Source organism: Amphiura filiformis, chromosome 20 (assembly GCF_039555335.1).
Source record: "Amphiura filiformis chromosome 20, Afil_fr2py, whole genome shotgun sequence".
Classification (NCBI taxonomy): Eukaryota; Metazoa; Echinodermata; class Ophiuroidea; order Amphilepidida; family Amphiuridae; genus Amphiura; species Amphiura filiformis.
In genome coordinates, this window is record NC_092647.1 from 24,183,264 (window position 1) to 24,327,442 (window position 144,179).

The following is a 144,179-nucleotide window of genomic DNA, read 5'->3' on the forward strand; positions in this document are numbered from 1 at the left end:
GCAACCTGAGAAAGTGAGAAAGAACTGTCAGTAGCTTGCTGTCTAGGCTCCACTACCCAAGGTCAGATGTTCAAGATGAGTTGGGTTCAATACCATATCTTATAGCGCTAGATATTAGCCTGGACATATGGGCACGGCGTATAATGTTCAATCCATGCTCCCTAAATCGGTGGTAGTTTATCAACTCCTTGTTCATCTTTGAGTTGCTTGAACCAAAACCATGAGCATCTTTACTTGCCCAATGTGGACTCACTGTGGCAGAAAAGATAGCAAAGAAACTTTTCACATCCATGTAGAACTGTATGGGATGGTTCATCCGCTTCGCCAAGACCAGCTAGTGCTATCAAAATTGTGGGAAAGTTGCAAAGCATATACCTTCTTTCTCTTTCCTTGGATATGTCCTGTCGTATCACAGCCTGTAAGAGCATGCCAGTTGATCAAAACGGCTGATTTCTGCGGGCCAAGCTTGTCATTATATAGGCTGCAGAAAGACTTTGTGTCATCTTTCACTTGTTCGATCCTATGATTAACGCAGAATTGTTGCCAAGTAGTGGTGTTCTTCGACGTTTGTAGAGACAAAAGTAGCACATCTGTGTCTTGTGAATATAATGTGGACATTCATCCCCTTGCTCGCAACTTCTACAGCATGGTAAGAGTGTGCACCTCTTCCGTGTGTGCTGACATTGTACTGCTTTCTTTGAGTAGTCAAATATAACTCACACTTGACAATATCCTCAAGCCTTTGAGTCAATGAGTGTGACGAAGGATGTTGCAAGCTCTTTGCAAGTCTTGAAATCTCTGGGCCTGACGGAAAAACAGATGATTAATTGTGTTTGTAACTGATTAAAATGTCCCTGGTTAAAGAAGAAATAAAAGAAACAAACAAACAAAACGAATTCTTGACTGCATCAACCCCTGAAATACCCCCATTCCATTAACTACAAGATACGTACCCGATCTCTCTTCAAACTCGGTAGGCTGTGCAGAAGCTTTAAATTAGGTGTCATTTGCCACCAGAACTTCCAGAAGCTTTATCACTTGTCTGTAGGGATGAAAAAAATCCATCCCGCGCCATAAGAACTTTGTTGATATATACATCCTAATCACTTCTTCCAGATTGACGCTCTCTCGCGATGACCTTTCGTTGATATGTTGAGGTTTTCCATTGCCAGATCAACACCAGTTCGTGTGAATGGAATATGGTTGCTGGTATTAACTGCAAACTCGCAGTTGGTTTAAAAAACTTTGCCATAGTTCTGGGTCAGTTTTATAGCATCCATGCGTGTGATAAATTCTGGAATGTTTTGAGCATAATCTTGCCTGGAATAGGCAAAGAAGAACTTGCAAAGATGCTTCAGTGATACCAAGTAGCGTTGCCAATTACCCTCCCATATAGCCCTCTGGAAACCAATACTGGCTTCGTATACCATCCATGGCCACGTGTTGGAGACTTGGAGCTTGTTGACTCTCTCATAGGTCCACCTCGGCTCGAAGCTGGTGAACTTCAACATGCATGTTGACACTGTGGCAAAGAAAGCCAATTCCACCAGAGCCTTCCTCAGTAGAAAAATCGGCCACTGTAGACACAAGATCAATGAGACCAGCTACAAAACCTTCATTTGCTCAATAATTGAGTATGCTGCTACATTCTGAGACCCTCATATACAACGCAACATCAGAAAGACTGACAGGTACAGAAAAATTGTGCAAGGTTTGTCACAGGTATCAAATTTCGCTGCAGCAGAGTGACAGTCATGGTTCAATATCTCCAATTGCCTACCTGCACTTGGCTACCAAGTGGCCCTAAAGCAGGCTGGATGTATCGCATTCCGTCTGACCTCATCGACATCAGGTGGTCCCAGTACATGACTCCGCTAGCTTCAAACACCAAAGGCCATGGTTCGCGCTTTAAAATCCGCGATGAAGTTTGACAACTTGAAAGTCATACTTTTCACGCACTATCCGTGACTAGAACAGCCTGTTAACCGACCCACCTGCATCCTGTTTCTTTAACGCTGTGTTAAGTGTTGAAGACCTGCTGGCAGCAATCGCCTTGCTGAGCAGTCTTACCCACACCTGAGGAGGAGGAGCAGGAGCAGGAGGAGGACTAGCGTCTAACTCTCGTAGCTGTTTCTTGCAATTTAAGGATTCTATCTCCATTATAAATGCCTGGTGTGCTTCTGTAGCGCCTGTCTTATCCCTGCATGCTTCAGTCAGCTGCTTTATGCTGGCTACCAGGGTGTTACGTACAACGGGTTGATCCTCAAATAATTTATCCAATCAGAGATCGAAGAGTGCCTAAAGAGTTAACTGGCGAGCTTCGATCGCTCTGTTGTAACAATTGTTATTTAGTTTTATTTACAAGCAATGTTCAGATAAACAGTTGTCTCAACTATAATACATTTGGTACCCAAACTCTTCGCACACATTACGAATATATCCAAAATAATGTTGAACACCAAATACCATGCAGATCGGTTCAAAAATGTGGCAATTGAAGGATTGGTATTGTTCTAATCATAAATACGTTGTTATTATTGGAATCCTCATATGCCAAAACATATGGTTAGTCATCAAAAACATCTTCCTATGTGGATTGGTTCAAAAGTTATGACATTTTACGTAAAAAAGTCTGTTATATGGCGGCCATCTTGGATTTTTGCTAATTAAGAGTATATCTAGTGGTCTTATTTTGTTTTCAATGATTCGTTGGCCCTTTTATCCCTAACCGCCTAGGGGCTTTTTGGCGACGGGAAGGGAAAGAAGGAAAGAATAAAGAGAGAAAAGAAGGAAAGAAGTTGTTTGATCTGAGTGGGATTCGAACCCGAGACCCCTCGCATGCCAAGCACTCGGTCGGCGACACTTTGCCACGGGTCTTGGGCTTCGCTGGCCAGCGAAACCGTGCCTATATATCACTTAGGGCGATTGCGTCATCACACCACGTGGGATGCATGCACGAACAGCGCGTATATCAAGTAGTATTTTGTAGTATTCAGGAGCGTTAGGGTTAAGGAAGCCTATGCTGAGTTTCGATAGTGGTAACCTAACCCTAACCGCCTAGGGGCTTTTTGGCGACGGGAAGGGAAAGAAGGAAAGAATAAAGAGAGAAAAGAAGGAAAGAAGTTGTTTGCTCTGAGTGGGATTCGAACCGAGACCCCTCGCATGCCAAGCACTCGGTCGGCGACACTTTGCCACGGGTCTTGGGCTTCGCTGGCCAGCGAAACCGTGCCTATATATCACTTAGGGCGATTGCGTCATCACACCACGTGGGATGCATGAACGAACAGCGCGTATATCAAGTAGTATTTTGTAGTATTCAGGAGCGTTAGGGTTATGTGAGTTAAGATAGAATATAATAAATATTGTATGACATTTGAATGAATAGATATGGTTAATTTGTAATTTGTTTCTAAAAATTGGCGGCCATTTTGAAATTCAAAATGGAGGCTCTTAATGTTAATGGAAAAACTGGCAAGCACCTTTTTCTTAATCAGTGATGTTTTTAAATGGGTTTAAACATGGTTGCCAAGAATCTACCCAAAAATTTGCTTTTTTTTACATAAGCCAACCGACTACTTGCTTTAACGCCATATACGTGTTGATTAATAATAATAATAATTCAGAAGACAGGCATTGAATAGTAAATAGTTGAATTGTACCAGACAATGTCAGACACGCACTAAAGTCTTATACTAAAGGGCAAGTTTTGATGGTATTCCACTATTTCGAAATCTGAAGTCTTCATCTGAGAGTAAAATGATTTATTTTACATACATTTTTTGATTTTTTGTTGGAATAATACACACAAACCACATTTTCATTATGAAAATTAGTTAAACAACAACAACAACAACAACAAAACAATAACAAAAAAACCAGTGGATTTTTCCACTTACCTGGAATTTGGTTTTATCATACACTCGAATGTTACTTGCTCGTATATGAAACGCATGAATAGCTCTGACACGGTTGTTTGATGGGATCATTTATTAGTTTTTCAAACAAAACATCATTTATAACCAAATTTTAGGCTTAAACAGCTAAAAGTGATAGCGAGCTAATGTATACAGATGCTTTTGAGGCGTCCTCAAACTTTAATTTCCCCTCTTTTACAAAATTATTCACTTTTATAGTATTTTTTTGTACCGGGGCCAGCAAAGCTGGCCACGGTACTTATTAATTGGTTGAAGTTTGTTATTGTTTCTAACTTTCTATTTGATAATTTATGAATAAAACAGAAAATATTGTCAAAAAATGATCAAGTTGTCATAGCAAATAGAAATACCAAAATTGGTGTGTGAAGAAAGCAGAAGTTTTGTGTTGATTTTGGATGACTAAGGTAAAATCAGTATATATTTTAGGAACTTTCTTTCTAAATTGAAAATTGGGCAAATTCGCTGGTCCTCTTACCATGCACATTGATCTTATTAGAGTATAAAGTGCAGGGGACAATAAAATACTCAGTAAATGTGTCAGTGTGTGGTCATCATGTCATAGTGCTTTTCAAGCAGGGTCAAGGTTATCTAGCAGCGATCTTGCTATAGGTTAATGAAAATGTTTTGATGTCATTCCAGAAAACTTACACATGAAAATTAATTGGCAGTTGGTGGGAGATAGAGAATAATTGGCAGGACAATTGGTTCTACATTAGGAGTTTCACATGATAATAATAATATGTTAGGATAGAAGAGGGTGTATGTTATGCCCGTAAGGGGGTACTACACCCCTGCCTAATTTTGTGCCTATTTTTGCATTTTTCTCAAAAATTATAGCGCATTGGGGACAAGTAAGATATGTATATTATAGGGGCAAGGACTACAACTACTGCATCAGAAATTTTATTTCAGCACAGACAACAGTTGTGGAGTTACAGTCAAAAATGAGGGAAACCCAATATTTGATCAATAAATCAATAACTACTTGCTTTGAGTTGCTGAATTTTCAGTACAATAGTTGTAGTCCTTGCCCCGATAATATACATATCTTACTTGTCACCAATGTGCTATAATTTTTGAGAAAAATGAACAAATAGGCACAAAATTGGCCAGGGGTGCAGTACCCCCTTAATCAAAAGTCTGGTATCAAAAGCTATTTGCACACATGATAAACAATTACCTTCTTTTGGATAAGTTGATTAACTTCATATATTTTTGTCTATAATATTATGATGATATAGGCCTACAGAAAAATCAGAAATCAGTAAAATGTAGCTTTGGTGCAGATGTAACGAATTATGTTCCTACGTTTATATCACTAGTCTTTAACCATGCTATAAACAAAATTAATACAATAGCATTGGGTTTCAGTATGTGTAGGACTATAATAGGCCTATATTTGTTGTTTATATATTCCAAAAATAATTATTCTTGATATAGTGTTTAACATTCTGTGTGTTTAAATTTTCAAACCACATTGTTATGAATTAATCTATACTAAAAGATGCGAATGTTGTTTGCTTTTACAAATTTCATTTGTGCAATCACAATTATACTATATATAGACAGTTTTGACGTAAGTATAGTGTGAGAGAGAATACAAAACAGAGTGTAACATAAACTATTGGGCAAAATCGCCAATGAATTAGCTTCCGAAATTCTTGAGGATGTAGAAGGATCACATTTGGTACCAAATGTTTGGAATCTATTCCATCTTTTTTCAAATTTATGTAACAACGTAAAGACTGATGTTGAAAGAATAGCAACAAATGGAACTTGTCTCAAAATGTTCAAACAACCACAATCTTTACACTTAAAAATTATTTTTACTGTATATTTATATTTTTAAAAAGAAAATACAATAAAACAAATATTTCTGGAATGTTATAAAAGGTGTAGGTGAATTGATGGCACAAACTTGGATGAGTTATTGGCAATGAGTACATTGTAAAGGAATCACTGTGATCTACTTTTTGTTATATAATCTTCACATGAAATCATTCCTGTCCCGGTACATCCCTTTTTAAAGGGTTTTTTTATTAAAGCCTTTTCAGATATAAAATGTATCTATTAATGACAAAATTGGTGGCGCTATTTAGTACTGGAAATTACCCTTTCAAGCTTTTAATACAAATAATTCCTTTTATTTTTTGATAAAATATGTTTATAAAATTTCCTTGTTGCTTGTTTCACATATTCCAGCTGTTTTAATGGCGGTATTAATCACCTAACCCTTGCAAATAAAGAAATGTGGTTTAGGATAAATAGCGCCATCTATAGTTTGAATTTAGTTAATAATGAAGCCAATTCTATATAAATCAAACAGCCGTGCTGATGAACCAAACTGCCAATTTTCATATTTGGCAGAAGTAGTTCAATAGCAGTTGGGAGTCCAGTACATTATACACTTCTAGAACGGTTGGGTAAAGTTTTACCCAACCGCTGGGTCCCGCGCTGGGTGCTATGATATGAATTGTTCTGGGTAAACGTGTTGTACTTAAACCCGGTTGTGTAAAGGTACCCAGAGTTATGGCACAAAAATGTGGGTAATTATTTTACTACATTATTGGGTACTTTTGTCCATTTGTTGGGTACTATAATATGCCTTTACCCATTGGTATTGTGTAATTTTCTAACGGTGCTGGGCAATTATTTTTCCACATTATTGAGTAACTTTTGTCCATTTGTTGGGTAATATATTGATTTTACACAATCGGGTAATTTCTTGATAGTGTTGGGTAATTATTTTACTACATTATAAGGTAAATTTGATCCTTTTGTTGGGCAATATTGCCTCCACAATTCACCAATCAACACTTCTTGATGGCGTCATTTTGATACATAAAATCAATAAAAAGTAGGAATATACATTCTGTGGTGTTGCACTGTTTACCCAACTAATAGGTAAAAATAGAGATAAATTGTTTATCCATCACTTTTACCCGACCCACGAACATTTACACAATGTTGGGCAAAGTTTTAATTTTACCCCTCGTGTCCTAACAGTGTAGACCTAGTACTAGTACCGCGGAAAGGTCGGTGTGCCCCGCGTGTAACCTCAGTGTCATAAAAAATGATATTTTAATGTTATCGGTTACAATAATTATAACATGGTTTTAAGCAGAGCATACAGCGCCACTAATAGCTACTAATCAGAAAGAATGTGTTCGAAAACAGTGCCCTAATTCGTATATTCTTGAAACTATAAAAAATGGGCTATTCCAGTTAAAATAAAAACTACCCCTGTGGAATATTTTGGAAATATCTACCACATGGGAGTATGTTTTTTCCAATGTGATTGGTCATGGTAAATCATTTTGAAACCTATACCCTCTCTGTATTTTGGCGTTAACAATAATCATCCACAACTGAAGTATTTAAATGGAAGTTACCCAATTGTCTATTCTATTCAAAATCCATACTCCCACTGCGGAAAACTTTAGCTAAATCTTCCACAGGGGTAGTGTGGATTTTAAATGGAATAGCCCAATATCTCCACCCGGGATACTCCCATCCCCAACCAAATCACTGGTGGCGATGATGGCCATAATGGTGCTATCCAACATGGTAGAAGAGCAGTAAACACAAACTATTTTAAAAGAAACGTTTAAATGCCGGGTTAAATAAGGGTAGTCAGCCGGAGGTTTTTGGTTCACGGAGTGAACTTTAATATCACTTGCACCTACATCTCAAATGCACAGTTTATCCCTTACATACCTTTCATCTTGAACTGTTGCCCTCCAACCCTGTGGTTAAGAGGCTAGGGAAAAAATCCTAATATCTCATACCCTCATTTGTATGCCTCTTTCTAATCCTGCCCCACATGACAAAGACTAATTAGCCCATTGCAATGAGACTGTACAGTGTATGAACATTTTAGCTTTTTTTTCTAATCCTGTTTACTATTTTTATTCTAGTCATCACATGATTATAACAGGCTTTAATGATTGGTGAGCAATTGTTTACCAAGTGATAAGGATGGGATATAGAAAAAATACACTGGATATTTCACTACAACCAGTTTACTGCCAAAAGCCCGCGGGAAAAATGAAACACAACTTCATATTCTTGAACATGATAAGTATTTAAAACCAGTAACCTCCATACTTTATAGAATTTGAATACATATTTACCAAGCAATGCTTGCTTATATTTCCTGTCAATAACTGGAGGCCTATATAATGACAAATTTGGGTATTTAATTTTCTCATCACCCCTCCCACGGTTTTTGAAAGTATAGGCATATATATGATAGGTGTCCATGTCATACTGTGTATAAGTAGGCATCTTATCAAGGCCTTACCTACATGTATAATTAAATATGATAGTGACATGAGTAACCATCTTATGAGGCCTTATCTACATGGTATAATTGAATATTATGGTGATATTTGAAAAGACTGGTTCCTTTTTGCATGACAATTAGAGAAAACGATTATAGAAGCTGCATCAAAAGATTGATACCCATCAGTTTTGATAGTTATTGAAAAGCTTGGTTCTTCCAAATGCAATATTGGATCCCCTTAAAATTACCGGGCCATAAATCTATTGTACTGACTTTATGACATTAATCACCAAATAATGCGAATCCTATGTTGCATTTTGATGTAGAAATCATGCGCATAATCACTGGAAACTGATGGGTACCAATCATTTTGATACAGCCTGTACACCTGATCCGTAAACTTTGTTTTTGTCAATTCCGTGAGTATATATGACTCAGTGTGATTGCGTCATGGTACCACGTGGGATGCATGCATGCGCACGGGGTTCCCGTGTTGGGTTTGGTAGACTTGGCAGTGTTTAGGGTTGTGTCTCAATCTGGGGGAAAATACTATACAAATCCATATCAGATTACATTTTCGTCAATGTCTTTAGAACAGAATATGGGTTTCACATGAAACTTTCACACATTGTTACCCTGTTTAAGTATTCTAAATTGAATATAACCCTTTTTTATATACTTTTCACACGGACATTTTTAATTATCATCATTATTAATAAAACAAAAATGTGCAGAGACAATCGCCATTACATGCTGTCTACTGAAGATAGTACCCGAAACGTTGGGTTGTCTCGTTAATTTCCAGGTATCTACTGAGCAAGAGATTAATACACCGCACTTCATTTGCGAGTGGGATGGAAATTACCCCAGCACACACAACAATCTTTTAAAACATTCTAAGGGACGCACCATTAGATACCAAGGGGGGGCTGGGTAGTTTTTGAAGAAAAAAAAAATTTGCCGCGCCATCTGAGCAAAAAAAAAAATTTGCTCCACCTCGGACCAGAAAAAAAAAGATTTGATGTCAAGGGTGAAAAAAAAATTGTCACAGTTTAGTGAAGAAAAATTAACCTCATATAGCTTTTATATTGCAAAATTGTTCACGCTTCGCGCGAATTTGCTCCTTTTTTCATCAAGAATATTTATTTTAGCTTCGAACTGGTACGTATTTTGTGCGCATTTGTTTGTGAAAAGTTATTATGTGAGCCGAGTCTGTGAGTGAAAACACTTGATTCACTACTTCACAGATTTTCACCAAATTCCACCCCAATGTCAAAATTATTATTGAAATCTGAGCCACATGCTGGGGCCACATGACTGATTGAGAGCATAGGCGTAGATCCCGGAGGGATAAATCCCCCAATATTTGCTAGGGGGTGGTCCATACAATCATCCCCAATGTTGATGCCTGTATGTGGGTTTCTGACAAAATTAACCTAAAAAATCCCAATTTGTGCACGCTTCGCGCGCATTTATTCCACATTTGTACCATATTTCACCAGTTTAGCTTCAATAGACCTATGCCAAAAGGAAAATTTTTACACATAAATATAATGATGTTTTTTGTGGCACTCGAAATTTAGGTGCTACAAAACGTAAAAATGATTAAAAATATGGACAAAATTTTACAACTCGACAAACAAATTGTTGAAAATTATAGGACTTTACGATTGCCAAAAAAAAAAAATTTGTCTCTCCGAGGTGTTGAAAAAAAAAAATTTGCTTCATCCAGGGGCTAAAAAAAAAAATTGCTTCACCGAGGTGCTAAAAAATTTTGTCACAACCCCAACTACCCAGCCCCCCCTTGATATCTAATGGTGCGTCCCTAAACATGTTATAAACGCTACTGATTTGGATTAAAACGTCATTTAAATGTCGAGTTATATGAAGGTCATGAAAACATTTTTACAGCTGGATCATCGCATTACTGAGGAAGTCAACCGAACTAGGTGACGAAAAAATTTCTTGTAGAATTTTGGATTTGTCTGCATAATTATCAAATTGTAAGCTTAGTAGTTAACCCCCTAAGCACTACCTGCCGATCTAACATTGTCTCTGATTGGTCAGTTACATATCTTTAAATATCTTTAAATAATATTTGAATTATGACAAAATAGCGTAAACTTTAACTACATTATGCCTACAATATTACGAAGGATCAGAAGAGGAAAATGATAATCATAACGAAGCAAACAAACAGGATTCGAACAGTGACTCCAATAAACAAAAGGTTTCAAGTCGGCGCATTTACCGCTGGAAAAAATCCATCTGAGATTACATTTTCGTCAAAATCGGTATAACGATAAAGCCTGCAAAGGCTACAAAAATTGCACGAGACTGTTGAGTCTACAAAATTTAATATCAGATGGATTTTTACATCTGATTTACACAATCCTGACGGAATATCGGTGCCACATCCAGTATGGTGTTACACGCCCGCACTCGCCATAGTTAAGTATGTTATTATTCCGCATTATCTTTGCATAATAGTTGAAGTGCATATTCAACTTACACTCTCCCCTTCCCAATTCCCCGTCTTTCAAGTATTAGTATGCGCATCACCGACCATATTGCAAAGTATTTCACCCTGAAAGTTATATGCCGCGTAACTTTCGCATTTCCTGTAATGTAGTTTTCACTACATAGTACATTTAATTTTGAATTTCGAATGAAACGAGACATTGGGCTGGTTTGTAACATGTTACCATTGAATACTGAACTACCGTACCACCATCTGACGTTGGCATACGAGTATTCACACATTTTGTCCCTATTTGGTAGACGATACCTTTGTCATTCTGGAGATGGGTAATGACGTTTACCCAGACACTCCCTGATAGATCATCACATAAACGATGTGTTCGTGTTTGCGTCTGAGGCTGTGCTTTGCAAAATATACACTGTGAAGTATTTTCTACCTTTGACACACAAGGCACAGTAATATGGAAATTTAAAGCATCACATTTCTGTACTTGATTTAATCTCCAAGAATACCTGTCCTTGGCAATGGACCATCTTAACGTTGGTGTTATGGTTGTAAACTTTTTGTTCACATTAATTCTGTGAAAGTTCCTATTTTGTGTGTAACGTCCAAGTGAGTCTGTTGTCCGATTTCGTCTACCATCCGCTTTTAGTGACGAATATTTGAATGCCTCGTACAAATGCTGTCTTAGTGTGTTTGGGGCTTTGTCCTTTGCCACTGTTGATTCTTCCACCTTTACCAGTTCCGAAACAGACATGTTTATAAACTGAACATGAGAAAGAATTTCATCAATTATTTCAGTTTGGCATTCTTTCTGAGACAAAATCCAACCTTGAACAGCCAAGTATACATCATACTCACTGTGCACAATGATGTCAGCTCTTTGCAGAATCGTCGAAACATGCTGTGCTGACAGCGACGACCAATGAGGCATCTCAGATGCCATTTTCAAATTGTAGCACACGATGACGAAACATCTTTCTAAAACGTCTGTGGCTCCTAGATTATCACAGACAGGTATCCACAATATCGCTTCCTCTAGATTCCCTTTGTTTATTATATCAGTCATATATTGTAAACAGTTACGCTTGACTTTCGCATCATACTTATCTGCTAGCATTAGTAGATGTGGTACACTTTCTGGACACACATTCAATACTCCAGAATAGAAATATCGTATGAAGGTATCAAATACGCTTTCACAGTCAGGAGTTTCGTGAAGAACAATCTCATTTTTGTTAGACTCTTTCCATTCGCCGCCGTAAAACATACGATGGAAATATTCACTTGACGCTGTCAGAATAACCTTGTGAAGGTGGTAGCGAGAACTTCCAACAATGAGAGTGATGTCAGATGTAGTTTCATCATTGAAGAGGCGACTAAGTCCTTCAGCGACAGAGTCTTTACAGTCTAGTGCTTGTGGTGAGTTATGCGCCATCTTGCAGAGAAAGATAACTGCAGGGAATTGGTTCTTGTGTAGTAAAGTATCTGTTAAGGCAAAGAAAAGATTAGCATCATAAATAACAGTTTCAGCAATTTTATGGCAATAAGATATGTCTATACTAGTTGGTGTTTAAATGTATTCTTATAGTTTTATGCCATCTTATATTTTGATTTCACGATGGCGTCCAAAATGGCCTCGAAAACTTACAAAGGGAAAGTATTTGGATCAGTAAATATTTGATTTACGAATAAAAGGGTTTAAAATCTAATTATTAACATCACCCCCAACACAGACCATGGTTTTTTGCTATCGGAAGGGCGTAGAAGGAACGAAAAGTAGAAAAGATGAACATAGAAGTCACTTCGAATCGAACCTTAGACCCCTCTCATGCAATCACAAGATCACCAACCGGTGGGGTTTTGCTATTAAAAGTTGCTTTTTGCCTTGTATATAGAAGTACCGTAATTTTGCGCCATTTTATGCGATTCCTTTTCTTCAATCGGCACCAACTGAATCAACGTTCATTTTACGAGTTACTATTATTTGTTCCAAATTCAGTGATTCCTCATACACATTATCCTGGGTACATGATTAGTAAAACACTAGTACTAGATTTTGACAGTGACGTCAGACGCGAACTAATCTTGAATTCTGTCTCAGATTATAGATGTGTAGATAGTTAGATACGCTGTTCGCATGAATGTCAATCGGGGGGGGGCAGGGGGCATGTCCCTCCACATTTTGGGATGGGGGATAAAATATCAAATGCCCCCCCTCGTTTCCCGGCAAATACTACCCTGATCTAAGTAGGCTTACTATAAAAATACAAGCAATAATCCGTATTATACCTTGGTATTTTGGTATTATATTTTTGGCTAAAATGGTATTAAAATTGAAAGTTTTCTCGCGCTCTGCTCGCAGTTTCATCAAATTTATAGTCACATTCACCTTCATTGGGGCCAAAATAGTACTGTCAAGTTTCGTGCGAACAATACAAGCAGTTGTCCTCGTAAACTAGCATCTTTCCATTAATATCTCGATGGTTTCAGTACACAAAAATGCGATGTGAACGAATATTATTTTCCGGAGTTGTTCGCAAGGGTTGAACATCTTAGCCGAGGCCTCCAAAAACTTTCGGTGTTTATCTTTACTTAGAGTGGCCTTTGTCCAAAATATTGTTATAAAATTCACTTACCTCGTTACTTCAGCTTAATTGCTTGTACTAGACTCAGCCCCGTCTGAATGTATCAAGTTCAAAAACCTGTTGATTCTCTCTTCAATATTATCAGAAGTTGTACAGTATTTCATTTAGCTGGTAATTTATAGTGTGCAACAACTCACGTCAAACATAGAGTGTGTTTTAATATCAGCTTATCTTTGCATATTGCAGCATTATCATTCCGTATAACGCCGCTATAAACACGCTCATAGTGGTGCAATTAAGTGGATAATTATTATAATACTATTTTTATGTGGGAAAATATCGATGAAAGTTTGTATTGATGGGCCTGTATAACAATTGATATGGCAGCAATGATGGTCACTAAAAAAAACCCAAAAAAACACAAAACAAAACAAAAACCCAAAAAAACGACACAGTTCACGGATCAGGTGTATAGTAATTTATTCTAACTTTTAAATTTTCATATCAAAGTGAATTGAGACATAATGACATCCCACACTGCAAATCCCAAGTTTTCATTACAATTAACGCTTTTAAAGTAACGGATAATAAACACTACCGCACATATACGAACACTTTTTAACGTGTTTTTTTAAACTTAACTTGTTCACAGTTAATGCTTTATTGTTTAAATGATAACAGACATGTTAAGATATTTCAATGAAGACGTCAAAATGTTTGTTAAATTATGTTCAACTTTAACACACATATAAATCAATGAATATAATACCATTATTTGTAATAATAATGACTAATATTGCATCTTAAGGGGGCACGCAAGATCCTCAAAGTGGGAAATTCTTGACAATATTTTGTATTGATGATGATAAGTACATAAAAGTATACATTTTGAGAAAAGAAATGATGCAAGGATTCCGTCCAACTAGCACGGCAGCTTTTCCATTTAATACTCTAAATATCAAAATCGACGCAGTCACAAAACTAGTAACGGTTTTCTCAAATTCTAGAATATTTTCTTCGTTTTTTTTCATTCTGAATGGATTTAAGATTTATTTGATTCATTAAATAAAGCACTAAACTATATACAATAAAAGCTTCAAATACAGTGCGCAAAAGAACTAAGGTACCAGTTATGTTCACCCCTGTTTATCCTAAACAAAGACAGATATGTCAAAATTGTAACCAGCAGCCAATAGCTGCATCTTTTAGCTCGGATTTAAGACCTCATTCTCTTGAAATCGTTCAAGAAATAAAGACAAAATGATCCAAAAGCCAAGGAAGATGCAAGTTCAAAAGTTGCCGTTTGCTCCATTGCCTGATTGCACGTCCTATTGATTTGTACACTAAAACTAACGTCGTGCTTTCATTAATAAGAACATATAAGTGCAACTTTTGATTCGGTTCCTTCCTTAGGTTTAAGGTCCCGTATCCATAGGCTGTTCCCTTGTGGCGTTTGCCCTTTTTCCGTGTTCACTTGTTCCCATGTGACCTGCCACACAGACAACGAACCTTTGTTTTGCTTAGTGGCCGTATCCATAGGTTGCCACACAGGCAGGTCACATGGGAACAAGTGAACACGGAACAAGGGCACACGCCACAAGAGAACAGCCTATGGATACGGGGCCTTAAATCACCTAATATGATTAACCAATTTCAACAAATTCAGATCAGATCTCCAGAGTACAGGTATTGGCTGCTTGTTTAAATTTTGACATGATTATTTGTCTTTGTTTTGGAGATACAGGGGTGAACATAACTGGTACATTAATTTTCTTTGTGCACTGTTGACCGCAGTTGGTTATTTATAAGCCCAACGTGGCACCTGTCAAAATACCGCAAGCGGGACTCTAACACCACAGAAAGTATATTCTTACTTTTTGATGGCATATCGAAATGATGCAGTTAGAGTCCGGCAAGGTCCGCAGAGCTGCGATTGTATTTGTTCGCCGGCAACTCAACCCAAACCTCCACGTGGTGTCGGATGGGTAACGCTAACTTGGGCAATGGGGAACAGGGGTTAATGCGAGGAAGTCAGCTAGCGGAGGATCGTGTATGAGTTTTGGCCACGTTCTAGCCCTTCCTCGGCTGACTCAGCCTGGTGTGGCTCTGAGGAGATACCGTTTGGTTTTTAACTACGTCTGCAAGGAAATTAATTTGGATTCACCGTACGAGTATAGAGCAAGAGCTATTAACGAGGCATCAAGAAGATAGGAAATAACTAAGATATCCAGGTGAAATATGACAAAGGAGTAGGTACTGGCGGAAATAACCTTTTGAGTTGAAAGCGTCTTTCAAATCTACAAAAAACGAAAAACGAATGATGCAGTTGAATGATGCATGCCAATTATCATATTACTTGAATTACAATTGTACAATATGATATTTTATGACAAAGATTAATCTTGTGTTGTGCAAACTATTATTTACATGGGGAAATGTATTATTTTAATCATGTTTATAGTCCAGTCAAGTTACCATGAACACGTATGCGGTCTTGTATGTGTTCTTATGAATGTTGGCATTTGGGTAAGTCAGGATGTAAAGATTTTAACGTGAATGAAGGTTATATAAAGGGTATAAAACGTTTTAATAACATTATAAAACATTTTGAAGTGTTTTTCATTTAAAACGTTTTAAAAACGTTAATCGTCACCTTTATATAAACCGCCATTTAAATGTTATTCAAACGTTTTGACAAAACCAAAACATAGTTATAACCTTGTTAAAAGGGCATTTCGTGATCCACAGCCTCATCCCCTACTTTTCTAAAAAAAAAGTTGAGATTTTTATATCACTGGAAACCTCTGGCTACATAATGTTTATGTACAAAATATTTCTTGCAGATTAATCATGTTAATTCGTTTAGCAAAGATATCGTGAAATTTGAATTTCGTTCTGGTGCACCAGAACGAAATTACAACGTATTGTCTATGGAGCAGTGTAATACACATAATCATGCATAACATAATCGTGCAATCAACTGACATTTTGGGAATATGCTTTTTTCGTGGATATGTACTTAAAAGGTCATAAAAAGAGGATGCTAGGATCACGAAATACTCCTTTAATAACATTTGAAAGACATATGTCTCCGTTCCGTAGGAGTCATTTAAATTGGCAAGTAAAGATATCGATGAAATGTTTTGATTCGTCAAAAATTGCTACTTAAAGATTTTGTAATTTTACACTAAATTGTATGCATCTACGCATTTCCTGTTTTAATAGCTCTTACCACATTTTAAGGTAAATTTACCTATACATGACTATGTGGTTACCGTAGCACGATCAAAGTCGTGCCATTTTGTGAACTTTGACTCAAGACACCAGACACTGGCGTGGCGTCACTCTGCTATGTTATATATGGCAGAAGAGGTATTTTGAAAGTATTTGTTCTCAGACCAGAAATGGACCCCCTTTTGACCTTTTTGAACCCAAATTTGTAAACATCACATAGGCACCGGTCAATGTCAATGCATAAGTGCAAGTAAAGTTACTCTGCTATTTATAAGTGACAGAACAGGTATTTTGAAGGTACACTGTATTTCGTTTTAGACCGGAAATTACCTCTTAATGATATTGACCTTTGAACCCAAATCTGTAAACACCCTGTAGGCACTGGCTCATGGCTATTAATACATCTGTACAAGTGGTATTACTATGCTATGTATTTTGTGGGTGAAGAGGCATTTTGAGATGAGAATCATGTTTTTGACTTGGACTTGGAACTGGTTGGTTTGAGCATGATACATGATTTTATCGGTCGAGGATAGAGCATTTTGAAAGATCATGCGAGATGAAAATATCATTTTCGTGTTTTCAGAATAAATAGCCTTCAGAAATATGCAAATGCGGCTATTGTCCGAGTGGTGAAGTAATCGGACAAAGGTATAGGATGCACAATTCTGTAAACATAAGAATGATCAAATTCGGTCGAAACATGTCAGAGCTAGTGGCAGCACACGACGAAAGCTTTGATGGAACACCTTTACTTTCATATGGAAAAAACAGGTAATGCTCTGAGATGCCCGAGATATCTATGATGTAGCCACAATTTTGACATTGTAGCGCATGGAATGCCCTAGAATGGTTTCAAAAGGGTTGGAAACGCTGATAAATATACGAAACAGCATAGATCTGGGCCAAAAAAGTCACGGGTCTATACATGTACAAGTAGCCAGGTATAGCCCCCTTCATCTGGCCAGACGCCACCAACGGCATCTATCTCTAGTTCCGAAAAACTCTGGGTCACATAGTGATTGATATAAATTGATAAAAAACAAAACACAGTCATGACTAATTCACGGCTGTTCAATTTTCAATTTTGAATGAAACGAAGCATTTGGCTGGTTTGTAACACGTTGCCAGCGGAAACTCAACAACAGTACCTCCATTTGCCGTTGGCATGCTAGTATTCACAGACTTCGTCCCGATGTCATAGATGATACCTTGGTCATTCTGAAGAATAGCATTGACGCTTACGGAAACTTTACCTGGTATGTCATCATGTAGATAATATGTTTCTGACATAAATGAAAGTTTCTTACCGCGGTGTCTATATTCTTCTATTTCTCTTGAAACATCTGGTACAGTAATTCTTAAGCATAAAGTACCATTCTTGTTTTGCACAAAACTCAGCATCCATTTATATGTATTAGAAAAGTCACCACGACATTGTGGCTTAATGGCACCAGAAACAGAATATCCTTGCAAAGTAACGGTTTGAAGGTTTCCCGTTGCTGTATAGAAACGACTGGCAGCTTCTTTTGTCTTCAGGCTGCTTTCCGCTTTTATTGCCAGATGTCGAAAAGCATCATTAAGATGTTGTTTAAGCGAGCTTTGCGATTGGTCTGTGGCCAATGTAGACTTCTCAATCTGTACAAGATGAGACGCGGTCATATTCTTGAACTGGACAAGAGCTAATAGGTCGTTGCTGTTATCAGTGTTGCTTTGCTTCTGAGACAATATCCAGCCTTGCACAGCCAAATATACTTCATATTCATTATCCACGATGATGCCAGCTCTTTGTAGAATCGTCGAAACATGCTGAGCTGAGAGTGACGACCAATGAGGCATCTCAGATGCCATTTTCAAATTGTAGCATACGATGACATAACATCTTTCTAATACTTCTGCGGCTCCCAGTTTGTCGCAAATCGGTATCCACAATAGCGCCTTTTCTAAATTTCCTTTGATTATAACATCAGTCATAAACTTTAAACAGTTACGCTTCACCTTACAGTCATACTTATCTGCCAGCAATAGTAGGTGTGGTGCAGTTTCTGGACATAGATTCACTTCTCCAGTATAGAAATATCGTATGAAGGTATCAAATACGCCTTCACAATCAGGAGTTTCGTGAAGGACAATCTCATTTTTGGTAGACTCTTTCCATTGGCCGCCGTAAAACATACGATGAAAGTATTGGCTAGATGCTGCTAGAATATTCTTGTGAAGATGGTAACGAGAACTTCCAACCACTAGAGTGATGTCAGATGTAGTTTCATCATCGAAAAGGCTACTTAAGCCTTCAATAAGAGAATTCTTACAGTCTACCGGCGATATAGCAGTTGAGTTACATGCCATCCTGCAATCAAAAAAAGTAATTGTCCAGAAATAAGTCTTCATTCAACTACATAACTAAAATGATCTTAACTTGCATTTCATATGCAAAATTCTGTTAGGGACGCACCATTATACTTCAAGGGGGGAGTAGGAAGTTTTTAAAAAGCAACTTTCCCCACTACATGAGCTAAAAAAACAAACAAAAACTTCCCCCACCTAACTGTGTATAAATGCATGAAATTAAAAAAAAAAATTTCCCCGACCCCAACTTCTTAACCCCCCTTGAAGTCTAATGGTGCGTCCCTTGTAGTGTAAAAGTGCCATAACTTCTTAATTATACCCGCAAGAGATATCGTCGGCAGAATGCAACACATGCAAGTGCATTTTTCTCCATTTTACAGAAGAAGCATTTTTATGTTTAGTTGGTTCCCAGCAAACACAAGCATGTTTTTAAAACGTTTTAAACATGTTTTATTTGGGGTTTTGTTTAGATAAAAACGTTTTTATAACATTAAGTATCGGGTTATATAAATGTCATGGAAACATTTTAAAACGTTTTGTATGAAAACACACTACAATAATATATTTAAAATGTTTTCAAAATGTTATTGTAAAATAATCCTTGCAAACATTTTTTGCCAAATATTTTGTCAACACTTAACATCATGTTAGAATGTATTTGCAGTAGGTTATCGGCAAATGTTTTTGAATGTTATGAAAACGTTTTATGCCCTTTATATGTCCTTTATGTGACCCGACATTTAAACGTTTTCTGGCAATCTTTTATAACCTTTTGCGAATGATGTTGAAAACGTTTTGTGTTGGCTGGGTTTCGTTTTTATCTTTAAAATATTGGACATAAAATGTGACTCACTTAGGTACTTTAAGGGGGTACTACACCCATTGCAGTGGTATGCAAAATGACGGGGCAAATCTTCTCGTTCAATTGGTGGCATCAGTATCAATGACGCGTACATACTTCTAACGGTATAAGCCAAAAAGTGGTACATCACTGATGTTTTAAATTCACTTCATTTTGGAAAGCTTACTATCAACGGATTTCGTTAAAATTTTGGATATGTGTTGCTAACACATTAGGAAATAATGTTGATATGTAAAATGGGAATAAATGGTCCCTGATTTCTTTTATGACTTCATGAACTTCGTGCTCCACAAATATCAAAAAAACGAACCGGTTAAAAGGCTTCTATTTTCAATGTTGAGCTATATTTTGTATTTTGAACTTGCGACACTATTTCACTGAAACTTAATTAAGCCATAGGTAACAGGTTACCACAACCACACTACAGCAATGTTGAAAAATATTGTATTTTTTGTCATCTATACCACCATATTAGGTAGTTTTCCGTAAGCTTCATTTTTGTGATTTTGGTAACTATTTTATATTTATTTGCCCAATCCATCTCAACTAGGCAATCTAAATTGTACTCACCACTTACATCCCAAGGTATTTTAATATATCCACCTCACAAATTTCCATTATATATCCAGTAACAGACAAAATATCAAAATTGATGCCTCATTATGACATGTATGATATCACAGACTATCACATGTATTCAAAATGGATGCCTGAATTTGACCTGAACCAATTGACCTATAACCTGACCTTTGATGACCTTATAGCCTTTTTAAATCTCTTTTCCTAACAACACATTATACAAGATACATACATGGTGTAGTATGAAATTGTCTATGTGGAAGAGATTAGGCGTATTTAATTTATTCAGTGTTATAATCAGTGAGTACATTTCTATAGATAGTATAACAAAGGATTTAATGTATTCTATTCATGTATTCTACTTGGACATGTTCAATAGAATAAATCATGGTTTGTTATGAAACACACATCTCAGTTACTAGGTTACAGTAAAAAAATTATATAAGGCTAAAATGGCTTACTAAAATGGTTTAAAAACAGTTTGTATGTAGATATATTTCATAAGTTCATGACATGAGGTGATGAACATATATGTACTTTATAAATTTGCAAGAAAAAAAGAAGAGGGGTACTGATGAAAATCGGGGTGTTATTCCCCCTTAATGCATGAAATATAACATTGTTGATAAAAAAGAAATAAAATACCGTTATTTTTTTATTTTTTTGTATTTGAACAATAGCCCATGAGGAGTGACGCAGGTCAAGAACGTATATTGGCACCTCACGGTTGTTTGATGGAATCATTTATTAGTTTTTCAAAATAAAACATCCCGTACAACCAAATTTTAGGCTTAAACAGCTAAATGTGATACCATGCTAATGTATACAAATGCCTTTAAGTCATTCTCAACTTTAATTTCCCATATTTTACAAAATTATTCACTTTTATAGTATTTTTATAGCGTTTTTCGTATATAAAATGTATCTATTAATGACAAAATTGGTGGCGCTATTTAGTTGCTGGAAATTACTGTTTCAACCTTAACACAAATAATTATTTTTTATTGTTTGATAAAATATGCTTATAACATTTCCTTGTTGCTTGTTTCACCTATTCCAGCTGTTTTTAATGGCAGTATTAATCACCTACCCCTTGCATTATATGATTTAGGATAAATAGCGCCATCTATAGTTTGCATTTAGTTAATAATGAAGCCAATTCTATACAGCCTGTCTAAAAAAAAATGTGCAAGTAAAAAGCGCCCTCTTTGGTATAATGATTCTCTTTTTCCACTTACGACAATTAAACGATACATAAATATTTCACATTCTGCTGTAAAATGAAATACATGTGCATGTCAATGAATTTATCATGGTAAATACTGTTCTCTTTGTCATTCAAGCCATGTTAAAAGACCAACAAATATTGCACACTTATAGGTTAATGAACTTTGACAAGTTCATGAAATTTGACAAATTAATGAAATAGACAACATAATGCACGCGCGACGATGTCGATGCGTCTAATGCACGAGCCCGAAGCTATCATTGATTTACGTGTACAGCCCTATTCAATAGTAAAAGTGGCACAATTGAGATTTTACCCTTTCGTTGTTAACTAAACATATCTCAAGATTGAAAAGAGCAAATTGAACAGATCAAAGGGCATTTGAGAGCTAAGAATGTGCCCCTGACGTTGATGTAAGCATTATGTCACAACGATATTTTCTAATTGCCACAGAGGGCGCTTTTCACTCGCACAATTTTTTTTTGAGACAGGCTGTATACATCAAACAACCGTGACCTAGGCATTATAAAAGACAATCACATGGGCCAATCAGTGGTTTACAGCAGCTTGGGGACTACAAGAGTGAAGGGGTACAGTAAAGCATCAGACACTAGAAATAAGATGCTTATGCACCCTGTTCTTGTAGGATGGTGCGCCGTTGTCAGATATGTCTCCGACTACTTCATCTGGTGAGCTATTCTAAACGTGAACTGCAGTGTGGATGAAGGTCCTGCCAGTAGATATAGTTCTAGAAACTGGTACTGTGAGAACATGGCAAGGTATGGACAAGCTGGAGTGGGTAGCTCTTCTGACTGTTTTGTTAAAATAACAGTTATGAAGTAAATAAAAAAGTTAAATATTTTATATTGGATTGGCCCAACAACAACAACAAAAACCAGCAACCACAACTACAATATGCTAAAATGAAGCCATTCGACCAGAGATAATAGACTATGAGATGAGACACTCCGTATTGACGCCCTATATATATACCGTTGTTGAGGACAGTGGTATAGCGCGGGCTCCCATCGAACATGTTCAAGTTCGTGGCACTCCCCTTGCTCACAGTCGTTGACGTTTGAAATCATATCTATAAATCATGCTCATTATTAACATTACATATTTCACTTGTTTGAAGTGTGCTCGTCATCAATTAAATTAAAACAATGAATTTCTTCATCCCACTGTTTTTGTAAAAGCAACGTTAGATTTAGTATTTATCCAATTAATCAACCGTAAATCCGCTAACTATGGAAGTTTCTAAAGATTCGTGGAGTGTGCTTGCCGGAGCGTTTTCGAATGTACTAAGCTCTAATGTGATAATTCCCCAATTGTCTCGCCCAGTATCATAGTGCAGTTTACTGCACAGCAAACATGATTCGACCTTTGCAGTATTAAACCTGGTCAACAGGAAACTACTCCAGCAAAATCAATCAATAAAGTCTAGTCTATCATCCACATTGAATGGTGGACTGCACTTATGCCCAAATATGGCACTTGCCAATCAATAATCACCCACTTGAAATCCCCTGACTCGCTGCACTGACCAAAGTTATGGACAGATATGGGAGCTGTTTTGGCGGTTATCTGTCATTTACATATCAGGGAGGCACGAACATTTGCAGATGCCCCATATACTCAGTTTTTAGCCTACATGTAATGTATACATTATTCGTGATTGACAGCAAGTACAAAAAATATCCATCAAATGGTTTAGCTTTAATGCCCTACGGAAGAGAGCGGTATACAAGTGAGTGATAGTCACTAAAATGTGCATTCGATTTGCCGTGCCCTACTTACTAAAACACCAAAGTGCGAATATTTCCAAATATCTACATTAGCTAAAAATTTAGGACATGTTATAAAACTATATTTCCTAGAATTTCAGAGAGCCCAAATGCAGTCACAAAGTTTATAATATTACTAAATCACCAAAAGGAATTGTAACGTAGGTATGCAGAAAATAGTTGTATTAGCAATATCAACGTATGTGCAAAAAGATTTGTCTTTGGCATGTCGCATTCTTGAAATATCACCAAAATATCAAGTTTCGGGAAAAAAAAACCCATATTTTAAAACAAACATGAACCTTATTTGGCTTGACTTTGCGAAATGCTTCATGATGCAGTCATGTCTACGGTAGAATTCACCACGACCTGTGCAGGACTTAAACCCCATTAAAAGCTATTAAACCAAGATAACACTCATTGAAAACAGCTCAACTGATTAAATCAGATATTCTCTGGTTGTGCACATGTGTCTATTTTATATGTGCGGTATCGCAATAAGCTGGTATTTATAGCTTCAGTTGGGTAACCGATTATAAAGGAAACGCAAGGAAACAATGGTATGTGGACCTTTGTTCACGAAATGAGACAATGGCCTGCTTTTTGTTAACCAGCATTCTTGAAAATGAGCAACATAATGATTGTTGACTTAACACAGTTTGGAAACAATTTCTTCATATTTTTTGGTGTTATCTGTCGTTTACATATCCTTCCTAAAACACCAAAGTACAAATATTTCCAAACATCTAAATTAGCTAAAAATTTAGGACATGTTACAAAACTATATTTTCTAGAATTTTAGAAGAGTACTTTTAATATTGGCCGGTTATTTTCACACAGCGACGTTAACTAGGCAATGTACTATTACCTATAACATACACTAAAACACCAAAGTACGCATATTTCCAAACATCTAAATTAGCTAAAAATTTAGGACATGTTACAAAACTATGTTTTCTAGAATTTTAGAAGAGTACTTTTAATATCGGCCGATTATTTTTCACCCAGCGACGTTAACTAGGCAAATCCCCATACTTCTAACGTACGCTATTTGTAGAGGTCACGCGTCAATGGTAAGAGCACTGTGTATTGTGTATAGGAAAACGGACAGTAACTGCAGTATGTCTAATTTTGGTCTTGCTAGATTTACTTCGCAACTGTTTTGCTTTAAAGTATTCCAAGCTTAGAAATAAAAACACTACTTGCTTGGTTTTGATTTTTATTATTGTTTAATAATATGCACGGGATGAAATCTTGGGCCCGTTATCCTTTGTTTAAAATACAAAATTATTGGACTCATAAAACACCAAATAAACCGATGGCGCTGTGCAGCTTCGGCTGTTGGGGCCAGCGAGGGGAGACAGGCGCTTGGTGTGTTTTCATGGTTTCGTTTTGCGGATTGGGAGATGTTAATAATTTTGGGGTTGTTTAGTATCAATGTATTCTTTTATAAACATTGTCAGTGCAAAATAAATACATCTGTTTAAATGAATGAAATGAAAGGTACTTCGTAAACGCAAAATAATTAATCTTGTCTTCTATACTGTCAATCATACCAGTCTTACCCCTGCTTAACGAAATTCAACAATATTCAATATCCAATGCAATATCCTCACCACAATAAATACCAACCCCCTATATGATCATAAATTGACACGGAAGCTTCATACCATTCATTTCAATACAATTTATTGCAATCAAAAACGGTCCTGCCATACACCTCTTCCACTCAAACACGTATGTTTTACATTTAATTGACCTTCCCCTCTTCCCTAGAAAAAAAATCATAATAATATTAACTCTAAAGACCATTGAATTCACCACATCACGACCAAGCTTACACTGGGCGCCCCATTCCTTTTTTAAAGGAATATTTATCTTTATCATATCAGGTGGCATGAGTTCAAAGTTCAAGTGAGGGCAAAGAAAAAGAAAAAAATTCTTGTTGGTAATCAATTCGATTATTTAAAATTTATTTGATTAATATACAATGGTTTTCTTTATCCGTCATTAAATATAACAGGTGTCACACCCATGTGGCTATTTTGCGCTGATGGTTTTTTATACTACATAGTCAATAAATCGCAATTTCGAATCAAACGGGGCAGCTGGGTTGTGACATGATGCCAAGGAGACCTGAAATGCAGTACCTCTATCCCACGACCATCTGACGTTTGGATATATGGATGACAAGTTGGTTATTCTTGAGATGAGTTATACGGGGACACTATAAGCCCAATCGCCATTGTAACTTCCGGTTTTTGAGATCAGTTTTGGGACACTTTGACCTCTGACATATCGGGGAAATTACAGTAATTATTACTAATTAATTTATTATTGTCATAATGAATATTATTAAAAATACTTAAATATTTCATTTACTCTATAATAATGTTTTTTGGGTTTGTTTTCATTTTTGTAAAACACATTAGATTATATTTTGTACGCACAAAAACCAATTTTTCTGAATTTTCCCAATAGGTCAGAGGGCAAAGTGTCCCCAAACTGCAAAAACTGTTCCAGGTACATTGCAAACTTCCAATGCCGATTTGGCTTATTAGAGGAAGTGAATTAAATTATCATGATAATTATATAAGATATTGAAGTGTAAATCATATTCCTGCACACAATTATGCAAAGTTCATAGTGATTGGGCCAGTCACCGTGCAATAACAGTCAGTGGCGTAATGTCAATAGAATCAATGCCATTTCGGTGAGCCAAAAATACCGTTTTGACTAATTTGTAAAAAGTTGTCACCGGTTGATATGTACACCTATACCGAGACCTACAATTATACCTGCACATGTCCTGTTTTACTTTTCACTACATGCTGTAAATTTAATTTTCAATTTCGAATGAAACGAGGCATTCGGCTGGTTTGTGACATGATTCCAGTGAGAACTGAACTACTGTACCTCCATCTGACGTTGGCATGTATTTATTCTCAGATGTTTTTGCGATGCGATAGACGACACCTTGGCCATTCTGAAGATGGGCAATGACGCTTACGGGGACACTGCCTGGTATGTCATTATGTAGATAACGTGTGACTGGGTTTCCCAATGGAGGTCTTGTATACTCAATTCTTGAAGCATCTGGTACAGTGATCTTGAAATCTAAAGAACCATCAAATTTCTGCGCATAACTCAGGTTCCACGAATATGTTTTGTAGTAGCCACCACGGCATTTTGGCTTAATGGCAGCAGAGGCAGATTTAACTTGCCATTCAACCGTCTGAAAGTTTTTCTTTGATGTGTAGAAACGACTGAGAGCTTCTTGATCGATTGTGTTTTCAGCTAATTGTAGTGCCAGATGTCGAAAGGCATCATAAAGATGTTGTTTAAGCGTGCTCTGAGCTTGATCAGTGGCTAAAGTAGTCTGTTCAACCTGTACAAGATGCGACGCAGACATATTCTTGAACTGGACAAGAGATAATAGATCCTTGATGATATCTGTGTTGCATTCCTCCTGCGACAAAATCCAACCTTGAACAGCCATGTACACGTCGTATTCACTATCTACGATGATATCAGCTCTTTGTAGAATTGTCGAAACATGCTGGGCTGACAGCGACGACCAATGAGGCATCTCAGATGCCGTTTTCAAATTATAGCATACGATGGCGAAACATCTTTCTAAAACGTCTGTGGCTCTAAATTTCCTTTGTTTATTACATCAGTCATATATTCTAAACAGTTACACTTAACTTTCGCATCATACTTATCTGCTAGCATAAGTAGGTGTGGTACAGTTTCTGGACACATATTCACTACCCCAGTATAGAAATATCGTATGAAGGTATCAAATACGCCTTCTAAGTCAGGAGTTTCGTGAAGGACAATCTCATTTTTGGTAGACTCTTCCCATTCGCCGCCGTAAAACATACGATGAAAATATTCACTCGACGCTGCTAGAATGACCCTGTGAAGATGGTAGCGAGAACTGCCAACCATTACACTGATGTCAGATGTAGTTTCATCATTGAAAATGCGATTTAGCCCTCCAGCAAGAGAGTTCTTACAGTCTACTTCTACTACAGCGGTTGGTTCACCTTCCATCCTTCAGCGGCAAAGATACAAAATAGTTTTCTTTCAAATCTTAGTGATGAATTGGAATTATGATTCCTTATTCAGAAATACGTTATCAATGTTGTTATTCGAAAGACGCCTGAAGGGCTTCCTGTATCTTTATATTGTTGTATTATGATGTATAGAAAACAATGTTTTACAGAGCTCCAACTTTAATTTGAATTCACATTATTGTAATCTAGTTTTGAAGTTATTTTGTGATTAAAGAAAGACATAATGTCGGACTCACTTCAACAGATTGTTTGTAAATTGATGATTTACTACATTTGCGGGCTTTGCAAATGATGGAATACCGTAAAACCTCGTCTACAAGCATACGTATATAGTGTTTTTGATAAGAGCTAAATTGGTTCGAAACAGTCATAAATATGGCAATACAATAGATTGGTCTTATAAAAGTACTTGTTTGTAATATGCTTGTATCGGTAGTTTATTTGCTCAAACTCAAATATTTGTAGATAGCGTCTGTAGAAACATATCTTTCATCAAAATCATTTTATATGCTTGTAGACGAGGTTTTACGGTACCATGCTTGCAGCTGCGCTTTGAATTCAAAGATATAAAAAATACACTGACCTATAGGGAACGATCAGAATCGTGTCTTTGCTTTTAATACGTATACTTCCTTTTAGACTGTTGAAAATAGGCATATTCTCCTTCCATGGTTGTGGCTGATTTTTTTAACCAAATGCTGTCAAGTTCATAATGTTACCCTGTCACAATCGAGTCAATTGTTGCAACAGCTCGCGGGCACCACATTGGGGTATCCAGCTTTTTAAATGTACCGTCGGCTTAAACATTTGTTTATAGGAATTATAAAATTGGCTTACCTTCATGAGCTTATATTTTAAACTTGTTCACTCGCTATTTCAGCTATTGAATTGCTCTTGCTCTTTTGTGATTTTCCGCAATAGTCTTACATACATCCGAGACATACATGCAGGGTTAGGTTTGGGCCTGCTTATATGTCTGTCACTCGTGAGCACACAGTGCGATGTCATCATGGTGGTCATACCATACATGTACGGGATATGTCGCAATAGCTTGAGCATTTGGGAAAATACCGATTACGCGTAATTTGTATACACTTCCGGCATCAGATAGTATCATACTAAAGGGTTCAAAAGAAATAACTCCCCCCCCCCCCCTAAAATTACAAAACATTTCTTTGCATAACTTGACATGTATTTTGTTGATTTGAACAATTCAAAAAGCTGTGAATAGAGGAATCGTTTTTCAACCCTCCCAAAGTTGTTTCATTTGCAAAAACAATATTTTTGGGTAAAATAATCACATTTTCCAAAATGATGCTTTCAGAAAAAGTTGCACTTTACCACTTTATGTACAAAACATTCACGATATTAATAATAAGGTTGATTTATTTCTTGTTTTTCTTCACCTTTCTGTCTCTGATCCTTCACGCACCCATGCAACCATCATTTAGTGCAAAACAAAGATTTGTTGAACTTAATTTTCCGTGTAAATTAGATTTTCTTTGAAGTTTTTAATCAGCAGTTGTTTCAAAATGATAAAATCACTATGAAGGAGAAATGATCTCTCCGCGCATAAATTTGACCAAAAGGGTGAACATTTACCTGTTACAGGATTGGGTCTCTTGAAGCATCTTGCATTTTGATTTAAAATGGTGGCTTTCTTGGATAAAGATGTAACACTCATGATGTGGCCACAAGAGATTGGCTGCATGCAATTAATTGGTTGAATGCTGACTTCCAATCTCCAATCTTTGTTGGCCATTTCTTCTTTGTCATATACGCCTTTATTCAAGGGAGCCGTTGCTCTAGATTTGTGTAACTGTTTCTGTCTACAATTTGCAAGTAAATTTTTCATCTCTTCTAGCAAACGAAAGAAATAAGCATTACACAGCAAACCTTATTTCTACTCCTATAGTGATTGTACCATTTTCGAAACACCGACTGAAAACCCCATTCATGTCAAAATCCATGTCAATGAATCATTGTTTTCTACTGAAAGATGATTTCATGGGTGACTGAGTAATCGGATACATAAAATTTAAGACAAATTAACTAAAAATTTACATTGAACACATTGATATCGAGAACGTTTTTTGTACATTACATGTATAGGATGTTGAAAAGTGCAACTTTTTCTGAAAGCATCATTTTTGGAAAAAGTGATAATTTTTGACCAATAAAAAATGATTTTCAAAAAGAAGGAAATTGGGAAGGTAGCAAAAAGATTCCTCTATTCATAAGTTTTTTAATTTTTCAAATCAACCAAATGTATGTCAAGTTATGCAAAGAAATGTTTTGTAATTTTAGGGGGAGTTATTTCTTTTGAACCCTTTATATCAGTACCATTAAACCGAGGCTCGAACGGTCATTACCACGTTCACAATCGCAGTCATAATTTACAGGAAAAGTTGCAAGCATTATTTTTGAACTTTGCACTATCCACTTGATACATATTTTCGCGACGAACGTGTATTTTGCTGCATTACTCATGTGGGAAACTCTAGAATGATATTGCAATTCAGCATCATGGTAGAATACAAAGGTCATCTTTGTATTCTGATTCAGGGGCTCAAAAGGATTTTCAACATAGGGGAGAGGGCAGACAATACTAACTGTTGTCCATAATGCCTATTATGGAATGTCCCCGAATAATTCCCCCTCGGAGTCAAAAAAAGTTGCAAAAAATTGGTTTAAAACGGCATTTTTTTTTCGATATCTGATCTGATCTTTTTTTTTTTTTTTGCAGTACTGCCAATATTGGGGAGGGGGGCTGAATGGTATTTGAGCCCCCCGGCCCCCCCCACACACACAAATTATAAATAATTGAGGGGACTGCTTCGCAAGCTCCCGGTTCGGGAGCCGGGTTCGGGAGCCATGCTGATACACACTCACAAGGCTTAGAGCAAGAAGTAGCTATGTCCACTTTTGGCCAAAATGAGTTAAGTCCACTGTGAGGTATGTTTATTGATACTCTTTCTCTACTAGGAGTGACTAAGCCCAAAGGTAAACAAAAGAGGGTGCCCTAGCAATGTTAATAGTGTTTATGTCCAAAAGCTGTTTTATATTTATGCCAGAACTGGCTATGTCCAGTTTATGTCCATAAAGTTGTTTGTTTTTAATTGAGCAAAAAGTGGCTATGTCCAGCGTGATTATTATTACACTCTCTCTTTATGTTGAGTTACATTGTGTCATCAGCAACTGGTTGATGGGTCCTGGTACTGCCCAGTTTTATTTGTAAAATAAATTTTGAAACTTGAAAAAAAAAATTTCCGATGCCTGTTATGTCCAGTTTTTCACTAGAAGTCTTACTATAATTTTGTGCAAGAACTGGTTATGTCCATTTCGGCCATTTTGTGCCACACCCAGTGGACCAATAAGTATGAGATCCTAGCATCAACTTTGACACAGTACTGGTAACAGATATCTGGAAAATTATTGTTTATGCTAGATTTTCAGATTTTTCAGCTGTGATCAAACTTTCAAACTTGTTTTTCTCAGAATGCCATTTTTGGACATAGCCATTTCTTGCTCTAAGCCCTTTACGGAGCTATAAATCATACAAATTATTGACTTGTCAGGGGTTATTAGCAGTGTACTTCGGTTATAGATTTATTTATAAATGCGCTTTTATAAATACGCACGTGACCACCTCAGCGCTGCCATAACAGCTTATAGACAGTGAGTCTCGAAATGACCTTCTACATAGCGAGTGGCCTTCCTATACATTTGAATGCAAACTTAAGGCGGAACTAAATTGCCTATTTTGTTCAACTTAGTGATTATTGTACACGTTTACGTCGTTGAATAATTTTTCCGTGGTCAAAAACTTTCAAAATGTTGATTTTGATAACATATTACAAATTCGGAATTGCAAAATGTGTAATAATTTTGCATTTCAAGTAATACTTATATTATCAACAGAGTTCCTATCTGTATAGTGATCAATGCATGAGGATTAGCTCACGCGTCACGCTTGCTGGACTTGGTATGTTGTGCCCGCGTGCGTATTTATAAAAGCGCATTTATAAATATAACCGAAGTACACTGATGGTGGAAATTATAGCTCCCGATGTGATTTCTAAAATGTGTAAAAACAACAAACGTACAAAAATAAAGAAATACATACTCCAAAATAGAAGAGTTGCTTCAGACAATAAAGATGTTTATAATATCTCAGTAACAGTATAATCTCTTATGATATAATAAATCAAAGCAAATGCATCAAATAAAATAACAAACACATTATTATAATACACAGATTGATGTAATTTCCAAGATAAAAGAGTACTTGGACCTCTCTCTTTTTTCACTCTTTATATTATTCTAAAGTAGCATAGTACATATTTTAATAACACTATCTTTTATTTAAAAAAAAAGGGTAAATCACTCAGCAATAGGGGACCGTTCACAAACACTTGTAAGGGGGGATGCAAAAAAAATTATCGCGAAAATTGTTCGCCCCCCTTTACAGATCTCAACAATTTCAGGCCCCCCTTTTTGACATGAAAAATATGGGTCAACCCCATAAAAAAAGCATAAACTCATTTTCACAGGAAAATTTGTGGTCATTTTTTCAGGCTCCCCCTTAGGAGGGTCCAAATTTTTCAGGGCCCCCTCTTTGAATCAGCCCCCCCCCCCCACCCCTTACAAGTGTTTGTGAACGGTCCCTAGCTTCTATACAAAATATGAACATCGTACCCAGTAGTCATTTCAAATTATAACATGACGCATAACGCATATATTGATATTTGACAATAGTGTTTTACGAATATTCACACATGCGTACACTATCATACTTGAGTGGCTCCCTGCGGCTTCACTTTTGCGTCATACTTATCTGCTAGCATAAGTAGGTGTGGTGCAGTTTCCGGACACAAGTTCACTACTCTAGTATAGAAATATCGTATGGAGGTATTAAATACGCATTCTAAGTCAGGACTTTCATGAAGGACAATCTCATTTTTGGTAAACTCTTCCAATTTGCTGCCGTAAAACCTTTCAATGAGAAACCAACCACACTGCCTGCATTTGACCGTGGCATCGCAGTATTCCTTGACAGCTTTTCGCGATGGTAAACAACCCCTAGGTCGTTGTGCAGAAGGATGGTGACGTGACAGTTACCTGGTATGTCATCATCTTCTCTTGATGCTTTTGTCACGGTAATAAAGAAGTTACAACTTTTAATACAAGCATCCCCTTTCTGGACGTAGTTTAAGGTCCAGGTATAATCGGTGGCATTGGGCCAATTGCCATATCACTGTTAATATTTTCCGCGACTTCAGAGGGCGCGGATTTCAGAGGGCGCCATTGCTAACTATGAAAAGCCGTTTGGCCTTGCTTGCCACACGTTATTATGAAGAAATAATAATCAAAAATGCATTTTTAGCAGCACCCTGGCCTCATCAGTTCGGTAAACAATCATCATATTGACGAGTAAAGCGGCCGATCAATGTTTTGTCTTCATCGAAAGTGACTACCGAAGTCTTAGGATGGTCTACACGGCATTGACTATTTATAACTATTTAACACTAAAAGTTATAAGAACCTACACATTTCCTGTTTAGTGTTTACTACATGCAATAAAGTCATTTCTCAATTTTGAATGACACGCGGCATTGCATTGGTTTTTGGCACGATGGCAGGGAGAAACGAACTACTGTTTCTCCATCAGACCTTGGCATGCGTGTATTCTCAGAAGTTTCCTGGATGAGGTAGATGACCCCTTGGTCATTTTGGATGTGAGTAATGACGTTTACCTGAACCCAACCTGAAATGTCGTTACACAAGAAACGTGTTTCCCGCCTACTATTAGGATATTTCCAAAAGTCGTAAGAAACAGACTGTACATTGATATTAAAATGTAAGGCATCACCTCTCTGCTCCCACTTTAAATTCCAATTATATCCTTGCACTGAGTCATCATGATATTGTGGCGTAATTTTGGCAGAGTTCCGGCCTTGCAAATTAACGCTTTCGAAGTTTCTCTTTGCTGTATAGAAACGACCGACAGCTACTGGATGTAACGTTTGTTTGGTTTCCGCTTGTAGTGCCAGATGTTTAAAAGCATCATTAGTATGTTGTCTAATTAAGCTTTGAGCTACGTCTGTGGCCAATGTAGACTGTTGAACCTGTATCAGATGAGAAGCGGCCATTTTGTTGAACTGGACAACAGATAACAGGTCCTTGATGGTATCAGCGTTGCTTTTCTCTTGCGACAATATCCACCTTTGAACAGCCAGATACACGCCGTATTCACTAGACACAATGATGTCTGCTCTTTGAAGAATCGTCGAAACGTGGTGGGCCGAAAGCGACGACCAAAGAGGCATATCGGACGCCATTTTCAAAATGTAGCATATGATGACGAAACATCTTTCTAAAGTTTCAGTGGCTCCCTGGTTGTCATAAATTGGTAACCACAATAGCGCTTTCTCTAAATTGCCTTTGTTTACAATATCGGTCATATATTCTAAGCAATCACGCTTCACTTTGGCGTCATACTTAGCTGCTAGCATAAGTAGGTGTAGTGCAGTTTCCGGACTCAAGTTCACTACTCCAGTATAGAAATATCGTATGAAGGTATCAAATACGCCTTCTAAGTCTGGAGTTTCATGACGGACAATCTCAGTTTTGGTAGATTCTTCCGATTTGCTGCCGTAAAACATACGATGAAAGTATTCACTCGACGCTGCCAGAATATTCTTATGAAGGTGGTATCGAGAACTTCCAACCACTAGAGTGATGTCAGACGTAGTTTTATCATTGAAAAGGGTACTTAGGCCTTCAGCAAGGGAGTTCTTACACTCCCAGTCTTCTGCCGTTACAGCAGGTGGGTCAATGCAATCTATCGCCATTACAGCTAGTGGGTCAATACAGTCTATCGCCGTTGTAGCAGGTGATTTCTTACAGTCTACCGCCGTAACAGTAGGTGAGTTACCTTCCATCCTGAAGAGGGGAAAATAAAACGACAGTCCTTTATAGCTTTATAAATCTCAAGGAGTCTAGTTTTTAGAACTAAGTTCTCATTTTTGTCATAAAAAGGCACCATGTAAATTAGAAAAGGCTTCTTTCGTCATCTTACACGTACATGTACGTAATATAAATATTTATTACATCGAAGATCAACTGCATTTTTAGCTTTCAATAAAATGCGATTAATGAACAACAGGGGTGCACCCAATGATGAAAAAAACATTATTGTGGCCATGCCAAGATATACTTTAAAATGTACTGAATGCATGATAGCCTTTAACATGTTTGTGCTCCAAAATGTGTTATATGCCAGTTAATTAAACAGTTAGCATGGTTAGTTTGCAATTCAGATCAGCCCTAATGCACACTCGAAGAAAGGATGCTCAATGTTGATGTTGCTTGATGTTGTGTGGAGCTTGCGAAACGTTATTTCAATCAACTTGGAGCTCGACTGCCTCCACTACCACTCTGAGGACATTAGCCAAGAACATGCACTCAGAATATGTTGCATTACAACAGCTTGTCTTGTAGACACCAAGGTTGGCTGGACGTGTTGGTAATAATAGATCATGTGACCTGAGTAGAAGTTCTTCCACCAAAGCACGTTCCAAGACATTGTGTTGGTCAACACTCTCCCACCGTGTCTAAGCACTATTTCCCAAGTGGCCGTCAAAAATGTCGGAATGATTGTACTTAAAATTAGGTAACCTGTTTTGAGGTCAATTGTTCCATATCAAACTCCTATATTTGACTGTGAGTTATAATAAGACAAGGGGTATGAACGTTTGGACAGTATTTATTGTGGGACATTAGAGCACATCAGACATATCGAATTGCATTCTGAATACGAAGAATGTCCTTAACATTAGTACAGTACTTGAAGTAAACTTTATAAATCTGATGATTTATACTTAAAGTGTATGTAGGTGGGATGAAAAGCCGACGACCAATTGAAAAATTTGACCTTTCGTATTGAAGATATAGATTTTGTCCCCAAAACACCAACAACAAAAAAGGTCTTTTTGGGAAATAAATCCATATCTTCAATATAAAAGGTCAAAATTTTCAATTGATCGTCGGCTTTTCCTCCCAGCTACATACACTTTAAGAATATATCATTAGATTTATAAATTTTATTTCGAGGACTGTTATATATCAAAAATTTGAAAAATATCAAATTTTATTAATTTGTCATAAAATTTGTATTATATCGTGAATTTAAAAAATGAAAATTATTCGATATCAGAAAGACATGCTTCGTATTCAGAATGCAATCCGATACGTCTGAGGTGCTCTCATGTCCCACAACATACTGTCGAAACGCCAAAAACGCTCATTCTAGATCCCTTAACTTCATTAAAGCATTTTATTGACACCAAAATGGTGGCCATAAATCATACAAATGTCACAGAAGATAAACATATAAAATGTAATAATAATAATGTTTTCTTATTTGAAAATGCTTGAATACACAAAATTGTCTGTTCTTAGACACTGAAAGTCAAAGGAAAAATATTTCAAAAGGAAAGATTTACCCGAAAATAGGGTTATGTCCAAAATTCACTCTTTGCAGCCGTTTTGAAATTTTAAGGTTCATACAGAAAACATAGACAACAAAATCATTTGATCAATTAGTATACCGACTGGTGGCGATATACCGACGAATCATCGTTTGGTAAGGCGGAAAAGTGTTAAATAAACTTTATAGGAATTTGTATCAAGTGTCTGAATATAAAAGTATGAAATTATCTTACCTTCCTGTGCTTGTGTTTTGCACTTGTTCACTCATTTTTTCAGCTTAATTTGCTCTTGCTCTGTTGTGATTTTTCCAAAACCAGCAAACGACAATACACATGATATAGTCCTACTTATATTTGTTATTCGTAAGCACACAGCCTGCGATGTCATGTCATACACACTATAATACGGACCGCACACGTAGTTTCGTAATTTATTATGTTAAATATGCATTGTAATTTATCAATTATACTTACCAAGGCTTTTAAATTACCATGATCACGTTCACAATCGCAATCATGATGTACAAGGGAAAAGACCACGCCACGTGGAAGACCTCCCCAAAAGATGGATGGACATTATTTGGCTCCGCAGGGGGCAAAAATAAAAATTGATCTGTTTTTGTTGAAAATGGTCTCATATTATTCATCTCATTCAAATGAGAATAAGAATAGTTATAACTCTCAGAGAGTGCTTTTTAACCAGGTACGTAACACAACAATTGTCAAGGTCAAATTGACTCAATATTTAGAATTCAATGCGATTTAGTGGATATTGTCCTATTTTGCTTTATTACCGTGGTAACGAAACATCCTACATGGGGAAAGCTATTCTTTTTCTGATTTCCCATGGCAGAGAGAAAAATAGTTATAAGACCATTGTCGACAAAATCGGAGCAACTTTTATTTTCGCCTCCTGTGGAGCCAAATTTCGACCTATATGAGGTCACACTGTTACCTATTTGCCCATAACTCCATAACCGTGAGTCGTAGATAGGTCAACTATAGGCCTACTTTTTCTGAATCTTTATGACTAGATGAACATATTATTGTTGATTTTAACCAGGTCCGAGCAATTTTGATCTTGACCCCCGTGTAAAACAATTTCCCACAAAATATGGGTCCTGTTGAAATGGCCCCATAGCCTATAATGATTAACTCTATATAAGCACCGTATCTCTGCTAAATATTGTAAATTTAAAATGATTCGCACAGCGGTTACCGCAATCCACTGGACTACGAGTAGCTCCTCTACCAAACTGGTTTCCATTTTTTGACAATTTCGTTTTTTAACATAATGAAAACTTTACCAAGAAAATGGACAAATACTAAGTGTGAGACAAAGGTCTGTGGGGAGACTCTTATTTTGACTCTGTGACCTATCCTGGTCTACATGTATGGTAAAACATTACTAGTGCGTGGGCGGATCCAAGCAGGCAGTTCTGATGACGTCACCAATTTGAGCTCAACACAGAGGCTAAGTTCGTCTGGAGCACAGTTTTTCAAGATGAAAAAAAAACATACTTAGCTATACTTCTCCTTATTCAATAGAAATGAGGTTGGTATCACAATCTGGAGAAATTCAGTGACATCTCAATGCAATTTACCCCAAATTTCTACGACCTTTCGTTTTCATATACCAAACGGAGATATCTGCCCGACCCAGATATTTTGAGGCCAAAGGGGAAATTCTCCATTGAGAAGTTGTCAGACATGAACTTTTTTAGTTAAAAAAACAAACATATATTTTGTTCAGTTATGTAAATGACTTGAAGTTCATTGACTAGATGAAAAAATATTCTTTTCAATGGTGTTCACCCCAGGTTTATACTATGAGTAGATCCAAAGATATGACCTATGGAAGTAAAACAGAGAGGATTTGACACATGCTTTAGTGGCCGTGCAGTAGTGTGCAGAGGAGATGTCACAAAGTTTTCATTATGGGAAATGGGGTTAGGCGAATATGTGTATATATGGCGTAGGGTGGTGTACGGTATAACAATATTATGAAATGACAGTCATGTTGGTGGACAGTTCTAGGTGTTAGAGGAACAGGTCTCTAGTTCGATTACACATGCAGCCATTCATACCTATCACCTGTTTTATTGTATTTTCATGCGAATTGCCCTGATGAGGCCTTTTGGTGGACATATTTTTATTTAAATGAGGACGAGTGACGTAATATTCGATAGGATATATTTGACTAATTTGGTTCACTATAAAATGTGTAAATCACTCATCAAAAGCTGCTGTAAAAATATCAATATCTTATTAAATCAGCTGTCATTTCAAATTGTAGCATGATTTCTTAACATCTCTTTATAATGTCCGTAACTTAGATAATTGATCGCAAATTCGTGTTTTACGAATATTCCCTTATTGAAACTAAACTGCGAATGTTCATTCCCCCCCCCCCAAAAAAAAGTGTAATTTCAACCCATTTTTTTGCCACTAAATGACATACAGTGTGGGCCAAAAACAACTTTACCCAATTTAACCGGTTCGTTTTTTGATAGTTATGGAGCACCAAGTTCATGAAGTCATAAAAGAAATCAGGGACCACTTATTCCCATTTTACATATCAACATTATTTCCCTAATGTGTTAGCAACACATATCTCAAAATTGAAAAGTCTGCTGCAAATTGTTTTCACATATTCGTAAAGAACATCTTCTTTAGAGTATTTGGTGAAACAACTACCCAAAAATGTATTAAATTAAAAACGTGACGCTAGTTTTAAATCAGAGTCAAATTTAACTTTGTCCACGGGAAGGCCTACTAGCTGGTGCGTCGCATCACTTGCAATGGCGAGTTCGATAAAGAATGAGAACCACTCAGTATACACACAAACTTGTTCAGCAATTTTATATAACACAATCAAATAAATCAAACATGAACAATTTAAATGTCAAGCCATGATATTCCGTCATGATATGCAGCTTTCACGCTGCAAAGATAAACACAATTCTCTTCAAATATGCGCAAAGCAATAACCTTAGACTTTTTTTTGTCATTACGAAATGTTATCTACAAGAAAGTTTGAAGTTATTGAAGTTATTGCGTTCGTGGTATGTTCGGCAAATTGTTGCGTCGACAACTGACTATGGGGTTAACTGCAAGTTCCCTTTGAACCGCTGCAATATTTGCAGCTGAACCACCAGTTTTTGGAAGTCCGCTCCGTGCGTAGCATCTATTCATCACACTTCCGAGGTTGTGAAAGTTGTTCGTATGTAGAGTTATGGTAGGTTTCGGTGGGATCTTATGTTCGGGAAACGAATCCGAAATTGACGCTGCACTACCAAAAAGCTTTCTGTTCTCAATTAAGTATACCTCTGCCATAAAAGTCATATCTTGTGTTGTGAATTACCTTATCTTGACACCTTGCAAACCTATTTAGAAATAAGCCTCGGAGTCACAAAATGCACGAAGGTCTATTTAAAATTCAAAAATTGCGCCAGATAAAACCTTTGTAATTGTGTAATTTTTATGCTAATTTTTGGTCAATGAGAGGAGTGAAGTTCGAGTACATGACAAGTAAATGGGGTTAAAATCGATTGTATTTCTTTCATGCATGTAAAACAATCATCACTTTTCAAAGACAAGCCAAACGTGTTTACCAATTACATGTATGCCTAACGCGTATGTATGTCGTACTCTTAGCAATCGGACACATACCATTGAATTACGTGTGGACAAAGTGATTTTTGATCATCGGACGTAAAACTAGCACCATTTTGTTAATTTAGCTTTTTTTGCTTTTATTTCTTCATCACATACTTTTAGAAATATACATTTAGAATATGTAACAATATTATGAATAGCTCTTCTACAATTCGAGCAACCACTCTCTGAAATTGGGTAAAGTTGTTTTTGACCCACACTGTACTTTTAAATAGTCGATCAAAAAAGACCCAGTTCCACGGCGGACGGAACTTTTTTAGCAAATATCTGTACCGTACAAATATATATATATATAAATTATAAATATATTCAATTTTTTTTTTAATACAAATGTATCTACTTTTGGCCAAAACATCGGCTAATTACACATGCTAACACCAACAACACCAAAACTCGTGTCCGTCGGGCCCGTAGAACCGATTTATTTTCGTCGCTTACGAAAGTTCTTAATGCTGTTCGTGTTAGCTATAGCATTCGACATAAAAAGTTTAAGTTTTAAGATATTTTCTCAAAATATCAAGAGCTCAAGAACCACTGAACCAATACCAGGCTTATTTGTACTCATTTTAATCCATTTTTCATGTTGATTCTATATGCGATCATGAAAATGTACAATTCTGAAATGAATTTAAAAAAAAATCTGCTGTCGACAGCCGTGTGGACATGGTGGAGAGAGAGTTAAACGAAACTTATAATCAAAAACGTCCACTTTTGCTAGCAATAAACATTTCATCAAAGTCACAATAGACGAGTACATTCCTTATTTATGGCTCTACTTCTGATCCTCAATGCCGAATGAAAACAGACATTTGTTTGGTTTGTGGCAACCTTTCAATGAGAAACCAACCACACTGCCTCCATTTGACCGTGGCATCGCAGTATTCCTTGATAGCTTTCCCCGACGGTAAATAACCCCTTGGTCATTCTGCAGAAGAATTGTGACGTGTACGAGGACAGTGCCTGGTATGGCATCGTGTAATAGGCAAGAAGACCTCTCTTCTCCTGATGCATTTGGTACGGTAACAAAGAAGTTCAGAGCATCACCTCTCTGTACGTAATTTAAGATCCAAGTATAGTCGGTGGCATTGGGCCAATTACCATACAACTGTGGTGTGACTGTAGCAGAACGTTGGTTAAACGTGACACTGCGAAGGTTTGTAGTTTTGGTGTAAAACCGACTTGGTACTTCGAGATCTGTCATCTGCTTTTGTTTGGTGTCCGATTTGAGGGCCACATATCGGAAGGCTTCGTATAATAAGCGCTGACGTAAATGACGTTTTAGCCATTTAGGATGTTGTTCCTCTGCATCCGAGAGAGATTGTTCTATCTGTTCAAGTTCCGAAGCAGACATATTCTTGAATTGGACGTGAGATAACAGTTCTTTGATGGTTCTAGCTTTGTTATTTTCCTGAGACGAGATCCAATTTTGGACAGCAAAATACACGTCGTACTCCGTAATATGAGGCAAGGAACGACCATTCAGGCATTTCAGACGCCATTCTCAAATTGTAGCATACTATGCTATAACATTTCTCCACAACTTCCGTAATTCCCAGATGATCGCATATTGGGATCCATAAAAGTGCCTTTTCTAAATTCCCTTTGTTAACTATATATATCATATAATCTGCACAATCGCCCCTGACTTCTACGTCGTACTTATCTGCTAAAGTTAGAATATGTACCACCGATTCGGGACAAAGTTTGATTTTGCCAGTGTAGAAATACAGCATGAACGTTTCAAAATAGTCTTCACAATCAGTCGTTTCGTGAAGGACGATTTCCTTTTTAGCGGACTCGTTCCATCCACCGCCGTAAAACATCCGATGGAAGCATTCGCTCGATGCTGCTAGGATATTTCTATGTACGTGATAACGAGAACTTCCAACTACTAGAGTTACATCAGATGTGGATTCGTCATTGAAGATTTGACTTAGACTTTGAATCAGCGAATTTGCGCAGTTTACTTCAGTAGAATCGGTTGCCATCGTGCTGTATACAGAAATGAAAAAAAGTACACAGAAACTTTAAGCGAGAAATAGAGATATTTTTATTTGCTATTCAAGACACATAAATAAATCTTAACAACATGTGGGTAGACCATTCTCGAATAAGTGCTTCATTTAACATGGAAAAACAGTGGCATGATCGGCGGGAATTATAACAAATAAACGTAATTTTTCACTAGGTTCGCCGTCGTAAATAATAAAGGAAACAAGCAGAAAAAGAGATACCGCCCGGGAATCGAACCCAGGACCTCAGGCTTACCTGGTCGCATGTCATAAGTTGGGTATGCAAAAAGGGTGGAGGGATTACACTTTTCTGAAAATTGTGATACAAATTTGATTTGCTTTCCGTAACCCCATATCCTACAGCAGTGGTTCATACCTCATTTTAGGCCTAATTTTATACTCTTTCAATCTACTGAAGCATATAATTATACATTATTCAGTAAAAAAATCACATCAGTTGAAATAAAAAAATGCCAGGGGTGGAGGAACAGGCGGATGCGGAGCAGGCGGATGCGGTAGTGTACAATAGGGCCTATGTGAAAATTCACATGTCAGCAAGTCAAAACTGTTGGTTACTTTTTCAAATCTAGCGAGGGTATGATGTATTGACAGCTTTGAATGTTGAATTTGTACAACTAAAACAATTACTGACTACTTAAGGTGGTACTACACCCCTGATAAATTTTGTAACTAATTTTGCATTTTTCTCAAAAAGTAACTACATTTTGTATACACACTGGTAAGAAAAGTTATGTATTATTATTGGGGCAAGGAATCCAATATACTTCACCAAAATTTCAGTGATTCAAGACCAGGGGTTCATTATATATATAATGTTAAAGAAATGAGTTACATTCTAGCGGTACCTATTTTCTTATCATAAATAAAGTACCGCTTGTCTTGAGTCACTGAAATTCGAGTGTAGTAACTGGATTCTTTACCCCTAAATATACATAACTTTTGTTACCAATGTGTTATTATTTTTTGAGCAAAATGCAAAAATAGTCACAAATTTATCAAGGGGTGTAGTACCACCTTAATGGGTTATATGTTCCATTTTTTTCATTTTTAATGAAATCCTAGTTGAATTTCAGTATTTTTAGCAACATGCTAATGTACATTTCTCTTCTTGATATTCATTTCCTCAGTAATAGAATAACCGTCTCGCTAATTACTCGTAAACATATCATTGACCTTCACAATGTAATTAGCATACGTACAATTATTTGAAATAATTCATTTGAAGCATTAATGTATTGAGAACATATCCCCTAAATCTGATGACATTCATGCGTAAAATAAAAATTTGACAGTCATTTTTGTAATTGAGGTCCGATTTGAGAAAAATGCATTTGAAAATAGAGATTTACATAGACGCCTGTGTATTAATTAATTAGTAATTAAGCAATATCTCAAAAATTAAGCATGTGATAAAGTTAAAAATGGTGTTAATTATTAGAGGTTGTCAATATTTACAACATATCAAAAAATACATTTTTGTCATTTTTGACCATGTAAATGGAAATTGTATCCAACTTATGACATGCGACCAACTACAAATTTGGAAACCAAGATAAACACATTACATTACAATTTGTTATCGATAGACTTTTGGTTCGTAAACAAAACTATCTGCAGCGTATGTGTCACCCCAGATTGCCCCAAAAGTGGTGTATTTGAGTTGTGTGGGGATGCATACTAGCATATACTGTGTTCTTAACGACTATGACTATGACCTAAACATCTCAAAAAAAGTAACTAACCCCCTTAAATAATGACCATTATTCAAAAACGGGTGATTGTGTTACATATCTGTCAAATGCGTTGGAAGCAGAATTTATTTCGGCACATTTTGACACCTCATTTGCAGCAATTGACTAAACATTGACATCACAGCGTCCATTTAAATCAATGTAACCCAAGATTTGAAAGCTGCAGTAAATTGTATTAAATTTGTATTCAGTGTAATGGAAGGAGATCTGTGTAATGATATCTGAGTGTTTTTGTATTGTTAAAATTTGTATGTAAGTGCAACTTTCAAATGTGGACCTCACTACATTAAATGGCAGAAATAAATTCTGCTTCCAACGCATTTTACAGATTTGTAATACAATAGCTCCTTTTTGAATAATACCCATTATTTAAGGGGGTGTTAGTTACTTTTTTTGATATGTTTATTATGATCAAACTCAATTTTCGTTGATCATATATGTGGAGAAGTTGTTATAGGCCTGCAGAACAGTATAACTATTTTTCAAGAAAAACATAACAATGATGGTGCTTTTCCGCAATAATGCAAAAAGTATTATAAACCCTAATCACTATCCTAGTCATAACCACAGATTTCACCCTACCCCATCCTACCCCTAAACCCTAACATTAGCCATAATCATAACCTAAAATACCCTAAACCCTATTAAACTATTAAACAGCCCTGTCCTCATTGCATCAATTGCGTTGTGTACCATCCTTGTGCGCTGGATACTTGTGCGAAGATCTTGGATTTTGCCACAAAGGAAAAAATTCAAGTGGTGTGTGGTCTGGTGATCGTGCAGGCCACTCCACAGCATGAGTCATCCCAACCACTCTGTTTGCTATCCGTGGACAGAGTGAAAAACGGGTACAGTTATTCAAAAGGGCATATCTTCAAAAGTTGTCAGCTGATTGAAATAATTGTTTTGGTTTATTAAAGCTAACGATTGAAGGTTTCTTTACATACCAAAATAATATTAATATTTAATAAGGGGCCTCTTTTTTTGGGACACCCTGTATTAAGGCACGTCGAAAATGAGTTGACAGACCATTTTGAGACCCCCCCCCTCCGCTCCTTACACATAATTATTGCACAACCCTTGAATACTTTTGAATTAATAGACTTAAGGCTTTCAACATTCAAACGGTTCTCTTAGCATGATAAAGTATTGCTTCATTATACTGAAATTGGGAATATAGTCCAGCTGTAATATTTAACTTTGAATATGTAATTCAGCAATGTTCAGAATATCACAAAATGTATAGAAAATTGGTCCGTCGAAGCCCGCGTCGAAGTCGAAGCACTGCGTTTAAATGCAGCTACATAGAAATCATATAAATCTCACATTGAACGGTCTATCGGACAAAATCATGCAATCACGCAACCATTCAGGAAGTTCATGGAAGTAAAGTACTATTAGATTGCGATGCACTGTTGACACCATGTTTGTGTTGTTAAAATGGACTGCATAACGAAATCATATTAAACCAACAGGTTAAAACGTGCGTTGTTTCGGAAGTATAAAACTATAATGACTTAAGATAAAATAAATTATACCATTTACTCACCTCACTTGCGTTGGTTTCAGTTAGGAGAAGGGCTAAGAGACTGAGTACTCTACCCAGCCTTTCACCACCACAGCATATAGGTCTATTGGACCCAGATAATAATTGGTCACCACTCTCTGTGAGTAACTGGAATTCATGCAATTCATGACGTCATACACTTTCCCCCGATTTATTTACGATAGAAACACCCACGATTGTGTTCAATTTGTTCTCTCCAACGGTTTGGAGAGAATATATTGACAGAATGCATTGCGCTAACACTACCACTAACCCTAAAATCCCTCCCTCCCTCAAAAATCCTCTGGACGAGAACCAAAACATTAATTTTATACGGCCTGATGGGCCGCAATACACTAGTATAGGGACCATGCAGCCAAAAGTTTCGCAGACAGATGTTTCAAATGGACAAATCATATATCACAATGTTCAGAATAGTCTGGAGAATCGTTTCTGCCATGTTGTCAAATTTGTAAGCATTCTATTCCGTTTCCATGGCAATGGCCACGCCATTTAAGAACCTAAAATGGCATATTTTAACTAGCTATTTTTTAAAAACTAAACGGAGTAGAAACTTTTTATTTGGTGTACAAAATGCATGACACATGGCTATTCCAAATATATGAACAAAATCATCGCTGAATTTGATTTTTTGGTAAATATGCCATTTTTTGTTGATTTTTGTTCAGTTTTGACCAAACAATGTAATTTTCACATGGGAATTGTTTTGAAAAATGACATGCATCTTGGGAAGTGTATCAAAAAAGTCAATCATAACATTTATCTGTGACTTATGGTTTTTCACATATGTGACGTGTCATATCAAAAGGAGACACTTTTGGGCAGGATGGTAAATGGAGAAATAGCCAAAAATCTGCCGGTGGGTGATTTTTTCACAATTTGTGTTTGTTGCGAATTTGTGATGTTATTGTTCAAAATATTGTCTGATTGTCATTTTGCAAGTTACTCTCTTACTTTCCTACTCTCAACATTGTCAATAATATTTTTAAAGGCCAATATCTCAATTTCCAATTTTATAATACTATAACTTACGAACTCATTATCTTCTCTTAGGAATGTCCGATTTCATTGGGGAAAACGGCGTTGTAGAGCAAAATATCTCTATATTTAAGATATGTAAAAACCTCAAAATTCATAACCTGCCCAAAAGTGTCTCCTTTTGACATGACACGTCACATATGAACTCTTGGAATTCATAGGCATGACTAAAATGCACGTTTTTAGTGATTTTGGTCATTTTGGCAGAGGGAATATGGCATGGTTTTTCCAGTTTTCTTTCTACTGGATGGAAAATAGGTCGACTTTTAGCAGAGTAAAGTTACCACATGACCCCAAAAAAATTGCAACAGAAGGATTTTTGGTATTTTCTTGCAGTATAGTGTCTAATAAATAACATATCAAAAGTTTACAAAAAATCAACTTGGGCGAGTTGTCCGACTGTGACGTAATCAAAATGGCCGCCAAAAGCTGGAAAAATACCCATTAATCAACTAATTTTATCCATTGTTCACTCGTTATTGTGGGTTCCACTGGTAACAACCTTGTTCAGAAGTACATTACTAGATGTTGTAATGAATCTTTAAATTGTGGTATTCAGATGGAGCAATTTGACAGCCATAATTAATTTCAAAATGGCTGCCATTTTGGTATTTTGGCTTATGAAGTGAAATCATACACATAATTGTAAGGCAAAACTTAAGGCGTTAGATTTTCTAAAATAGCCAATATCCTTTGCACATATATTCCCATTCAAATTTAAATAGAGGTAGGCATACAAACCAAATTGGCAGCAAGAGTGAATTTCAAAATGGCCGCCATTTTGGTATGTTGGCGAATTGAGTTAAATTATGCACGTATTGTAACTTGAAACTTAAAGCGACAGAAATTCTAAAATAACCAACATTAATATTATACTTTCAAGTAGGCATATGTACCAATTTGGCAGCCATATTTACCACGATGCGATTCCTTTGTTTGCAGTAGTATTCATCGACCACATTGTATGTATGTTGGAATCATCATCATCATCTCAGAAGAGTTCTTGATCCATATGTTTACACATAGCCTATGTGTCCACAAACTTCAATGTAATTGAGTCCATTCTTTCTGCAGCTACATTTCTTTGTGATGCATCCTGTAGAACAATTGCATGGAATCATCTTCAGCAATGGTTCTCGTGCTGGACTTCTTTTTATCATGAATGGAAAAAATTTGTCACCTTAAACAATCCATCCCCAGTCAGATGTACGTTCTCCTAGAGTTAAGCATTGCAGCAGAGGTTGTGGGTGGAAGTCTTTCAGGTTTAACAAAGTTCTCTGCTGGGCAAACTTTTTTGGAAAGAAACCTGTAGCATAAGGATTCCAAAGACTCTGATTGCTGACCATTAAACAAGGACACCATTGCTTTGCATCCTTCACTTTCTATATATTCTTGATCCATACTGGGAGTGCAAAATGCCTTGGAACAAGCTTGTAATACAGGATCACCATTGATATTGTTGTGCAATACAGACTTCATGCCTACCCCAAATATTCTTGAAGTAGTGTTGTAACCTGAAAACGCATGGGCAAACAACACATCCGAACAAATGTCATCACTGAGTAAGCGCTTCGAAAACATATGCATCTCCTTTAGCGTGGATCTCATGGCATCCTTTCTGTTGCATACGCTCCCCAGTTAGTTTAATGAGTGTCTGTTTGTTCAGATCATTTTTTTTGCCAGCAAATTGCCAGCATCTGATATGTCTATACCTTATTTGCAACCCGACTCTTGCGGCGCTGATTCGTGTTATCCTTTGTGTTTTGTCCACCAGTGTATCTCTCAAAGACAACCGTGGCCTTGTCATAGTGATCAAATGTGAAAGATGTATAATAATATCAGCAAGGGAACTATAGGTGCTTCCTTCTGTCCACTTCAAGCGATGTAGAATAGAATCTCCATCAAGAACATAGTGATCAGTCCTTGGAACTGCCTCAGGGCCATCAGCCTCTGATGAGGACACATGATCCTGTATGGCTTGTAGTAGTGGTGCTTTATCTGGAATCCAGACACTTTTGAAACAACAGAGCTGGATCAATGGTTTGGTCATCAGTGACCTTGACAGTCCGTGCAGATACAAGGGTCTTGACTCTAGTCTTCCGTTTGTAGCTATATGAAAAGTCAGCATGTCCTTCCATTTTGTTTACCTACTTTGAACCGGTTTTGCATGTGACTCACTTATCAGAGGGTGATGCCCTGAGACAGTTCCAAGGACTGAGTGATCACTATGTTCTTGATGGAGGTCTCTTCTGATAATTATACATCTTTCACATTTGATCACTATGGCAAGGCCATGGTTGTCTTTGATTGATACATTAGGGACTGTATGGAACAGGAAGGATGTCATCTGATATTGATACCGATATTGATACAGTGAAAGCAGCAGTCGCAATGGCATCATTTAAGTTAACAACCCTAATTGGAGAAGACACATCTGTTGGTATTACTTCTTCATTATGCAGAAAAGGACTGTAAGGACTTGTACTTTCGGTGTGACAATGATAAACCATATGTATATGATATCAAGGTTCAGAAGCGCTTACTCAGTTATGACATTTGTTCGGATTTGTTGTTTGCCCATGCGTTTTCAGGTTGTGACACTACTTCAAGAATATTTGGGGTAGGCAAGTCTGTATTTAACAAAATCATCAATGGTCATCCTGTATTACAAGTTTGTTCCAAGGCATTTCGCACTCCCAAAGAATATGTATAAAGTGAAGGCTGCAAAGCAATGGTGGACGTCCCTGTTTAATGGTCAGCAATAAGAGTCTTTGGAATCCTTACGCTACCGGTTTCTTTCCAAAAAAAAATGCACAGCAAAGAGCTTTGTTTAACCTGAAAGACTTCCACCCACAACCTCTGCGGCAAAGCTTCACTCCAGGAGAATGTATCTATAGGTCATGCAGCGGATGTGTAAAAGTGATGGTATGCATCCAATTGACTGGGGATGGATTCTTTAAGGTGACAAATTTGTTCCATTCATGATGAAAAGAAGTCCAGCGGCAGAATCATTGCTGAAGATGATTCGATGCAATTGTTCTACAGAATGCATCACAATGAAATGTAGCTGCAGAAAGAATGGACTCAATTGCACTGGAGCATGTGCACACATAGGCTAATGTGAGAACATGGATCAAGAACTATTCTCAGATGATGATGATAACTAATTACATACATACAATGTGGTTGATGTATACTACTGTAAACAAAGGCATCGCATCATGGAATAGCAAGACGAATTTTGTTTACTTCAAGAATATACTGTAAGCAACATCATATTGATTTTTATAATGGTGATTATAGCTGACAGCCATTTTGAAATGCTATATGGCTCCAAATTGGTACATATGCCTACTTAAAAGTATAATTTTAATGGTACTATTGGTGCATAGGATGTTGGTTATTTTCGAATTTATGTCGCTTTAAGTTTCAAGTTGCAATACGTGCATAATTTAAGTCAATAAGCCAACATACCAAAATGGCGGCCATTTTGAAATTCGCTGTTGCTGCTAATTTGGTTCGTATGTCTACCTCTATATAAAAAAATTTATTGGGAATATGGGTGCAAAGGATATTGGCTATTTTAGAAAATCCAACGCTTTAAGTTTCGCCTTACAATTACGTGCATGATTTGATTTCATATGCCAAAATACCAAACTGGCGGCCATTTTGAAATTCATTATGGCTGTAAAATCGATCAATCTTAAATAAATATCACAATCACAATATAAAGATTCATTACTACATCCAGTAATGTACTTCTGAACAAGGTTGTCAGCAGTGGAACCCACAAAAAAGAGTGAAAAATGGATGAAATCAGTAGATTATTTGGTATTTTTCCAGCTTTTGGCGGCCATTTTGATTACGTCACTGTTGGACCCCTCGCCCAAGTGGAATGTTTGTAAACTTTTGATATGTTATTCATTAGACCTTATACTGCAAGAAAATACCAAAAAAGCTTCTGTTGCAATTTTTTTGGGGTTAGGGGTAGCTGTGTCATATTTTGATCCTACTATTTGGAGCAAAGCCGGTGTTTATCTGCGATTTGTGTGTGTGTGGTTTTTTAAACTTGTTTTCTTAACTTTAAAGATGACATCACCATTGTATGCATTTGTAAAATTTGCCAAGTAACTTTTGTGACTGATGTTTGGGAAAGTACTGATATTTTCATGCTGTTGGCAATTAATTAGCAATTTTGGAGGCTTCATGATGAAACGAAAGCATAGTTGATTGCATTGTGCTTTTTTAATGGGTGGATATGGGGCAAACTTAAAGTACTGGTATAATACCCTTTTCCCTCTTTCCCATCATGCACTATTCCAGGGGGTATGAGTGTCGCAAAATACATCATCTCCCCGGGGGAGTACAGAGTTATGTTCATTACATTCTGGAATACGGACATTTCGGCTGGTGCCTTCATCACAAAAAAGGAATCACCGATAATCATGATAATGGCGCACGATCACTAATACCCGGGGCAAAAAAACAACATTTCTATGCCTTATTGACATGGTGTCGTCGCAAAAAAAAGTTTCCTGTTATTGAAACCTAAGTTTGTATACATTTTATAGACCTAGTGGTGAAAAACTAATGACGGGACACGCAGTGATATTATGTCGGCGTCCGTTTCACTTTTTTTCGTAGATGAAAATGAAACGTAAACAAAATCTCTTACATAGATGTTCTACATCGCTCCGTAACTGCAATAATTGCATAATTAGTAACATCGATGGCCTTTACGACAATCCGCATAATCAGTATGCCCATATTAAGGCAAAATAATTGCAAAGACCATCGGATGCACACGATCTATGAGGTTGATGAACTACGTCATACCCCCTGGAATAGTGCATTGTGGGATAGAGGGAAAAAGGTCAATATAGAGCATCAAAATCACTATAAACAAATGGTAAAGTAGGTTAACGGAAAAGGGCGGTATTAACAATAACAAAGTACGTGTCCAAAGCTTTGTCTCTGACATCTCGACTTTTTGAAATATCACCAACAATATTGAAATTTGGGGGAAACGCTCCAAAATTTAAAACAAACATGAACCTCCCAAAATATATACACATGCACACGTTTCAAACCAAGCAATGCACCTGTTACATTTTAAAGGTTTATAAAAATCTTTAAATCTTAAGATCTTTTTTATAGTTTGTTTTGTGAGCAACAGCACAGTAATACTATATGTGACGTGTCATGTCAAAAGGAGACACTTTTGGGCAGGATCATAAATGGAGAAATGGCCAATTTGGGTTCGTTGCGAATTTGTGATGTTATTAATGTTTAAAATATTGTCTGATAGTTTCAGACCGGAATATAACTGGCATCTAGTATTTTTCTAGGTAGTTCCTACTCTCAACATTGTCAATAATATTTTTAAAGGCCGATATCTCAACTTCCAATTTTATAATACCATAACTTACGACCTCAATATCTTCGCTTAGAAATGTCCGATTTCATTTGGGAAAAGGGCATTGTGGAGCAAAATATCTCTATCTTTAAGATATGTAAAAACCTCAAAATTGATAACCTGCCCAAAAGTGTCTCCTTTTGACATGACACGTCACATATTTAGCTAAATGAAACAACTCCTAACAGTCCTATTGCAGATTGTATGGTGGCTGACAGTGCTCTCTAATACCTTATAAAATAAATCAGTAATTGATTGAAGAGTGACAACTCTGTCTCGTACGCAGGTTTTAATTTGGCAATTTCAAATGAGTAAAGACAAATACTTTAATCCTTTACGCCAACTTGATATTGGCAACTGAACAACGCATCTTCCGTTTGCCATTGGCATTTCTGTATCCGTTGATATCTTACCAATATAGCAGACAGCACCCTGGCTGTTTCTCTGGCACAACGTTAGGAACCGTGTTTGCTGACCATTACTACATGTACATTTTGAATGTCAATACCAATCCTTCACTAGTATGCGAATTGTTCCAGTTCCTTTAAATTTGAGACAGGCTTTACTGTCACGTATAACCGTATTTATTTTGCTTAACGTTTAACATTTTCAAATCACTTGTTCTTTCATTTTTCTTCAAACTAACCAAGGCCAATGTTATTACGTTTCAAAGGTATAACTTCAATTTCACTTTAATTCCCTTTGGTAGCAAAGGTTATATATCGCAAAGGTTCACCTCACGGCGCTATGGGCTTCCTTTGACACAATTTGAATTATAGGCACAACTTAAAAGTGCCCTCCCGTAAAATTCCCACCAGCAATAAGGGCATGGGAACTGAATTCGTATTGGGATTTAAGAGGAGGGAACTCTCTATTTGCACATGAAATTTATCCCAAAGCAAAGGAGTTTCAATGCGCCATTAGGCGAATCGTTACAGTAGGCTCCTAATTGCTGCAGATTGTATGGTCGCTTTTAGAATTACCCAGTTGACAGCTTTCTATGACATGTTTTGAAATTAAATTATTGATTGAGGAGTCGCCAAATCTGTTTGTTAACGGGTTATTTCACCCACCTTTGCAGAGTATTTTTATGGGGCATGAAAGCACAACAAACACACCAAATTGCATTCTGAATAGGGCCTACACAGAATGTCCTTCTGATGTCAAATAATTTTGATATTTTTAAATGCGCGAAACAATACAAAATTTGTGGCAAATTATTCAAAATTGATGCAATGTGATGTATCAGTTGTGCTCCCAGGTCCAAGAACAATTTTGCGCAAACGTCGCTAACCGATCCCTTAAGCAGATTTGATTTTGGCAATTTCAAATGAGTAAAGACAGTCATTTGGTAGATACTTTAATCCCTTACGCCAACTTGATATTGGCAACTGAACAACGCATCCACCGTTTGCCATTGGCATTTCTGTATCCGTTGATATCTTACCAATATGGCAGATAACACCCTGGCTGTTTCGCAAAAGTAACAACACATCAACGCGGACTGTACCCGGTATATCATTGTACAACAGCTCTTCGTCTGTATCCATATAAGGATTGCGTTGTTCGTCTGGTTCAAGCTTTCGTGTCACACGAGGGACTACGATTCTGAAATGTAGGTCTCCTTCCTCCTGTAAGTACGACAAAGTCCATGAATAACAATCGCCAACGCTACTCAGTAGAAACACATGTTTCCCGTACACTCCGTAATGACACGTAGGCGTAATGGAACAGGCTCGATTTGTGAAGCGCACCTTACGTAGTTTCTTGTCTTTAGTATAACAGCGTGGTGCGTTCGACAGTACAGAATCTCGTATGCCTTCTTCTGTCAGTGCTAAGTATCGAAACGATTCGTAAAGTTGATGCTTAAGACACTCTGGTGCCGTAAAGGTCGCTAGAGGCGATTTCTCAACTTGCATCAACTCTGTAGGATTCATATTCTGAAACTCCACATATGATAGTAGTTCCTCAATGGTATCTGTTGCGCACTCCTTCTGTGCTAAGATCCACTTTTGGACAGCAACGTAAGTGGTATACTCACTCGGCACGATTATATCGGTGCGCTTTAAGATAATCAAGATATCTAGTAACGAAAGCTTCAGCCAGCTAGTCATTTCACATGCCTTTTCGAGGTTAAAGCATATAACATCGTAACACCGCTCCAAGACTTCAATGGCTTCAAGTTGGTAGCAAATTGGCATCCATTCAAGGGCACTTTTGACATTCCCCTTATCTATCGTATCAGACATATATTCTAAACAATTCTCCTTGACCTTTACATCATATTTATCTGCAAGACTCACCAGATGGTGCACATTCTGAGGACAAATATTCACGGTACCAGTGTAGAAGTACTGAAGAAACGTGTCAAACACATCTTCGCAAGGTGGACCATCTTGTAGAATGACCTCGTCAAGATCTGCTTCCTTCCACTGACCACCGTAGAACATCCGATGGAAGAACTCACTGGATGCGGCAAGGATGGTCTTGTGGGCATGATAGCGTGTCTCGCCAACCACAAGGGTTACATCTGACGTGGCTTCGTCATTAAAGAGAAGACTGAGTCCTTCAATTAGTGCGTTTCTGCAGTCTATGGACTTTGGTTTTAATTCAACGGCTTCCTCAGTTAATTCGGTTGTAACAGTATTCCTGTGGGTGAAAAGCAAAAATATATTTTTACATTCACATGTTCATTTTATGCTAATAGAAAAAACAACAACTCCATCTACAGAAAATAGATTTCAACGTGTGGGATAATTTATAATATGATTAGCTTTAAACTTCTCGCCACACAATGTGACTAATACCCACTTAAAAGAATCCCACAGACCAACCTGGATTGGGACCTGAGACCTTTGGTTTACCGAGCTATCGACTGAACTATAATGAATCAGCTGGAAAAGAGGATAAGATGGTGGCGTGGTGAGAGGTTTTAATATAACCATTTTCATCTATGTCAGTTTGTCGTTCTCATTATCAACATTATATGGTATAAACATAAATCAGGCAAACAACTCCATTAAGAAATCGGATAACAACGTTTAATTTGGACAGTGTTTTTGTGGGACCTGAGAGCACATCAGACACACCGAATTGCATTCTGAATACATGGAATGTCCTTCTGTTATCAAATAGTTTAGATTTTGTGAACTTTGCCATATCATACAAATGGCAAATTATGAAAAATGGATATTTTTGACTTGTAACAGTCCTCGAAGTGAACTTAATATTATCTAATGCTATACTTAAATTGTATGTAGCTGGGAAGAAAAGTCGACCATCATTTGAAACGTTGGCCTTTCTATTTCGTATTGAAGATATACATGTTTTCCCCAAAAGTCCTTAAATATTTTTGGAAAAAAATGTATATCTTCAATACTCGCTATCGAGCCCTTTAGATCCGATCCTTAAAATGTACCAGACTACCAGCAGTAGGAATGTAATACATGTACACTCATTCTGCCACTGAATTTCGGAAAATGCATTAATTGATGCATACAGTATTCAATAAAGGAAGACATGGAAATATTAAGTCAACAGCCGTACGCGATCCAACCGCAATCGTATTTTAAACTCTAACGCAATGCACGACCTTGGATACAATAATAAATTAACATACTACCCAATAACTTCCGCGTTACGCACGCACAGTCGAACACGCTGGCGTACATCGCGCAGTGTACGTGAAAAATCGTCACGCTGTGTCAGGCTGTGCTCATTCAATTCTCATAGTGGTATAAAAGACGCGTACTATTAATACTATCTATTAAAATTTGATTGACAACACACATCTACCTCCTGCCTAGATTGAAATGTTCCAGTATTTCTTGTATCGCTAACACTAATCTCTTGATTGTTACATTTGAACAATAGAGAAACCAACATTGAAAACTTGTAATGGTCCATTGTTTCTAGTTTGTAAAAGTTTTTCCAAAGTAATTCCGCATTATAAAACATGGTATAATAGTTAAAGGGGCATTTCGTGATCCACAGCCTCATCCCCCGACTTTTCTCAAAAAAAGTTGAGATTTTTATATCACTGGAAACCTCTGGCTACATAATGTTTATGTACAAAATATTTCTTGCAGATTAATTCGTTTTGCAAAGATATCGTGAAATTTGAATTTCGTTATGGTGCACCAGAACGAAATTACAACGCATTGTCTATGGAGCAGTGTAGGCCCTATTATACACATAATCATGCATAACTTGCAAACGCAAAATCGGAATCAACTGAAATTTTGGAAATAGGCTTTATTCTTGGATATGTACTGAAAAATATCATTAAAAGAGGATGCTAGGATCACGAAATACTCCTTTAACATTATGTGTATAGTGTGGTCCACAGTGGGGAATACAGCGATCACAGCATGACAAATTACAGGTAACGATGAAACGATGTTGTGCAATTCTAAACGTTGTAGCACCAAGTGCTTACTTCGTACAGATACACAACATGACCTGCGTATATGTAAAAAATAAATAAATCACAAATACTACATACCTTTCAGGAACGACTGTTTTACGTATTTCTTGGACGTTCTCCGCTGCTCCTCCTGCCTCCATGATTATGCTGATGTGGTATTCGAACATCTGAGACAGTATAAATAGTTTTCGACACGCCAATCATTTGAATAACGCATATGGTCTAACATACGTTACACGAGTTAACGTCTTTCAACTTTCAAAAAGGATTTATGCGTTGATGACCTATTATCTTAAGGACACATGGAGGGATAGGAAGTAACAATCTGAAAATGTTTTTCATTCATGTTGCTCATGTTGCTTTCCATAGAATGATAAAATGTTGAATTACATGAATTTCAAAATCAGGTTAGATGTTGTTTATATGATGGTAAATTTACTACCATGTTAGAATTATACCGTCCCGACTAATTTATAGTATCAGAAAATAATGTAAAATTGTATTGCAAACAAAAGCTTTTTTCGGGTTAGTTACATGCTTTCATTGAAAATCTTTTAAAAAAAGATATCAAGTTTAATGCTTACTAATAGAAATGTAGATATATATATAGATGTTTCTGCAAAAAATACACTTAAATGTATTCACATCCCAGCCTTAATGCATGACAATCTCTAGGACAAATTCCTTAACCTCAATACGAATCTACACTCAAATGACCTCTAGATATGTTGGGTACAAAAACTCATCCAGCTTAACTTGAGGTCAAGTTGTGTCCAATACTTATTTCATGGACGTTATTGAGCTATGTTATTAGGACCGCGATCATCATGCCTCATAGTGTAACCAGATGTCTCGGTCATTACAAGAACTAGAATAAAATCGCCGTGGGCTTAATGAGGACCATTCGTCAAGTAAGAATATCAAGTGTCATGATGACATTTTCACTTGGGAACTTTATATCGGCTGATCTTGAACTTCGTTATATAATTAATACATGTAATCAAATAAGAGAGTTCATATGTTTTACACAATTAGTTGTACTATCAGATAAAACATTACATCGTAAAATAATCTGTTAGCTGTCAACGGGGTAATGTCGTATTGGTTTTCCTTAAGGGATCGGATAGCAGCGTGTGCACAATATTTTTGTAGGACTTGAGAACACATTAGACACACTGCATTTAAATTGCACTTCCTCTCTTTTTTCATTTATTTATTTTCAAATTTATTTTCCTCATTCTAAAATGCTGTTAAAATAAGTACATTTTTAATGTTAATTATTGCACATTCTAGGGAAGCCTGTTGCCTTTTTGAAATAGCGGAGTGAGAGGGTTTTCAATGAAATTATTTTTGTGTCAAAACTAAAGCATCCTCTGTATAAAAGAAAATAAATTGTGAATATTACCTGCACATATATACAACGATTCGTAATACCCAATTGTGGCACAATTGATGTCGTTTAAGAAGCAGAGAATTTTATTTCAATTTCAAAGTTAAAATATTTTTTTAAATTTAGTTAGAATAACGATAGAAAAAACATTGAAAAATCTATGTAAAAATTACATTAGACCCCGCCAGAGATTATGTTTATGGTTTTTTATCTTTTATTTCCTGAAATAAAATTTGAGGTCTAATGTGGATTTTTGTATAAATGATAAAAACATCGACGTGTATACAAGAAAAATGGTAGGCTCCATACTGACATGTATGCAGCCCGGCGAGTCAAAATCGATATAATAGAGAGCTTGCGAAATGGCGTTACTTTAACTTTACCTTTAACGTCTAGAGGATTATAGAGGATTATGTATTCAAAACCACCGTGGTTTTGAATACATAATCCTCTATAATCCTCTAGACGTTAAAGTTAAAGTTAAAGTAACGCCATTTCGCAAGCTCTCTAATGTATTATCCCCTTCGTACATACTGTGTACAATTGTACACGTGAACTTATATTGCGCCATGTATGCCAGGGGAAGCCTATTACTGCAAAGAAACACCATGTGCACAATTATTGTGCATTCATAGGCTATCCTCCAGTGCAGAGCGCCCTCGCCTATAGCTGAATGTCACTTTTCACAATCTAAGAGGGCATCACCCACTACATCACGTTGCTAAAAGACTGGTACTTTCCTTTTTAATTTTATATGAAATAACATTATGGGCAAGCTAAATTCTAGTCAGGGGTTAGTGTAAGACCTGTAGAACACATGGAGCACTATTTTTGATCAAATGCTTCAAACATGTGTGGTGTAGATTTTTTTTAAATGGTGTGTACAATAATGTACACAGTGTGTCTCACCTTGTAAATATAAGACTAATATATTGTGTTCAGTTGTACACAGGGTGACTAATCTTATCAATATATAGGAGTTATTTAGTATAGTTTGTACATCATTATAAGTAATTTTTAACTCTTTTGTTGATACTTCAATTCAGCTTATAATTTGCTCTGGATACATTTTTTGGCAATACCACTCTGTAGGCCTATTATTACAGAGATAGTTAGGAGTAACTGGTCGGTGATGGGCCCGAAAATGGATCGTGTAGGGTGGAGTAACAAAATTAGTCTCAGAAATCAAGTTTATTAAGTGTGAAGTCTTTCTCGGTCTCTCCAAAGACAAGAACTGTTTATTAGCATTTTATACCAAATTAATGACAGATACGGACGTATGAAGACAACAGAAAAAAGAAACAGAGGCTTAAAGTTTGTTGCTTCACACATGTTACCAAGTTTTACTGCCATTACTTAGTCATAATGTGTACAATTGTATCCAAAAAATCATTGTAAACGTCGTCACTTAGTCACAATGTGTACAATTGTACATAGGCCCTAATTTGCATAATTGATGACGTAATTATTATTTTTTTTAGTTTTTCACAAATTACTATCCAAAATAGTTATAATAAGCATAAAAAATATTTTTTGATCAAGCCATCTTCCTTCGTGTCCGAAGGGGATAATTATGCATTATATAGAGGCTCATTTATTGTCGGATTTCTGTATGTAGAACACGCAGTTATCAACAATTGAGCGCTAATAAATAAGCAAATTTCAAAATATGGTACGTTTTCTGTATTTGCTTGTCACGTGGTAAGCCTATGTTGAAGATGCGATTATATGTTCAAATAAAATGGATACCAACAAGTCAGGTAGCTGAGCGGTCTAAGGAGCTAGGCTCATTCAGAATCCATGATTGCGGTGCGGCGTGAGTTCGAGCCCCACCTCTGTCGTATTTAATTTACTTTTTACAAATTTTACAATTACGATTATTTATAGGGAAATGTGGCTGGGAGAATTTATGTATGGCGTAGGGAGGAGTGATACGGCCCATACGCGATCAATGTTATTTAACAATATTGTGGAACCTAAATGCAGAAGTGGGTACAACTATCATTGTACGTGTACAATGGTAGATTTGAAATCCACTCGTGTATCAAGGGTCTTTGATATTTGATCAAAAATTGAACGTGTATGGGCCGCATAATGTGATACTTAAAAATAGTTGCCCAAGACCGAGGGCAGCATGCTAATTGGAGTATCGGGTATCAATAAAGCAAGGTTGACACTCTATTGCATTTATTTTGCCTTTTAGTCTTTTTTCATTATACTTTCTCTTATATTTTGTTGCTTTGGTTTATGGTTATTTTAGTTGGTTCTGATCAATGACAATCGTGATGGTCTAATAACTTTCAATACAAAGAGTAGCTTTAATGAAAGAAAATTACGGTCACAATCATGGCCAAGGTGACCTTAAAACGCATTCATATATATATTTCCCAGTCGGGAGGTAAGGATAGGCTAGAGCACTGCATGGTTCAGAGGGGGGGGGGGTACCCCATTGTCATTTAGTGACGGCTGAGCACCGTCGAAGACCTATGAAAAAAATAAAAACAGTTCACTCAAATTTTCGAGCCAAGACACGTGGAATACCAATGAGTGACAGGCGAAGATGCCTACCGATACGATACGGTGACTGTGCCTGAATTCGTAAAACAGAAACATAAGTTCATTCCCGAGGTGGTTGTAAATTTATGTCAAAACCTTGGGGAGCGACCTTCGTATAAAGATGGTTCGCACCATTCGAATGGCTCCAAAAATACTTATTGACAAGCCAAATTCTCGTCGTATACATTTCGAGAAATCAAATCAAATCAAACCCATGCTCCGCAAACTACGAGAAGAATTGGGGTTACTTTTTGCGGCTTCCAAAACACCGAGTGTATCTTTTTGGATCAAACAACTCTATGATTCATGACTGTTAAAACAACTATCTGACTATCTGGGACAATTACAACTAAAGTATATGAAACTCATGAATCTAAGCTAGGAGGCATCCGTTTCTTCCTGACTATGATGATGTAGATGTTGAAAACTTATAATTATTTCAACATTTTGGTGGATTATTTCCCGCCAAAAATTGTCCACCGAAAAGATCGCATTGCCTCAAAGTAGGGGTGGAAATAAAGATATAAAATTTGAATTAGTAATGATATGTGTGTATAAACAAACTAGGGAGTATGGAAATAATTTTATTGTGGCCATCGCAAGTTACGCCTAAGAGGAACAATTGTCATGGCAGGTAGTGTGAACACAACATCTATGTCACGTACTGTACTGCCAAAGAGCCATAACTAAATAATAGCCTATATGATATAGTACCGGGTGTCCCAAAAAAGGTTACATGTAGATTTTTGAAAATAATCTAACTTTATGTTAACAAATATAAACATCCTTTTTATGACATAATCTATGTACCCTCTACTAGTACCCCTGTGAATGTCAAGCTCACAATCTACGTACTTAGCCCGCATTCCAGGCATTCCTGACCAAGCGCTTTACGCGACATAATGCAACACGAGGTTCATTATACCACCGTCACAGCCACCGTGCATTTGGCGGGGCATTTGAGAAGACACATCCATAGCATGGCAGATACAGTATTTTATTCTAATAAACAACGAATAAAACTTGTTCAATTTTATTTCAAGAGTTCAGTCAGAAATGTAAAAAACAAATAGCAGCGATTTCAAGTCAACAAAATCCAAGCATGCCCTATACAAAAGATTGTTTTTCATTTTACTATGTTGATAACAGGAGATACAGCGTGCAGAACTGTTTTCACCAAAAACGTGTTCTTATCAAATAACCATTACCTATTTCCTTTATTTGTTTACCACCAAGAGTCAAGATTTATTTTCAGTGTACAATATTTAATTTTTCAATATGTTTCTTTTGTGCAATAAGTTCAACAATGAAAAATAAGAAAAATATAAAAAGTAATAAAGAAAAAAGTCTGAAAACAAAACTGTGATTGTGGTCAATTTTCGTTGTGCGATATTTTGATGGTTAGGTACCCCATGTCATCTTGCGCTCATAAGTTAAGTCGCTTTTAAGATACGGAATTGAAACTTAGCAAACAGTTACAAGAAGGATGAATAAACAATATCTGAAAAAATGACATTGTTTTGTTGTACCATCACAAAATGCGGTTCATTTTCTACATGTAACCTTTTTATGGGACACCTTGTACTTTAAAACTTTGCATTCTTCTCTGACACATGTAACAGCGTAACACTCGTTATCATCGTCAGAACAATGAGCAATGTTGAAATTGACAACGGTTGGTCCTGGCTGGTGTGTCTTGGAGCTTTGGCAGCGATGTTTCTAGAAACTGGCATGGTTAAAGCTCTTGGCGTACTGCTTCCAGTTCTTCGTCTACAGTTTGCTACACAGACATGGATTATTGGACTGGCAATTTCTTTAGTTCCTGGATTTGGAGCTGTAACTTGTAAGCAATTTTCTAGGGTGATTCTGAGAAAGGGCACCTTCTCATTCATTCATTCCATGCAAATAACAGATAACTACCGAGTGTCCCTCAAAAAGTTACATGTAGAGTTTTGAAAATAATCTAAGTAGATGTTAACAAATGTAAATGCTATTTACATGACATAAACTATGTATACCCCTGTGAATGTCATGTTCACAACTTGCGCACTTTAAGTCGGCATTCCACGCATTCCTGAGCAAGCTGTTTACTCACCATTTTATCGACTAGAAACCACTGAAGGTTTTACATATTGCCCAGAGGATGTTTAAAGACATTCCCATGACCCAATGGGGTTTCTGACCTTGGTATGTCTGGTTTTTGTACACATGTGGCAAGTTGACCATACTTTGCATTGGGATTGTGTGCAAATATCTGATGTTTTTATCCTATTATTTCACATTGAAAACATCGAGACTTAGGAATAAAATTAATGCAGTGGGACAATATGAATGTTTCCTGTAAGAAAATCAAATATCAGTCCTAAGTCTCAACTATTAGCTCGTTGGCTGCAGTTTTAAAATGACCATTTTGTGTGTGTGGCAATGGGGACTTTGCCTCTAAAATTAGGTTATATTGGTCAAATTTCCCAATCATAGTGCATTGTAGGAATGCCTTTAAGCCTCCTCTGCATATTGCCGTATTTATATTATTGTAAATATGGAGCTTTGCTTCTGTTGTTACTACATTTTGTAAATCACAAGGTCCATTGATTCACAGGTCCACTGGCTGGTGCTTTGAGCAAGCGTTTTACGGCTCGTTATACAGTGATGGTTTTCAGCTGTGTTTCTGCTTTTGGACTCATAGCGGGATCTTTGGTGACGTCAATTCCTATGATAATGATATCATTTCTTTTGACAGGTAAAGGTTGGTGATAATTACTCAAACATGGTGAATAAAATTAAAGTGCCCCGATTTTCGCAAAAGTTGAAGCAAACACTTCGTGTAGCTTTCATCTGTTCATGGTTTATTATGGGAAAAGGCCAACGACTTTTGTTCTCTATGTTCTTTTAAGTGTAGACGAGGCATTGTTGGTCGAAGCAGCTAAAAAAAAATCGATTTTCATTACCTGGATCAATTGAAAATAACATTTTGATGTTTTGCAAAAGTTTATTCTTCAAATCAAATACTATACTAGATTTCCCCACCTCTATAAGGCACATCGTGTGGTCTATATATTATAGTTTTGATTTGCGACTTCATTTCTAATATAACCAGCAGGAATCAATGATATTATGGCTTGCAAAATTGTCCATCCATGGGTACAGTCGCGAGTTGATTTTGACACATTTTCTAATCGGAATTGAAATAGTGCAATCAAAACCGATATTCTGATAAAACTATGATAGCCCATATGATGTGCTTTAGAAAGTTGGGAAATTAGCGAATTATGTTACTTTGAAAAACAAAAACGTTGACCCCAAAAAAGCTCATGTGGCAAGTTGAAGCCTGTCAAAATCGACACTTCTTACACCAGAAGTCTAAATTTCACACCAGGGTTTGAAAAAATACAGTACCAAGCATTATAGTTTTTTTCTGACATTTACTGAAGAAATGAAAATGATTGCTTTTCATTTTACCGAGAAAAGTAATTATGAAGTGAAAAGGTGTAACTAAACATTTCGCTAATTTCAACACAGAATTCGATCGTTGCCAGTGCCTAAATTAAGTGTCTGAGTGAGTCTTGTATAACGATAGCCAGCGACTGACTAACGTTCTTAGTGCATACACGTTCAATTTCATTGGGAAATATCACCCTAGATACAAAATCTATCATTGTGCACTATTAATGATTGTGTTGTGTACAGTGCAAAATGGTAGATTTTGTATCTAGGGTCTCTGATATCATGGATATTGCCCAATAAAATTGTATGGGCCACTTTATTTCGTGTTTAGAGAATATAGGCCATATCATAAGCTTTAATATCATTTGACTTCAAACGATATCCAGAAGTTGTGTTATGGTTTCTTGAACTTTGCTCCTTCAACAAAATGGTCGCATAATTGGCGGTCATTTCAAATCATCCCCAAGTCAACGAGGTTCAGGAATGTTCTCTCATTGTTAATTGTTTGTTATACATACCTAGACAAAATACAATGCTTTGTATCCCACCACTAGAACATGATTTAGCCGAATCAAACAAAGACTAGAGCTCAGTAACCGGATCTTTATATCTGATCCAGAAGTTCCACTTACTTCCTGTACCATTTTCAGCAACAGTTGCTGAAACGTACACAAAGTAAGTGCAACTTCTGGATCAGATATAAAGAACATGGGTTACTGAGTTTACTCTACCGATCCTGATAAATTTGTTTAATCATGATCAAAGACTACAGCTATTTAAAAATTCTATAGACATATGTAGAAGCTTATCATCCTCTTCAACAATAGGATTATTGATTGGTTTAAGTGGCGGTAGACTGGCGCTATCAAAGTGAGATACATGTAGAACCAAATTGAGGTAGCTATGAATACGACCTTCTTGCACACTTTGCACTCTAACTCAGAATACAATTGTCCGACTTTACGGCTCATTTACAAAATCGCATGATTTTTTTTATGGTAACACTTTTCTTATTTTGTTTTAATATCATAGGTTTTTCGATAGGGGCAGAGGCAATAGTCTTGGGCGAACTCGCAACCTATTTCAACAATAACTACAGTATTGCGAACTCCATAGCTCAAACCGGACTCTCTTTCGGAGTTATGGTAATACCTTTACTGACTCAATTCTTCATTGATATTTACGGATGGCGTGGTACCATGCTATTACTTGGTGCAATAAACATGCATTTTGTCTTGTCTGGTGCCGTTCTACGTCCTGTAAATATATATGGAAATATACAGAACAATTTAAATGACAAAGATCCTACATGCTCTTCAGCTACGCAGAGTGAGCAAACTGCATCATTACTTTCTAAAGTAACATTTTATTTAGATTTACCACTTTTCAATGATGCTGGATTCATTTCCATGATATGGTACAATTTTGGAAATGGCTACTGTTTGACCGGTTGGTTGATCTATTTAGTGCCATACGCAATGGATACAGGTTTCAATCCTTACAAAGCAGCCTCACTGGCAACCTTCGGTGGAGTTGGTAATCTTCTTGGCAATATCATCTTTCCTTTCGCGATAAGGAGATTCTCAATAAACCAGACTTTATACTGTTCTACATTCGTCAGCTTTGTTTCGCTCGCCTTAAACCCACTTTTCTCAACCTTTAAGAGCTATATTGGATTGATTGTGTCGACCGCTGCTTTTGGCTGTGGAAGAGGAATCGCAGTATTATGTTCTTATCAGATTATCAAGGAAAACACAGAAGAAGAGAAAATGACAAATGCAATAATGTGGATTTGTGTTTCATACAGCTTTGGTGCCATCGCGAGTGGATTTTTATCAGGTGATTCATCAGTCTGCTCTTCGTGAGATATAATTTCACTATAATAATTTGTATAATTGTAAATTTAAACTTATGATCTCAACACAAAATTAAGACGTACCTCAAATTTTCGGTCACAACTTTGACCTTCATCTGGAGACTGGCAACCCAAGTTTGGGATCAGTGACCTTTTGGACACTTGACCCCAAAACCCGGTCGTACACTCAGGGTAACTTGTATCGGCCCCCGTCGCGGTTGAGAGATGGTTGGTTGACTCTGATGTAAATTGACTCCTTCACACCCCTTTCAAAGTATCTAGCGTCCCGGTCGAGGATTTTGACCTCATCCAAATCAACTTGGTGGCCGGGGATTCAATGTGGATGTGCTGGGAGACTTCCGACGAGGTAGTACTCGGACGACGGTGTTCTGAGAATCTGGTTTTCAAAGATCTTTCAGTCTCACCAATGTAAGATTCTGAACACTGGACCCGTAGGGTTTTCCCCTGACAGGGGATGTAATAAATTGGTCCGGTAATGTCTTTCTTCTCAGTTTTGTCTTTAGGTGAGACAAGTAGCTGCCTCAGAGTTTGAGTGGGTTTAAAACAAACTCTGATGCCGTAGGTGCCGAAGATTCTTCGTAAGGCTTCGGAAGTTCCTTTAACGTAGGGCAAAACTACTTGTCCTTTTGTCTCGACGTTTGTATTTTTCAGGTTACTGTTCTTAGATTTCCCTTCTTTCGCTTTCTTAGCTTTGTCAAAGGACCAGTTCGGATAACCGCACTTCTTTAATGCACTGTTAATGTGCGATTTCTCCTCCGCTATGTCCTCTTGCTCAGATATGATACTGTCCGCTCTGTGGTGAAGAGTCTGGATTACACCCAGTTTATGCTGGACAGGATGATTTGAATCAAAGTTCAAGTATTGATCCGTGTGGGTCGGTTTCCTATAGATTTTGATTTTTAGCGTACCGTCCTCTTGGATGACTGTATGGGTGTCGAGGAATGCGAGTGACCTATTTTCCTCGCCTTCTGTCGTGAACTTGATGTCCGGATCGATTGAGTTCAAGTGATTCGTAAACTCCTCCGCGTATTGTTTCTTTAACTTTGTATGGGTATCGTCGACATAACGGAACCACCACAAAGGGGGGTGGGGGGCTGATCTTATCGCTTCCTGTTCTAATTGTTCCATATATAAGTTACAGACGAGACGAAGGTCAAAGTTGTGACCGAAAATTTGAGGTACGTCTTAATTTTGTGTTGAGATCATAACGGTTTAAATTTACAATTATGAAGTCTACCAACACAGATGAACTTTCATGCTAATAATTTGTATGTTCAATGTTATCTAAATGCCTGGGGTGGGGGCACTCATGTATACGTTGTAAACATGCGTGTAAATGCACTCTCAAAACAACCTGGTATTCCAACTAAACTGCCGTATACCGTTAGTTTACATATGATCTGAAACTGATCATCTGTTGATACCATAGCTGAACTGATCAGCTGATAGAAAATTTTACTTTCTTGCCCTGCGGGGCTCCTGGGTCTCCATTTGGTGTGTTTAGTCGTCGTATGGGAGTCGCCGGCATCAAATCTGCCGGCTCTGCGGCCTTGATGTTCCTTTTTTACCACATAATGTCCCTCATTCTTCTGGCCTCTATATCGGGGCTTATTTATAGTTGAAGTTTGTTGGATATCCAAATTTAGTGGTTCTTGTTCTTTGTTTACAGTCAATTGCAAAGTGACTATATACGGTAGTTTAATTAGAAGACCAGGTTGCTCAAAATAAAAACCGTGCTTACAATCAAGTTTATACGCGAGTGCCCCAACCAACCCCATGGCCAGGTTTAAAAGGCCGCTACGATTAGATGGTGCAGAGGTGCAACGTACCTACAAAAAATAGGTAAAATGGTCAATATGGCAAATAGCCCCAATTGTATAGGGGTTAGAAGTCCTCTTTTTATTTGCAAGGCATTTTCGCCAAAAAAGGTATCCATGTTAGAAGCTCCTTATCGGTAATTGCCAGCTAGAGCCATTCTCTTGTATTCGTCCATGGCTATAGACAGGAAAAGGAGGAATAATGTAACTTTACACAATGTTATAACTGGTTCAATTTCCATTCATGATGTAGGCTCTCTTTGCATATGGCGGAACCTTTTATAACTTAAAGAAATGAAATCCAGGTTACATATCAATACTGCCTACTCGTGACGAATGTGGCAATAAGCTGTGTGTATATATCATTTTTTTATATCTTTATTCATTCCAGGTTGGATATATGACAAAATTGGAAGTTTTATCGTTTCATTCTTCATCTTAAGTGGGATCGCAATCACAGCAGTCGTTCCGCAACTTATTATAGACATGAACTTAAAGAAGAACTATAACACATATTCGCTATTATCTTCAAACGAAAGGCCTACAGCCCTACAAAAATAGCCTGTTAGAGTCACTGTGCATTTTTTATAGGTTTACCGTACATGCACCCCTATACACCACGCCCACGCACACCCCACGCAAAAGCAAAGCAACATATTGTTTAAGAAGCAACAACAACTAGACATAGTTGTGGTCTAAAACTGCAAACACAGCCGTGTTGTGACCCCTTAATGACCTTTGACCCCGAAATCTATGGAAATCCCATAGACATTGCCTAAACGACAGTAAGGATCCACGATTATTGTATGGAATTATGTGGATTGATGACGTACAACAATTAGATCTGTCACATTAAAACGCATTGTGCTACTAGTGTAAAAATTATAAAGTATAAAAGACTAATACATTTTGGGCCAGAAACGGTTGATTGAAGATGATTTGAGTATCAACTTGACATTATATGGTATCAACCCACAACACTTGAACACGCTCGCGCATGCGTACCCGCAGACACTTGCGAGCTCGCGTGTTTACCTACAAACACACTCATACTGACCCGCAGACACTTTCGCGCGCCTGTGTACCCGCAGACACATTTTCGCTGACGTTCGTACCAACAAGCACTTGCGAGCGCGCGTGCGTACCCACAACCATTCGCTCGTGCGTACCCACAACCACTAACTGAATGAACTTCAACAATAAACCAGAAACTTGAAATATTTGGAATCTGTTGATTTACAGGGTTTCTGTGATCGAGCCAGGTTACGTTGCGACTAAGATGACTCAACAGTTTGGAGAAGATTCCGCTGCTTCCTTGGCAAAAGTAGTCCAAAATATGATCCCAGGAGAAGAAGAGCGAGAGATCGTCAAGGATATACTTTCTTCTCACCCGGAATTGAATGAGGTGCTGGACGCTCAAGATCTGGCGAAACAGTTGCAAGATGTTATCCTTTCACCCAAACCTGATTTTCGGTATCAGACTCCAAAGAACATTAAGAGATTGGCAAAGCAACGATTTATCGACCCAACGGGCAACACAATCATGAATGCATGGTTAAAAAAGTAATTTGGTATTGACGATACAATGTACTATAATGATTTGTAGTCAAAGAATGCACTCTGACAAAATAAAAGAAAGAGAAAAGTGTCCCTTCTGACAAAAAAATGAAGGAGAAAAGGAAGGCAAAGGAAAAGAAAAGGGAAAGAAGCTCATTTCGCATCAAAATTCCCCCTGATCATGGGTTAAAATTGTGTAAAATACCAAATGTTTTCGCGCTACGCGCGCGCATTGTCCCAATAAAGCTCTTTTTTGAAGCTCGAAGACATTACATTCACTCTAAAATAAAAGAAAGAGAAAAGTGTCCCTTTTGACAAAAAAATGAAGGAGAAAATCAGTAAGGCAAGGGAAAAGAAAAGGGAAAGAAGCTCATTTCGCATCACAATTCCCCCTGATCATGGGTTAAAATTGTGTAAAATACAAAATGTTTTCGCGCTTCGCGCGCGCATTGTCCCAATAAAGCTCTTTTTTGAAGGTCGAAGACGTTATATTCACTCTAAAACGGTATATGTATATTATCCCGCCGATAATACCGCGTCAAAATGATGCAATGTGGAATTGTCTTCGTCTTATCGGGAGGAAAAACGAATAATGAATTCCCGGTTGCATCTTTTTGACACGGTATTATCGGTTGGATGTATACTTATAGCGATTTTTTAGAAACGTTGCACAAGCAAAGTCTTTAAGCTTCCAAAGAGGACTTTAGTGAGGACAATGTGCGCGATTTTAGCCCCATCATTGGGGTGAATTTTGGTGGGAAAGGGGCTCATTGTCCATGATAAACAGAGATTTTAATCATTATCCCTTTTCTTTTCCTTTGCCTTCTCGATTTTTTCGAAAGATGGCTACGTCCCTGAATGAAAGTGTTTAAAGATATATGACTATTTATAAATAGTATAAGAGTAAAACGGGATAAGCAATCAAGAAATAATGCCGTATGATTATCATATTATTGACTTGTATATTTCTTTCTTGCATAATTAAGGTTTATGTACAAAACTGGTACATTACAAGTCGCAGACAACCACCAGAGGCATTTTGTCCTCCATTACAAAATATATAGCACACGATAAACTGTAGTTTATGAAGTACAGCAAATAATTTTCTTTGGAAAACTAAGTTGTAAGCTGGGTGCGCATAAGATCCACATAGGGCAAAACCTACAACAAAATAGACAAGGGCCGAAATCACAGCTTTCTTCATCACAGTGGTAGCAACAGTATACTTCCAGATCTTCTTCATTATACTTCTTTGTTTTACTCCATCAGTTGAATCGGCCAGCTTCCTATTTTACGTTGTAGAACCTGGAAGTATTGGATTGGCCATTATATTTGTTGGTAACGAATTAGCCGCGAGAGGACATGATGTTACCTCCGTTGTTTCTGATGAATTAAACTTTACAGGTGATGCTGACAATTCTTGAAATACATTACTAGTGCTGCGTTTCAATCAAAAGTGAACGACGTCTTTGATTCTATGCCCGCGCGACAACGGAAAGGAATGGGCTATTCCAGTTGAAATCCACACTCCCCCTGTGGAAGATTTAGCTCATGTCTTCCACAGAGGGAGTATGAGTTTTGAATAGAATAGACAATTGGGTAACTTCCATTTGACATACTCACTCCAGTTGTGGAAGATAAAGGTAAAACCGTAATACAGGGGGAGTAAGGGTTTCAAAATAATTAACTCTGACCAATTACATTTGAAAACCTTACTCCTCCTGTGGAAGGTATTTCCAAATTCTTCCACAGGGGTAGTGTGGATTTCAACTGGAATAGCCCAATGCGTTACTCACTAATTTACAACTCATGACCCAACTTCGTAACCAAACTTTTGACTTGGCATTTTTTGACAGTTTATTTATCGAGTTTGCCTTAATAGCGAACGTCATTACTAATGATTACGGTACCTGTACCTTACGTTCTAATTGATAAAATGCTGATAAACCGTATACGACATGGTTATAAGAGAGCACAGCGAAATCCAGCGTATTACCCGGGAGATATGATAGACTTTGATTAACAAAATTTTACTCAATGACCACAGACTGAAAACATTACAAAGTGGTACTTGTACAGACTTGACATTTAGTATGGAATATTTTATTCATGAAGTGCAAAGACTAGTCTGGAGGGGGTATGCATTAACCATACGGGCTAAATTTTAATTTAATTGGGTGTGCCGGGTAATGGTGCAAAATAATTGTTTGATAGAAATTTACTTTCGACGAGTTTACATTATGGTGCCCATTATGTAGTGTACGACCGTATATGCCTAAACTGGCTTTATGTAACATTGTTCTGTTATTATCAAATTTATTTGGGTTTGAGGTGATTTTTCCTAAACTTCGAGCTGAAATTACTTGCAATGTACGAATTTTTTTTAAATGGGAGGAGCTTAAAATATGGCTCTCAAATGTTATAAACTTACGGTACAAAAACAACTGCGCGGATTCCTGGTTGTCCAATGAACTCACGCTTTTTATTTGTGAACATAACACTTGTGCCCCAGGGGGCCATTCAGACTTTCTGAGTACGTACAACTTTTAAGAGCCATTTTTTTCAAAAGCTCCTCAACATTCAAAACTGGTACATTACAAGTGCATTTCACTTATTGGTATTTAGGTTTAGTACATATATCCTCAAACTTTGATAATATCAGAAATTTTGCCCTACAAGCCTCAAATCCAGTCTCTTTAAATCCTCCATTTTAGACTAATTCACTACAATTTTATGATCATAATGTAAACTCATGGAAAGTACATTTTCAACCAACAATTATTTGATACCATATCCCGGCACGCCCCAATAAATATATAACCCCTGCGGTTTTATAGACCCCTTTCAGATTAGTCTTGGCTCTTCATGAAAAAATATTCCATACTAAATCTCAAGTCTGTATATGTCTGAATTCGGTAACCTTAAGGGCTGGGGTATGAGCGACCTTGAAGTACCGGTATCTGGAGAGGGGAAGCAATGAGTTACCCCAAATCACAGCGGCAGGTAGTGACTGGGCCGCCGAGTGCTAATATATATTTATTTTGGAAGGTTCGTGTTTGTTTTAAATTTTGGGGCGTTTTTCCAAAATTTGATATTTTTGGTGATATTTCAAAAAAAGCGACATGCCAAAGACAACTCTTTGGGCACATAGTTTGTTATTGTTATTGCAGTTCTTTTCCACATACCTACGTTAACATTCGATTGGGTGATTTACTAATATTATATATTTTATGACTGCAATTTGGCGTTTTCAATGCGTTTTACACGTATCATGAAATTAACGCAAATATCTAGTCACGCTGCTTTTAGAATTTTTACCTGATCGTCGGCTTTTGCAGGCAACAGAATGCAGATCGGCTCACGATAGATGTCGTATTCCTCTATGTGGTTCACTTATTGGTAAAATGAGTTTGTATTCCTTGTAACAACACACACATTGCCGTCTGGTAACCGGGTCTGGTACTGATTTTGGGACCGCCATAGACTTCAGCGCCGTATCAAATCTCATAAAAACCACACGACTGACGACTATGTGTTTATGTTTCCCGCACGAAAGCTTGTGTCTACATCTATTACTATACTTCTTTGGAAACGTTGACCTTTGACCATTCTTTGTATAACGCCCTGATATGACCTTGATATGTTCGCTTGATTGGGTACGTTATAGCATCCATTTCATTGAGGTATTAGGACTTGGTCAGTAGATAATACTATACAGGGATAAAATAGTTTAACATGGTGTGTGAGCATGGTGGAAGACTCATTACTGATTAGGCGCGGACATATTAAAGGCACAGGTCCTTTGCGTGTATAGCAGAAAATTATAATAGAATGTGTGAATAGAATGTTTGGAATTTTGCAACTAAAATACTAACTGCATTCTGCATTATGTATTTATTTATTTATTTAGGCCTATGCCTATTTATTTATTTACTGACTTATTTATTTATTTTATTTATTTGGTATATTAGTTAGTAGGCCTAGTTTAATAGTAATATTCCATGATAGGCCTACGTCGGTTTATTATTGATTGTTGATAACTTGACAACTTGATTAATTGATCGATTGATAGTTATTTCACATTATATTCCTAGTTTATAGGCCAATTTGAATAGCATCGTACATATAAATAGACCTATCAGTATTGATTTATTCTATTCAGCAATATCAAGGATTACTATCAAACTTCTCATAGCTAATTGTCAGTTGGCTCAGTGGTAACGCAGTAGGTTTTACAACACGGAGGTCCCGGGTTCGATTCCCACCTCTGCCTATTTTTTGCAAGGCTGAGAAAAAAATGAAATTTCTGGACTGCAAACTTATTTGGCGCGCGATCTGAGCTGGTCCTTTTCTGGTGGCTGTGTCTGTTACAGGCACACTCCCTCTGCATCCAAACCAGGTTCACGCTCATTAGACCTCCCTTAAGGGATGGGGTGTGAGCGTTTGGACAATATCTATTGTGGGACATTAGAGCACATCAGACATATCGAATTGCATTCTGAATACGAAGAATGTCCTTCTGATATCAAATAATTTTGAAAGTTTTTTTTGAAATTCGTAATGTAATACACATTTTATGGCAAATGATTAAAAATTGATATTTTTGATATTTTAACAGTACTCGAAGTTAACTTTTATAAATCTGATGATATGTACTTAAAGTGTATGTAGGTGGGATGAAAAGCTGACGATCAATTGAAATCTTAACCTTTCATATTGAAGATATGGATTTTCCCCCAAAACACCAAAGAAAATGAGGTCTTTTTGGGAAAAAATTCCATATTTTCAATATTAAAGGCACAATTTTCAATTGATCGTCGGCTTTTCCTCCAAGCCACATACACTTTAAGAATTTATCATTAGATTTATAAAATTTACTTCGAGGACTGTTATATATCAACAATTTTCGAACTTCGATATAAAACTTTCTCAATGTATCTGCCAACTGTTGCTTGCTCCACTGCTCGAAATTCGTGTCGAGGTTTCTAGCCTGCAAATAATCCCTGAAAAAGTTCACTTGACCAGCAGTGCTTCTCTGAGTGTTTTTACTATCTTTCTGTTGGATTATATCGTTTAGTTCTTGGCTATTTACGTCAGGAAAGCGATCACACGCTTCGTCCTCCGCCATCTTTTTTTTTTCAGACGATTGATTGATCGCAAATCTTTGTAAATCATCTCGATAAATTAGTCTCGTTTGCACAATTTATGGTCCCCATACGATCGGTTCTAAAAATACCAGGTACGTATATTGGGAGACAATGCTGCAGTGTCGGGGAGCTGAAAATTACCTTTGCCAACACCTGCAACCCCGTTGCAAAGAATCAGTATTTAACATGCTGTTTCTGGTGTTGGATTTCCCATTGGGTGCTCCCAGATGCGGGCTGGTATTTTACCAGAGTGAGGGAATGAGCGCCCTCTGCCTCCCTAGCTCAGTTGCTGAACATGCCAGCTTTAGGGCGGAGGAAACCATCAGGTTCAACGGCCAGTATGTTCAAATGTCTTGGCCATTTGTTTCTGCTTCTGTAACGATGTAGACAGTACAGCCAGCGACACAATCATGATGAGATATTGCTCCGTTCTTTCTCCTTCTGGTTACTCATTATGGTGTTCATGGCATTTGTTAGGTTAGGTTTAATACCAGGTCTTTCAAGAGCACTTGTGAGTTATGTTCCGGCCGGACTTTGTCCTTAAACTGCTGGAGAACAGTGCGGTAAGATCAGGTGCTGTTTTTCTGGTAGGGCTAGTTTAGTTCCAAGGTCCCTTGCCATGAACATCAAAACTCCATCTTCATTTTCTTGAGTATTCTAAGGGGTCAAGGACGGTAGTGATTCTCTTCATATTGGAGTAGCCTATCCCAATGGCTCTAAATCTTCATCATGGGTCAAAGAGCAGAACTGCAGAAGCACTTCAGGGAGGAGGGGATAGTATGATTGATATGATTCTTGAATTCTGTATGGAAGTATTCTCAACGCTGACACCGCCACGTCAATGGGTTACGAATGTAATCATTCCTCTACCAAAGAAAGGTGACCTCTCTCTCATGACAAACTACCGTGGTATTTCGCTTATGTCCATTGCCGCAAAAGTGTACAACAAGATCCTTCTGAACCAGATCCGACCCCACATTGATCCTTTACTGAGAAGCAACCAGGCTGGCTTTAGATCGGGTCGCAGCTGTGCTCAGCAAATACACATTTTGAGTAGGATCATGGAAGGCTTCAAGGAGTACCAACTTCCCTTAACAGTCACTTTTGTGGACTTCAAAAAAGCCTTCGACTCTATCAACAGGTCCGTCATGTTTTCAGTGCTGCGGCATTATGGAATACAAAAGGTTGTGGTCAATGCCATCCAGGTGCTCTACAAAGACTCCAATAGTGCCGTTATGGTAGATGGCAGTATCTCAGAGCCTTTCCAAGTAACAACTGGAGTGCTTCAGGGTGATGTGTTGGCACCATTTCTGTTCATTATCCTGGTAGACTACCTTCTGATGAAATCAACTTGTGGAATTGACGCTGGAATTGTTACCTACCCACGTCGGTCAAGCAGGTATCCTGCCAAGATGTTGAATGACCTGGATTTTGCTGATGATATTGCCCTGCTGGAATCTTCCATAGCCCGGGCCCAGTCACAGCTTACTAGGACTGCAACTGCAGCAGCAGATCTATCATGGGACATTTACTAATTATCGTTGTAAATTGTTTTTCATTTAAAAATGTGACAGGTTGTTTACACGATAATTAGTATTTCTCATCCATATGGATGATAGAACATGCCCCCAATCAGTCCATATCCCACGGGATTTGAAGTTCCATAGAAATGCAGACATTTTTCAATCCCCATCGTTTTGTCCAATTCTCATTGCTTTTGAAAGAATAATCATTATATAAATAAATAATTATAAATGTGACTATAGGTTTTGGAGTGGAAATGCTTTATGTCCCTCTCCATCAAATTAACTTGAAATCTGACTTCGTTTCTGGTCATGTAAGCATAGGAGGTAGACATGAATTAATGCTAGTGAAACGAGTTTCCATGCTGTTTGAAAGGGAGAAAAGTTTGTCCTGTCCCAATAAAATGAAATATACACTGTTTGCAGGATGATAATAATGAGGAAAAGGAGATATTTCCTGTATGGGCAGTAACACGGGCAATGAGTAAAAAGGCCTTCTAAGAAACAATTGAGGACAATCAAAACCAAATTGATGATTTGGGCTACAAAATTGTGAAGACACATTTGTGTCAAAGTTGGATGAGAGAGGAGATTACCTTCCTTCTCTAGAGGATGATAAGACGCCTAAAATAACACAGCTTCATGGACAATGGACTATAAAGGACCAAAAATGACACAGAGTTCAGAAAATTAGTCAATGTTTGGACTTGTAGCTGTGAGAACACCATCAAAATGATAACCATATTGTTTGACACCCCCCCCGATGACCCTCTTGACTTTTTGACATGTTCGCGTCGTATCATGGTATTGAGGAATCTTTTTACGACGTTTGAGAACATTGGCCATACTTTAGCGGTCCATGACATTTGACCCCGAGTTTGATTTTGTTCATGCTCCCGAGATATGGAGAATTACTTTCTTCAAGATTAAACCAAATCGGACGAAGTTAAGTATTTAGCCCCTGGATGAACTTTGACCTCGGATGACCTTGATTTTTTTTTCACACTCCTCTCATTTCCACCCACCAAATCGGTTGAAGTTTAAATTTAGCCCCAAATTAAATGACCTTTGACCTCAGTTAACCTCGATTGTATTTTGAAGTTTGAACCCGATTGGACAAATTTGTGATTGTGACCTTTGACCTTGGATGCCTTTTATGGACAGTTTACACGAGGACTCTATTGCTGGAAATTTATTTCCAGCAAGGGAAAGTCCTCGTGTATATTGGTAATTTTGCCAGGCAATACCCCTGGACCTCTGACCTTTCATAGTTTCCTCAAAATAGAACCGGGGCTATTTTTTCAAGACAGTACTACACTCTCCAGAGAGTTTTTCTGGAATGTTGATGGCTTTCTGCACACTTTTGTTATGTATTTACCTGGTTATGGTTTTATAGGTCACATAGGGGGGCAGATATAGTTGATTCAGATCAAATTGCTGGAAACAAATGTCCCCATGTAAATTGCATTGTCAGGGCAAGTCATCCATAAAAATAAAATGTATGTTTATTTTGTAGGCAAGGGTAAAGTCCTCATGTAAATAGGCCTTTAAAACCACCCAGTCAACATGGAACTCCAGCTACCGATCTATATCCGAAATATCGCATCGATGCGTCAAAGCGCGGCGAACCGCATAGCCGGACACACAGACACACTTCGCTTATGATCTTAGTAGTATAGATACATTACTGATAGACCAGCACACGATATAAGTATAGAACAATAATAATAATAATAATAACAACAGTTCTGATGAACACTTTATGCAGACCCCTTCCAGACCAGTCTTGGAATTTTGCGAAAAAATATTCTATACTAAATGTCACGTCTGTACATTATTACATACACTCCTGCATGCAAGTACCTTACAACAACAGCCCTTCGAACTTTGATCAATGATCGAAATTAATGGGCAGTATGATCATGATAGTCAAAGGTGCACATGGAGATCAACATAAGCAAGGATAATAGAAATCAGGATGTGACAATAGATAATTAGCATGTGTCCAATTCATATCAGTACAAGAGAGTGCCACATATGGATCAGGAGTATTACATAATAATACCCTGCTATGACAATAGCTGCACTGGGTTAATCTCATAGTCTTCTCATGTGGTCAGCTTGGCTGGGCCAGGAAATCCACAAGGTCAGCCTATGTATGATGTACATGTTTTCTGTACATGTGCCATATCTTTTACAATGGGTGATAAATTTCTGGTTTGTTTTATTTCAAAACGCAACGGTCGATATTCTAAAGCTTGGTCCAAATCCAAGAGAAGAACAAACTCTTGTAATTTATGTGGTTTCAAATTATATCGGCCGTTGCCTTTTTGATAGAAATGGTGTTTATTGATGTGCACAGTTTCCTATTAGATCGTAACATGCTGTTGTACATCCAAGGTTAAAGGTCTTCCAGTCCATATTTGACATTGTTCTGGGACTGCATTATGTAAATAGCGTATTGTTGTTTAAATGATGGAATGACCTTGCTAGAGGGCGCTAATAATGTCTACAGACAGTGTTTGACTCGAATTCTATGTTGGGTTAAAGCACCTTCTCTGTTTGGGTTAAATGCACAATTAAAATACCTGTTGTAAAAACTGGTTAAAATCAATGTAAGCGTTTATTTTATTGTGTGTAAACTTCAAGTTTGTACGTGACTTTTTAGCATCTAGCAGTACGTGGCGTACCGTGACCGCTTCTCAACTACAATTAGATGATTTTTATCCATATTCCCCCAATTTTGAAATTTGAGGCCTGCATTAGCGACCATTTTGTAAATATGCAAATTAACATTTTCCCCGTGTTTCTTTTTTTTTACCCCTTTTGGATATGAAGATGTTTAGAGTCACTAGCAAGCAAAAACATTGGTGTTCCATTTTCGTCTAGCTCATACGTAATTACACTCGTTTATTTCTTGGAAAAACAAATCACTGCTTTCTGATGGGATCATAGTAGTTGACCCACTTTCGCCCGGTCTAGCCGTGCTAGAGGACGTTTTTACTCTCTTCAGCAGGTTCGATTCACTAGACTTACAACATCTTTAAATAAACTGGAACTGAACTGGAACTGATATGTACACATGTACCGAGTTGATGTGAATTATTCATAACCGATCGATACCTTGCCTCACTTTGTTATTTAAAAGAGCAAGCCAACCAAATTCGTCATAGGTTTAGCGTTGCTAAAACAAAAACCGTGAATTTAGTGTCACCCCCTGACATAAGGTAAAACCTATATACAAAAACAACCACCAATGACAAAGGCGGAAGTCACAGTTTTCTTTATCAAAATGGCGGCAACAACATACTTCCAAGTCTTCGTCGTTATATTTCTTTGTTTTATTCCATCTGTTGTATCGGCCAGCTTCTTATTTTACGTTGCAGCGCCAGGAAGTATGGGATTGACCATGAAGTTTGTTGGTAACGAATAAGCCGCGAGAGGACATGATGTTACCTTCGTCGTGTACCGAGTTGATGTGAATTATTCATAACCGATCGATACCTTGCCTCACTTTGTTATTTAAAAGAGCAAGCCAACCAAATTCGTCATAGGTTTAGCGTTGCTAAAACAAAAACCGTGAATTTAGTGTCACCCCCTGACATAAGGTAAAACCTATATACAAAAACAACCACCAATGACAAAGGCGGAAGTCACAGTTTTCTTTATCAAAATGGCGGCAACAACATACTTCCAAGTCTTCGTCGTTATATTTCTTTGTTTTATTCCATCTGTTGAATCGGCCAGCTTCTTATTTTACGTTGCAGCGCCAGGAAGTATGGGATTGACCATGAAGTTTGTTGGTAACGAATAAGCCGCGAGAGGACATGATGTTACCTTCGTTGTTCCTGATGAACTTAACTTTAAATGTGATGCTGAAAATTCTTGCAAACCGATTATAGTCAAGGGTTTATATAAAGAATATATTACTACTGCTGCTTTCCAAGCAAAAGGGAACGACGTCGTTCTTGACTTTATGACCATGCATCAACGACAAAGCAATGCGTTAGTCAATAATATACAACTCATGGACCAACTTCGTAACCTAACTTTTGACTTGGCATTTTTTCACAGTGTATTTATCGAGTTTGCCTTTATAGCAAACGCCATTACGGTACTCTACGTTCTAATAGATGAAATGCTGACAAACCCGTATACGGCATGGCTGACGAGAGCACAACGGAATCCAGCGTATTACCCGGGAGATATGTTAGACTTTGATCAACACATGCGTTTTACTCAACGACTACAGAGTACAATTGAAAACATTAACGGCTTCATTGCCTACTATATATTTTGTTTAGTGACTGAACCTTCGTCCGAATTTCTTCAGATAAATAAACCAATATCTCAACTTTACATGGAAGCAGAACTTTGGTTCGTAGAAACACACTTTACATTGGATTTCCCGAGACTTCTGCCGCCTCATGTTTTACCTATAGGAGGTCAAATGGCAACACCCGCGGAACCGTTAAATCAGGTATTTCTCCCGCACTATGCTTAGTGAACATTTTGACTGTGGCGTTAGGTCAGAACAGGGGCGTATACAGAACTCCATAAACCGTGGGCGCCGATTATTTTTGGCATGAAAACAATATATAGCCGCGATTGGAAAATTGTCAAATATGAAGGCTTTGTTTAAGACACTCTTATTACACTATTATGGGTTTGTAAGGGTGTTATTAAGTTAGGTGAACTTATTTCTTTCTTGCCATTTCTTTCTTCTTTCTTCTTCTCACAATTTGCTACTACCACATCCTTAATCGGATTTCAACTAAACTCAGTCACAAGCAGTATTGGGTAGCTGGCTACAAAAGTTATGGGTTGTTTAACGTCAGAGGTCATCCAAGGGGTTACAGGGGTCAAAAAAGGTCATTTTAACCGAAAATGTTCCGATTGAGCTGAAATTTAAGGCCATTCGGGCCCTCAACAATTTTCACGGGGCCAAACTCTGTTTTAAATGTTGCACTGACACTTTTATTTATGACACCTGTTTACAGACGCGTAGCCACGAATTCTTGATGGTTGGATCACATAAAGATGAAAAAATATTAAAATGGCGGCCTAACACGTCACACTTGCGTGACGCAGGGGGTGTCAGAGGGAGAATGAGCCCCTAACAATTGGGCAATTTTTTTTAATTAAGGTCCAATTTAAGCAATTAGGTGTACGTTTTTACACTATTAGTGTGTACATTGTAGTTGGAAAATATTTTGAAAATGGACAATTTTTTACTTATAAAAAAAGTGCCCACTAGTAAAACTTTGGTCCTAAATTCAACCTGCTCATTGCCCAAAAATGCCCACCCTGAAAATTATTTGCCTAAAAAATTGGCATTATATAATACCATACAAAGTTGATTTGATTAAAGTTCCGTTACAACTTCGAGCAAGAATAAGTATCAAAGAGTATGGAGAGTACTTAAAATTATTTTTGAGCAATTTGCACAAAAAACCTGAACGTGGGAAGGTTTCCTTGTCTAAACAATGCGGCCCTAACAAAAGGTTCTCACCAGGGTTGTTCATCACAATATGAAGCAAAATAATTATTATTGATAAGGCTGAAAGTCAATAGGTGTTCAGAATCCTTGTTCATGGTTCAAAGCAGAAATAATATACAAACAAACAGGAAAGTAGTTTTGTGTAACCTAAATAAGTGTGACTGTGGTGACAATATTATTTTTTATGATCCAATTTCGGTCATGACGGAGGACATATAGTTTTACTTCAAAAATGGCATTGTTTTGTTATCAGTGAATCTATAATTTAAACAGCTATACTTCGTCAAAAGCATGAATTGTTTCGTATTATTTCGTCGGCCGTATCACATACTGACATATTCGACATTTTTAACATTTTGGAGAAAATTGGTATATTAATTTGTTATGTTCTACTCTATATATTCACCAAAAACCATGCCTCAAAGTCGTATTTACAAAACCTTGAAATGTCTGCATCACATAACGACGTATTTGCCGATCACCTATACTGCGCAAGCCCGGTATATCGTATCTGCAATTTGAAAAATTTGCCGTTCCACAAACGGACGTATTTGCGCTACTTTTTTGCGCGACTCTGTCATTGCACGGCAAAATTGCTGCTTTATCCTTTTCACATACTGAGATAGTTGCGCAACTGTGTCACATACTGACGTATTTCCGCGACGAATTTGTCATTTGAACGGCGAAATTGACATTAATCCTTTTCACATAGTGACGTAGTTCATCAAAATTAATATTGATTTTTAAACTTTTTATTAAAATCAATCAATCAATCAATCAATCAATCAATCAATCAATCAATAAATAAATAAATAAATAAATAAATAAATAAATAAATAAATAAATAAATAAATAAATAAATAAATAAATAAATTAATTAATTAATTAATTAATTAATTAATTAATTAATTCAATTGATATGAAATTATTTATAATTATTATTTCGCTTTTACCAGGTCGTATTACGTATAGTTCGTATGACCAATCAGGCTTACAGCAGTAGCGTAGCCTGGAGGAGGGCTGGTTTTTTGGGGAAGAGTCCCCACCCCGACAAAAAAGATGAAAGAAAAAGTTCCCCCCTGCCAACAAATGAAAGCCAAAATCTGGAGGGCAAAGGAAAAGATTCGGCCAAAATAATGTATAATACAAAAGTTTTGCCCACTGCGCGCGCACATTGCCACAATTAAGTCCTTTTTATACCGATCATGGGCGAAAATAGTGTAAAATGCAAGTAGTAGTAGTAGTAGTCTTCATAAAAACCCTGGGCTATAATCAGTTTGCAAGTTGACGAGTTGGTAGATATTCAACATAATTCAATTCAATTTTATTCTGGAGTTCTCAACATTTGACTTCAACATTGAGTAGTCCTTCCAGAAGGACCCACCAGTTAGCACCACAAACTATTGTTCGTGTTTTTGAATAAGGACGGATATTAAAATGTTAGACTTCTCCGTAGTCCACTTGCCCATTTGGCATACTCTGGCTACTACATTTAAGCAGAAAACTCTGATTTGTATTAATTTGTGTGCAATTGATAGATTTTCACATCTGATCTTTTCAGTCACCGTGCTCCCTCTGTTTGTAAGTGGACTACTTACTTTGACTTGCGGTTAACATTTTGTAAAGCTAGACCAATTTCTGGCCTAACTAAAATTGGCCATGATGTAATGCATCATTAAATGAATCTGACTTGTGATTGGTCGCCCAGATCTCGTTATTGTTTAAATCCTCCGGGCCCGTGCCATTACCATTAACTATACATGGTACACAACTACAAGGTGTCCCAGAATGATTTATACCGTGTTTGAACAAATGATCAAAAATATATAGTCAACAGTGTATCTAATCTTAATAAATACAATGCCACATATGTCTCCTACTTATTCTGTGACTTTCATGGAAATAGCTTGATTCGTTTTTGCGTGACATTGCTACTACTGAAAATCCTTTATCACCATCGTTCAGCCGCACTGTGCAATATATTGGAGAAATCCTGCATTCTTTTATAGGAAATACACCAAATTTGACACAGATGTAGAGCTTACAATGCTAAATAATTCTTGATATGGGATTAAGTGAAACATTTCAATATGACATCAGATATTTAGGTTGAAAAACATACTTTTTATGTGATTTTTACCCCAATTTTTACCCAAAAATGTCATTGTTACAGAGGATATAACTTCCTCAAGGATCCTTTTCTTCGTCACGTAGCTGTGGGTTTACCAATATACTGTGGACATAAATGCATGCTGTGACACTAAGGACGAACCTTCTCCATACTTCTATGAAAAATCCATCTCTGCCGGCATTTCAAATGATGAAACTCACACACCCCAATAATTGGCTTCAAAACTGCCGCCAAAGAAAGAATGGTTTAAGGTCACTCAATCGTAGCAAATCCTTTATTCCATATAAGGATTGCTTCGTAACATCATAAATAAACGATAGATGTCGACTATTTAGTATAAGTAAGAACAGGACACAACAAATATAGGCTACTGAATAACATTTTCCAAATAACTTTGTGCTGAACGGTTAGTAATTTTACAGATTTTCAAAATAGGTTGCTTTGTCAAAACTTGGAATTCACCATTTTTACGCAATCCGCTCTAACTTCTACTAGAAACGTCCAAATTTTAAAATCTGAAAAATCTGAGAAACCTAAATATATGTAAAACTTAAAATGCAAAACAATATGACCAATAGAAATGCCGTACAAACCTAAAAAATTCCATCTTTCCCGGTATAAATCATTCTGGGACACCCTGTATCTATGGAATGCGGCGCTTTTGTGCTGGCGCGAAAGTTGGTGGATGCACGTACATCTAGCGCGTATTAGTGATTGTGGTTAAATTTGATTGATAAACAAGTAGGATTGACAGTGTGTTTTAGAGAACGACGTCCCGGGGTAAAGTTCTGCTTAAAAGTCAAAGTACATAGTCGGATATTTTACTCGGGCTTTCGCGAATAAAATGGATAGATTCCAAAATCATAATTATTCAGTATTAAAGTGAGCCATATTATGCAAGATATGTTGCATCCAATAACATAAGTATACTTTACTTTTACTGTCACTAATTGTATAAACTCTTTATTTTATGACCATTTTACTATTAATTATATTACACATCAGTATAATTTCAAGTTCCAACAGGATGCGTTCATCATGATTAATGATAACATATTTTTATTTAAATCAAAATTCGACTATGGCATAGTCTAATTACAATGTTAGCAATATCTGTATCTGTATCCACAATCCTTAAGTATTACATTCTTTGACCTCCCCGGGGGGGGGCACTCCCATTGTGGCCTGTACACCATCCGCGATAATGAAAACGCGTAAAAGGGGTAGTTTTTCGTGGGTAGGCACGATACGCGCGTGTCGTGTTTAGGGTGTCAAAAACATGAAAAATAATTTTTAAAAAAGGGTAGCAAAATTGCAATGGCTAATACGCGGAAATGAAATTTAGGGTATGAAATTTCATGCAAGGAATAAAATCCCTGTTTAGGGTTTGAAAATCCCTGTTTAGGGTATCATTTTAGCCAAGGGTTAAATCCTTGTTTAGGGTGCTTTTCAAAAGTTGATTATCGCGGATGGTGTACAGGCCACAATGGGAGTGACCCCCCTGGGTTGAACTCAAAGTAGAGAACGCAGTACAGTGGCCGTTTGTAAACGGGTACCTTTTCTGCACCGGCGGCCGATACTCTAAATTTGCATGCTGGTCAGTAACGCCTTAGGGACACACCATTAGATTCTCAGGGGGGCATGGGAGTTTGGGTCAGGCAGAATTTTTTTTTTCGGCGCCGAAGGCGGCGAAATTTTTTTTTTTCGTCTCCAAGAGCACCAATTTTTTTTTTTTTCGCAGCCTTCGGCGGCGAAGTTATTTTTTTCAATTTTAATGTACATTTTTATACAAAGTTGGGTGGGGAAATTTTTTTTTTACTCATCAGTGAGGCAAAATTTTTTTTTCGTCTCACTAGTGGGCAAAGTTTTTTTTCTTCTCACTAGTGGGCAAAGTTTTTTTTTTTCAAAAACTCCCATGCCCCCCCCCCCCCTGGAAATCTAATGGTGCGCCCCTTATCTAAGAACATAAAATATACAGAGTGACCTTCAGCTTCTCCGTATGGGGTAGACCCTGGGTTAAATTTATAGTGCTCAGTGTTGTTCAAACACAATTTTCACACTGTACGCTGTACTTGGACGCTCTGATGTACTGTATCCGGGGATTGTATGTTTCATGCATACTCCGTGCAGTTATCAGGGATAATCATCCTCATAATATAATAAATGATGAGGGACAGTAATTTGGTAGTATGCACCCATACAACACATATTGCGCGGTGTTTGTTTATACAAAATGAAAGATATGCAAAATATCATACTTTCTAAAGTATGTAGAAATGTATGCTATACCGGGACAGATATGTAATATCCTCATCGACATGGCAGCAAGAGCGGTTCTTACATTAAGCAGACTGGCAGACTGGCAGACTGTGGCAGACTGGCAGACTGGGGCAGACTGGGTTAGAATATGAGACTAGTATCAAAATATACCATTTGGTATACTAGTGGTAGTAATGTCAGGTTAGAACTACCCCTAATGGTGGACAAAAATTATCAAGGTCATGTCAGGGTCATACAGGCTCAAATTGCCACAAATTGTTGCAGGTTCATAAAAATTGGTGTGAAGGAAAGCGAGACAACAAGCCACAACAAATGTCTGACGTAAAATCGATTTACCCCCCCCCACTCACACACACACTGGGGGCTCATAAATATTGCACAGCCCCTAAACATTTAAATACTGGAAATAGAATGGGAATAGATTTAAAAAATACCGTAGATATGTTACATCAAATATTTTTACATCGAATAAAAAGTCTGTAGGGTCACTAACACTATTAAGATTTGACAACCACTTTCCATCCTATTTATCATAAATCTAGGCCACCACATACTATGGACCACAAAGACCGCATCCCAATGGCATAGCCCAATAACCTGAATTAAACAATCATAGTGCAAAATTTGACCTGAAGTTGCAGAGTATGAGTTTTTATCCCCATATTTTGAAAGGTCATTCAATGAATGTACAAATGTATTGGGGTTAAAGAACTGTGCCCCTAATAGATGAGCATGTTGTGGATCCTAGTGACACTATTATCCATTATAATACTAGGAACACAAGAGGATGAATCCTAGCATGAGGGTCAACCCAAATATATTGCTCAATACAATAGGAACTATAATACACAGCAACTGTTGTAAAAAATAATAGTTTTATAATGATGGAAAGTATTTCATGAACATGCAACAATCCAGTCTGCCAGTCTGCCACAGTCTGCCAGTCTGCAGTCTGCCACAGTCTGCCAGTCTGCATAATGTAAGAACCGGCAGCAAGAGTATACTTTCTGATCTTCTTCATCATACTACTTTGTTTTGTTTTATCAGCTGAATCGGCCAGCTTCCTATTATACGTCGTAGAGCCTGGAAGTATTGGATTGACGATTAAGTTTGTTGGTGAATCAGTAGCCGCGAGAGGACATGATGTTACTTTCGTTGTTCCTGAGGAACTAAACTTTACATGTGAAACTGAAAATTCTTGCAAGGTGATTACGGTCAAGGGGTTATATGAAGACTATATTGGTACTTTCCAAGCGAAAGTTAACGACGCCATCTTTGATTTTAATAATACCCTAATACTCGCACGACAACGGCAAAGCAATGCCTTAGCCAATAATTTACAACTCATGGACCAACTTTGTGACCAAACCTTTGACTTGGCATTTTTTAACAGTTTCTTTATCGAGTTTGCCTTTATAGCAAACGCTATTAAGGTGCCCTACGTTCTAATAGATCAAATGCTAACAAACCCGTATACAACATGGTTGATGAGAGCACAACGGAATCCAGCGTATTACCCGGGAGATTTGTTAGACTTTGATCAACACATGTGTTTCTTCAACGACTACAGAGTACAATTGAAAACATAAAAGGCTTCATTACCTACTATATGTATTATTCGGCGACTGAACCTTCGTTAAACTTTCTGCAGATAAATAAATCAATGTCTCAACTCTTCATGGAAGCAGAACTTTGGTTCGTAGAAACACACTTTGCATTGGATTTCCCGAGACTTTTACCGCCTCATGTTATACCTATAGGAGGTCAAATGGCAAGACCCGCGAAACCGTTAAATAAGGTATTTTCTCCTCAGTATGCTCGGTGAATATAGCATCAGCTTGGGGAAATAAACTGTACATGGCGTTAGGTCAGGAAGGTCCGGGGAGGGGCTCGCATGTTCCGGGCAGTGGTGTAGGTTTCCTTTTGACATGGGAGATTGAGCTGATTGTGGTTGGTTTAAAATCCGTAAAGTCATGAAAGTGAATGGACCTGGTGAATAGAGCGTCTTTAACTAAGGATAAATTTTATCTTGCGTTTAACTTGAGTAGGTTTTTAATTATTACGATGCCCAATGCATCGTGGGATCGACATTTCTTGGTCAGGTATTAAAAATGTGTTGCCAGTCCTGCCAGTTTTGGACGTCTTTAAACGCATGCGCCCAGCGCACTGCTGTGTTTATTGTTTTATTGTGTCCGATTTGAGCGCTGACATATTGGAAAATGTTGCCAATCAATATTCATGAGAGTATAGGCCTACATTCAACGTCCAGTTTTCAAAATTTGATCACTTCCTCTCTCTTTCCTTATCTCCCTTCTCCCTCTTTCTTTCTTTTTCTTTTTGTCTCCTTCACTCCCTCACTTACCTTGGCTTTTAAAACACAGATATACACGAAGTTCATGAACCTATACCAGCAGCCACCCTACGTTGTTAAGGATAATCGATCAGCAACTCTATTCAATTTATTCAAACGAGGCGCCTTACTTAGCGTGGGCTTAACTGTACATCGACTGTAAAGTGTGCTTTTGTGTGCTGGTGAAGACTCAATCACGCCCGTGGGTTGTATATATGAGAACAAAAATACCTTTCGCTGAAGTGGGCGCTCTCACATGACTTTCGTTTGTTCACTTATTGACAGTAGCCTACCTGGTAACGCGTTAATACGCTGTCGGGAGAGTTACCGATTTAATGGCGGAACCCATTTGGTACCTTTCGATTAAAAGCTTGTCGGCAAATCAAATCGGCACAAGGTGACAATGCGTTACGTGATCTAATGTGTCTCCATCTCCATGATTTAATAGCTCCATGCATGCGTCAGTCATGCCAGCTTTGGACGTCTTTAAACTCATGCTTAGTACGTCAGCATAGGAACCCTTGCGGGTTTTTCGCCAGCCCATCGGGCTGGTACCTATTTCTGGGATGGGGTCAGTTTGCTCAAGAGATTATTTTTTATTGGTATTGGAATGACTTTTGTTTAAAAATCTTTGTGGTTGAATTTTTTTTAAAATATTTTAATTCGATTTGTAAGGAAAAGTAAGTATGTTTTGCCGTTTCAACGAACGAAAACGAGTGAGTATTACCAAAGTTATGTTTGAACTAATTATGACTTTAAAAGTTCTAGGTATGAGGCCTAAATGTAACAATAATAGTTAATATATAGCATCATATGGTCAGCAGAAGAAAATCTGACATCATCTATGATGTCATATCAGTGTCCTTGACCGGGGGTCCTTACTCCTTGACCACTGAACAGCGTGATATCATGTTGATAACAGATCTATAGAATCAAAAGCTTCATCATATCCCCGGATCATATCACAGATTCTCAACAATCTGTGATCATATGGACCATATTGATGTGAAAGTAGTTATCTATCATATCCTGTGTCGTTTTATGGATAAAATGACTCAAAATGTTATTGATGAAATGGTTGCTATCATAAACATCAGTTTTGTCTTTTCAACGGGAAAAATCCGATGCAAAATAAAGTTTTTAGGGCCTAGCTATAATATGGGCATAATTTATGCATGTAGGCCTATAGTATTGAACAATGTACCCCATTTGACATGCACTTATAGATAAATAAATTGTCTTACTTTATTAATTTAATAACTTCTTGATTATAAATAAAATGACACATAATTATTTGATTCATAAAATTACATTCAACAAAATGATTGAAGAGAAAACACACAAGGCACTATAGGCAGACTGTTATAGAATGGAGTAGGCCTATGTAAGATGCCATGTCCATAGCTTCGCAGGAATTTCCGACTAGCAATCAACATGATCAGCACATTCAGAAAAACACAGTTTAAGAGTGAAGATTGTAGTGAGTAACCAGTCCTTTATAAATGTGCTGGCCACTATCTATTATAATATAGTAGGCTTAAACTATACATTGCGAATTAATTAAGTTATTTTAAAATAAAATGTACATGTAAGTTAACTCAAACCGGCAGTGTATTTGTGAAGTGGTATATCGAAAGCAGTGAAATCGGACATTCCTAAGCGAAGATATTGAGTTTGTAAGTTCTGGTATTACAAAATTGGAAATTGAGATATCGTGGGTAAAAAGCTGAACAGACAAAAAAACCAAAAACAACAACAACAACAACAACAACAACAAAAACAGACCAGAACAATTTGGAGTAATGAATTAAAAGAGTTGACATGAGATTAGGAATTAATGTTTTCTGCTGTTTCAGTGTGCATGTTCTCATCGTTGATGGTTTGGTGGACTGTCATGTAGATGTAAGCGTGATCCTAAAATGCCTTTCACATTGACCAAAACTAATTACAAGACCTCTTCTACATTGAGGCTGGCTTTCCCTTTTAAAGGAATTTTTATTTAAGCTGCGCCGTGTGAAATTCGTACTGACGTTAATGACTGCTCTACCCTTCTGTTCTAATAAAAAGCAGTATATAATTTAATTTATTAATAAGTGGCTGTAGCAGAAAGTTGAGTGCCACTTCTGAGAGACTAAACGTACTTTTATATTTTGAAATTTTTTTAAGGATCTTGATGACTTTATCCGTCAATCAGGACCTCACGGTACGATCATCTTCTGTTTTAGCACCTATATGAAGGCAATGATGAAAGAACAAGCCGATGTATTCATCAATGCATTTTCAAGATTCAAGCAACATTTCATCATGAGGTACGAGCATGGTGATAAGCATACCCTTCCAGACAACGTGCGTACCTTGGAATGGATAACACAGAATGATCTATTGGGTAAGTTTTGCTCTTTCATTTCTTTGATTGATTACTCTTATCAGCCCAAATGTGCCCCTCCTCAATTTTTGAAACAATTGGGCGCGGAGCGGGCGAAAATTTGCACAAATATGGCCTTGCCACAAATTATTTAGGTTATAACGAAGTTAAATATCGGTCTTAAATTGATCTTTCAAATTATTTTGTGCTGAAAAGCGAGTGAAGCGTTCGAACATTTTGACAATCATCCCTTGGAGGGGGCGCAGAACCGATGCTGAATTTGTCAATTTGGCCCCTCCCTAAGGGTAGCGCCCAGGGTACGTGCCCCCCCACCCCCTGCAATTTGATGTGCCCACGTGTCCCACAAATAATACTGTGCAAACGTTGCTATCCGATCCCATAGTACTGTAAATAAAATAAGGTTGAAAATTGTAGGGCGGCCGTTACAAATGTGGGGCGGCCAAACTACAATTGTATGCCCAAATTAAAATTAAAATAAATAAATATATGAAGAAAGACGTCGGTTTATGTACAGTACTATTAGTCTCGTAATTATATAATTCTATTGTTGTAGCACTCACGAGATTCTCAGAGGGTCAGATTGATATTAAGCGAAGCCATCCTAGTGACCCTACATTTTTTAATTTCTGCAGGCCATCCCGGCACCAGGCTTTTCGTATCTCATTGCGGCGTTAACAGTGCAGTTGAGGCCCTCTACCATGCTGTTCCTATTATATGCATACCACTCTTTCACGATCAATTTGCCATTGCCCAACGTGTAGCAGCAAAAGGGATTGGAATTAGGCTGGATGCTGTTGGGTTAACTAGCGATAGGGTAGAGAACGCTATTTCACATATTCTTATGAATAGAAGGTAATTGTAGAATAAAGTGTGCAGAAGTCTGTGGGTTGGAATAGGATGGCATCGTGCAGTATAAATTCCCAAATTCATTAAATTATTAAAAATTAATTATAACTAGTCAGCACACTTACTGTCAGCGTAAATTTCCGTATTTGGAAACGCATGATTACACGCTGGTACAATTGGTCACTAGCGGTACAGGGTGTATCAAAATGATTGGTACCCACCAATATCCAGTGAGCATGGCAAAGACTGTCATATTAAAATGCAACACGAGATTCAACTATTAATTTGTAGATTCATGTTATAAAAAACCATACAACAACAACTGTATAGTTATTTCAAGGGGATCCAATGTTGAATTTGTGAAGAAAGCTGATGGGTACCAATCATTTTGATACACCCTGTATTTCTTTATTGGCAAGGAGAGTGATAAAGTTAGAATTTTATATGATTTTCAAATTTAAAAGAGGAAAGTGGAAAGTGGTTATGAATGAGGAATATTTGAATATCCTTCGGAGCTGCGCCCGTCAGGATATTCCTCGGTTCCAATCAAAGCAAAATGTTTAGATTGTTCACATCACCCTCAAAACAACTGATGCGCAGTCATTAACCACTAAATACTGCCCAAACCGCCTCAAATAAGTCGGCACCAGACCACAGTAAAATACATATTAAACGGACACTGCCACGAAAAACGACAGAGACAATACGCTTTAAATTGTGTGCTATTAGAGTTATAATGCTATCTGCATCTTTCTTTCCTTGCAGTTACCAGGATAAAATAAAAAGTCTGTCGGCTATTTATCGGGATGATCCTCAGACACCGATCGAACGAGTAGTCCATTGGATGGAATTCGTGGCACGACATGGTAGCGCTAAACATCTACAAAGCGCGGCATTTGACTTAAATATGTTCCAATACCATCTTCTTGATGTGTATCTTGTGTTGATAATAATTGTCATCTGTGCCTCCTTTGCGGCTTTAAACTTTATGAAGTTTGTATATAAAGGAATTAAAAGGTTTAAACAGGTACGGTTAGAACGTGGTGAATCTAAGACGACGAAAAATAAATCGGAATAGTAACATGCGTATTATTAAATATATTCAATTTCTAATAATAGGGGTAGGTTAAACAGCCTTTTAAAAAGGATGATGTTTCAAATTTCTTAGGGAACCAGCTTACAATGTATTTGATGAGGTCTGATCTCCATGATCTTCTCAATGACAACTCCAATTTTTATGCAACTTTCAAAAATGGAAATCTAAACATCAATTACGTACAAATCAATACCAAACTTTAACAGAATCAGGCATATAATAATGATTGTTGATGAAAATATTGATTTTCAGACTCCCCATACCCCCCCCCCCTGTCCAAATACTTGTTTTGGCCTGTACCTTCTCAATTTTTGGCCGATTTGGATCAAAAAAGGTGTCAAAATGCTCAGGAGATCATACTGCATCAAATAAGCTGGTTCTCTAAGAAATTTGAAGCATCATCATTCTTTAACCCACCACTACTAATAACAAGTTCGGTAATTTAGAACATAGTGCATTGTTGGTAAAAATCTGATAGGATCTCACATTTCAATGGTGACGAGCTTTGAACTTTTAAAAGAACCTTTTTTGATTTTTTGTTGGGTCTGATTGACCCCACAGAACTTTCATATAACAAAGATAGTTTGAACCTACTTTGGAAGTATCAGTGTTGTAAATGAAAAAATATAAAATCACAGGAATTTCCGATCAGTCAAAGTTCATTCCCACAGTCGGCTATGGGTGGATTGTATTAATATATCCCATTTCGCGTACAAGAATTTTACCAACAAAGCACTCTGTTCTGAATTATCGAATTAGCTTATAAGCGGATGCAAATGCAGGTTATTGAAAAAGTATAATGACCGCGATTTGTGACGTAGTACATAAACGCTGTACAATGTGACGTGTTATGCTGGTTTCATACTTTCCTGCCGCTTGCCGCTTTGCCGCTATGAAGGTGATTTTGCTTCACTGCGCAGCCGCGCCAGAAACGCTAGTGGTGACCAGCGGCGCGGCAAGCCGATATATCGATCACTCCAGCGCTTTGCCACTGCGGCAGCACCGCTGGGAGTTGAATTCAAGTCAACTCGGAGCGGTGCCGGTCTGACGTATGAGAACAAAATACGATTTTTGAGCGGTGCTGAGCGACAAGAGTGGCTTTCAGAGTCATGCCGCTGCCTCTCAGTGGTGTGCCGCTCCGCTTGCAAACAAGTGCAACCGGCATGATGAAGCGTCACGCCGCGCAACGGCAAGCGGCAGAAAGTATGAAACCCGCATTATATGTTCGAATAATATACGCTGGCACTGGCCGCCGCCACCGTCAGCGTAAATATCCATATTTGGAAACGCATGATTACACGCTGGTGCGATTGGTCACTAGCGGTATTTCTTTATTGGCTATTCGCTTTCTTTACAAGGAGAGTGATAAAATTAGAATTTTATATGGTTTTCAAATTTAAAAGAAGAAACTGTGACGCAAATGGAATTTTTAAAAGTGGAAAGTGACGGTTATGAATGAGGAATATCTGAATATCCATCAGAGCTGCACCCGTCAGGATATTCCTCTGTTCCAATCAAAGCAAAATGTTGTGCTCTCGGCTACTCAATCAAGCTCGGTAAAAACATGTATTGTTTTACCGTCGAAGTTGGCTGAATTGTCTTCATGGGCTAAGTATAGATGTGATGGAAGTAAAAGAATTTGTAATAGCAATCAGTAGGTGGAATTTAGTGATGGTTGAACCCGGGATCTGCGATTGCAGTTAAACGTGACTATGGATTATTATTATTTATGTTTATATAAATTTATTATTTATTTACCCCACCACCTACAGCACCTTACACCTTGTACATAATACACTCCTGCATGCAAGTACCTTACAACAACACTTCGAACTTTGATCAATGATCAAAGTTAATGGGCAGTATGATCATAATAGAGATATCAATATTGCCATTAATACAGTCAAAGGTGCGCATAAAGATCAACATAAGCAAGGATAATAGAAATGTTCAATCCATATGTAATAGCAAATTGTTATTAAAATGATGGTGTTGGGTTAAAACACCTTTATGGGTATAGTAAAAACTGGTCAAAATCAATGTAACCGTTAAATTTATTGTGTGTAAACTTCAAGTTTGTACGTGACTTTTTAGCATCTAAAGCAGTGGCATACCGTGGCCGCTTCTCCCTAGGGGCTGCTGAAAGGGTAAAATTTGCCGCCCCTTCATCAAAAGTCGGAAAAGGATTTTCCTGATGGTTTGGAAAAAGTGAAGATTTTCCGCCCTTTTTTTTAATAATTCTTTTTGCCGCCCACCTTCTTCCGCCGTCGCTTCTTCTTGGCCGACCCTTGCTTTTACCCCGGGCTCGCGCCCCAAAGCCACCCCTAAAATACTCGCATGTAAAGTGCCAAGCTTGGGTGGAATCTAGCTAAATCTAGCAGTGTCAAATTCTGCTGCATCACCCCGTCTGAATGATAGAATTCTATTAACAAAATATTGAATTCTAACAGATATATATCACGATTTATCAGCATTTAAAATAGATGTTAAATGACCGAGATAAACAATCGAGTATACAAATAAACCAGCCGCCAATCTTAAAATCATCAGGCTGCCCACGTGATTTTCCGGGAATCCCAGCCACGTCACTGCAACCTCAGTGTGACCTCAGTCGGACTTTTTGGTTCATTGGTGCTTCACTCGAACTCGGAGTCAATGTTGTGTGATTTTCTTTACCTACTTTTAAAATCAATAATTCATGCTGAGAGCCAAAGATTAGTGCACGATTGATATTCTTGTCTTACAAGAAAATGAAATACAAACACACACAGACAAATACAGCGCCATAATGCAAGATCACGTGAGGTGTCACATGATTTATGACTTCAAATACTCACTAGTATGTCATATGATATACATTGTATTGTTGAGAGTAAGAGCTAATTTCGACATTACTTTAGCATGTATTTTACCCCGTATTTTCCCTCATTACTCAAAGCCGTGCCCTGGCCGCTTTCACGATATTTTAGCTTCTTGGATATCATCGGAAACATAGATAGTAATATTAGGTAGGTCACTGTATTTTTAAAGATTTTTAGATGATTTTTACGATGAAAAAAAATGATGTTTTAAGCTTCTTTTCAAAAATTGGTTTTAGCTTGTTATAAAACGGGTAAAAAAATCGTTTTTAGCTTGTTGGATATTTTTGCTTAATAGTTTAAAGCTTGACTCCTTAGATGAAACTTTTAGTTTAAGCTTGTTAGAATATTAAACCTTGATGAAATAGTAATATTTGAGCCCTATATAGCGCGGGTGGTCTGAAAGTCAGGATCGCCGTTAAGAGCAAGCCAACAAAATTTGTAATAGGTTTGCGTTGCTATAAATACAAAAACCGTGAATTTAGTGTCACCCCTGACATAAGGTAAAACCTATATACAACAACAACCACCAATGACAAGGGCGAAAGTCACAGCTTTCTTCATCAAAATGACAGCAAGAACATACTTCAAAGTCTTCGTTGTTATATTTCTTTGTTTAATTCCATCAGTTGAATCGGCCCGCTTCCTATTTTACGTTGTAGAGCCTGGAAGTGTGGGGTTGACCATAATGTGTGTTGGTAACGAATTAGCCGCGAGAGGACATGATGTTACCTTCGTTGTTCCTGATGAACTAAACTTTGCATGCGATGCTGAAAAATCTTGCAAACTGATTACAGTCAAGGGTTTATATGAAGAATATATTACTACTACTGGTTTCCATGCAAAAGGGAAAGACGTCGTTCTTGACTTTATGCCCATGCGACAACGACAAAGCAATGCGTTACTTAATAATTTACAACTCATGAACCAACTTCGTAACCAAACGTTTGACTTGGTATTTTTTTCACAGTATATTTATCGAGTTTGGCTTCATAGCAAACGCTATTAAGGTACCCTACGTTCTAATAGATGAAATGCTGACAAACCCGTATACGACATGGCTGATGAGAGCACAACGGAATCCAGCGTATTAGACTTTGATCAACACATGTGTTTTACTCAACGATTACAGAGTACAATTGAAGACATTAAAGGTTTTATCGCCTACTACAAATTTTGTTCAGTGACTGAACCTTCGTCCGAATTTCTCCAGATAAATAAATCAATGTCTCAACTCTACATGGAAGCAGAACTTTGGTTCGTAGAAACACACTTTGCATTGGATTTCCCGAGACTTTTGCCGCCACATGTTATACCTATAGGAGGTCAAATGGCAAGACCGGCGAAACCGTTAAATAAGGTATTTTCTCGCTCAGTGAACATGGTCAGCTTGGGGGAAATAACTGTACGTGACGTTAGGTCAGGAAGTGGCCCGGGGAAGGGGCTCGCATGTTCCGGCCATTTCCTGTTTAGCTCTTTTTGTTTACCCAGGTTGGTCCGTGAGGGACACCAGTGACGTACATAGAAAAAAAAACACAGGAAAATTGCCGAAAACGGCTTGCCCCCCACCCCCACCCTCCCCCATCAGACCCGGTGCCCCTCCCCCATCCCCACTGTAATGACCCACGCTACGCCATTGGGGGACACATGCTATCCATGTGAAACCCTTGGACTGTTCCAAGCTCATGCAATAATAATAAAAATCCTTTAAAAACAGAATGGGCGCCCAATGTGAGCTTGGATGTGATGTGGTGAATTCCATGGTGTTTAGATTTGGTATTAGAATGATATGAACCAGATTAAATGCAAAAGAGGTGTGTTTTAGTGGGGGAGGTGTATGACAGTGCCGGTTTAGGTTGAAATAAATTGTATTGAAATGAATGGTATGAAGCTTCCGTGTGCTCAGGTGTATCGAGGTGGAAACTGTGCGTAGATGGTTTATAAGAGAATCGTTTTTGTATAGAAACCTTTCCATATGGAGTGATGTCTTTGACTGCGCCACCCTTCTGCTCATATGTAGTCCCGGTATGTAGTATATTAATAAAGCAGAAACTTGAGCGCCACTCTTGAGAGACTAAACATACTTTTATATTTTGACATTTCTTTTAAGGATCTTGATGATTTTATCCGTCAATCTGGACCTCACGGTACGATCATATTCTGTTTTAGCACCTATATGAAGGCAATGACGAAAGAACAAGCCGATGTATTCATCAATGCATTTTCGAGGTTCAAACAACATTTCATCATGAGGTACGAGAATGCTGCTAAGCATAACCTTCCAGACAACGTGCGTACCTTGGAATGGATAGCACAGAATGATCTATTGGGTAAGTTTTGCTCTTTGATTGATTTCTCTATTCAGCACAAATGTCGTCATTTCCAAATGTTGTGAGGTGTGAGTTTCTGTATCAATTTAAAGGGCAAAGGTTATTCTATGATTATACTTTGTCCTGACAGATGAGCATTATGAAGAGCTTGTTTCCAAAGGGATCAGTAAATCCACTTTTTCTCGAAATTTGCGTTATGTGTAAAACATGAAAGAGATTTTAGTCAATAGTTGGTCTTTGTTTCATTTAAAGAGGAAGCCCCGCTTGGCCAGTTCCCAACAGAATAACTGACTTACACCTGTTACTTTGATGAGAAGCTATGAGAGACAGAACATAATTTACATGGATAAATTTTAACCTTAAAGAACTTGAACCAAAATCGGGGCTTCCTCTGGAATCGGATAGCAACGTTTGCAAAGTATTTTTGCGGGGCATAAGAGCACGTACATATAACATGCCAAATTGCATTCCGAATACGAGGAATCTATATCAAATAACTTTGATTTGTTTTTATAAAAAGATTTATATTTTTGATATTGAACAGTTATCGAAATGTCAGATTTGGCTTAAACATGGAGGAGGGGTCTGTTTGGGGGTCAAAAGTTATAAATTTCTAAAGTTTGTCCAATTTAAATGAAAATTAGTATTATGTGATCTTGATATGATTCAAAGTATGATGGGCCATTTCTAGGTCACCAGAGGTCAACCATCGTCAAAAAGTGGTGAAACTCCAAAGTTTGTTCAATTTGAATGATAATTAGTGATGCAAAACATGATGGGGTCATTTCAAGGTCATCGGAGGTCTACCAAATGTCAAATATTTGTATTAGATTGTTATTAAACGTAGTGCCTACATTTTTAAAGAAAAGGCAATTTTCCAAGGTCATTTTCAAAGTCATCAAGCATCATTTCAAGGTCACGGCTAGACGCAAAATATCTTCTATTTCAGACCAGAAATGACCCTTTAATGACCTTTGACCCTGAATCTGTGAACACCCCATAGACACCATTGTCAATGCCTGTGTATAAGTGGCGTCACTGTGGTATGTTATTTGTGGAAGAAGCATTTTGTTACGCTGTGCCTTTGGGGTGTTCACATATTTGGGGTTAAGGGTCATTAAGGGGTAACTACTTCCGGTTTATGGCCAAAAACGTGATTTTTGACACTCAAAATGCTTCTTCTACAAATAACCATGATAACATAACACAGTGACGCCACTTGCATACATTCATTGGCATTAGCTAGTGTCTATGGGGTGTTCACATTTTTTGAAATTAAAAGAAAATCAAAAACCCAATGTTGTGTAAAGTTACATACTAAAGTGACGACACTTGTACATAAGCATTTTTATTAGTTAATGTCTGTAAGGTGTTAACAAATTTGGGGGTCTTAGGTCATTAAGATGTCACATCCGCTCCATGGCAAAAAAATCTTCAAAATGCTTCTTCTGCCACAATCAACATATAAGAGAGACATCACTAGCTCACATGTATTATAATTGATATTAGCCAGTGTCTATACGCCGTAGAAGTGACGTAGTTAATCGGAATAACTACCATAGCAATAGATGAATACAATTTTGACTATACCGCCCTGCACTACAACGTTCACACGGTACCGATGATTTGAACCATAGATGTCAAAGAAAGGCCGATCACTCGCACCTGTAAGATAAGTACCTTTGAAATGAGCGGTATTGTATTCAATCTATGTTTGCTGACATACACATGTGATTAGTGCAATCTGCGTGTAATGCAGGGCGGTCTATTCACAAATTGTATTCATATTTTGCTATGGTAGTTAATCCGATTATGACGTCACTTCTACGGCGTATAGCGTGCTCAACTATTTGGGGTCAAAGGTCATTAAGGGGTCACTATACCGGTCTAAAATCACTTTTTATTAGCCAAGAAAAACATACCACAGTAACGGTATGTTCCCAGCAAACACAAAAACGTTTTTAAAACGTTTTAAATAAGTTATATTTTGGGTTTTGGTTTAGGTAAAAACGTTTTAATAACATTAAAATGTCGGGTTATATAAAGCTCATGAAATCGTTTCAAACGTTTTGTATGAAAACACACTACAACAATATTTTTAAAACGTTTTCGAAATATCATTTTTGCAAACATTTTTGGCCAAATATTTTGTCAACACTTACATAACATTATGTTAAAATATTTGCACCCAGCAAACACAGAAATGTTCTTAAAATGTTTTTTACAAAACGTTTTAATAACATTTAAATGTCGGGTTATACAAAGGTCGTGTAAGCATTTTAAAAATGTTATTGTAAATATTTTGGGCAAACATTTTTTGCAAAATATTTTTTCAACCCCAAAATAACATTCTGTTTAGAATGATTTGTACCAAGTTTTTAAAAATGTTTTTGGAAGGTTATTAAAACGTTTTTATACCCTTTATAACCCGACATTTAAATGTTTTCTGTAAACGTTTTATACCATTAATGTACCCTTTACATAACCCGACAACCTTTAATAACCTTTTGCGAATGATGTGGAAAACGTTTTGTGTTTGCTGGGTTCACACATGAATTGTTGTTACAAATTGTATGTTTTTTTTGTTTTTTTTCAGGTCAATGATCATTAAGGGGTCATTTCAAGTCTAAAACCAAATAACGTCAAATATTTTTATTAACAAGGAAAAACATAGCAGAGAGCCGGTATGTTCACACACGAATTGTTGTTACCCAGTGTATATACGGTATTTTATTCGGGATCAAAGTTCATTAACGGGTCACTTCCGGTCCGAGAAGAAATACCTTCAAATTGTATCTTCTGTCACAAACAACATAGCTGAGTGACGCCAATGATATCACTTGCACATATGCATCGGCTATAGCCAATGTTCATAGGTTGTATACATAATTGGGGTCAAAGGTCATTGCGGGGTCACTTCCGGTCTGAGACCAAAAACTTTCCAAAATCACTAAAAATGCTACTAGTTCCACAGATTATATAGCACAGAGACTTGTACAAATGCATCGCCTATAGCCAATGTGTAGAAGTTGCACAAAAAAGGTCAATTACGGGTCATTTCCGGTATGCAACCAAATACCATAAGAATGCTGCTGTTTCCACAAATTAAATAATACAGTGCTGTTACTTGCGGATATATATCGGCTATATGGTGTACAAAAAAATCACAAATAACATAGCAGTGTACGTGACGCCTTTTTAATTTCTGCAGGCTTTTCATATCTCATTGTGGCGTTAACAGTGCATTTGAGGCCCTCTACCATGCTGTTCCTATAATATGCGTACCACTCTTTCACGATCAATTTGCCATTGCCCAACGTGTAGTAGCAAAAGGGATTGGAATTAGGCTGGATGCTGTTGGGTTAACCAGCGACAGGTTAGAGAACGCTATTTCACACATTCTTATGAATAGCTGGTAAGTGTAGACTTCACTATAAAGTGTGCAGAGGCCTGTAGGTTGGTATCGTCAGTATGAATTCCAAACTTGGTAAAAATAATTTACAGACTTGACATTAAGTATGGAATAGTTTTGGCCAAATTCCACGACTGGTCTGGACAGAGTCTGCATAAACCGCACGGGCTAAATAATAATTGGGGTGTGTCGGGAGATGGTGTAAAATAATTGTTTGATAGAATGTACTTTCCATAAGTTTACATTATGGTGCTCATAATGTTACAAAAAATTACGGCGCTTTGATCCCTCTGATATCTGGGAAGAGGCGGTATATAAAACACCGAAATTTATTTATTTATTTATTTATTTATTTATTTATTTATTTATTTATTTATTTATTTATTTATTTATTTATTTATTTATTTATTTATTTATTTATTTATTTATTTATTTATTTATTTATTTAATGCAGGCTATTGAAAAAGTATAATGACCGCGTCTTGTGACGTAGTACATAAGTATGCTTTACAAAATTTCAATTACCGCGCTGTGTGACGTGTTAAATGCGTTCAAACAATTTAAGCTAGCACTGGCCGCCGCGGCAGCCACCGCCAGCGTAAAATGACTTCCGTTTTTGGACAACGCATGATTACACGCTGGTGCGATTAGTCACTGACGGTATGTCCATGAACATGGCAAGACATCCTGATTCTTTTGTTTTGTATATGGCATGAAAATCCTTTATCAAGGATTCAATTGACGCCCTTGAATAAAGAATTAATGAGCATGGACGTAGAGGAACTTTGACATTGAACATGATTCATGCCATGAGTTACCCATGAATAAGGATTTTATGGGTATGTAAGTAGAGAGAATTTGACATTGACGGCGATTCATGCCCATGGGTTACCCATGAACATGACATTGACATGACAAAAATTCCCAAGTTCACGGAAATGTATGCCCGTTGCTAGCGTAAGGCATGTTCTTGGCATGTTCACGGCAAGATTTTGGCATGTTCATGTGCATGACTCATGATGAATGAGGATTATCTGAATATCCTTCGGAGCTGCGCCCGTCAGGATATTCCTCGGTTCCGATTTAAGCAAAATGTTTAGATTGTTCACGTTACCCTCAAAACAACTGATGCGCAGTCAACTATTTGACTGCACCAACCGCCTCAAATAAGTCGGCACCAGACCACAGTAAAGATACAGATAAACCAGACAGTGACACCAGGCCCGTACGCAGGGGGGGGGGGTTGCGGGAGTGCAACGCCACCTCCCCAAATTTGCAAAAAGGGTCCAAATTTGGGGAGAAAAGTCCACTTTTCACAAAATCGCCCCCCCCCCCCTTGGAAAAAAGTCCACTTTTTCAAAATCGGCACCCCCCAAAAAAAAAAAAATCCTGCGTACGGGCCTGACTGCCACAGAAAGTGACAGAGACAATATACGCTTTATATTAGAGTCATAATGCGTTTTTCTTTCCTTGCAGTTACCAGGATAACATAAACAATCTATCGGCTATTTATCGGGATGATCCTCAGACACCGATCGAACGAGTAGTCCATTGGATGGAATTCGTAGCACGACATGGGAGCGCTAAACATCTACGAAGCGCAGCCTTTGATTTAAATATGTTCCAATATCATCTTCTTGATGTGTATCTTGTGCTGATAATAATTGCCATTTGCGCAATTTTTGCGGCCTTTAAGTTTGCAAACTATGTATATAAAGGAATTAAAAGGTGTAAAAAGGAACGGTCAGAACGAGGTGCATCTGAGAAGACAATAAAGAAATCGGAATAGTACGGGAATATCGACCATAATCTTAGAGAATGAAGATTGTTGATTTCATATTCCCTGGGACATATTCATTCGTGACTCTATATTTTTAGAAAGTACTAGTTCACCCGTAGCTGTGAGAGGTAGGCCTAGCTGTGACTGAGAGCAACTGATAGAGCCCTGGCAGCATGATAGCTATGTTGTTTGACCCCAATGACCCCTATATGACCTTTGACCCTAGATGACCTCTGTTTGATGACCTTTGACCTTGGAAGACCTCAATTTCATTTTATACATGCGTTTGAAATTTAGAAATCATTTTCAGCTATGAATGCTGGGAAGACATTGTGGTATTCACTGTTGTGAAATGTCTGACAGGTGGCCAAATATTTCTACTTTTCTTTTTATGCACAAACTTGGCTGCTTCATTGCTTCATGGTATCCAATTGAGGGAATCATTTACATTTCCCCCTAGATGACCTTTGACCTCGAGGGGCCCTTCGAAAACCACCCGGTCAACAGGCTTTTCCCGATACCTATCCATATCCGAAATATCGGATCGATGCGTCGAAGCGCGGCGAAACGCATAGCCGGACAGACAGACAGACAGACAGACAGACTTCGCTGGTTATTTTAGTATAGTAGATGTGGTTACAGATAACTATAGGCCTATGTATTATAATCAGTTTAGCACTGGATCTTTTGCCCTTTTGAGAGGGAAAAGTGAATTTTGGCTCATAGGGCCTACATGTAGGTTGGGCCAAAATAATACAAGTTTCAAAGATTGTTTTATGTGACACTAAAGCTGAATTTATACCACATCACGATCGCTGAGCGACGAGCGATTGGTATTGGACCAATGAGGTAGCGAGAGTTTCCTAACGCAACAAAAAAACGCACTACCTCATTGGCTAGAAACCAATCGCTCGAAATTCAGCGATGAAGTATAAATTCATCTTTATGTTACCTGTGTCTCAAACAAAGTTTTCATTTTCACTTCATAAATTATGTCAAATTCTCTGTCAGAATTTACCACCCCTGGGTAAATAGAAATTTATTGAAATTTTTGATTGAAAGTTGAATATGACTACACGAACTTTTCACTCCAATTTCACACTATTCATTTTTACCTAGCTGGGGGGTTTACACCCCCCAGCTAGGTATTGTAATCGTTCGGGTTCTTCCGCTGGCAACAAACCACTGTAATCTTCCCGTTTTCTTCCGCTGGCAACTAAGTGAAATTGCACATGTTTTTACCTAGCTGGGGGTTTAGACCCCCAGCTAGGTATTGTAATCGTTCGGGTTCTTCCGCTGGCAACAAACCACTGTAATCTTCCCGTACTGTTACCCTTTGAGTATGAAACCCTGACTTGATGCTATGTAATCATTGTTTTTAGCTGCGGGTGTTAGCTGCGGGTAGCAGCGCTATAAGGGGGCACACCACTAAATAATCGTCCCATTGAAATACACGTGAAAACACAAGAAAGTAAATTCGTTTTTCTACCCTTAGTTCCGAAAATGAGAAAATGTCGTATGGATTTTCTTAAAGTATAAAGTCTGAAATTTAATAAAAATTTATTTTTTTGTGACCAAGCCAGTCGAACTTTTGAGCTACGGGCACCTGAACAGCGCCCTCACGAATTTCAGCCGACAATTTCGCCTCCTTACCAGTTCCGGCCTTGATATTATTCCGACAGCCTGTCACTAATTCACAATCGATTTGAAACATTTTTTGAACAGATTTTTAATGTTGAGGTCTTACTCTATTCTGTTCATAAAAACAAGCAAGATTCACTTAAATTTAGTACCCTCGAGAGGCTCATACATTTCGCTCAGGCGCTATTTTTAACCGGAACTATACAAGGTTACACCAAATGCGGAAGGTTTTAGTGGTGTGCCCCCTTATAAGGAGAAATATTTATTTTTTTTCTCTATTTTTTTCAATTTTTTGAAAGAATAGACAGTTTAAAGAAAAAGTATCAAATATTTTTCTTCTATGTGTCTTAGTTACGTAATGAGAGCGTTTTTCCGAAAAATGGCAAATGCCGCTTTTGCCACATTTTAGCCAAAAAAGCACGTTAATTTCGCATTAGGTCTATACCCAAAACACGTGTTGTAGGCCTACCTAGTTTTACCGCTAAATGCTCAATTTTTCTTTAAATGAAAGAAAGTCACGTTAATAATTAATTGCAAGGGTCTAGTAGCTAAAAATTGTGTAATAATTACCACCCCCCACCCCTCATAAAAACAACTTTTAGAGAGTTTAAGGACCCGTGCAGATTTATAACCTTCAAACCAAATCAATTAAATTCGCAGAAACCTTATTTTTTCATATATTTCGACATTTTGTTCAACTTTGAAGCCCCCTAACGGAATTATATAAAGCACGATTTGCATCTTATTCGATTTAAAATTACACATTAACATCTGAACTATCAATTTAAATCGAAATTAACATAATTCAAACAAAATCCGACTTTAATTTTGGCTGCATTTATCAAAAAGCCGAATATAGCCCCGGTTGAAAAAAGCGCCTTCGAAGGGGGCACACCACTAAATAATCGTCCCATTGAAATACACGTGAAAACACAAGAAAGTAAATTCGTTTTTCTACCCTTAGTTCCGAAAATGAGAAAATGTCGTATGGATTTTCTTAAAGTATAAAGTCTGAAATTTAATAAAAATTTATTTTTTTGTGACCAAGCCAGTCGAACTTTTGAGCTACGGGCACCTGAACAGCGCCCTCACGAATTTCAGCCGACAATTTCGCCTCCTTACCAGTTCCGGCCTTGATATTATTCCGACAGCCTGTCACTAATTCACAATCGATTTGAAACATTTTTTGAACAGATTTTTTAATGTTGAGGTCTTACTCTATTCTGTTCATAAAACAAGCAAGATTCACTTAAATTTAGTACCCTCGAGAGGCTCATACATTTCGCTCAGGCGCTATTTTTAACCGGAACTATACAAGGTTACACCAAATGCGGAAGGTTTTAGTGGTGTGCCCCCTTATAAGGAGAAATATTTATTTTTTTTCTCTATTTTTTTCACTCTTTTGAAAGAATAGACAGTTTAAAGAAAAAGTATCAAATATTTTTCTTCTATGTGTCTTAGTTACGTAATGAGAGCGTTTTTCCGAAAAATGGCAAATGCCGCTTTTGCCACATTTTAGCCAAAAAGCACGTTAATTTCGCATTAGGTCTATACCCAAAACACGTGTTGTAGGCCTACCTAGTTTTACCGCTAAATGCTCAATTTTTCTTTAAATGAAAGAAAGTCACGTTAATAATTAATTGCAAGGGTCTAGTAGCTAAAAATTGTGTAATAATTACCACCCCCCCCCCCCATAAAAACAAGTTTGGGAGAGTTTAAGGACCCGTGCAGATTTATAACCTTCAAACCAAATCAATTAAATTCGCAGAAATCTTATTTTTTCATATATTTCGACATTTTGTTCAACTTTGAAGCCCCCTAACGGAATTATATAAAGCACGATTTGCATCTTATTCGATTTAAAATTACACATTAACATCTGAACTATCAATTTAAATCGAAATTAACATAATTCAAACAAAATCCGACTTTAATTTTGGCTGCATTTATCAAAAAGCCGAATATAGCCCCGGTTGAAAAAAAGCGCCTTCGAAGGGGGCACACCACTAAATAATCGTCCCATTGAAATACACGTGAAAACACAAGAAAGTAAATTCGTTTTTCTACCCTTAGTTCCGAAAATGAGAAAATGTCGTATGGATTTTCTTAAAGTATAAAGTCTGAAATTTAATAAAAATTTATTTTTTGTTACCAAGCCAGTCGAACTTTTGAGCTACGGGCACCTGAACAGCGCCCTCACGAATTTCAGCCGACAATTTCGCCTCCTTACCAGTTCCGGCCTTGATATTATTCCGACAGCCTGTCACTAATTCACAATCGATTTGAAACATTTTTTGAACAGATTTTTAATGTTGAGGTCTTACTCTATTCTGTTCATAAAAACAAGCAAGATTCACTTAAATTTAGTACCCTCGAGAGGCTCATACATTTCGCTCAGGCGCTATTTTTAACCGGAACTATACAAGGTTACACCAAATGCGGAAGGTTTTAGTGGTGTGCCCCCTTATAAGTCACCATGTCTCTCCGTCTGTTAGTCCGTCCGTTATAGTCCGTTAGTAACAAACGCTAAAAAATGCTGTTACGTCTACATTGTTTGTCGCATGGCTATGATACTTGGTGAGGGGGAGGGCCTATACCGGCCCCATACTGGAAAAGAGTTTCGTCCCGAAATTTGGGAAAATGAGGGAAATTGAGGGAAGTTAAGGGAAATTGAAGAGAATTAAGGGAAATTGGGATTTTTTTTTTTTTCCGGATTTTTTTTTGTCCGAAATTTTTTTTTTTTGAAATTTTTTTTTCCGAAATTTTTTTTTTTTTTTTTTTTTTTTTTTTTCCCTAATTTTTTTTATTTATTTTTTTTTTGTTGAAATTTTTTTTTCCGAAATTTTTTTTTGAAATTTTTTTTCCAAATTTTTTTTTTTCCGAAATTTTTTTTTTTCCTAAATTTTTTTTTTTTAAATTTTTTTTGGTCCGAAATTTTTTTTTTTCCGAATTTTTTTTTCCCGATTTTTTTTTCCCGAATTTTTTTATTTATTTTTTTTGTTGAAATTTTTTTTTCCGAAATTATCGGTTTCCGAACACTTTTGATGTCAAGACGCTTTTTTCCCGAAAATCGTTTGGACATCAAAAGTGTCCGGAATCGGTGTCCGAACACTTTCGATGTCAAGACGCTTTTTCCCGAAAATCGTTTCTGGATCTGGATCTGGATTATTTACTGCCCAACGCCCCTAAAGAGGAGTCACGCGAGCAGGGTGGTGCTAATCTGCAGATGCTTTGGTGGTTGCTTATTCTTTGCTTTCTTTGAAGTACTGTTTCACTGTTGTCTTAAACTTGTCCTTATCTTCTATGTCTGTGATGTAATGTGGTAACTTATTCCAGTCAATAATAGTACGATTGATAAATGAATATTTCAAACAGTTTTTCGTTGCTGGTAGTTGAGTGAATTTACTGTGTCGAGAGGAGCGTTGGACCGGGCGAAGGATATTATGCATTGGAATGGCGAGGTGACCCATTAGAGCTTGGTGGAAGACTGAGATTCGTTGAAGTTTGTCTTTCATGGTTGTCACACTGCTGAATCTTTCATAATCGGCCATTGCAAATCTTGCGGCCCGATTTTGCACCGCTTCAAGTTTCTGTATGAGTTCCTTTGTATTCGGATCCCACACAGATCCACAATACTCCATACCTGGACGAATGAGAGATTTATAAGCCAGGCTTTTTATGTGTCTTGAACATGAATACATGTTTCTTTTAATAAATCCCAGAGTTCTGTTTGCCTTTGCAGCAGTATTATTAATGTGCGAGTTCCAAGTTAGTTTTGAGTTCAGTGTTACCCCCAGATATGGGTACTCACTAACTTCCTCCAATGGGGTGTTATTTAAGGTGTATTTATAATCTAATTGTTTTCTAGCATGAGTAATTTTGAGGACGAAGCACTTTTTGGCGTTAAATCTCATTTGCCATTTTGACTGCCATGCAGATAGGACATCAACAATGTCAAATCTTAGAATTGCTCCAGAAAATGGCAATATGTAGGGGGTACGGAGCTCAAACTCAGTGACAATAAACTTGATGAGAAGAGTAACATTTTGGAATATTTTGCATGGATCAGGTCAAAGGTCAGCTGGGGTCAAATCTTCGAATTTCAATATCTGGACATCTGTAAGGGTACGGGGCTCAAACTCGGCGACAACCTCATGACCAGGGGAACATGTTGGAACATTTTGCAGGGGGCAGGTCAAAGGTCAGCTGGGGTCAAATCTTCTAATTTCAATATCTGGACATCTGTAAGGGGTACGGGGCTCAATCTCGGTGACAACCTCATGACCTGTGGAACATATTGGAACATTTTGCACGGGTCAGCTCAAAAGACATCATTCTGGGGCCAAATCTTAGAATTGCGTTATCTGGACATCTGTAAGAATGTCAGCTCAAAAGACATCTCAAAAGACATCATTCTGGGGCCAAATCTTAGAATTGCGTTATCTGGACATCTGTGAGGAGTACCGGACTCAAAACTCGGTGACAACAAGCCTCATGACAGGGGAACATTTTTGGAACATTTTGCAGGGGTCAGATACCTCCACAACACCAACATGCCCCAGCTAGGTTTGTGGTCTATGACCACCATTTGCCTCTCTAGTTCTTATTTAGTTTTGAATCCGAACTATTCGTTTTGATGATATATTGTTAGGTATATTAAAGCAACTATCTTATCAAAATGAATAGTTTCTGTTTTAAATTGAAAAGATCTCCGACTCATTATTTGACAAGATTATCCATTTCAATTTGAAAAGGTTACCGTATGTTATATCCCCCTGGGTGAAGTCAAACTATACAAATTTTCTGGGTCATTTTGACTGGAATTTCTGATAAGAACCTATTAAATTTTGACCTTTAATTTATTTTTTAAATGACAAGGCAATCTTATTATCTTATCAAATATGATGAGTTTCTTGTCATTTTGATGAGACGCAGTGCATAACAGGATTCACCATTTCATTCTAAAAACTGAAATATTTTAAATTATGTATCCAAAATCATGCATACTACTTTTTACATGAATTTTTAGAGAGTTTTTGCAAATGTAAATCATTACAAAAAATTGCGTATGGATGTTGTGATTATATTTTGCTTTTATGAGAAACGTATATAAGCCCTCTCTGAATAAGTTCAATTTTTGGTTTATTACTAAACTAGCGGTGGCGCTGTTCAATATTTTTTATTACAAACAAGCCTGTTAGCTCAATCGATAAGGCGTTCGACTGTGGTGCGAGAGGTTGCGGGTTCGAACCCTGGCGGTGCCTAGTACGCTCACGTGAAAAAAAATTGAGTTAGCTTGAAATTCCCTGGACAAGGAACTCACTGCTAATTTGTCTCGTTGTAACCCGTACGAAACTCGGGGAGCTGATCCTGGTTGCAATGGTTAATATAATGTGGAATGTCTAGGGTGTGCGCTCTTGAAGCAGCAAAGTCCCTGATTTGTTGTTTAATGGTTTGTGGAATGATGTGGGCTGTATTGGTCAGCGACAACCTGTAAAGTGTGCTGAGGCTTGTGGATTAACGTCTAGGCGTTGTGCCTGTGCGTAGTGCACTATAAATCACTGCGCTTTTTTTTTTTTTTTTTTGAAAAACCTGAATCTTCTAACAGATACACAAAATGGAAGCTGACAATTAAAATATTAAAGGTGAGTGGCCCGATTATAACCACCCAACTTTTTCAAACATAAAAACACGTTACAAAAAGGTGTGGTTTTTTATAAGGAACGTTCTAAATTTACGACATCAGGGAAAAGGGAAATGGGGGGGGGGCGTGGTGTCCGAAAAAAGTTGCGGTGGGGGAATCTCATTTTTGTTTAATTTGATTTTACCGAGGGAAAGTTAAGTTTTGTGTAGAAAAAATTGGAGAACAAGGGGATAATCAGAAAATTTTGAGCAGGTGCGAAATTGTTGTCTAATTATTGTTTCATTACTCACATTTCCCCAAATTTTCAACGGTCCCTTATTTTGTTTTGTTTTTGTCCCTAATTTAGACACCCTGTAGGCCTATGTAGAGTAATTATTTTAAGCAGCCCCCCCCCCCCCCTTCAACATTTTTCAATTGCAAAATCAAAACATTCTACCTGCGCACAAAGAAGCTATTTTCACTCTTTTAAAAAGAGTGAAAAATTCTAATTGTTTGAATACTTTAAGAATCTTACACTGTTAGAATCAATTGGTCAAATGACACAAAAAAAATTAGTCATTCACATGGTCTAATTGGACTAATCATTAAATTTATATGGGAAGATCACAACAAACAAACAAACAAATAAAGTTTCGCCTCCATCCAGCTTTTTTGTAACACCCTATACATAAATCGCCCTGTCAGCGCAGCATGTATTGTGTTAAAACTGCAATAGGACACCATTCCACCATTTGACCCAAACATAACACTGGCATCGTGCAATTTCACCTTGTGACACAACTCAATGGGGTTCAATATCGTAGCTTTTACATCATGGCCAAGTTTTAACTACGCTGCCAACCATCCATTTGAAGTTTACGTGCTTACGGTACCAATTCGTTGGTTAAAATTGGTAAATATTTCTCCAATCGCATCTGACCAATTTTCTTCATCTCATCGTTTTAAACGTGCATTTTCGCGTGACGTGTACCAAACAGGAGGATAACAGCCTACCACAGTGCAGGGAAAACTTGAAAATTGGATTCCGCATCTCAGCATAGCTACTGAATGAAGTACGTACACCGCCGCTGATAAAGTTACCAATTATCTGAACCAGCTTAAACTTTTCACGACAATTTTCACGACAATTTTACCGGAAATTCATCTTTCTACAAGCAGGAATTGCATTTTTTACAATATTGAAGTTACAGTTTCCGTGATTTTGGACCAACCCCGCTATTAAAAATGTTAAATCGTACATGCTGAAAGATCCAGATACCATTAATGTACCCATACCAGCACATACTTGCATGATATTGGTGAATTAATGCACTTTCACCCCCGTTACAAAAGTAAGTTTCATGCCAAGAACTTATATACCAATATACCGGAACTACAAACTTGCAAATAAAAGTACATAAATCTCTGGCATCACGATGGTGTTTCGACAATTTCAAGTGGTTGCAGCCGCTGCCGTTATCTTGTCACTTGCAAGCATATGGATATCATCAGCACACGGTGAGTGGAATGTACTTGTTTGAAAGATAAACATCATTTGACACGACCAGCAAACGTCTCAATGGTCTCGTATTTGAATATATATGAAATAATGATAAGAAATTTCACATTAAAAAACCAAAAGACGGTTGCTAAATATGGCGTTCGTTTATATTCCACATGCAGCATTGATATACATGATATACGTAAATATGTGTCTGCATTAAATACAAGTAGCAGACCTGCAGACGACAAGTTCCACATTTTCGTTAACATTTCAAAACTTTTAAGGATTTTGCAAATTATAATAACCAAATTATTATATGTATAATGTAAAATTCTAAAATTATTTGGAATCAGCATGAAAAATGTAGAAATAAGCCCAGTATTGGACTATTGGTTCAGTGCACTGGTTCTTGGCTGACCTGTATGTAGAACCCACAAGAGAAAAGGGGTCTTAAAAATTAAAAGAACCAAAAATGTTTCTTTCTGGCCTTTCCAGAACCTTAATTAATCAGGTCTAAAGTGGTTCTTGCTGACCTTCCCAGGACCCTTTTCAGGTCTAAAATGGTTCTTCTTTGTAGAACCATTTAATAAAGCTTCCACATACAGGAGTGAGGACAGCTCAAGAACCATGATTTTAGGTTCTACTTTATAGAACTGTTTTTCTGAGTGTGGTTCTTGAGCTCTTGATATTTTTGAGAAAATATCTCAAAACGTGGACTTTGATGTTAAAGCCAGCGCTCAAAACCTTAAATCCTGTTTATAGTTCAACATTTTGTCACATAAACAGCTAAATTGTTGGTCAAAAGTATGATAAAAAGTATGCATATAATAAAGGCAAAGACTTATAAATTGCACTTTTTGACTTACATTTTTTCGGGCAACAATAACAAAACTAGAGCGGTTACCAAACCATAGCTGAACCATGGGGCTTCGGCAGTATATTGTGGTATGTACTGTCAACGATATTGGGGGGGGGGGCACTATGGGTCATACTTTCTTTCGATTTTAAGATATGAAAAGTACCCAAAATATGAATATTGGCCAGGTCTTATGAGGATTGTCACCCCTGGTGGGAGAATTATTTTGATTATATTCTTTATTTTTATTTCTTTCATTGGTAATCAATAATTAAATCGACGAATGACGTTGAAATATGGCTTGAATATGCCGATGATACAATTATTTTATCCGATATTAAATTCATGAACAAGATCTTCAAAATGCACTTAATTCTCTTTACAGTTGGTGTTTATTGTCAAACATGGAATCTTCCTGGTAACCCAAGCAAAACAAAAGTTGTAAAATTTTCTCGTGGGAAGATCAGAAGAAAACCATTATTGGTAATGAGAACCTAATTGTGTGTGATGATTATCTCGGGGTAGTTTTTAATTATATTGGAACTTTAAAAAAAATGTATCAGGCTGAATATCATTAATAACAACTATACCAATATCACTGCCTCACTCTGTATAAATGTAAGTAATTCTATAAGAAATTAGTCATATATTTACAGAAAACATTTACATGTTCTTTTTGCATGAATGCTTCAAAGGGATCACATTTTATGTTATAAATTGAATTTTCAAATAGCCCTATACTGCGCCACTTGGAAAAATAATCACAATTTCAAAACTGAACAAAATTGGGGTAAATTTGTTTTTTTAATTCAATTTGGTGTCATAATGTGCAGAATTAGATAGTGCATGTTAAAAAAAATACCCCAATATTGTTCAGTTTAGAAATTGTGATTATTTTTCCAAGTGTAAGGATACTTTATTGGCGCAGTATACATTATCAGGTCACCTTCCTTTTTTTTTTTTTTTTTTTTAAGCGTTATATCTAGAAATCTGTCATGTCATGATAAAAACGCGCAAAACAATTGCCTCTGGTTTGTCTCATATATAAATATGTGTCGTGTCATTGTGTGGGGATGCCTCATGTATGAAATACGTTGGGGGGTGTTGGATGAATGGGGCGTGGCGCTGTGGTGCGTTTCTACTAATGTTCAAAGAAAATGCTATGTAGGTTATACGTATACGAAAGAAGAAAGCATCATGCATCATGCAATACATTAAAAACTGAAATATTCTTGAATTGGCAACATCTTCAGTTTTCTCATACAATTTTGTGATCGAGCACAAACAAATATGTCATTTTGTGTTTTAATTACTTTATAAACAATTAACTAGACCATTTTAGATAAAGTTACGACATATAATCTGAGACTTGTGCCGTTTGTTTATATCTTAGGCTTAATGAACTGGACGTAATAAACGAAACACGTAAAACATGATACTCTATGACACGGACCAGAGACAAGTGGTATGTGAAAGACATCCATGCGCCGTCAGTTTACCAATACCGGGTTTGTCGGTCATGACGAATTCTGCGTATAAAGTATGCATTATGGATGGACCACAATAGCCTCATCCCAATGGCATAGTCCAATAACCTCAATTACATAATCATAGTGCAAGATTTGACCTCAAGTTTCAGAGTATGAGTTTTTGTACCCAAATCTTCAAAGGTTAAAGGTCATTCAATGAATGTACAAATGTAGTGGGGTTTAAGAACTGTGCCCCTGATAGATGAGCATGTTGTGGATCCTGGTGATGTAGGCCAATGAAAGTTTGCTAAATAGGCGGTGTGAATCAGAGCTTTGCTTTAATAATCGGTGTGAAATGGAGCATTAAGTAAAATAGTGAAAAATGGGACACAATATCTGTTACAGTCTCATTATTTTAATTAATCATTGTTTAGGCCTAATTAAAGAGATAATCACATTCAGGAAGGAGACAGTGAACGTTTAAATGCTGCATAGAAAGGACCACCAGTTTCATCAAAATTGCGAAAATGTCATCTTTGTTCAAATCTGCCTAGGCAAATGAAACATAAAAGAAAGATTTACGTTTATGTAGAATTTTGTAGATACAAGAAATTGCAGAGTAACATGTTGAAGACGACCTCAATTAAATGCGAGAAGCATATACCCACTTTACCAAAAAATAAAAAAAGCTTGCTCTCTGTAGGCAAAAGTAAAATACCAGCTATAGGTTAACATGGATAAAAACAACCATTCTTTATAGGCCTAATGCTTAAAATGATTCAAACAATAAAGGGCTTCCCTGTTGTCATGGTTGTAACATCTATTGTTACGCTTTTAAGGGGGTACTACACCCCTCGATAAATTTGTGTCTATTTTTTCATTTTTCTCAAAATAACAGAGTGGTAACAAAAGTTATGTATATTATAGGGGCAAGGAATCAATTACTACACTGGAATTTCAGTGACCCAAGACAAGCGGTTCATTATTTATGATAAGAAAATAAGGTAGGCCTACCGCTAGGATGTACCTCATTTCCTATCATATACTGAGCCGCTTGTCATGAGTCACTGAAATTTCAGTGTAGTAATTGGATTCCTTGCCCCAATAATATACATAAACTTTTTTTTACCAGTGTGATATTATTTTTTGAGAAAAATCCAAAAATAGTCACAAATTTACCACAGGGGTGTAGTACCCCCTTAAATGTTTCAAACAATATTAAAGGGCCTTCCTGTTGTTATGGTTGTAACATCTATTGTTAATTATACGCTCAAAGAATAATCTTTAATTACGTCGTAGGATTCACTGATGTGGAGTAAACTCCGTCTATCTAATACAGAACCTAGAACACTTACACAAACTAGGGCGGTTCTCGCAACATAGCTGGACCATGCGGCTTCAGCAATATCACAGCAATGAAATTTAATGAACATTTGGCTTCTGAAAGAGTGGGGTTTTTTCAAAAGTTTTTCGAAAAAGTGCCAATTTTTCATCTTTTTTAATCAAAATGTGCTAAAATTTTCCAAAAATTGGTAAATTTTGGGTTTGTTTTTCGTCTAATTTGTTCTAATAAAAATCGAGTAGTTTTTCGGAGTCCCATGCAGCTGCACATCCACACCCAAACCAAATTTGAGACCACCCCTCTTCCATGTATGTAATGTTTGTTATGTTTTATATCAAGATACCGTGGAAACGGCCAACTTAATCTCTGGTTCAAACCAGGTTTACCAAAGTATTCATCAGTTTGTGGCAAGTGTTTCAAACTGACAATTTAACGCTGCAGGCAACGCAGTTTAGGATACAAAATTGCTAATGCGTATCATAAGGCCAACCTTGAACTGAAGTAAACTTTGCGACAGGCATTTTCAGATTTTAGGAAAATACATTTTATGCATGTATGCTTGTAGAAACTAGGATAGATACGATTGCCCTACTTTTAATTAAATTGCAGATTTATAAGAAGGTATTGAAAGATTTTTATCAAAAAATATAGTAATTTTGTTTATAAACTTTGCCCTGGACTTGGCCTGGGTACCATGCATATTATGCACTCAGATAAAGGTCCATGTCACTATGAACCACGATGGCCTCATCCCAATGGCATAGTTCAATAACCTCAATTAAACAATCATAGTGCAAAATTTGACCTCAAGTTGTAGAGTATGAGTTTTGGTACACAAATTTTCAAAGTTCATTCAATGAATGTACAAATGTATTGGGGTTAAAGAACTGTGCCCCTGATAGATGAGCATGTTGTGGATCCTAGTGCGTATACTTCAACGGTTTGGTTCTACCGCATCACCAATATCTGTGACCGTATCCACGTTTGGTCCGGGACTTTGGGGGTTGGGACCTCCTCTTAAAAGCTGAAAAGGTCAAATGCCTCGACTGTAAATGATAACAAATAAAAACTGTGGATGAAACTAGAAAAGATGAGACCATTTTACCGACAACTCAAGGACCGAAATCTGTAAATCAACCAATGATTCGTTCGAAAATTATAGCTTAGATATTCAAAATATTGAATTAAATAAAAATGATACAGATAGAATAGTACAATATTAAGTTTGAACCCGACGTTTTTTAAGATTTAAGCTCAATTTTTGGAGCAAATGTGGGATGAGGCTGTGTATCACGAGTACCCATTTAAATTAGCAATGCTTTAAGTGTCTAAATATTGGGCTGTTCCAGAAAACATGGAAAACAAGTACACAAGAACTTTTCAGTCAAAGAAATGTGTGGATTTCCCAGTTTGCTCTCTGAAAACGACTGGAATTGCAGTTACAAGGGCTATTCCAGAAAACATGGGAAACAAGTACACAACAACGTTTCAGTCAAAGAAATGTGTGGATTTCCCAGTTTGCTTCCTGAAAACGACTGGAATTCCAGTTGCAAATATTGTGTATACACAAGCGTACATGCATTGGGCTACTGCAGAAAACGTGGAAAACAAGTGCACAACAACTTTTCAGTCAAAGAAATGTGTGGATTTCCAAGTTTGTTTTCTGAAAACGACTGGAATTCCAATTGCAATGTTACTAGGAAAAGCTTGGAAATGATGAAAAATCACAAAAATGTCCAAAACATCAACATTCTGCTTCTTTGCCAATTCAGGCACTCAGCCCGCCCATTTGAGTTACCAGCCCTCCGGGGTTAAAGGTTTCTGGGCACGCCCCTGACATGAAAATTTAAGGGCGAGAGAGCACAAGACAATACCGTTCATTGTTCATTCTAAATTCTTACAATATCCCATCTATGTTGATATGACGTAAAAGGGATTGAGCGCGAGCCAGCATCGTTAAAAATTAAATGTGATCTTTTAAAAACTGGTGTATTTAATTTATTGCATCCCTGTCATTTACTTAAATAGTAGACATTATAGAAGTACACCATATCTCAATGAATGTTGAAGTTCAATGACAGAGGTCATATTACGTATACCGGTATGTGACCTTTAACTTCAAGGGGCGTTACCACTTTCCACATGTCGGAGTAAATTTCAACACCTGATCGTGGATATAAATCGTTAATGTCTGGTGGTATTCAGCCGTAAAGGTGCGAATGGAAACCTGTTTGAAGCAAATGTCAAAAATGTGTGATTTATTTTCATAGTAGGTCTATTTTGATATTTTTAAATCATAGACTTTTGATACCTGTCCAAAAATTACTTACGTTTTCAGATGAAGAGGAACAGATCTATTGCTGTTATAGTTTAAAGGTGTGTGAACTGATTGACAGCCTATACCCTACCCCATACCTAATGCAGATTTTGGTATCAGATGAAAGCTCGTACTTTTCTCATAAAACGACTGTGAAAATATAGGCCTGAAATACCGGGGTGGCCGGTATGAACAAAAACATGATAGTTTGGTGGTATAGGCCCAAAAACCTGTGCTTCCCTCTCCCTTACACATGCAAGATTTCTGGGGACCAGAATTTAAACCCTTAAAATTGTTTTATCTTATGACACTGCAAGCAGGGAACTTTGCGTATTTGAACGTGTTCCTAACATTTTCCTACACCTCTTTAGAGCGTAATATATAATGGCGTAATAAACACCTTGACTCCCGATGACTCCCTTGACTCCCTTGGTGTATTTTGCTGTATTTTATATATTGATAATTACCGTACCTTCTTTGTTTGTACCCCACTTTATAAAACAAAAAAGGACATTAATGCAATGAAACATGATGTCATGACGATTTGCTGTGACGCATCACCTTTGCTCCTAAAACCAGACAACAATCGAACAAGAAAACTGGTATTAATTTACCTCAAATGACACTTAACCATAGAATGCGATTGAGAAATGAATGAATATTTGTTCCTATTGATATGATTATGAAATTACATGAAATCAAATATCAGCCAGAATTTGACATTTAAAAGTGGTTTAAAGATACTTTCGTTCGACATTTACTCGGATAATAATGTTTGCAAAGCAGAAACACGATATTTGTGCGTTCGTTTGTTGGGGTGCGTTTTATCGTTTTAAATTGTTGTGAAAAGGTATACATGTATTATTTTAATACGCGACCTGTTGGGCTTACATTAGCCTGTTAGGGTCGTGGTCCAATTTTTTTCATGATCTGTTTTCTATCTTACATTATTTAAAACAATACATTTTGAGTTATTGCTGCAACTGAGAAGCTAAAACGTGTTTGATAACCCCTGTAGGGTAGTACATTCATCTATGGTTTTGTTACCACAATTCACCACGTTTCCATTAATCTCGAGTGTTAAATATGAAACTCGAAATTTGTAACTTGAGACTCGAAATTTGAAACTCGACACTCGAAACTCGAGACTCGAAATTTGAAACTGGAAACTCGAAATTTGAAACTCGAGACTCGAAATTTTTAACTCGGCACTCGAAACTCGAGACTCGAAATTTGAAACTCGAAATTTGAAACTTGAAACTCAAAATTTGAAATTCAACACTCAAAACTCGAGACTCGAAAAATGAAACTCGAAACTCGAAGATAAGCAACGCACGTCTGACCATGCATGGTCTGGCCTGTTGTCTGATCTTTCCTGGGGAAATTCCAATCTCCCCCTTTAAATTGTGCATTTAGATACTTGTAACGTGACAAATTATGTAACAGTTCTCTCCTATGCTTTGATTGTAGCCGTGACCACAAGTGAACCAGAAACTGGCGATTACGAGGTGACAGAGGTATATACTGAAGTTGTTGCCATAACAACGGAGCAAACATCCGAAAATGATGAGGAACAAAAACCAGGTAAGCGAACATATTAAAGGAAGTATAATGGGCCATTTGCTTCACATCACATACCAAAACGACTGGAGCAATAATACAGCTCATGCATTGTTTTAATGGTTGGCCTCAATCTAAGATAGAAAACAGCATGCATCACATGGAAAATCGGACCACGCCTCTTTAATTTTTAAAGACATGATCTTGGTTGACTCATTTTGTGGTTGGTTTCCCCATGCTACAGTTTTGTGCTGTAGCCTAGACATGGGCATAAAATTAAGTTCGTACACAGTAATTGTGGCAAAGAGACCGATAATTGATTATTTTAATTCCTAAATTGAATTACCAAATAAAAACAAACCCTTACCGAATACTTTGCCCTTACTACATTTAATAACATCACAGGTGTGTTACTGATCATATAGGCCCTACAAATGGCAAAAAATAATACTGAACTTTTGGAAAGGTGCAAAGCAAAGTTTGCGCATAAACCCCTTGTGTTCTGTCAAAATTGGTAAACGAGACCTTTCCCAATTGACCATCACCCCAATTTGTTCGTTAACATTTTGCATGTGTTCTAGACGTATACTGCCCACATTTTTGAACAAAATTATTAACTACAGCGGCGAATGGAACAGTTGATAAACGTATGACATTTTGACCTCTTGAAATTGTTTTTGGTTTGTTTATTATGCTCAGGTGCATGGCCCTGTGATATGGAATTCTACTCTCCAGTAAAAAGGCAGTATATGCAAATAAATAACATAACCGTTACTTCGTTTTGCCCTGAGAGTGTGTTTGCTGGGGATACTAGGGGTTCTGCAATAATTATGTGACTTCCGATTGGTGCAATGGAGTGTCAAAAATTGTATGAAAACTTGAAAAAATTGCTCACCTTAAAATGTCTAAATCATGTAGGCCCCTAAATGAGAGTGCAGGAAATTTTGCATATTTAAACGTTTTCCTATATCATGTTTTTTCTACAACTTTATAGGCGTTTCCAGCAAACACAGAAATTTTCTTAAAACGTTTATTCAAAACGTTTTTATTTGTAGGCCTAGGGTTATATAAAGATCATGAATAATGTTTTTAAAACGTTATTGTAAAATATTGTGGGCAAACAATTTTTCAAAATATTTTGTTAACAGTTGAATAATATTTTGTTAGAATGTTTTGCATCACATTTGCAAAATTGTTTTCTGTATGTTTTTGAAACCCTTTATAGGGATATAATAATAACCCGACATTTAAATGTTTTCTGTAAAAAATTGTGTGTTTGCTGGTAACATCGAAATGGTGCCCAAAAATATGTGCAAAAAAAATCACTTCCCCTTTTTGGTAAATGTTTCGTTTAAGACAGACCATCACGATATGCCAATTAGGGTCAGGGGTTACTAACCCTAACCCCCGTTACCCATGACCCTAATTTGTATATTGTGATGGTGTGTCTTAAATTAGACATCTACACCTCTTTTTGAACTCCAAACAACCCCTCCCTACCCCCTTTCGTCCTTCCAAAATATCTCTGCCCACCCACACCCCCCACCCACCATGTACGCATAAGTAATTGCATACCCTATAAAGTAAAAATCAAAATCATTAAGTAGGCCTACCAGTGCGTATAGTTGGGAGCCAAAAAATAAGGGGCTATTCCCACTTGGTCCAATCCCATTTGGTCCAAGCCCACTTAGTCCAATCCCATTTGGTCCAAATCCCACTTTGTCCAGACCCAGTTAGTCCAATCTCACTTAGTCCATGTCCCACTTGGGCCATGTCCCACTTAGTCCATGTCCCACTTAGCCATGTCCCACTTAGGTCATTCCCACTAGGGCCATGTCCCACTTAGGCCATGTCCCACTTAGGCCATGTCCCACTAGGTCCATGTCCCACTAGGGCCATGTCACACTTAGGCCATGTCCCACTAGGTCCATGTCCCACTAGGTCCATGTCCCACTAGGGCCATGTCCCACTTAGGCCATGTCCCACTAGGGCCATGTCCCACTTGGGCCATGTCCCACTAGGGCCATGTCCCACTAGGTCCATGTCCCACTAGGGCCATGTCCCACTTGGTCCATATCCCACTAGGGCCATGTCCCACTATGGTTATAATATTTGTTTTTGGTCATTTTCAGTACTTGTTTTAGTTTTCATAGTAGGGCATATAGTTGTAACGGGGGTGGGGGTGGGAGCTGATGCAAAAAGTGGGTCCTAAATATTTTAATCCGTCTGTAGAGGCTCATTAAAAAATCACCAAAATCTTTTCTTGCAGAACATGAGTTTACACTATATTTTCTATGGGGTTGACATACATTTTTCATGGCCAAAAGGGAGCCCTGAAAATTATTTTAGGTCCCCTAACAAGTGTTTGTGAACGGAAAGATAGTCAATGTCTGTCTACGTTCTTCTGTTCTTTGGTATAGGATCACAGTCGTCTAAGTATATCCAGTAATTGAGAATAATAATGTAAGATTGGATAAAGTTGCACTGAGAGTGGGTCCCATGCATGACCATGCCATCTTCCTTGATATATATGGAGTTGTACATATCTACGAGTGTGTTATGTACATGTTAAGCTTTATCATGCATTTTTTGGGGTTTTGATGACTATATCGTGGATGTTATAGAGTTTATTGTAAAGAGCATTTCTTTCTTTTGTTGCAAGATTTGGTTGTGGTCATGTGAATCTTAAATGACAAATTTCATTTTTGGTTTTCAGAGTCTAATGGTACCCATTTTGATTTGAGTCTGAAAGGAGCAATTTTGTTTTTGTTTTTAGGCAACGAAAAAAGAAAACCCTGTTCTACGGGCCTGACCGACCCAGAGTTTGAACAAATTGGGAAAAAATTTTACCTATACAAATGAATGCCGACCCAAATTTCGGAAATTTCACGAACAAAAGTTTTTATTTGTATTTTCTCAAATTGCAAATTATTTACAAATTTTGGTGATTTTTGGGTCATTTAAAAAAAAAAGAAGAAAAAAAAGGCCGACCGACGTAGAACAGGGTATCTTTTTTTCGTCAACTTATCGTGCATGATAGAAGATACTCTCATTTTTCTTGCAAAATTGGTGTGTGACGATGTGCGTTCACACAATTTGCAAACCTTAAATGGTCTATATAATATAATGCAAACTATGCAAATTACATAGGCCTATGATAAAATGCCACTTTCGTATGATTATGCACATAATTATTATACAAGCCAAAGATCATCATTTATGGGTCATTTCTGGTTCATAGTCTCCGGCATTATGTTGGCACACAATCCCTTCTTCTCCTTCAGTCTCCATCTCCTTCCTTTGTCCTACTGATTCCTTCTCTTTTCCTTCCTCTGTCTATTCTTCACCCTTTTCATCCACCTTATTCTGCTCCTTCTACATCATCTCATTTTTTTCCTTTCTGTTCTTCTAAACCTTTTCATCTTTTTATGTACATCTAGGCATATGTACGGGTCCACATGGGATATGGCCTAAGTGGGACATGGCCTAAGTGGGACATGGCCCTAGTGGGACATGGCCTAAGTGGGACATGGACCTAGTGGGACATGGCCCTAGTGGGACATGGACCTAGTGGGACATGGCCCTAGTGGGACATGGACCTAGTGGGGCATGGCCCTAGTGGGACATGGACCTAGTGGGACATGGACTAAGTGGGACATGGCCCTAGTGGGACATGGACCAAGTGGGACATGGCCCTAGTGGGACAGGACCCAAGTGGGACATGGCCCTAGTGGGATTGGCCAAAGTGGGATTGGACCAAATGGGATTGGACCAAGTGGGAACTGGACCAAGTGGGAATGGACCAAGTGGGATTGGACCAAATGGGATTGGACCAAGTGGGATTGGACCAAATGGGATTGGACCAAGTGAGAATAATCCAAAAATAAGGTACAGCACGATATGCTTTTTAGGGTTTGGGTTTACTCTAACCCTAACCCCCGTAACTCTTCCCGTAACCCCTGGCCCTAATTAGTAGACGACTACCCAAAATGAATAAGTTGCAAATAAATGAGCTAGTTAGATTCCTTAAAATGATCCATGATGGAAAGCAGTGGTGGCGGAAGCATTAAAATTAAGGGGGCATAATTTGTACCGGTTTTACTGGGATATTCGATCGCGCTCGAAATAAATTCAATTTTAGGCAAAATTAGGTCCCAAATTGTTTTAAAAACCTAGTATCGTATGGCCCATTATATACATTTTAGGCCCATCGCCCACTAAAGTCCCGGTTTAGAATTTGATTGTACATGTATACGTAAATCCAGAAGTTCAGAATTAATTTTCGTCTTCTCTTACTAAACTCTAATTACACGCCATCTCGATTTCTTTCAAATATTGTCAAAAACATCCAACATAAAAACTTTTCACCCCAGGTAACTTACCTACGGTACTGTCGTTGTCATGGTTACACGTTTCCAAGGCAATCGGTCATTAGGTCGCTAAGGTCATCATTGGTAAATCTAAGAAAAACAGAAAATGGTACGTTGAAATATGCCGTGTTTGTTTTATGGATTTCTATAGGTTTTCAGTGTTTTTCTTCAATGTGACCCATAAAATTGTTATCTAAAAATAATCTCAAATGTGAGAATGTATTTTTGTACGCATAATGAAAAGTTGAAAACTATTATTTAGTCGCACTTGGTGTTGCATGAATGGTATAAAGAATGGTATTCGAACAGGAAAACATGCTCGTACAAAAAAGGCCTATAGGGCAAAGCTAATTCGAAGGATTATAATATAATTATTATGTTGTTGCATTGAAAAAAAAATCAACACAAATCTGCCCTTGCTCTTTTGATGGGATCCAAACGTATTTTTTATTAAGGAAACTTACTTGACAGGCAAATGAAATGAAACGTGTCTTTACTAAATTTCTTTAAAAAATGTGGTTAAACGTAAAACACTTTCTAAATATTAAATTGCACCATATCTCCATGAGCATGTTTTATTCGCAAACACTATTGGCCTAAACCTTACATTCAAGGACTTCATATATTTAGGGCCTAATCCCTCAAAATATATTCAAATTTCTAAATTGCACTGTTTTAAGGCGTAGACCTATAGTTATATAAATGATAATCGTTCACAGTCTGGTATCACGTTCTTTCTTACACACAAATGTTACAAGGATGTTTTCTATTACTCAGTTTCTATTGCTTCCATTCCAATTCATAATAAATATCAACATCATCATGGATGTCAATGTTGTCCTAGGCCCTGTTCCTACAAATCACTTATCATTGGATAAGAATTATTCCATTGACCTCCATTACCCCACAAAGTCAAGACGAGTCCAATCATCAATTAATATTATTTTAAGTGCAAGTTTGAACTTCGCAATAGCTTCTTCAAGTTCAAAGTATAAAACTTCCTTTGTAACGTCATTTTCTTTGTACAAGTTCAAGCGGACATTGCACTTTTTCAGCTCACACATCCACGCGTTGCTCCGATGATGAACAAATTTAATTGGTGATGCTGAAAGTTTGAGCGATACGGTCATCGGATTTGTCAAATAGGCATATAAATAAGTATATTTTGTGCTTTTGGAAAGTGTACGCCCTTAAATATGAAGTAATTAATTGGAATGAATTCAAATTAATAAACTATATATGCATGCCACGGTTAACAAGGTCTGCAAGCTGCCGATTTTCGTTTGTTTGTTTGTTTGTTTGTTTGTTTGTTTAGATTGGATGAATTAGTAACACAATAACTGCTACAAATATTATTTTATTTACCTGAGCATGACTTATTATTCAATTCGAAAAAAAAATTGCACAATTCCACTAAGCAAGTTTATCAGTTGCTTACCATGCAGAGCTTGCAGAGGTTTAACATTCGAAGACCCGGTTTCCCGGATTCGCTCAATATTATCTGCTGCATACCAACAAATTAAGTTGGGAATTATATTACAAGACTACAATATCATATGCATGATGTCACTAAATTTAGAGAATCTTCTACATTTTGGAAGCCTATATTGTTACACAGAATTTTAAAATGAAATTGCACAAGCATGTTGCTATCTGGAATTCCCATAATTTCCAATTAAAAAAACATAAAACAAAATTTGAAACATGAAACAAAATTGATTCATACGTTTTCCATATTCTTCCATCGCGCACCTTTAGACTGATCAACGCTTTATAACTTTGTAACATCTTATATTCTATAGCCCCCCCATATGTATTTTAACGCATTTTTCACCAATTCCCAAAATCATGGCAAGGTCCTGTGCCATTAATTAGGGGCAAAATTCATTACTTGCTCAGAGCACATTCAGCACAAGCTACATGTTAATGTTAATGTTTTCACAAAAAAAACCAAAATTTTTTTTTTTTTTTTTTTTTTCAATTGTAATCCCTAGGCCTAATAATTTATTAATTTTGATACCTTAAGCCTATAGGCTCGGGTGTCGGATTTTTTGTACTCATCAGTGAGGCGATTTTTTTTCGTCTTTTTAAAAAAACTCCCATGCCTACCCCTGGAAATCTAATGGTGCGCCCCTTATTCCATTCAGGTTTGTCCGAGATTTAACCATATCAGCGTAAAGGTGAAACTGTGACGGTATACACGTTTCCAACTAGCAAGTTGATATATACAGGGTGCCACAAATATCATAAACGGTGGAAAAGTTCAATTTTGGTTTAACAAGTACAACGTGACAACGTGTTGTTTCTCTCTTCATATCCTTTATATATTTACTACCATCTATAGAGAGTTCTTCTGTTAAATTCTTAAATAGATGTGCTGAACAGTGTAGGCTTTCAAAAAAAGACAAACTTCAATGAGTTCATGCTGACTGCTTTTAATATTTTGTATGACTTTATCTATCAAAATATTATTTTCCCCATCCCTTACTCAAATACCAATGACATATTTCAACAGTTCTTCATCAAATGAAGTATACAGAGTATAACCCAGCAAACACAAAACGTTTTCAATATTATTTGCAAAAGGTTAGCAAAGGTTGCCAGAAAACATTTAAATGCTGGGTTATATAAAGGGTATAAAAGGTTTTCATAACATTCAAAACATTTTTGAAAACTACAAAGTATTCTACAATAATGTTATTTAAAAATTGAAATGTTGACAAAATAGTTGGCAAAAAATGTTTTAAGAATTTTGTTATATATGTGTTTTCATACAAAACGTTTTCATGACCTTTAAACCTGACATTTAATGTTTTAAAACGTTTTTACCAAAACCAAAACCCAAGATACAACCTGTTTAAAACGTTTTTAAAACGTTTTGTGTTTGCACCTTCACATATTACTGACGACGTTCAGAACATTTCTAATGCACGCAGCATACATTCAAACAAGAACTGTCTTTAAAAAAGACAACACCATAGATGAAGATTATGTTTCATAATTTTGCATAAACAAGTAGGCCCTACTTGGAATGCTAATTATTATTTGTGTTTGGAATAATTAACCGGGTGGGAAATTATTGATAAATACCATCAATGATATACTGGAAAATACTGTGAAATACTCGGGAATTTTCATTTGAAAAATGTGTCTAAATGGGTCTACATTAAATCATACTTTTTAGGCTAAAATGGCCATTGGCCAATGATGTTACTTTGGTCAGAAACCCACATACAGGCGGCAACATTGGGGAGTTGATTGTATGGATCATTCCCCTATCAAAATATTGGAGATTTATCCCCCTATGTCCAACATGTTCACAATATCATCACTTCTACAACTTCCTGACAACTCTTTAAATTCATAACTCCAAACTTTTGCGATCTTTTTGCCTTTTCCGTCGTCAATGTTAAGTTTCATTAAATGGCTAAAATTGAAAAAAAATGTCATAGCTGGGGCCTAAAACTTCATTTTACATCGAATTTATTTAGCACACATTTTTCAATTCAGCTTTCAACATGAAAATTCTTGCGTATTTCCTAGTATGTCAGTAGTGGTAGCTATTCTGGCCACATCTCAATACCTTGCTGTTATGCATATACAGGCAACATATTAATTTGGGAAGCATTAGATCACTATTCCATTTTCGTGGAGTGGTCACTGTGGTCAGAATTTTAACTCCAAGTCTTTAGAATATGAATTTTCACTGTTTCAAAAGCGAATTCAGTACATTTTACTCCATAAGGTAAGAGGTAGGCCTACATGTAGACAGTAGACACTAATTTATCGCGTTGCCATTTTGTTTGCAATGTTTCAGGTGCGTAGCCATGCGTTACCATAGTTACGGCACAAGCGTCTCGACAGTCTTCTTAGTGACATTTTCGTTGACCGTGGAGAAGTAACTGACAGAAAGATTTTGTTACTTTGTCAATCTCTTCATTAAGTGCGCGGAATGCCAAATATTTGAAACAAAAACCACAATAATGAATTGTTCCCGAGAGGGATTGAGAAGCTTTGTTTATATTGCATGTATTGGAGCAAATCTCTCTGAATATTAACTCTCATGAAGGGATAAAATGTGGTGTTTTTCAATAACTTGATTATGCAAATATTGATAATGACATGCAAATGTAAAGATTATGTACATCCTCGAAATAATTGCATTCCTGAATCGTGAGTTCTCGGAATTACTGTGATTCAAATAGATAAAGGCTTATGAATAATGAATTCATATACGAATAGAAAGTAAGAAAGACCAATGAAACCATAGTTCGAAAATCATTGTTTTAAGCTTTTATTAATGCAGGCGTCAAAGTGAATCTTGACCCTGCCCTCCTCACAGTGGCGGATTTAAGCTGTCCCCCTGTTATTTTGGCCAAAGGGCCCCCCTGCTTTTTTTTTTTTTTTTTTTTGCTTTAATTGTTTTCGGCAATGTTCAAAGGTGCGGTGGGTAGAATAGTACTGAAAAGGTTATAAATATATGCCCGTGCACGCAAGAGGACATTCTATTTTTATGCCCGCATCCGCATTTATGATTCTTGAAAATTTTCATTAAATTTTGCCCGTTTTGGCCACAGCAAGAGATCAAAGGTCAGGGGCCCTTTGTTTTAACATTTGCGGCCCTCTGCCCCAGGGTCTAAAATATTTTTTTAAAGTAATTTAAAGCAAATATAACAGTTCATGGCTCTGAGTTGGTTCACCCAGCACTTGGGCAGTGTACCTGAGCCTCATAATGTCAAATATTATGGGCTACAGGGCCCAGGGCCCCCAAAATGGGCCTTTCCCCCAAATTGCCCTGTGCATCTTCCTTTTTAGACCTAAAACACCATGTTTTGGGCCAAAATAGGGTAAAATCGCATAATAATTTTGCCGGCGCGAAGCGCACTAGCCCTATATGTATAGCAAAATTTACCTTTATTTTGGGCTAAAACAGACTGATTTTTTCCGTGCTTCGCCCGCAAATGTCATAGTAAAATCGAAAACAAAATATGCTCGGCTCTCTCTAAATTGTTATGCTTCTGCCGTAATCTTATGTACGTAAATCAAATTAAACTAAGCCACTTGAGTGCATATGCCTTCCTCACAATGAGTTTGGGGCCCTCCAAATTTTGGCCGGGCCCAGGGCCCTCAAAAAGGCAAATCCGACCCTAAGGTGCACATCCGGGGTGTGGGGATGGGGACAAATCCTCCCTTTTGCACTATGTTTTAACAGTTTAGTTTCAAAATGGCAACATTTTTCTCGCGCTTCGCGCACATTTGCGCCATAAACTTATTTGGTCGCCAAAAGGTCCTGGATTAAAGATTTTTTCCAACCCCCATCCCCCCTAATGTCAAAATTCACGCGTACCAGCATATTGGCTTCCTATTCCTTGAGGTCAGATTGTGATATTAAAACTGATTCTGGACCTTAATCTGGGATTTTGCTTCCTTCTTGACTATCAAGCAAAAACAGAAAAGGAAATATTCCTTGTTCTTTAGGGGCGCACCATTAGATTTCCAGGGGGGGCATGGGAGTTAATAAAAAAAAAAAAAACTTTGCCCACTAGTGAGAAAAAAAAAAAAAACTTTGCCCACTAGTGAGACAAAAAAAAATTTTTGCCTCACTGATGAGTAAAAAAAAAAAATTTCACCCACCCAACTTTGTATTAAAATGTACATTAAAATTGAAAAAAAATAACTTCGCCGCCGAAGGCGGCGAAAAAAAAAAATTTTATGCTCTTGGAGGCGAAAAAAAAAAAAAATTCCGCCGCCTTCGGCGGCGAAAAAAAAATTCTGCCTGACCCAAACTCCCATGCCCCCCCCCCCCTGAGAATCTAATGGTGCGTCCCTTAGTACCGTTTTCACAAATCTGATAAAATCTCGATTTGGATATAGAATAGTGTCAAAATGCACATTTTAGCGCGCTTCGCGCGTAATTTACCAAATGTAGGCCTACAAGAACTTTTACTTCAAATAATAAGAAATGGAATGAATGTTCGTGCACTACGCGCACGTATCTCATAACATTGGGCCGAACTAATGATCACTACCAAAATTTGTTCTTGCCCTCCTCCCGACAAAAATTCAGGCACGCTCCTGATTTCAACTCTTTACTATTGGGCCCCCAGGATATTTTGCTGACAGGGCCCTTTCCCTTAAATCCGCCTCTGCCTCCTCAATCCTTCACCATTTCGCTGGTGAATATATCTAATCTTTACCTTGCTGCACTCATAGAAATGACTTGTTCGCCATGTTGGCGCAATTCAAAAGGAGAAAAAAAAAAAAAAAAAAAAATAGTGTAAAAGTTGCCAAAACAAAATTCATTTTAGTTATCCGAACTTAAAAATGCTGAAAAAGCTCAAAAGTTCCGTCAACTAATCAACTTTGTTGGCATTACTTAAAAGTTACATTACTTAAAAAGTTGATGTAAGTCGTTGCGTCAACTTTTATAAGTAATGAAAACTTCTGAATTCAAGTTCAGGAAACTTAGAAAAATAAACAAGGTTCAAAGAACCAATTAGTTGAGTTATTGTAACTCAACATGTAAGTTGATGTAACTCGTTCATATTAAGTTACTGGTACTTATTGTTTTGAGTTATTCGAATTTGGTACTTTGTTGCTTAATTCACGTAATTGGATCATTTTCTGCACAATTAGCAGTATTCAAATATTTATTTTTGTAATCAGTGCAAAATTTTGTATACTATAGCTCTAGAAAATTATGCTAACCTAGGCTAGTTTCATATTCTGAGTTGTAACAACTCAATAAAGTAAGTGCAAATGAGTGCGACCAACATAATGATATCGAGTCAGCGTTACTCAAAATTGTACGCGTTGGCATTACTCGGAAAGTTGACGCAACGACTTACATCAACTTACTGAGTAATGCCAACGAACAATTTCTATGAGTGTGGGCATTTTCAGATGCAGTGAATCTTCAACCAAACAAATAATTGCATAGGTGAATCTTTGAGTAAAATTCGACCATAGTGCAGTTACTGTCCGTTTTCCTTTACACAATACACAGTGCTCTGACCATTGACGCGTGACCTCTAAAAATAGTGTATGTTAGAAGTATAGGATATTGTCACACTGTGTGAAAAATAACCGGCCAATATTTCAAGTATTCTCTGAAATTCTAGAAAATATAGTTTCGTAACATGTCTTAACTTTTTAGCTAATTTAGGTGTTTGGAAATATTCGCACTTTTGTGTTTTAGGAAGGATATGTAAACGACAGATAACACCAAAAAACATGAAGAAATTATTTCCAAACCGTGTTAAGTCAACAACCATTATGTTTCTCATTTTCAAGAATACTGGTTAACAATAAGCAGACTATTGATGTCTCATTTCGTGAACAAAGGCCCACATAGTATTGTTACCTTGCATGCGTTTGCTTTATAATCGGTTACCCAACTGAAACTATAATACCAGCTCATTGCAATACCGCACAGGTAAAACAGAAACATGTGTAGTGTGGATTTAACCAGAGAAGATCTGATTTAATAGCTTTTAATGGGGTTTAAGTCCTGCAAAGGTCGTGGTGAATTCTACTGTAGACATGATAGTTCTGGTAGCTTTTGTCAAAGACTATACTTGCGATTGAGGGGGACACGAGCCGCGAGTCGCAAACCATGATGCCCCACGAATAGCGAGCGGAGCGAGTCACTATGGTTTCCAAGAGTCCAATAGTTTAGTTCTTGTGAATCTTGACCTAATATTTGGACAGAAGGTGAATCTTTGCGTAAAAATAATTTTTGTGAACCAAGGTGATGGCTTGAGGAAGATAGGTTAAGATTCCCATTAATTGATTCCTGCATAACAGATGTCCACAAAGTCCACAAGAGGCATGTTCGTTTTTCCTTCCACTCGTTTGTTTGTTTGTTTGTTTGTTCTTTCATTCAAGTTGCGAGTAGTTCTAGACTTGGGTGATTTAAAATAATCATACCTTCAGGCTTCCTGTCAATTTGATGGCAATTCACATTTTTACATCTAAACAACATAGCTACATTTAGAAATTAGAATAGGACATTTTTGTGATCATGGTGATAGGAAAGAGTGTGACATGACACATTATATACTCACATATAGTCACATCAACTCACATAATTATAGAACCCCTGCTAAGCAAATATGTATTCTGTCACAATGACATTTCCTATGTCTTGAAGGCCTATCTATGATTTCAAATTATTAGCTCACGTTTCTCCCGAGACAAAAACAGTACTGAAATTTGTGCTATTTACTTTAATACGAATCCATGCCCTGAAAGAATGTCATTGTGACAGAATGCATATTTGCTCAGCAGCGGTTTTATGCACCACGAAGGCTCTTGCTTGCTTGATATTGTTCTGAGTTTGTCAGAATGCCGAATCTCGATCCTGTCACCATCTTTCGCTCACTTATCACGCCGATCACCGTTAAACACTCGATGCTGCCCTCTGGCTTATATAAAGCGCCGCTCCATGTTCGCTAATTCAAGATAATTCATGTGTAACAAGAATTTAGACACGAATACTGATTCGGCAGTCTGTCAAACTCAGTATGATATTTGTGCCTAGCCCCTTTATTCCCAAGTTATTTTTTTATTGAATTGAGACTTTTTGTGTTACTGTTTAGCAGATGACATGCTCGGAGAAGGTCAAATGTTATTTGTGTAGACACTACCGAATTGACCATCCATCTTCTCGGTGTGCGATCATGTCCTTTTAGGTTGTCATACACTTGAGGTGTGTGGGAAGGAATCTGCAATCATACACGCACCTGATATTTACACGCCCAATTTCTGAGTTTCTTGTCCGCTCATCCAAGTGGCCCGCTAAGACATTTCACAATGTCACTTGGCGAAAAAGAAGTTTAGCAGCCCCTAGCTAAATAAAGGAAGCCAGAGAGATGTGGACTCCGTTATGATGAAGTCGTTATAAAATGATATCCTTTTTTAAATTCATGCACAGGTTACCCAGGCGATAGCTTCTTGTCGTTGAAGTTCACCATCACCAACAGGGATATGTCTAATGCCAAGGAGGTAGAAGTAGAAATAGTAACTGAGGTAGGTGACAGATCAATGGGCTATTCCAGAAGATAGATGCACACCCCCTATAGAGGAGTTCGGATTTCCAGACTTTTTGTCCAGTCGTGACATTGGCAGCTGGAATTCCAGTCGTTTTAAGAAAGCAAACTTGGAAATTCAGACATTTCTTTTTTTGTTGTTGAAAAGTTACTCCTCTATAGGGCGTGTGCACTTAGTTTCTGGAATAGGCCAATGAAAATTCAAATTAATACGTACAAATCAATGGCATTCAATCGTTTCAAATATTGAGTTTCAGTATTGGTTTTGGTCATTGGTTTCCTATTATCCTGCCTAAGCTCTTGACTGACGTCATTATCGATATCTTTGTACCCTTTGTTGGAAACTTAAAACTTGTAGCAAGCAGTTTTGGTTTTCATTTCAGTTTGTTACATAATCGTGTGAACGCATAATCGCTTGGTTTGAAGTTACCTGATCTAAGTTTACAAAGTAACATAGATTTATATAGAATTATGGCCTTTATTGCATAAATCTACTAATTATGGGTGTTATGTTGCATTTTGATGTGGCATTCTTGATCATGCTCACTCGATATTGATGGGTACCAATCGTTTTGATATACTCTGTACATACTGCATCAATGTGATTGGTACGCATCAGTTACCAATGCTTATGATCAAGAGTGCACGTCAAAATGCGATATAAAATCCGCCCAAATGGGAGAAATGGTTTAGCATTCTTGCTTCTGCTGTATGTCACGGTCCCGGATTCAATACCCGGTGGAAACTTGCTGTGATGTTGACCTGAAAAATGTAAAATGTAATTGTGTAGATTAAATCTGATTTCTGCTCTCCCCATGGTGCATTTAGAGTTCGATATGTTAACCATAGGAGAAATTCGTCCTTCGGAGGGGACGTTAAGCCGTTGGCCCCGTGGAAGGGCCAACAGCGGCCGGGGGGACCTTCCCGAGAGCAATTTCGTGCAAAAAATGCCCACATTATTCGCCGGGAACCTCCCCATTGAACTTACGTGCACCCTCGATACAGAATCCAATTTTCCAACCTCAAAATAACGAGCACTAGCCGATTGTGGGTTATATGCCTAACTGTTAGAAGAGTCATACCTTAGTTTTACCTGAAGTTGTGGAGTATGAATTTTTGTACCCACCATACTCACAGGCAATTCTATGCATATTGATGTAAAACTTATGGTTAAAGAACTGTTAAATGGGATATGAGCATATTTAAGCTCCTAGTCAGTTGATGTACATTCTCTCTGAAATTTCGGTGAGAATAAATATACCGATTACCACACAGCCCCGCGCAGCACGTTCAAAGACATCGCATTACTGGTTCACTGTACTTATGCAATAAGCAAATATTTTCAAAACAACTTCAATGTTATGGCTTAGATTCTAAATTTCTAATAATAAAATACGCGTGCCATTATTATTGCTATGGTTTGATTTCAAAAGGGGTTTCGTATTTTCACTCAAAGTGAAAGCACTTATCAGTGTATACTGTGGTCAACCAGAAACTGTAAGATAAAATAATGTTGACTTGGAGCCCAGGTGTTACAGCGACAAAAGTGAAGTGTCCCATATTTATTGCAAACCGTAAATATGTAAAAATGTATGGAGTGGGGATTTTGTTCGTAAATTCGTTATGATTTTGGCAGAGTGCCGAATATCGATTCGTCTGTATGTTAAAATTATGAATAATCTTGGATTACAGAGCACGCTCTAATCTTAAAAATATCTGTTTTCTACCATTTCCGTTTTTACATTAACAGCCATCTATACAGCCTGTCTCAAAAAAAATTGTGCAAGTGAAAAGCGCCCTCTGTGGCAATTAGAAAGTACCGTTGTGAAATAATGCTTACATCAACGTCAAGGGCATAGTCTTAGCTCTCAAATGCCGTTTAGTCTGTTCATTTGGCTTGTTTTAATCTCGAGATATGCTTACTTAACAACGAAAGGGTAAAATCACAATTGTGCCACTTTTACAAAGGAAGAGGGCTGTACATGTAAATCAATGATAGCATCAAGTTTATCAAGAGTTCCTTCGTGAAATCGAAAGAATGCATCAATTACACAACAATACAATTTTTTTTTTAATGTTTTATCATGATAAAGGTATAATGATTCTCTTTTTCCACTTACGACAAATTAAACGATAAATAAATATTTCACATTCTGCTGTAAAATAAAATACATGTGCATGTCAATGATTTTACCATGGTAAATACTGTTCTTTTTGTCATTCAAGACATGTTAAAAGACAAACAAATATTATACACTTATAGGTTAATGAACTTTGACAAGTTCATGAAATTTGACAAATTAATGAAATTAGACAAAATAATGCACGCGTGCTGGTTTTGATGCCTCTAATGCACGAGCCGCGAAGGGGGGAGTGCATTATACGCATCAACATCAGCTATCATTGATTTACATGTACAGCCATATTCCCTAGTAAAAGTGGCACAATTGTGATTTTACCCTTTCGTTCTTAACTAAACATATCTCGAGATTCAAAAGAGCAAATTGAACAGAATAAACGGTAGTTGAGAGCTAAGACTGTGCCCTTGACGTTGATGTAAGCATCATGTCACAACGGTATTTTCTAATCGCCAAAGAGGGCGCTTTTCACTTGCACAATTTTTTTTTGAGACAGGCTGTAAATCGTCCCAATATAACCCGTGAAATGCCTTACCCCATTCGCCGAGCGCGAACAGCGACAATAGCAAAAGCGTCTTTGCACCGCCAAAACCAATGGTCCGGTTTGTAGTTTCCTGGAATTTATCACTGCATGGAATGGCTCTTTTAAACATTATAACTCTGTCTCTTTTACTTTTTGCAGGTGTCTGCTTTTTGTCAGCCACGCTTTGACAATTTTCTCTCCGCCATTGTTTTAAGCTTACAGTAAGTAGTTCTCAAAGTTCGACTAAAAGTTAACAGAATTCTTTCCGGTAACACAACACAGATGTATTGTCTTTATCGAAGCACTAGGTGCGGTGCTTAAGATTATTTTGTTGTTGCTAAATCTAGATCAGATCATATCTGGTTTTGTTTTGCGCCAAATGCCAATCTTATCTTATTTTATTCTTAGAATGGATCGTTCCCGGCTCATTTATTCAATACGAGCTGTGGAGATCCTATCCAGTGACATAGTTCAGGAACACTCACAACTCAAAAACTTGCCCGCAAGTTGTGCAGCTTTTTAAGTGAAAATTCATTCTATCGGTGTATACAAGTGTATGAAGAAAAAGGAAATTAATCCTTACGATTGGCGTATTTTATTTTATTTTTAGATCAAAATGATGGTAAATGTGTGCCATCATTTAAAAAAAATAGCTGCCAGGTCTATAGATGCGTACATTCAGTTGTTTCAAACATGGAAGTGTTTCAAATATTGAGTTTTAGTTTGGGTTTGGTCATGTGGTTTCCTATTATCCTGCCTAAGCTCTTGAGTGACGTCATTATCGATGTCTTTGTTAGTGCAATACTCACGAGCAGTGACATCAATCTCATTTAAATCCATATATTTTTGGTTTCTGAACAAAAGAGAAACCAAAACTTATAATTTGAAACGAGGGAATGTATAATTCACACACCTCTATGAGGCAGCATTTGCACTAACCACTCAAAATGTTTGTTGATATTTCAGAGCTGGGAGTGTGATTACTGAAGTGGCTGTTCTATTTACTCGTAAACTTGAACCTGTGGAAGAAACCGTTGTTATTCAAACATTTTATGAAGCTGTAGAGCTTAATGGTACACTAGGAAGTTTTCAAGTAGGAAGTCTATACGTAGATGCGTTGCGTGCAATTGATAAACCAGGTAGGTGTTTGAATTCACTCCCCATTCCAGAAAATTAATTGGGGATTAATCCGATTTTGCCAAATGAAACATAGCTTAATCCTAATCCTTTAGATAGTCCTAACTGGCAATAAAAGTACAATTTTAGTATTTGGTAAATGTTTGGAAATAAGGGCCAAAAACATACATTTTAGGGTATTTTTCGACCTTTTTCATACTCTGTGACAATCAGACCCAAAGACTAATTTCAAGTTCTGCATTTTAATGTTTGGAAAAAACATTTTCCATTCTTTTTCATAAGCAATTAGCAAAAATAACATATAATATTAAAATTATGAGCTAACTCTTAGCCTATACTCAAGATTTTGAATGCTTAGACTTGTGCCAAATTTTACAATACTTTTGTCACTACAATTGTAAGAAAACATGTAAAATTGCATGTTTTTGGGACCATTTTACCTCAAATTGCAAATATATTAAAATTCGAATTTTATTGCCAGTTAGGACTAACAAAAGGATAAGGATTTAGCTATGTTTCATTTGGCAAAACAGGAAAATATTTTTTTAATTCCAAATAAATTAATGCTGTATTTTTCTGGAATAGGGAGTAGGGAGTAGATTAACTGTGCCTTGCGTGATTTCAAAATTTTACTCTGTTACCTTCTGTAACATTTGCATCAGATTTGGTTCACTGGTTTTGAAAACAATGGCTATCATAAATCATATCATCTTACCCATTCCATGTTTCTTCGCAACAACGTCATGCTCTAATAAAAATGTCCGTCTGGGGGTTGTACCACAATTCTCAAAATATTAAGAAATGAAGCAATTTGCTTACGGAAATGATGATCCCGGTTTGCCGAAAATCAGTTTACAAAGTTCGTTTTTTCAAAACCATGTAGATTTGTTCACTAACCTGACAGTTTCGAACGTCATGGTCGACATACTTCTTCAGAGTGTTGAATAATTGTCCCACAGCACTTGTGTTGCGACATAGTTCAACACTTTGAAGAGTGTCGACCATGACGTTCGAAGCTGTCAGGTTAGTGAACAAATCTTTTTGGTTTTGAAAAATGAACTTTGTAAACTGATCACGTTTATGGTTCTACCTTGTGTGAGATTTTCATTGGATTCGGTTCAGTGGTTTTGAAAATAATGCAAATGACGTAACCTAGTATCATTTGTCCCATTCCGAGTGTAACTCTCGTAGCGAGATTGGTATATGTTGGCAGATTTTATGTGTTCTTAACATTTAACCGATTCCCATGAATTTCCGAAGAATTATCTAACAAATGTGCAAATAGTGTCATCAAAATGGTAAATTTGTGAATATTTATGAAGTTACATGGCAAGTAAAGAAGCTCCCAGGTTTATGAATTAAATATGCTCCAGTTTATTTTAGAATTATGATATTCAAATTATGTGTACTATAACCTCACTGAGAAATATTTGTCAGTAAGACGAGATAAGAATTTTCACGAAATTGTGTCTTGATAAAGTGTATATATATCGTGCTTTCTATAGCATTTGGAATCTTAGAAAAGGTCGCAAACTGAGGTCGGTATATACAAAGTGTCCGCAAACTATCGGACAGACAAGGGTTTGTGACAAATAGGAGACATTTTAATCTTAACAAGTCTTATAAAATACATATTTAATTATTAGTATGCAACAGTTGGAACACTATTACCATTTTGTATGGTTAAGGAACAACATAAGGCCCCCCCCCCCGCAAATATTTTATATTATTTAATTCAATATATTGTCTGTTATATTTGTTTTCAATTCTGGATTCTTTAAATTGTTATTATTAAGTATGTTATAAAGCTTATGTCTTGGCACTTCTTTACCCATTAACCTTCCGCCAATAGCAACCTGTCATGTAAAACAATTGGAAGAAGATATGCTTGAGAGGTTCTCAAGTGTCCCGTTGCCAAGAAAATGGCTTAACTGCATAACACATGTTAACATTTTTGTACAACTTGAATCTGTTTCTAAATTTGTTTTCTTTGCACAATAAGTTTTTTTATAAACAAGATATCTAGTTTATATCTGAATATGTAAGTCTGAGTGATTTTGTGTTTATTTGATTGTTTGTTTTTGTTTTATTCAGGAAAGTACCGTCGTATTGCTGATGCTTGTGACATAACTCAATGTATACACGACAAAATGACGTGTTCATCTGAGGGAGTGATTTGTTTATCTACTTGTGAAGATAATAAAGATTATTGTCAAAATAATTCTACATGTGTTGATAACATGTCAGCAGAAAATTTCATTGGGTGCAAGTAAGTGAACAGTCTTTTTTTTTTTTTTTTTTTTTTTTTTTTTTTCTTTTTCTTTTCTTCAAATGTATGCACTGTGAAAACCTGAAACACGTGTTCTTCTGCTAAAATGGGTACTAATCTCGTCATGCTTCAGATAAATCAAAATCAAATGTTACATATAAAACTATCAAGCCTCGAAGGCTTATAATGTACGTTATCATTAATTAGAGATCTTACCCATGTTACCATGGTGGTTTACAAAAGAACTTGTGAAAATGCAAAAATGAACTTGCTGAGAAGGTCTCAATTGAACATCTATAATATCTATTGAGGTATTGGGAATTTGAAATGGAAGATTATGTCGAATTTTAATTACGTTTAAGATGTGGTTGAGTAATGCATCGAGTCGGTTATGGATAGGACATTTGCTGAAAGCGTGTACACATGTAGGTCGGTGTTTTTACAAAATTCCAAATTAAAACCTAAATTAGTGATATTGGGTCTGTGTTTGTGAGTGGTGCTATGTACATTCAAGCTTTGAAATCAAACCTATTTAAGGTTAGCAACTATTTTAAAACTGTTGCGAATTGGTAGTTTACAGCATCTTGCGAATGGTAGTGAGCTTTGGCAAAACTTGCATTGATCATTTCATGGCGAGCGTGTAGAAGAATTCAAATATCACAATACTTCTGCAGGTCTTGTGGTTCTTGAGTTAGGTTGTAAAGAGGGCTGAAACAACAACACTTTTGTAAAACGTTCATAACTTATTAACAATAATAAATCAAGCACGTTTTGATTTGTAGAATGAACTTTTGCATAACATCAAAGTGTTATTTTTCAATAACTTATTGATTTGAATAATATAATGAAAATCGATTTTTTTTGGCTGCTTCGACCAACAATACGTCGTGTATTCTTAAAAATGGGTATACTGTTTCGATACCTGCAGGCTGCATGCAACACGTTCACTCTTTGAATTCATATTTTTAGCAAGGCTTGATGAATGTTATCTAGAAGATACTCCACTGAAGCAAAAAAGGTCACATCAGAATGTTTAAGCCATGGATGCAAGAATATTAACAGACTTAAGTGAACGAAGCTTTTGCAGGTCATTGACTGAAAGATAATAAAAATAAAATCTACAACCTTCACCCCCTTCTTAAATACATTATCTAGGGAACAAAATATGTTCAATCGTATTGAATTATCTCCTTCAGTTCTTGAAAACCGATGAAATAGCTTGATTAGATGCCGTTAAAAGAATGGCTACCCAGCAAACACAAAACGTTTTCGACATCATTCGCAAAAGGTTATAAAAGGTTGTCAGAAAACGTTTAAATGTCGGGTTATATAAAGGTTATATTAAGAGTATAAAACGTTTTCATCAGATTAAAAAACATTTTTTGATAATCTACTGCCCAGCAAACATAAATGTATTACAGAAAACGTTTAAATGTTGGGTTATATAAAGGGTATAAAAACGTTTTAATAACATTCCAAAAACATTTTTGAAAACTTGATACAAAACATTCTAAACAGAATGTTATTTTGGGGGGTGAAAAAATATTTTGCGAAAAATGTTTGCCCAAAATATTTGCAATAACGTTATAAAAACGTTTTCATGACCTTTATATAACCCGATATTTAAATGTTATTAAAACGTTTTGAAAAACATTTTAAGAACATTTCTGTGTTTGCTGGGTGCAAATATTTTAACATAATGTTATTTAAGTGTTGACAAAATGTTTGTCAAAAAGTGTTTGCAATAATAGTTTACAATAGCATTTTGAAAACATTGTTAAAATATTGTTGTAGTGTGTTTTCATACAAAACATTTTAAAACGTTTCCATGACCTTTATATAACCCGACATTTTAATGTTATTAAAACGTTTTATGTAAACCAAAAGCCAAAATATAACTTATTAAAAACGTTTTTAAAACGTTTTTGTGTTTGCTGGGTAGCAACTATTTTGGTAGTTCACAGTGTCTTGCGAATGGTAGTGAGCTTTGGCAAAAATTACATTGATCATTTCATAGCGAGCGTGTAGAAGAATTTAAATATCACAATACTTCTGCAGGTCCTGTGGTTCTTGAGTTATATGTTGTAAAGAGGGCTGAAACTACAACACTTTTTTAAAAACGTACATAACTCTTTAATAACAACAATAAATCAACCACGTTTTGATTTGTAGAATGAACTTTTGCATATAAAACATCAAAGTGTTACTTTTCAATAATTTATTGATTTAAATAATTTTGATGCTTCGACCAACAATACGTCGTGTATTTTTTTAAATGGGTTACTGTTTCGATACCAGCATGCAACATGTTCACTCTTTGAATTCATATTTTTAGAAAGGCTTGATGAATGTTATCTAGAAGATACTCCACTGAAGCAAAAAAGGTCACATCAGAATGTTTAAGCCATGGATGCAAGAATATTAACAGACTTAAGTGAACGAAGCTTCTGCAGGTCATTGACTGAAAGATAATAGAAATAAATCTACAACCTTCATCCGCTTCTTAAATACATTATCTTGGGAACAAAATATGTTCAATCAAATTGAATTATCTCCTTCAGTTCTTGAAAACCGATCAAATAGCTTGATTAGATGCCGTTAAAAGAATGGCTAGGGAATTAAAAAGGAAATTTGAGTAAATTAATCCTGCTTGGCTCTGTTCATGATAAAATACCATGAGAATACATGCACTAGTATTTGATTCCCGATTCTTCAAGTCTGTTTCCATGTCCTTAACACATCCAAGAGTGGCCTTCTCTCTTTTCTCTTTTTCCTAGCTATTTTCTTCCATTTCTTGCTTTGTTTATCAAAGCTATCTAGGCCAGCATGCATATATTAGCCTACACTGGCTATTCAGGCTTGTGCATTTGTATGAGCTTGGAACGGTCCATGGTTTTCCGTGGATTAGCATGTGTTCCTCACGGACCAACCTGGGTAAACAAACAAACAAACAAACAAACAAACAATCTCCTCTCTGGACCAGACACATCTCTTTTTAAAGTAATTTTTATTTAAGATTGGCCAATATAAGCACGAATGTACATGTACATGTTTACTTCGCCTATTGCTTTGCCCCAGGAGCCATGCTTTATAATTTACGATTTGGTTGTCAGAGGTCACGGTAATGCAAACTGAGAATTTGGGAAAGTTTAGTCATACTGCTGAGTGTAGAGAGACTCCCGGATTGTAACAGGCCTTTGACTGTAACATGGTATAATCCTATAAATCCCGAAGACGACAACCTGAGCTGTGTGTATAAAGAGGATTTTACATTTTACTTTGTATAATTTTTATCATCTGATCGTCATTCATTTTAAACTTGTACACATTTTTAATGTAATAGAAATATGTCAACCTGCGCCCAGCTACGTGGCACTCGGATTGAAAGATAGCAACATTTTGCATGTTGTTGGTTCGACTTTAGGAACAAAGCTATAAAAGTACGGTGTGCAGTGTGCAAACACACCGTTGTATGTTGGTGTGCACCGAATATTTAGTTGAAAAGTACTGGCACTGCGGCACACCACCATTCTTAGGTATACAACCGTTGCGAATAAAAACCGCTGTTTTAAAGAATTTCAGCAACTCGACAGTGTTAACATAGATCGTGTTAATGATTCAAGGCGAAGCAGCTCAGTACATCCAGGGTAGAAGTTTGACTTCAATACAGTTCTTTTATTAGACGTAACTGAGCTCTCGCAGAACATCAGGACCTTCCGTCGGACCTTTCCTTCAATTGCGGTAAACTCTTCGACTCCAGATCAGCATCCAAGATTGTCTGATCTCAACTATAGCACTAGTCCAGTGCTGGATGAAAGACCATCTCTAGCAATAACCAATTGCACTCGTCACCCTCTCGTTCTGGCGGGCTCGAGTGAATGCGAGCTACTCGAGGTCATCGCGATCAGAGGAACTGAGCCAGTGCCTGTGTCAACATTTGATGTTGTTCCCAGTTCAAAGTTCAAATCAGGTCGATCATCACACTATCGCGTCGTAACTGTCGCGAAGTTGAAATACCCTTTATAAAAAAAAACATTTCTGCACAGTTATGATGTTATTATAGGTCACTCAATGTTAAGAATAATCATCATTTGTTTTATCATTTCAGTTGTGTTGATGGTTATAAAGGCTACCAATGTGAAATACCACCGAAGAAAAGAAGTCGACCTTATAGTGGTAAGCTTATAAGTTATATATAATTCTTAAATACAGTTTTAACATGGTTAACTCGTGACGTGATACTAAGAACTATAGTAGCAACACGTTAATATTATTCCAAAACCATACTAAAAAGCTCATCATTTCTGTAAACCTTATCTGACCGATCAGTTTTCATGGTATGGACTCGTATAAGGTAGTCAAATTTAGCCTAAAAGTACCTGAAAGTGATTTGTTTCTTTGATTGTATGATTCTTCCTGGGAAAGTTAAAGTTGTTAAACACATTGTTCATAGTGACGAATCCTCGATTATAAACTGACTGATGAGGGCGTTGTTATTGGTATTTTACATTACAAGTGTTATACCTTTGCCGCTATTCTAAATCGGCGCGCTTCGCGTAAGTCACTAAACGTGTTGTATATATTGTATAAGGATGGTGTATAATAATGTGATATTCGTTAGTGTTAGTTTTTTTAATTCTTTGTTTGATTTAAACATTTTGCATTAAGATTTACGAATGGATATGTCAGTAAGCATGTACCTGTTACTTAAAAACATAATTTGAAATACCTCTTGTGATTTGTTCCTGTTTTCAGAGAATGTTTTCATCGGCATAATTGTTGCAGCGTCAGTTGTTCTTTTCTGTCTTCTACTGCTTCTTGCGTGTTTGTTGTGTAGCAGGATTAAGAGGAAGAAATCAGAATACAGGTAAATGTTTTCAATAATTACTTGCTAAATGGTTTGAAACAACTGTCTTTGAAGTCAAAATACTTTTGAGTAGTGTGCAGCTTGGAAGGTCTTAACCCTAACCCTCAAAGTGGTTTTGGCTATCGAAAAGGAAAGAAGGAACGTAATTTTAATCTTCTCTCGTTTTTCGCAAAATAAAATAAAGAAGCTTCCCCCAGGGTTATGGCGTCAGGACCTCTCGCATGCACTACATCGGCGACCAGCAGCAACTACGGTGGTTTCGCTTAATTGTGCATTATGTACATGACCTGCTATGAAATTAGTATAAAGTCGCAAGTTGGTAATTTCGAGACATCCTGGCTGACTGAGTTGATGTTCTTTGTTTGCCGCGCACCTGTGCTATACAAGCCAGTAGTATATCCTTTGTAAATGGCCCATTGTGCCCAACATTCATACAGACATACTTCTAGCTTGATCAGGTGCGCTCATTTTACGCTAGCAGGTCATGAGTTGGGGTGATTGCGTCATCGCATCACGTGGGATGGAAAAAAAAGCGCAGTGATTTATAGTGCGTCACGCACAGGCACAACGCCTAGACGTTGATCCACAAGCCTCAGCACACTTTACAGGTTTTCGCTGACCACTATGGCCCACATCATTCCACAAATCATTAAACAACAATAATTCAGGGATTTTGCTGCTTCGAGAGCGCACACCCTAGGCATTCCACAAATAACCTTCGCAACCAGGATCAACTCCCCGAGTTTCGTACGGGTTACAACGAGACATATTAGCAGTAAGTTCCTTGTCCAGGGGAATTTCAAGCTAACTCAATTTTTCCACGAGCGCGTACTAGGCACCGTCAGGGTTCGAACCCGCAACCTCTCACATCATAGTCGAACGCTTTATCGATTGAGCTAACTTGACTGATGAATGTACGCTGGCGGTTTCGCTTTGTATGATTTTAAGATTCGTAATATAATTGACGGTTGGTTGGGGTACTTGCCTGCGCTGCATGAGGTCCTGGGTTCACTTCTCGGAATTTACGACTTGCTTATTAAAATTAGGAATTTTAAGCATTTAGAATTGGACTATTATTTAGACTTTCTGTCTCCCCATGCATGGTACATTTAGGTAAATGAATAGTCAGAGTGTTCCGTCGGTCCCGTGTACAGAAATCCATTCTTATGCATGTAACTCATAGTCAATTGCAAGAATAGTTGAATAATCCTTAACTGTTTGTTATTTTTCAGATCTGATATATACCCAGCCGAGAACGTGATAGCCTTAGAGATGTCAAGCGATTATTTTATAGTAGGTGGGTCGGCACCCAGACAGAAGACTCCTTCCTATTGACGCAATATATGCTGAATGGTATCCCACCAAAACCTGGATTTTCACATTCGGTTATGCAGACTACTGACTCATTCCTCCTTAATAAAT

General features: G+C 37.1%; 6 protein-coding genes across 6 annotated transcripts in view; 2 read left to right on the top strand and 4 right to left on the bottom strand.

Annotated features, from left to right (window-relative positions):
- Positions 1-10,091: 10,091 nt before the first annotated feature.
- On the bottom strand, positions 10,092-12,140 carry LOC140142219 (BTB/POZ domain-containing protein 17-like). Its single transcript, XM_072164186.1, has one exon. It carries the CDS (start codon positions 12,138-12,140, stop codon positions 10,872-10,874), a length of 1,269 nt encoding a protein of 422 aa, XP_072020287.1. The 3' UTR covers positions 10,092-10,871.
- Positions 12,141-17,443: 5,303 nt separating this feature from the next.
- LOC140142908 (BTB/POZ domain-containing protein 17-like) lies at positions 17,444-28,416 on the bottom strand. Its single transcript, XM_072164933.1, has 2 exons — positions 28,249-28,416; positions 17,444-18,874 (listed from the first exon to the last, which is right to left on the bottom strand). The coding sequence occupies exon 2, from the start codon at positions 18,871-18,873 to the stop codon at positions 17,599-17,601; it is 1,275 nt and encodes a 424-aa protein (XP_072021034.1). The 5' UTR covers position 18,874; positions 28,249-28,416; the 3' UTR covers positions 17,444-17,598.
- LOC140142220 (actin-binding protein IPP-like) lies at positions 26,966-27,388 on the bottom strand. Its single transcript, XM_072164187.1, has one exon. It carries the CDS (start codon positions 27,386-27,388, stop codon positions 26,966-26,968), a length of 423 nt encoding a protein of 140 aa, XP_072020288.1.
- A 5,006-nt stretch (positions 28,417-33,422) lies between the features above and the next one.
- LOC140142554 (monocarboxylate transporter 6-like) lies at positions 33,423-67,632 on the top strand. The gene is made up of 4 exons (XM_072164548.1): positions 33,423-34,339; positions 62,358-62,498; positions 64,235-65,041; positions 67,287-67,632. The coding sequence occupies exons 1-4, from the start codon at positions 34,153-34,155 to the stop codon at positions 67,454-67,456; spliced, it is 1,305 nt and encodes a 434-aa protein (XP_072020649.1). The 5' UTR covers positions 33,423-34,152; the 3' UTR covers positions 67,457-67,632.
- LOC140142736 (kelch-like protein 28) lies at positions 51,068-56,073 on the bottom strand. Its single transcript, XM_072164729.1, has 2 exons — positions 55,891-56,073; positions 51,068-54,035 (listed from the first exon to the last, which is right to left on the bottom strand). Exons 1-2 carry the CDS (start codon positions 55,977-55,979, stop codon positions 52,688-52,690), a joined length of 1,437 nt encoding a protein of 478 aa, XP_072020830.1. The 5' UTR covers positions 55,980-56,073; the 3' UTR covers positions 51,068-52,687.
- A 42,516-nt stretch (positions 67,633-110,148) lies between the features above and the next one.
- LOC140141763 (uncharacterized) overlaps positions 110,149-144,179 on the top strand; it is a 34,509-nt gene continuing 478 nt past the window's right edge. Inside the window, 10 exon segments of the mRNA XM_072163632.1 lie at positions 110,149-110,873; positions 118,314-118,427; positions 131,709-131,803; positions 134,644-134,705; positions 135,451-135,623; positions 137,716-137,890; positions 141,999-142,066; positions 142,646-142,757; positions 143,990-144,063; positions 144,066-144,179. The exon segment at positions 144,066-144,179 is cut by the window's right edge and continues 478 nt beyond it. Coding sequence (XP_072019733.1) covers positions 110,792-110,873; positions 118,314-118,427; positions 131,709-131,803; positions 134,644-134,705; positions 135,451-135,623; positions 137,716-137,890; positions 141,999-142,066; positions 142,646-142,757; positions 143,990-144,063; positions 144,066-144,179 — 1,069 coding nt within the window. The 5' untranslated portion in view covers positions 110,149-110,791.

Excerpts from the sequence above, each read along its gene's own strand:
- LOC140142219 (XM_072164186.1), bottom strand. The coding sequence starts at position 12,140 with ATGGCGCATAACTCACCACAAGCACTAGACTGTAAAGACTCTGTCGCT.
- LOC140142908 (XM_072164933.1), bottom strand. The coding sequence starts at position 18,873 with ATGGCATGTAACTCAACTGCTATATCGCCGGTAGACTGTAAGAATTCT.
- LOC140142220 (XM_072164187.1), bottom strand. The coding sequence starts at position 27,388 with ATGGAAGGTGAACCAACCGCTGTAGTAGAAGTAGACTGTAAGAACTCT.
- LOC140142554 (XM_072164548.1), top strand. The coding sequence starts at position 34,153 with ATGTCAGACGTAGTTTTATCATTGAAAAGGGTACTTAGGCCTTCAGCA. Across the intron at positions 62,499-64,234 it reads GATATCATTTCTTTTGACAG|GTTTTTCGATAGGGGCAGAG; the intron begins GTAAAGGTTGGT and ends TTAATATCATAG. Across the intron at positions 65,042-67,286 it reads CGCGAGTGGATTTTTATCAG|GTTGGATATATGACAAAATT; the intron begins GTGATTCATCAG and ends TATTCATTCCAG.
- LOC140142736 (XM_072164729.1), bottom strand. The coding sequence starts at position 55,979 with ATGTTCGAATACCACATCAGCATAATCATGGAGGCAGGAGGAGCAGCG. Across the intron at positions 54,036-55,890 it reads AAAACAGTCGTTCCTGAAAG|GAATACTGTTACAACCGAAT; the intron begins GTATGTAGTATT and ends TTTCACCCACAG.